General features: G+C 44.4%; 1 protein-coding gene across 4 annotated transcripts; it reads left to right on the top strand.

Moving 5' to 3' along the window:
- The first annotated feature begins 33,483 nt into the window (after positions 1 to 33,483).
- LOC126984331 (ubiquitin carboxyl-terminal hydrolase 8-like) lies at positions 33,484 to 143,337 on the top strand. 4 transcript variants are annotated; one of them, XR_007736591.1, is made up of 13 exons: positions 33,484 to 33,625; positions 48,415 to 48,465; positions 48,647 to 49,405; positions 54,576 to 54,620; positions 66,129 to 66,293; positions 83,866 to 83,972; positions 84,654 to 84,774; positions 85,915 to 86,022; positions 94,050 to 94,682; positions 95,550 to 95,680; positions 131,289 to 131,381; positions 132,410 to 132,496; positions 141,076 to 141,214. XR_007736591.1 is itself a non-coding variant. In XM_050837946.1 (12 exons), exons 2-12 carry the CDS (start codon positions 48,460 to 48,462, stop codon positions 141,293 to 141,295), a joined length of 2,388 nt encoding a protein of 795 aa, XP_050693903.1. In that variant the 5' UTR covers positions 33,484 to 33,625; positions 48,415 to 48,459; the 3' UTR covers positions 141,296 to 143,337. The 4 variants fall into 4 exon arrangements, 3 of the variants coding, with proteins under 3 accessions (XP_050693903.1, XP_050693917.1, XP_050693911.1); XM_050837946.1 differs by lacking the exon at positions 132,410 to 132,496 and having other exon boundaries at positions 141,076 to 143,337; XM_050837960.1 differs by lacking the exon at positions 132,410 to 132,496 and having other exon boundaries at positions 48,728 to 49,405; positions 141,076 to 143,314.
- The last annotated feature ends 842 nt before the right edge of the window (positions 143,338 to 144,179 follow it).

Raw genomic sequence — 144,179 nt, 5'->3', positions numbered from 1 at the left:
GAGGGGCCCAAGACTACCCACATGCTGTCCTGATGATTGCCTATCAACCCGGACTCCAGCAAAACTCTCTGAAGGGGATTATGTGATGTTGTGGAGGGGAGGAAGATTTGCCAAGCAAGATGGCAGCACTATAAAACACTTGTCTGCACCACTAATTGGCTGGGGATAACCACCAGCTCTATCAAAAAAGGTTTATTGGAACTATAGGGAAAAAAAAAAAAAAAAGTGTGTGTGTGGGGGGGGGGCGGGGGGGGGTAAAGATGAGGGCATACACTATAGCTGAGCATGGCCGCAGTGCTCGTCTCCGTGGCATTGGCCCTTGAGCCTGTGGTGGGAAGAATCCATCACCCCGGGACAGGGTCAGTGCGATATCCGGGTTGCCAGAGTTTACCTTCCCCAGGTTTCCCCAGGTACCCATTTATCAACCAGCCAGCATGCTCATCCAGCCAACATGCTGGATGAGCTGCAGGCTGACTGCCCAGGCCGGGATTTGAACCTGAGCCCACAGATTCGTAGCTAGGCATGCTAAATACTAGACCATGGAGACCAAAAAAAAAAAAAAAAATAAAATAAATAAATAAATAAATAAATAAAAAATAATAATAATAAAAAAACCTGTCCCCATTTTAGAGGATCTGGGTGACCCGGAGAGACCCCACTGCAGAGCAGGGTTGGGCAGATCACTTTCGACCCAAGACCCAGACCAGGACCAAGACTATCGCCGCCGCCGCCATTTGCATGCCTTATTTCCCATATTTGGGTATTTTTTGCTACAACCACTGCATCCAGGTGGTGCCTGGTGATCCGAAATTGTAGGTACTGTATGCCAGTTACATATTTACCCATAGATATGTGCCGCAAACCATGAATAATAAGTTAAAAGTGGTGCAGTGAGCGGGGCGTTGAAATTTTAATTTCGGGCCCAGCAAGTGGCCTGTAGTGGCTTTCAAAGATAACAGTTGGATGAATAAATGTGTGGAGAGCCATATATGTATGGCGGGGCAAGGGTTTTGTGGCCGGGCGAGGGAGGGGAGTGAAACGCGACGGCTGTGTTTTATACAGAATAGCACCCACCCGGGTGTCACATTGGCGCTGTGTCCAGGGGTAATGGGCTCCCTCCCACCACAGGCTCAAGGGCCAATGCGACGGAGATGAGCACCGAGGCCACGCGCTGCTATAGCATATGCCCCCAACTTTACCTTTACCTTACAGTGACTGACGTATTTATTGCCGATACATGTTGATTTATTATTTATCATTACCTACCCAGTTAATTTTCATCATCATTGGTAACCCCCATTTAGGCATAATGTAAAGATGAATCGTTTGTTTCAGTGAGTTTGTGTTATTTGGGTCACTGATATCACAAAAAGGCAAAACTTAAGAATAACCACTCCAAACCAATATTCGTATTAATTTAGCACGTGAAAGAATTATTATTATAATGCATTTTCGTATACGTTTTACCTTGGGGAGGGGCCAGGGGGGCAAGCCTCTTTAATTATTGAGTTAGGTGGCTCGGATTTTCTAAGTCCATTGTTATTGTTTCACAACCGCCTCTATACACAGACTGAGCCTCATACCTGCCTTGCAGTGCACCCTACAAACTCGTTCCTAAGTCAGTGCCCGCAGGTCGTAAAGTTCAGTTGGAGTAGTTTAAATATATTTGACATGTGGCGTGGCCCGTCAAAACTTACGCGCAGCGGGACGGATTGGGAGGGCGGGGGAGGGGGGGGGGGGGCAGTATGCCCACCATCTGATGACACGCCTGACACTCGTCAACAGATTGAATGCTAGGTCATATTGGAATAGATTATAAGAGTATGCGTTAGGGACTTTCTTTACTTTCGAGACTTGGGAATTTTTCCTGATTTAGGGATTTTTCAAGGGAAATTATGGAAGGCCATTTTTCAGTGATATGGGCTCCCCCCCCAATACCCCGGTTCCCCACAGGTCCCCAGGTTTGTCTTGGGGGGTAGGGGGGGCTGGGGTGGTGGAGGGGGTGGAGTGGTAATTCTTAAGATTTACCGTGGGTCTCCCGTCACGCTGGTCGCGGGTTCAAGATAAGTACAAGATAACTAATAATGCGGCTATAGGTCCAAATAGGTTGTTTCCTAAATGACGAGTTTTGTTTAAAATTATATTCCATCATATTTTTGTTGCCGAGGTATAATTTGAAGGCATGAATAGTATTCCAATTGTTGTAGAAAGTATCCAATTTGGATTATCAATATACAGTCATCTATCAAAGGTGGCATATGCTGGGGGGTGTATCGCCTCACCCACCCTACAGCGCCAAGTCCGAGGGTCCCTCCGGACAAGTCTCCATGCAGGGCCCCCTTTCATCCTGAGTACCTCCTGGCAGGATTTATCAACTTGCTCAAGTCACAAACTTTGTTGGTGTCATTATAAGTTTCTTCTAATCTTAGAGTGAGTCAAAACTGTAAAGTTAACATGTACCCAGTTATGATAATCATTATTAATAGTTTCATGTGTTTTTTTAATTTTGAGTCTCAATGTGTTCCATGAATGTCCCCAATCACACCTGGGAACCCAGCAATGTCTTGAAATTCAGTTTCTTTCTTGATTAATCTGTGTTATAAGAAAAAAAAAATTGTACCTGTTGTTAATTGTGCTCAATGTTTTTATTAGTTAAATAAATGCATTTGTACAGTTGTTTTGCTTTATTTTCTTATGCCGGAGGATAGAATTGATCTTGATTTTCATGACCCTATTTGTGCTGAGTGAATGAGGGAGTTATAGTTCAGCAGTGTTATCATTAGGTAAAGTTGGAGGCATTTGATAAGCTGTGTGTTGTCTTGATCTTGACAGGTAATGCACAGGGCACCAGTACAGGTGCATAACACGGATATTTGTGTTGGCTGCTGGGGAACTGGGGTGCCGAGTGTGTAGGGAAGGGAAGTGAATAGGTGTACTACTAGTTAGTCTTGGTGTGTTGTGACAAGTGAGTGTCTATTTGTTTTCTGAGTGAGTCTATTGTACCGCAGTCTAAAGTCTGTAGGGGGAGGCTGTTCCAGTCACGTGTGGTGCGTGGAAAGTATGAGTCTGTACATGCGTCAGTGTTAGTGTGATATGTTTGGTACTTTTGGCTGAGTGTGTTACAAGTACGCTGATTGTTTGTGTCCTGTAAGTATGTGTGTGGGTCAATGTCAAAGTAAGTGTATATGATCTTGAACAGAATTTTAAGTGTGTGCTTGTCTGCACATGTGAAGAGGTTACATATTAATTAATCTGTTGTTTGATCTCTGTTGTGATGCCTGGTGTTCAAGTTCATTGTTTATAATGAACCGAGCCACCTTGGTGTTGATTAGTGCTAACTTATAAATGTTTGTGTGTGTGTAAGGATCTCACACCGTGGAGCTGCATGCTAGTGTTGGTCTCACAAGTGTGTTGTTCATCAGCGCTTATTTGTCTCTGGCCCTTAAGGCTGCGTCAAGTGAGAACCTATTACTCTGGGACACAGGCAAGTATCTAATGTCTAAGTTAAAAGAGTTTGCTTTCCCGGAAAACCCATTTATCCATCAGCCTGATAGGGAAGATGAACAGGTGGTGTGCCATCTGCCTAGGCTGGGCCAATGAATTTTAGAGTAAAAGAGTCGACATTAAGATGGTACAGCAAGACAGAGAAGCTAGAGGGAGTAGACTGGCATGTAGGAGACTGGGGGAGCAAGCTGATGGTTAAAGCAAGAACGAGAACCCCGCAGCTAAATGGCAGGAACTGAATGTATCTCACGGTACTTCTCATCTAATCATGGTTAATCTCTCAAATTCTATGCATTTTGAACCCCATATATATGCCTCGCAAATTGATAGAATCGGTGCTAGCGATTTTTGAAAAGTTAGTGAGTTTTTTGCGGCCGCCTCGGGGCGTCACTGGGAGGACTGGGATTTTTTTTTAGAACACGCACCCTTACCTAATACTATACCCGGCCCAAACCTTCACAAAAGCCTTTGGGTATAGGTGCGTGTTTTAAAAAAAAAATAACCACGCGTGGTGGACCTGGTCTCACATGCGTGGGCTACTGGCTAACTAAGCGTACCAAAGCTAACCTAGCTTTACACCGCTAACCAGATCGTTGGCAACGCTGCTCACATCGCAATGGCGTCGCCATGTAAACACATCGCGCGTATGTATAATATGCCTTTTCACTACCTTTACCACTTTTTCATTACTTTTATGTTTTTCCGCCTTCATATTATGGTTAAGGGACATGTATTTCGTCCCTTAAGTACAAAATGGAGGCGTAATATCGTATTTTGGAGGGGGGGGGGGTAACAAAGTATCCCAGTCCCCCCCGTGACGCCCCGAGGCGGCCGCAAAAAACTCACTAACTTTTCAAAAATCGCTAGCAGCGATTCTATCAATTTGCGAGGCATATATATGGGGTTCAAAATTGCATAGAATTATGAGATCTAACCCATGGTTAGGGTGAGAAGTACCGCAGTGAGATGGGCAACTCTCTGGACATTTACCGGAACTGGGACGGGGGAAACCAGAACTGTAGCTGTAGGACAGGGGAGAAAGAATCAGTGGAACACCTAATAGTAGAATGCAGCAACTATGAGAGGGGGGTTATTAGTAGCACCAGAGAGGAGTGGGCTAAAAGGCTAGAGGAGGACAACGGGGCAATCGCACGGTACGTGTTGGGGCTGTATGGAGATGCAGTGCTGGGAAAAAAAAGGGCACAAATGCTTGAATAAGTGCACGGATAAGCAATGTCAGAAAGTTATTCTAGCAGCAAACTGAAAAGTAAAGTGCGATAGTGTATTGCAGTGAAGAAAAATTAAGCTACACAGCACAATTGAAAGGAAAAGTGTGTGAATAAACAGAAGAGACGCCCGAGAGGAGGAGGACCAAAGGAGCGACACAGGTCATAATAAGAAGAAGAAGAATGTTTGTTTACATATCCGCCTAAATGCGTTCCATTTACGGCGCGAAAACCCAGACCTGGGTCTGGGTTTAAAGGCGAACCTGGTTCCGGGTTTTGTGTCAAATGGAAGACGCTATAAAAATGCGTTCCATTTACGGCGCGAAAACCCGGACCTGGGTCTGGGTTTATCCCCGAACCTGGGTCCGGGTTTTGTGCCAAATGGAAGATACTACTAGTATAAAGGGCTACAACGCACCAGGGTTTTGTTTACCTCTCGACACGGCCAGAGCGCCCGGCCCACGTGTTCAGGGCGGGGCTTAGTGACGTCAATGCATAGACTGCCAAACTAGACAAAAAACGGCAAAGTGTCTGTAGTTTGTCAAAATCGCTCTCGACAGGGTTTACGTTTCGAGCTCTAGCGACGAAACTACTGGGAGTAGGGAAATGTTATGCACCCTATTGGAAAGCACATTGGCAGGGCTAAACCATTTGTTAAATAATATTTTTGAAATTCTCAAAAAATGAGTGGGTTTTAAGGTTGGGAACTCAAAAAACTTTTTTTTCAGTCGTTTTTTGCGTATTTCTTCGATTTTTGACCCTTTTGATTAGGTTTTCAAGCCCGGTCGCTAATTACAAAAATATAGCACTTTCATTTTGCAGTTGATTGATACCAATAACATTTCTGTAGCCCTAGACATAAGGGAGTTATGGCGATTCGCACCAAAGCGGTTGATATTCCAAAATTCGCGGCTTAATGACAAGGCTGGGGCAAGTGTCCGTTCCATAGTATAGGGTTCACTGTATATATATATATATATATATATATATATATATATATATATATATATATATATTTATATATATATATATATATATATATATATATATATATATATATATATATATATATAATGTGTGTGTGTGTGTGTGTGTAATAATAATAATAATAATAATAATAATAATAATAATAATAATAATAATAATAATAATAATAAACGGTTTATTGTTAGAACCAGGCACCCCTAGAGCTGAAAATATACATCAGCGGACGATTTAATGAAATGAATGAGACAAATGAACAAAATAATATGATTGATAATAAAATGAAAATAGAAATAACAATAATAACTCTAATAATAATAAAGATAATAATAATAATAATAATAATAATAATAATAATAATAATAATAATAATAATAATAGTAATATTAATAATAATAATAATAATAATAATAATAATAATAATAATAAAATAATAATAGTAATGATAATAATAATAATAATAATAATAATAATAATAATAATAATAATAATAATAATAATAATCATGATCATAATAATAATAATAATAATAATAATAATAATAATAATAATAATAATAATAATGATAATAATAACAATAATAATAATAAGTGCTAATGATTTTTTTACAAAATATACAAATAGTGTTGTTCTCAGTTTGCATTATTTATAAACTTGACCATTACGGGCACTGCGCTATTCTTATAGCGGTCAGTCCGTGCCCGAATCGGAGCAAGAATGTTATAGTGTCTCACTGTGTGCTGAGGGCGGTTCACTGCGGGTGGGAGGATGTGTCTGTGTCTGGGCTGGTTGAGAAGCTTGGTTGCGAACTGGTGTAGTAGGGTCTCGTGACGGTGTTGTAGGCTGGTGAGATGGAGGTAGTCGAGGGCGTCCTGGTAGCTGGTGTAGTGAGGGCCCAGGATGATTTTGCAGGCTTGCTTCTGGACTCGTTCAAGTTGGCGGCGCTGCGTGATATTGATGGAGGCAAGATCAACAGAATATAACCTGTTCTATAGAGGATGATTGCGTCGAGTAAGAATATGTCCAGAAATACTTGGATAAGAAGGTTCATTACACACACACACACACACACACACATACATACAGTCAGCGCCTAAAGTGATGGCGCAAAACACCCAGCGCCATCAATTTGGGCGCGGAACAAACCACCCTCTAAAAACAAGGATCAAATCCGCCGATTTTGTTGGCGCGGAGATGATGGGTTCAGGCAAGTGACCTTGAGGCCCTCACTATGTGTTGCTGTCTAAGTGTGAGGCGTTACCTTATACGGACTGCATGTGTCTGAGTGTCTATGTTGCACAGCGTGTTTTTTGTTGCAAAGTGTACTTTGCTTTCCTGTCTTGTGCTTGACAATGGGACCTAAGAAAGAGCTGAGAAAATAACAAATTTCTTCTATATGTTCCCTGAGCCTAGGGGGAAAAGGAAATAAAGAAATAGCTGCCATCAAGGGTGTGGCACTTCGTAGTATGCAGTGTTGAAAAAAAAAAATGTAGGGACGCGGGACATGCTGTCTCGCCGCCACTTAAGAAGAAAAGGACAGGGAGGCCTCGTGTCACTTCTACGATGACCCTGAAGGTGCTGAAGCGTCAGGTGGACAATGAGACTCTCATCAGTCCAAAAGAACTGAAGGAAAAGAACCCAAGGCTCCTTCAGGACGTCTCAGTGCGAACTATTCAGAAATGCCTTCATCACGACCTTAAATTCCAGTATCGTGCACCACGAAGGAAGCCCATTTTAACAGCAGTACAAAAAAGAAAATACTCTTGTTTTGCCGTAAATATTTAGCCTGGGATTCAGAGAAGTAGAAAACAGTTCTGTGGTCAGATGAGGCAGCTTTTACAGTGACTGGCAACAGACGAGGGAAAGTGAGGTTACGTCCTGGCTCAGATCCTTATCTCCCTAAGTACACTGAGGGAACTGTAAAACACCCAAGCAGTGTGATGGTATGGGGAGCATTTGGGTATTATGGCACTGGGACTTTAGTAGTGCTGCCAAAAAACCTCACTGTCAACAAAGAATGTTATCTTGAGCTTCTTGCTGACAATCTGGAGGACTGTTTCACAAAATGCAAAAGTGAAATAATCATGCAAGACAGTGCACCGGCTCACACCGCCAAATTGATCACAAATTGGTTTGAGTGGGTCGACATTGAATACATTAAAGACTGGCCAGGTAACATTCCCGATTTCAACCCAATCGAGAACACCTGGAGCTTTATTAAGCGCTGACTACGAGGCCGTGACACCTCCACAGTGGATAAGCTGATCATCCACATTCAGGAGATCTGGGAAACCTGGAACCTTCCTTCCTCCAAAACCTGGCTTTGTCGGTTCCAAAACGTCTTCAGAGTTGCCTCAAGAGGAAAGGCAACCCAACAAAGTATTAGAGGTGACAATAGTACTGTATAAACATTTTTCTTATCCATTTTACATGCGTTCAGAAGCAAAAAACATGACGCGCCATCACTTTGGGCGTTGACTATATATATATATATATATATATATATATATATATATATATATATATATATAGATATATATATATATATATATATATATATAGATATATATATATATATACGGGGGGATCAAAAAGTTCGCGGAATTTTTCAGAAAATAATTTATTATTAAAAAAAATATGATTTATCTTCAATTTATTTTTCAACATAGTTGCCATCCAGGTCAAGACATTTTTCAAGGCGATGCTTCCAGCTTCGTAAGCCGTCTCTAAAGAACGTCGAAGGCCTTGTTCGAAGCCATGTGTTGGCAGTGTTTTTAGCTTCTTCTACATCACTAAAATGAGTTCCTTTTAGCATTTCTTTGAGTTTTGGAAAAAGGAAGAAGTCTGATGGGGCTAAATCTGGACTATAAGGCGGGTGAGGAAGCACTTCCCATCGTAATTCTCGAAGAACTTCTTTTGCAACCCGCGCAGAATGCGCTGGTGCATTGTCATGGTGAAACAAGATCCCACCATGAAGTTTCCCATTACGCTTTCTGACTAATGCCTCTTTCAGCTTCCTTAAAACATTTGCATAGTAGGCTCCTGTCACAGTTCTTTGACCTTCAAGATAATCTATTAATATCACCCCATCTGAATCCCAGAAAATGGTGGCCATCACCTTTTGAGCTGACTTTTGAGATTTGAACTTGATTGGTCCCGATGATCCACGTGGAAGCCACTGTTTTGACTGCTCTTTGGATTCAGGATCATACTGGTAGATCCAGGTTTCATCTCCGGTGATTATTCTGGAGAGGAAATGCTCTTCATTAACTTCAATTTTGTTCAATATTGCTAAAGACAGATCACTCCGAAGAATCAGCTGATCAGGGCGCAACGCTTTTGGTACCTATCGCGCTGAAAGCTTGCTAAGTTCCAAATTATCGTGCAGAATTGAATTTGCTGAACCATATGAAATGTCTATGGACTTGGCTAACTGAATAACTGTTATTCTTCGATCCTCTTCAAGAAAATTTTGAGCAGCCTCAATATTTTGGTCATTTTTTGATGTTCCCGGTCTTCCACTGCGATGGTCGTCTTCAAGATCGTCTCTCCCTTCTTTGAATCGCTGAATCCACTTGTAGACTGCAGTCTTCTTTGGAGAAGTAGTACCATAAACTTTTTCCAAAGCCTCCATAATCTGTGTCCCTTTCCATTCAAGTTTCACCAGGAATTTGATATTCGATCTTATCTCAAAAAAACTATTTTCCATGGTTTCAAAAGGAGCCTTTTTTAAGGAGGGTCTGTGCTCTACAATAGTCTGCGCAGAATTGATTGCAAGTGACTAATAGCAAGGTACACACTCAATTATATGTTCTGACATGTTTAATCTTGTTTTAGCCTAATTTTTTTCTTGCTACGATAAAATTCCGCGAACTTTTTGACCTCCCCTCTCTCTCTCTCTCTCTCTCTCTCTCTCTCTCTCTCTCTATATATATATATATATATATATATATATATATATATATATATATATATATATATATATATATATATATAGAGAGAGAGAGAGAGAGAGAGAGAGAGAGAGAGAGAGAGAGAGAGAGAGAGAGAGAGAGAGAGAGAGAGAGAGTGTGAGTGTGAGAGTGAGTGTGAGAGTGTGAGTGTGAGAGTGTGTTAGTGTGAGTGTGAGTGAGTGAGTGAGTGTGAGTGAGTGACTGTGAGTGAGTGACTGTGAGTGTGAGAGTGTGAGTGTGATAGTATGAGTGTGAGTGAGTGAGTGTCAGAGTGTGAGTGTGAAAGTGTGAGTGTGAGAGTGTGAGCGTGAGTGTAAGTGTGAGTGTGTGAGTGTGTGTGAGTGTGTGTGTTTGAGAGTGTGAGTGAGTGAGTGTGAGTGAGTGAGTGAGTGAGTGTGTGCGTGTGTAAGTGTGAGTGTGCTTGTGAGAGAGTATGAGAGTGAGTGAGTGAGAGTGACACACACACACACACACACACACACACACACACGAAAACTGAAAATGTTTCAGTGTCCCATGAAATATCTATCGTTTTCCTTATTATTCTCCGCCAGCTCTCTATCATACTGCAGATGACGCCAAAACCTGCGCGTAAAAAGACCTGGTCTATTCTTTTGATCTTGGATGGAGGAAGACCACGCTGGGGACGCGTATGTAAGTTTGGGGAGGATGAACGAGGAGTACACGCTCGCCAGCGCACACTCAGGGGTCCCCAGCGTTTTAAGTCTCCTCAGCAGGTACAACTTGTAGGTGGTAGATCTGGTGACCTGGGAGACGTGCTCCTTCCATGTGAGCTTGCTGTGTATGTGTGTGTGTGTGTGTGTATATATATATATATATATATATATATATATATATATATATATATATATATATATATATATATATATATATATATATATATATATATATATATATATATATATATATATATATATATATATATATATATATATATATATATATATATATATATATATATATATATATATATATATATATGTGTGTGTGTGTGTATATATATATATATATATATTTATATATATATATATATATATATTTATATTTATTTATATTTTTTTTTTTTTTACGTCGTTGCCTGTTGCGCCGGTAGGAATCTTCCTGGTGGGGCCTGATGGTCGGCCCAAGGCTTCTTCCAGGTGGGGCATGATGGTCGGCCCAGCCCGTTCTGGCGCAGGCGAGTGTTTATAGTGGCGCCATCTTGCATTGGCTCATGCTGCCCCCCCGGAACTCGTTTTTGATTCGCTTGGACGGCGAATTTCTATGCCCGCTCTGGCCTCAATCCTCAGAAGGCTTATGGACCTGATGGAGTGCCTCCTATTGTCCTTAAAAACTGTGCTTCCGTGCTGACACCCTGCCTGGTCAAACCCTTTCGCCTCTGCCTGTCAACAGCTACCTTTCCTTCCTGCTGGAAGTATGCCTTCATATAGCCTGTGCCTAAGAAGGGTGACCGTTCCAATCCCTCAAACTACCGTCCTATAGCATTGCTTTCTTGTCTTTCTAAAGCTTTTGAATCTATCCTTAAACGGAAGATTCAAAAGCACCTTTTCACTTCTGACCTTCTATCTGATCGCCAGTATGGGTTTCGCAAGGGGCGTTCTACTGGTGATTTCCTTGCCTTCCTAACTGATTCTTGGTCATCCTCTCTTAGCCGTTTCGGTGAAACCTTTGCTATTGCGCTGGACATATCAAAGGCCTTTGATAGGGTATGGCACAAATCTTTGATTTCCAAACTACCCTCCTACGGTTTCTATCCTTCTCTCTGTGCCTTTATCTCCAGTTTCCTCTCTGACCGTTCTATTTCTGCTGTGGTAGACGGTCATTGTTCTTGGCCTAAACCTATTAATAGTGGTGTTCAGCAGGGTTCTGTCCTATCTCCCTCTCTCTTTCTGTTGTTCATTGATGATCTTCTTTCCAAAACAAACAGTCCTTTTCTTTCTTACGCCGATGACTCTACTCTGCATTACTCAACTTCTTTTAATAGAAGACCCACCCAACAGGAACTAAATGATTCCAGGCTGGAGGCGGCAGAACGCTTAGCCTCAGATCTTACTATTATTTCCGATTGGGGCAAGACGAACTTGGTGTCCTTCAACGCCTCAAAAACATAGCTTCTCCACCTATCCACTCGACACAATCTTCCAAACAACTATCCCCTATTCTTTGACAACACTCAGCTATCACCTTCTTCAACATTAAACATCCTCGGTCTATCCTTAACTCAAACTCTCAACTGGAAACTTCATATCTCTTCTCTTACTAAATCAGCTCCCTCGAGGTTGGGCGTTTTGTACCGTCTCCGCCAGTTCTTCTCCCCCGCACAGTTGCTATCCATTTACAGGGGCCTTGTCCGCCCTCGTATGGAGTATGCATCTTACGTGTGGGAGGGCTCCACTCACACAGCTCTTCTGGACAGAGTGGGGTCTAAGGCTCTTCGTCTCATCAGCTCTCCTCCTCTTACTAATAGTCTTCTACCTCTTAAATTTCGCCGGCATGTTGGCTCTCTTTCTATCTTCTGTCTGAGGCGATGCTTCTGGCATTTTGCTTCAGCTCGGTGGGACGACCTGAGGATGTACATTTCCGATTTCCTGTGGAATGATTACTGCTTCCAAGCCTTCCAGGAGAGAGACCCCTCTGTGTGTGCCCAGCGCATCACAGAGGTGATTGTCTTTGGAATGGAGGCATACATTCCACGTACTTTATCTACTCATGCTAAAAAGCCTTGGTTTAATCACGCTTGTTCTCGTGCTATCAAAGATAGAGAGGCAGCTCACAAAAGGTACTAGAACCTTCGAACTCCCGCTAACCATGATCTTAACATTTCCGCCCGGAATCGTGCCAAATCTATTCTTCGACTGCCAAAAACTCCTTTATCCATAGTAAATGTCAACACCTTGCTTTCTCTAATTTTTCCAAAGATTTCTGGCACATAGCCAAAAATATCTCCATCAATTTCACTTCTTCCTCTTTCCCTCTTCTCCTTAACCCTGACGACAGCGCCGCCGTCTCATTTATCTCTAAGGCTGAACTCTTCGCTCAAAATTTCTGTAACAACTCCACTCTGGATGATTCTAGGCATATTCCTCCTACTCATCCCCCCTCTGACTCCTTCATGCCTGTTATTAAGATTCTTAAGAATGATGTTTTCTATGCCCTCTCTGGCCCCAACTCTCAGAAGGCTTATAGACCTGATGGAGTGCCTCCTATTGTCCTTAAGGTGGGTTTACATTTACGACTTTTCGTGTGGCGATGTGCTTACGACCTCAAATCGGCACAAATCGTAGGGATTTGTGCCGAAATATCCGTTTTTATGTGCGATGTGTGACGATCATGGGATGACGTCGTAACTTGTGTGGCGACCTTATACCGAGACGTTACGACTTTTGTAGCGACGTCTGACGACTTCATGTGGCGACAGTCAGACTTCATGTGGCGACGTCGGTTTGGAAGTGTGACGACGTCGCCACATTTTTACGACATCATTGCGACGCTGTGACGACCATGTGACGACTACTACGACTTTTTCGACCTAGGTGACGACTTATGTGACGACCTCGGAATATTTCGGGAGGGACTTCCTTCAGTAGTATATATATGGGGTCTTTGCCCTTTGCAAATCACAATCCTCCTGACCTCACAAGAAGATGGACGAGAACAACAAGTACCTGGCTGGCTTCCTCCTTGCAATTGCTGCCCTGTTGCTGCTGCAGCGTCTCGTGCGCCGCCCCCGTCAAGCACCTCCTAGACGAAGAAGAAGACATAGAGCACTGTGGGCCCGGCAATGGCTTCTAAGAAGAGAACTGTATGGCGACTACGACAATCTGCTTTGGGAACTCCACAGAGAAGATCGAAAAGGCTTCAAGACGTTCATAAGAATAACAGCGACCTTCTTCGAGGAGATGGTAGAGAGGATCACACCAGCGGTCATCAAGCAGGACACAAAATTTCGAAAGCCTCTTCCAGTCGTAAATGTAAACCCACCTTAAGGTGGGTTTACATTTACGACTTTTCGTGTGGCGACCATGTACAGACTATGTGACGACGTGATGTCGGCAGAAATCGGCACAAGTAGGCAGAGATAGGCAGGGGGTCTGTGGGAGGTCTGTAGAATCGTCACAAATTCTGTTTGGAAGTCGTAGGTCGGCACAAGTTTTCAGAAAATTTTGAAAACTTGGTGCGACTTGCGAGCGACTGACGATGTCGTCACTAGTCGTTACACAATGTCGTAACAAGTCTGCAGGACATCGCAAAAATCGGCAGACATCGTCAGAAAGTCGGCACAGTCGTAACACTTACGAAATGTGACGACGTTATGACGAGCATGTGACGATGTGACGACTTCTGTGGCGACGTGATGTTACGACGTGTGACGAGATGTGGCGATTTGTGGCGACTTTGTCAAAAATTTTTGCGACCTTGTGTGGCGACGTGACGAGGTGTGTGACGACGTCTCCGATCGCATTACGACCATGTGGCGACCATGTGGCGACCATGTGACGATGAGGTGGGGACCCCGCCTTGACTTGCGATCACCCAGACCGAGGGCTGCCATGTATATATAAGGCGCTACGAAGAACACTTGCCATTCATTCTTCCACTGACCACCAGGCTTGTATGCGTCTATCAAGGCTTGGCAGACGAGAGGTACAAACAGGGAGATGGCACTCGTAGAAGTGCGGAAACTGAAGCCAAGGCTGGTGTACGAGTTGCCGGTTGCCAGGAACCTCAGTGTCACAGCTAATTTGAGTCCAACTGGAAGAGGCTTTCGAAATTTTGTGTCCTGCTTGATGACCGCTGGTGTGATCCTCTCTACCATCTCCTCGAAGAAGGTCGCTGTTATTCTTATGAACGTCTTGAAGCCTTTTCGATCTTCTCTGTGGAGTTCCCAAAGCAGATTGTCGTAGTCGCCATACAGTTCTCTTCTTAGAAGCCATTGCCGGGCCCACAGTGCTCTATGTCTTCTTCTTCGTCTAGGAGGTGCTTGACGGGGGCGGCGCACGAGACGCTGCAGCAGCAACAGGGCAGCAATTGCAAGGAGGAAGCCAGCCAGGTACTTGTTGTTCTCGTCCATCTTCTTGTGAGGTCAGGAGGATTGTGATTTGCAAAGGGCAAAGACCCCATATATATACTACTGAAGGAAGTCCCTCCCGAAATATTCCGAGGTCGTCACATAAGTCGTCACCTAGGTCGAAAAAGTCGTAGTAGTCGTCACATGGTCGTCACAGCGTCGCAATGATGTCGTAAAAATGTGGCGACGTCGTCACACTTCCAAACCGACGTCGCCACATGAAGTCTGACTGTCGCCACATGAAGTCGTCAGACGTCGCTACAAAAGTCGTAACGTCTCGGTATAAGGTCGCCACACAAGTTACGACGTCATCCCATGATCGTCACACATCGCACATAAAAACGGATATTTCGGCACAAATCCCTACGATTTGTGCCGATTTGAGGTCGTAAGCACATCGCCACACGAAAAGTCGTAAATGTAAACCCACCTTAAGGACAATAGGAGGCACTCCATCAGGTCTATAAGCCTTCTGAGAGTTGGGGCCAGAGAGGGCATAGAAAACATCATTCTTAAGAATCTTAATAACAGGCATGAAGGAGTCAGAGGGGGGATGAGTAGGAGGAATATGCCTAGAATCATCCAGAGTGGAGTTGTTACATCGCCACACGAAAAGTCGTAAATGTAAACCCACCTTTAAAAACTGTGCTTCCGTGCTGACACCCTGCCTGGTCAAACTCTTTTGTCTCTGCCATTCCTTCCTGCTGGAAGTACGCCTTCGTACAGCCTGTGCCTAAGAAAGGTGACCGTTCCAACCCTCAAACTACCGCCCTATAGCTTTACTTTCCTGTCCATCTAAAGCTTTTGAATCAATCCTTAACCGGAAGATTCAAAAGTACCTTTCCACTTCTAACCTTCTATCTGATCGCCAGTATGGGTTCCGCAAGGGGCGTTCTACTGGCGATCTTCTTGCTCTCTTAACTGATTTTTGGTCATCCTCTCTTAACCGTTTCGGTGAAACTTTCTCAGTTGCGCTAGACATATCGAAAGCCTTCGATAGAGTCTGGCACAAGTCTTTGCTTTCTAAACTGCACTCTTTTGAATTCTATCCCTCTCTCTGTTCCTTTATCTCCAGTTTCCTTTCCAGCCGTTCTATCTCTGCTGTGGCAGACGGTCACTGTTCTTCCCCTAAACTTATCAACAGTGGTGTTCCACAGGACTCTGTCCTATCATCCACTCTCTTCCTATTATTCATCAATCATCTTCTTTCCACAACAAACTATCCTATCCATTCATACGCTTATTACTCCACTCTGCATTATTCAACTTCTTTCAACAGAAGACCCTCTCAACAGGAAATACATGACTCCAGGCTGGAGGCTGCAGAACGCTTAACCTCAGACCCTACTATCATATGCGATTGCGGTAAAAGGAACCTTGTGTCCTTCAATGCCTCAAAAACTCAATTTCTCCACCTATCAACCCGACACAATCTTCCAAACACCTATCTCCTATTCTTAGACAACATTTAGCTGTCACCATCATCAACACTAAACATCCTTGGTCTATTGTTAGCCGCTTTTTGTTAGCTGTTTTTAAGTGTTTTTGTTTAAGGCGCGAACTGTTATCTCACTTTAGGTCCGGTGTACCGTTCCTGCTTTCTCCAGTTGATTGAAGTGGTTGAAATAACACAATAGCCTTTACTTAAGTGAGGTGTATTATGTGTTCCGAGCGAAGCCGTTAAGTTCACTTTGAGTTCACTTAATTTACTCTCTCTCTCTCTGGTTGATTTAAACAGTTATTTTGGGGGTTTTAACTATATTAACAGTCTTACAGAATAGTTACAGGTTTTGTGGAGGAGTCGTACGCACACCCCGAGCAGTCGTCTGCTCTCGCCCGTCTCCCGCTGTAATCTGCCGGCTTCTCGCCGCTGCAGGAACAATCCGGTGCAGCAGGCTTGTTGAATCAGCACCGTTCCCACGGCAAGGAGCACCTCCTAAGCACAACCTAGCAGCGACGTGTTAATAAACATCCTGCGGTGCGGCTGTGCCATGGCGTTGCGACATACATTCACACATTCACATGTACATTATAATATACACATTACATCGCTCGGTCACTTAAAAAGTCGCGACCTCGCGGCTCACCCGATCTTTAAAATCAGTGTACACCTACCCATGTTACAGTCGCACAATGTGTACTAGTTAAACGAGGTCCTGTTATGGTTGCATTAAAAAAAATATATACAAGTCAGAGCCCGCCTAACGATACAACATCGGGAAATGCCAATGATAATAAAAATAATCATGGAAGTAACAAGAAATGGGCAAAGTACATACAGGGCGAGGTAAACAGGGCTAGAGTCGTGGACATGGAAGCTCAGTACTATTCCGAGAAAACAAAATAATAGCTCGAATAGTTATTTACATGATACATCCTAGAAAAATAAATTGACTAAATTGTCATTAGGATACATGGTAATGGAGCTATTTGGAACAGTAAAAAGAAAAAGGAAAAATCCTTGAAGAAGATTTGATACAAACTGAACCTTCGAGTCACAATGCGTACGAACTCAGCGCGGTGGGGCAACCCTTGCCTGAAGAAGGTTGTACAAAGTCAGAGCCCGCTTAACAAGGCAGAACAGGGGGATGACAATGACGATAAAAATAACCACCGGAATAATTATCGATGGGTAATGTACATATGGGGCAAGGTAAACCGGTAGTGAGTCATGGACAGCTGATTCCAATTCCGAGAAATTTGAAAAGGTTAGCTCGGAAAGGCTCGGAAAGGGACTCCCCTTCTGGCTGCCGACCCGAGAGGTGTCTTGATAACTCCTCGAACCTCTTTCTTCTCAATTTCTGCAACATTCGCGGTCTTCGCTCTAATTTTCATTCTGTGGAACATCATCTCTCCTCCTCTAAACCTCACCTTCTCTTCCTTACCGAAACACAGGTTTCTGAGGCTACTGACAGCAACCTCTACTCTGTTCCCTCCTACTATCTCTATCCTAAATTTCAATCGAAAGCTGGATGTTGCGCCTACGTGCGCAACGACATCACTTGCTCTCGTGCCCACAACCTTGACTCTTCTGAATTTTCCACCATCTGGCTAAGACTTCATTGTCATTCTATTACTAAATACATCTGTGCTGTTTATCTCTCACCTAACTCTACCAACTATGTATAATTCTTTGACTATTTGAATTCTAAAGTGGAGCACATCTTGACCCACTCTCCCTTCGCTGAAATCTCCATCCTAGGAGATTTCAATGTTCACCACCAGCTTTGGCTTTCATCCTCTTTCACTGACCATCCTGGTGAACAAGCCTACAACTTTGCTATCCTCAACGACCTAGAGCAGTTGGTCCAGCACCCTACACGTATTCCCGACCGTCTTGGAGATCGGCCCAACATTCTAGACCTCTTCCTTACCTCAAACCCTTCTGCTTATTCTGTCAAGCTGTTCTCTCCGTTGGGCTCCTCCGATCACAATCTTATTTCTGCATCCTGTCCTATCGCTCCTGTACACCCTCTGGACCCACCGAAGAGGCGATGCTTCTGGCATTTTGCTTCAGCTCGGTGGGACGACCTGAGGATGTACTTTTCCGATTTCCCGTGGAATGATTATTGCTTCCAGGATAGAGACCCCTCTGCGTGTGCTCAGCGCATCACAGAGGTGATTGTCTCTGGAATGGAGGCATACATTCCTCGTTCTTTCTCTACTCCTCACGCTAAAAAGCCTTGGTTTAATTACGCTTGTTCTCGTGCTGTCAATGATAGAGAGGTAGCTCACAAAAGGTACCAGAGCCTTCAAACTAATGCTAATTATGAACTTTACATTTCTGCCCGAAATCGTGCCAAATCTATTCTCCGACTAACCAAAAATTCTTTCATTAATAGAAAATGTCAAAACCTTGCTTTCTCTAACTCTTCCCGTGACTTCTGGCATCTAGCCAAACACATCTCCTTCTTCTTCACTTCTTCATCTTTCCCTCCACTCCTCAGTCCTGACGGCAACACTGCCGTCTCATCTATCTCTAAGGCTGAACTCTTCTCTCAAACTTTTTCTAAAAACTCCACTCTGGACGATTCTGGGCATGTTCCTCCTACTCATCCCCCCTCTGACTCCTTTATGCCTGTTATAAAGATTCTTCAAAATGATGTTTTCTATGCCCTCTCTGGCCTCAATCCTCAGAAGGCTTATGGACCTGATGGAGTGCCTCCTATTGTCCTTAAAACTGTGCCTCCGTGCTGTCACCCTGCCTGGTCAAACTCTTTCGCCTCTGCCTGTCAACATCTACCTTTCCTTCTTGCTGGAAGTATGCCTTCATACAGCCTGTGCCTAAGAAGGGTGACCGCTCCAATCCCTCAAACTACCGTCCTATAGCTTTACTTTCTTGTCTATCTAAAGCTTTTGAATCAATCCTTAACCGGAAGATTCAAAAGCACCTTTCCACTTCTGACCTTCTATCTGATCGCCAGTATGGGTTCCGCAAAGGGCGTTCTACTGGTGATCTCCTAGCCTTCTTAACTGACTCTTGGTCATCCTCTCTTAGCCGTTTCGGTGAAACTTTTGCTATTGCGCTGGACATATCAAAAGCTTTTGATAGGGTCTGGCACAAATCTTTGCTTTCTAAACTACCCTCCTACGGTTTCTATCCTTCTCTCTGTACCTTTATCTCCAGTTTCCTTTCTGACCGTTCTATTTCTGCCGTGGTAGACGGTCACTGTTCTTCCCCTAAATCTATTAACAGTGGTGTCCCACAGGGTTCTGTCCTATCTCCCACTCTTTTTCTGTTGTTCATTGATGATCTTCTTTCCAAAACGAACTGTCCTATCCATTCCTACGCCGATGATTCCACTCTGCATTACTCAACTTCTTTTAATAGAAGACCCACCCTTCAGGAACTTAACGACTCAAGGCTGGAGGCTGCAGAACGCTTAGCCTCAGACCTTACTATTATTTCCGATTGGGGCAAGAAGAACCTGGTGTCCTTCAACGCCTCAAAAACACAGTTTCTCCACCTATCCACTCGACACAATCTTCCAAACAACTATCCCCTATTCTTTGACAACACCCAGAAATCACCTTCCTCAACACTTAACATCCTCGGTCTATCCTTAACTCAAAATCTCAACTGGAAACTTCATATCTCATCTCTTACTAAATCAGCTTCCTCGAGGCTGGGCGTTCTGTACCGTCTCCGCCAGTTCTTCTCCCCTGCACAGTTGCTGTCCATATACAGGGGCCTTGTCCGCCCTCGTATGGAGTATGCATCTCATGTGTGGGGGGGCTCCACTCACACAGCTCTTCTGGACAGAGTGGAGGCTAAGGCTCTTCGTCTCATCAGCTCTCCTCCTCATTCTGATAGTCATCTACCTCTTAAATTCCGCCGCATTGTTGCCTCTCTTTCTATCTTCTATCGATATTTCCACGCTGACTGCTCTTCTGAACTTGCTAACTGCATGCCTCCCCCCCTCCCGCGGCCCCGCTGCACTCGACTTTCGACTCATGCTCATCCCTATACTGTCCAAACCCCTTATGCAAGAGTTAACCAGCATCTTCACTCTTTCTTCCCTCACGCTGGTAAACTCTGGAACAATCTTCCTTCATCTGTATTTCCTCCTGCCTACGACTTGAACTCTTTCAAGAGGAGGGTATCAGGACACCTCTCCTCCTGTATTTGATCTTCCTTTTGGCCACCTCTTTTGTTTTACTTTAGGAGCAGCGAGTAGCGGGCTTTTTTTTTATTATTGTTTTCTTTTTTTTGTGTGCCCTTGAGCTGCCTCCTTTGTTGTAAAAAAAAAAAAAAAAAAATACTTCATCCTAGAAAAGGTGAGATTCACTAAACTGACAATAGGATAGATTGGGATGGCATTTGTGGCTGCAAATCCATGATGGAGCTTCTCCGGAAAGGTCGTCAAATTGACAGAACGTAGGGAACAAGCTACCCGTACCGCCAGGTGACCTACAACCTCTCTATAAGTTGAGCCTTCAGTACAGACCACTGTCACAAACACTGGTAGTGTGAAAAAGAAGTAGTGTAATCCGGAGAACCTCCTGTGGAAAAGTGATTTAGGGACGACGTGACGATAGGAGCAAGTCTCTAGAGGTTTAGAAGCATCTGACTGGGTTAGCACCACTAACTCCTGATACTCCGTTTTTCTACAGTACTATAAAAGAAAATCCTGTCACCAAGTTGTGAAATCACCGTTGTTACAAATCTCACTGAAATATATAAATCCAGCATAAATAGTTAAAGTAATTCCATCATTAATAAACATTAAATTAAAAAGACAAATTTCCATCTATCCTCCGATCGGAACGAACGTGGATGACTGACATCTTTGATGTCAAAAATAATTCCCGTAACGGTTAACAGTGGTATGTCAAGGAAAAGATAAGTATGTAAGACTTGTCTGCATACTTCAAAAGCTGACAGGTATTTACATGCTGGTTACAATAGAAGTTAGGGAGAGCATCTGCTCAAGTGAAGTTAAGTCTGTCAAGCACATAGCCTCAGATGTCGCCTGTAGTGTCTCTCTGACGTTTCTATGAATATCTGTGAAAACTTTGAGTTGAACCTTAGAATAATCATCTACATTATATACAGGGGAATGAGAACTACTAAGCAGGTCATATGGGAGTCTCTTCTCAACCCCCAAAATTATGTAGTGGGGAGATTGTCCCGTTGACTCACAAACACGGCCGTTTATGCTTGCTGCAACATATGCTAGCCAATCCTCCCAGGTATGCTGAAGTCCGCTAACGACCGGGCGCAAGACAACAAAAATCTTCCTATTTGCGCGTTCAACAAGGCCGTTGCTGGCTGGGTGATAACTGACTGTAAAAGATTGTGTAATGCCAAACTGTTTGCATATTTCTGCAAAAAGTTGATTTCGAAACTCGGTTCCATTATCACTTAACAACACTAAGTGTGGAGTATGGACAAATTAGATGAGTTATTAGGGCATGAGCAATGGCCTTAGCAGATTCATCTTTCACCGGGGCTAATACAACGTACCGCGACAAGTGATCTACACAAACCAAGAGATACTTAGAGCCCTGGTGACTGGCAGGAAGCTGTAGCAAGTCAATAGAAACTACATCCCAAGGTCGGTCAGGGGGCGGGCATTCTAGGATCGGCGCAGACCTAGGCACCGTCCCTTTATGTTGGGCACACTTGACACACTTAGCCACATACGCGTCAATATCTACACGCATAGTTGGCCAAAAACAGACCGCTCGGGCCGCTGTTAATGTGCACTCCCTCCCCGGGTGACCAGCAATGACCGTATCAAGAAGTAAGTTCAGCACCGCCGGTACATAACACTCCGGTATCACAAGCTGTGCGACAGACTCCTTTTTGCGGGGCCAGTAGCGGCACAAGACATCGTCTTGTGACAAGAAAAATTGTGAAAAAGACACAGGTAGTGGCGGGAGACTTGTTTCATCACCCGATTCCAGAGCGTATATCAGCTTACTTCAAACGTCATGTCGACGCTGGGCTGCTGCTAAATGATTTAGACTGAAATTTTGAATTTCGGTAGGCGTTTCCGCCACTGAGCCAACAGGTACGTTTCTAGACAGTGAATCCGCGACGACATTCGCGCGGCCAGGTAAATACTTAAAGGTTGGCCCAAATTCCTGGATGGTCAGGTACCACCGTGCGAGTCGACCGATGAGGTTTCTACCCTTGAAAAGCTCGGTGACTGGCGCTTGGTCCGTAAAGACAGTGATAGGATAGCCAAGGATAATATCCCTAAAATGTTTAAGAGCCCAAACAACCGCAAGGGTTTCTTGATGGGTCACTAAATAGTTCGACTCAGCCTGGTTTAAAGTACGACTTGCGTACGCAATAGCGCGATTTTTACCGCGAGCGTCCGGTTGCATCAAAACAGCACCAAGTCCTAGGGTTGAGGCATCTGTATAAGTGTAAAAGGGACGTTGTAGTTCGGGAATGCCAAGGCTGGAGCGTTGATTAACGCTGACTTCAAGTCTGTAAAACTCTTGTGTTGTGGGGCATTCCAATGAAATGGTACCTCTTTCTTTAAAAGTTGCGTTAGAGGCGAAGCAATTTTGGCAAAACCTTGTATGAAAGGCCTATAGTAGCCGGACAACCCAAGGAAAGACCGAACGTTTTCGACGGTTTGGGGTTGCGGAAAATTCTTTATGGCCAATATTTTATCGTCCATCGTGTGGATTCCATCTCCATCAACCGTGTGGCCTAAAAAGGTGATTTTTGGCTTTAAAAATTCACAGTTAGTCAGCTTGGCCTTAAGGCCAGCGCCTCTAAGTTTAAGCAGAACTGCTTCTAGTTTAGCTAGGTGACTGTCGTCATCCTTGATACAGATGATTAAATCATCTACTATCCATATCAGACCCCATGACATACCGTTTTTCGCAAATATCTTTCAAACGAAGACTCGGATCAGCATGGTGCTGTGGCACGGATTGTTTCACACACTCCGCTAATTTTTGACGCTGTTGTGCACTGCCAGATGCGGTTAATTATGGCGTTTACTCTTGACTGTGATGGCAAAACCTACGTGAGCCATTCACACATTCGGACAGGTGAGGCGTGACGTATTTGTGACGTGTATCCACCAACTACCTCCACCCCTGGCTTCCCCTACTCCCCCCTTCCCTCTCCCTCCCTCCTACCCTCCTCTTTCTCCCCCATGCTCTTTCTCCCCCATACCCCCCTTCTCTCTCTCTCTCTCTCTCTCTCTCTCTCTCTCTCTTTCCCACTTGCGCTGCACACGATATATGAACCCATGCACACGTGTGACTTGAATTAATGGCAGATAAGTAGAAATTATATGCTGATTAAGGTTGGATAGTTTACGCAAGCAATCGTAATTGATGTTATTGCTTGTTCCACCGTTACACCGTATTTGGTAAGTGAAAAAAAGGTACGTAACATTGTAAGTATCAGGCACGCTGCCGATAGACGGCTGATACCCACGTCCTGTGGAGGAAGGAGTTTTTCATCGCTGTCAGCCATGGCCAACATACTACGATGTCCGCGTGGGTGCAAAGGAGACATTGCACTACGACTCTTCCATATATTTGACCAAAAGAATATCGAGAACATATTAAGGATAAGTGTGAATAGGTAAATAATGAATCAAAGTTATATTTCGTAGTTACAAATAAAACAGTCGTGTGCATAAAACACCCAACCATACTTAGCATATACTTTCGCCATTATAGACAAGTCATATGTGTGCATAACTTCACATCTCATGTGCACTGAGAGAGAGAGAGAGAGAGAGAGAGAGAGAGAGAGAGAGAGAGAGAGAGAGAGAGAGAGAGAGAGAGAGAGAGAGAGAGAGAGAGAGAGAGAGAGAGAGAGAGAGAGAGAGAGAGAGAGAGGGAAGGAGGGAGTAGGGGAAGCCAGGGGTGGAGATAGTTGGTGGATACACGTCACAAATACGTCACGCCTCACCTGTCCGAATGTGTAAGTGGCTCACGCAGGTTTTGCCATCACAGTCAAGAGTAAACGCCATAATTAACCGCATCTGGCAGTCCACAATAGCGTCAAAAATTAGCGGAGTGTGTGAAACAATCCGTGCCACAGCACCATGCTGATCCGAGTCTTCGTTTGAAAGATATTTGCGAAAAACGGTATGTCATGGGGTCTGATATGGATAGTAAATATGCATAGACGTCTTTGCCTATCATGTCTGAGAACAATGTGTTGATCATCCACTGAAAAGTTATGGGTGCGGTTGTAAGGCCGAATGGCATCCTTAACCATTCAAAATGACCGCTAGGGGTACTGAAGGCTGTAATCTCTCTGGATTCAGCTGCCATCGGCACCTGCCAGTACCCACTTAAAAGGTCAAGACTGCTGAAAATGGTATTCCCTTGCCCCAGGGACATTAACAAGTCACCTAAAACGGGTAGAGGGTACCTATCATCCTCAGTCACCTCATTTACTTTCCTAAGATCGATGACAGGTCTGAAACTTCCGTCCTTTTTAAGGACTAGGAACATGGGCGAGTTCCACGGAGATCGGGAATGCTGAATAACACCCTGGTCCAACATATCTTTAACCTGTTCATCTACAATCTGCCTTTGACTGTGTGGAAGTCTGTATGCAGGAATGTAAACCGGTTTGGTGTCGGGTTTAACCTGGTAGCTGCGGGGATCATGTTTCTTAAAGGCCCCTCTAAGCGAGAAAAAGGAGAAAAAATCATCACTCACGCAGACCATTTCATAATATATTTCAACGCATTTGTGATCAGTTTATGCATCATCTATTTTGGGGGTTTATATCATGGCAAAAATATGGCCCGACGCTGCTACTCGGTAAAGCCACAAATTTGGCCCGTCGCTGCTACTGGGTTAACCCTAATCTTGTGCTCTGTCGTATCAGTCGCACCTAAAGGCTCACCGGGCAGGGCAATGACGTCACGATACTGATGTAAAAGCTTCAGAAGCGGGCCCATAAGCTCGGGATAATCGACCACTTTGACTAAAGAATCGATAATTGAGGCCTGACATGTTTTGTCGCCGGCGGCGGGTTGACCCACCGCGCCGACACAAGGCCGCTTTAACTCTATAGGGTCTGGGGACACCTGTCCGTCGAACGCTAATGCGCGACCCAAAATGACTCCATTTTTGAGTTTAACTGGACCGCCAGTGGGATTAACCACTAAAGCTACGGTCCTACTTCCCTCGCGTACCGTGTTAAGGGTGGACTCTATCGCTAGCGTGTTGACACGACTAGGCCCTTCTAGGCAGATGTCACAACCTACGGTGGCGTTAGGGACTGACACAGGGATGTGCATTGCGGTACGTTGAGGGATTTCATGATTCCCTAAGACTATCGCATTGATATTTTTCCATCCCCTGAAAACATCAGGTGGCGTTGGTGGTTTATCATGAAGTGAGGTGGTGCCCGCGCCATGCACCGACACCGTGGAAAGAGTCGGAACGGTATGCACTACCGACTCAGCTAAAGAAGCACTTTCCCGACCCTTGCTGAGTGTTTCCTTTCTTTCCCAGGGAGAAGCGAAGCGCACAGGTTGATCCATGGCCTTGAAGCATCTCCCTTGAAACCTTTCTGTATTACTATCTGAAAGTATTACCATACGGTTAGACCTCAGTGACGACAACACAAGAATACCGTCAGACGGCAGTGAAAAGTTTGACGTCACGTAAAAATCCAAACGCATGACAGGGGTGTTTCGTCCCAAACTCACTGGCAAACTCACCAACCCAAGGATGTTAAACCTGTCGGCGGTGACACCGCAAAGGCTTAGGTCAGAGGGTCGTAGCTGGTAGCGGCCTCCCCGCGACGCGCGTTTTAAAGCTATGTTCGTCTTTTCTGACAACACATTAACCGCAGCGCCGGTGTCGACCGCAAATGACGCTTGTAGCGGACCCAGCTTGACTTTAAGCGCCATAATTTCAGGCTGACTGCACGCGGCCACAACAGATTCATACAAGCTACTATTGTCAGCCTGCACTGCAGTCTCAATTTCCTCTGGCCCCCGGGTTGCTACCCTGAGTTTGGGGTGGCGCTCGGCTTCCCCCGACCCTTTCACGAACTTTCCTGCTCGCTCTTTCTTTAACTGTAGCACAGAGAAACACTCCTCTGTGGTGTGGCTACCAGTACCGTGCATGGGTAAAACAGGACTTGCCAGTGTTGTAGCCCTCGGCACGACTTTTTGAAGCGGCCGGGGTCTTCTGAGAAGCAGATTTGCCTGACATCGGCGAGCCTCCCCTCTCCCTTTTTGCCCTGCGATCCCGGTGACGTTTTTTACAATAGTCAATCGTATGACCGTCTCGCTGACAATAAGAACAGTGGCGCTTGGACTTTTCGGTGGCGGACGCCACCACCGATGAGGACGCGCTAACATTAGCGGCCTTCTGTTCGACAGCGGCTACAGTGGGAACTGGCGCTCCGTCTTTCTCCTCAATTTTAGTTTTGAGTTTAAGCACGAAGTCGTGCAACTTGTCAGTGGGGCCGTAGGCTAGGGATATAAAACTTTTTCGAAACTGGCCCTTGATGACAGCCATGTACATGAAAAATTCCAGAAATCTGAGTACTTTAGATAGAGACATTCTCTCCCTCTGTCCAGCCACCAGCTTTCAAATATGAGCCCAAATCAATAGACAACCGATAGGCGTCCACTTGTCCGGCAAAAATCCCTTTACTCTCCACAGCTGAAATCAAATTGTTCACAGCTGCATTTACGCCTTTGACGAGGCTGTGCCTAACATCTTCTCCAAAAGACTCCAGAAAATGTGACCGAAGCTGGTCATAAGCTTTGGTTTGTTGCGATTCCATGAACTCGCTGGTGTACATAAGAGCTGAGGCTTCTGTTCCCGGCTTTAATCTGGATCTAATGAAGGAGATTTTATCTCCCGGTTCTGACACAAATGAGTTGTTCATAACATCCTCGCATTGTAGGATGAAGTCTCTCGCACTGTAATCCGGTTCATTGCCTGCGAAAGCTCTGACTGATGCCGTAGTCGGCAGAAGTTTAATGGTGTTAGTAGTCATCGTGGATTCTTGGTTAGTTAAGGTACTACCTTTGTTATCATGCGGGTGGGAAGGAGAAGGAGGAGGAGGTGGACTCTGTCATGAGCTGACCCGCTCCTTAGGACACGGGAATTGTCATCCTCGACGGTCTCTTCCGAAGTCTGTGCCCACTCCTGATATACCTTGGTCAAAGTTTCCAACTCCGGATCAGACTGACCTGCCATTTAAGAAAAAGGCATTAGTAAAATAAGGCTTCATGAGGAAAAATATGATAAAAGGAAAAAGTATCACCGCTAAGTGTGTGCTCACTCGCCCCTGATGCTTCCAAAACGCATCAAAAAGAGGGAAAAGAATGAGTGAATACTTAGCATGATAAAAACACACAAGAAAGGAGAAAATAAAATGAATGACTATACTTAAAATGCAAACAATGTTCACAATTCAGGAAAAATATTAAACATCCCCCTACACTTGAATAAAATTAAACAGACTATGGGAAACTAGATACGGCTCCACACGGAGACACAAAGCACGTAAAAATCACCTGAAATGTCATCAACAAGTGGTGTAAAAAGGCGTCTTCTATTTACGCCTGGTTGCTCAACTCGAGTTGCTCGGAGCTGATTTTCCGTGTTCTATTTACGCCAAGCAACACGGGTTGGGGCAACTGTAGTTGCTCGGAGGGGCAACCACAGCAACCACGCTCGGGACAGTGGTTGGTCGAGGTGGTGTCTGGCAACCCCATCGTGGTTGCAGATCAGCTGATACACCAAGGCGTCCCTTAAGGTGAGTTATTTCACAAATAAGTGTACTTTTCTGGTCAGATATCATAAGCCACCACCTGAATGGAGTGCGTAAGTGTTCTTTCGAGTGGAGAGATATTTCAACTGGTGGAGTTTGCCGAGAAATCAGTTGTTCTTCTTCAATATCAGTGATGACGCAAAACACTTGCGGAACTCTACTCTTCCCATGCTTGCTTGGATTTGTTCTGGCCTGCAGCAGCACCCACGACAGGTATTCTGGCCTGCAGCAGCACCGGCTGCAGGTGTTTGACCTGCAGCACCACCCGCGGCAGGTGTTTGGCCTGCAGCACCACCCGCGGCAGGTGTTTGCCCTGTAGCAGCACCGGCTGCAGGTGTTTGGCCTGCAGCACCACCCGCGGCAGGTGTTTGCCGTGCAGCAGCACCGGCTGCAGGTGTTTGGCCTGCAGCACCACCAATTTTGTAGTTTATTAAACTTTCAGGCTTCCCTCTGTGGTCACTAAAGGACAAAGGTATGATATATATTTATTAACATGTATACTACATGGCACTCACTGCAAAAAGTTTGATAGTCTCACTAGGTAGAGCTCAAGTTTCATATTGTTTTCCGATTTTTTCTTATCGAAAATCAATAGTTTTAGAGGGATTGAGAATGGGGAAACTAATGATGTGTGACAAAACTTAAAAGCAGCTGTCACGAATATTTGTTAAATGTTATGATTGGTGCATAACTGTAAATAATTATGAAATGAACTCTCACTCACAGTTTAGTGTGCAGAATATTATGAATGTGTTAAAATCATGATCACTCCTTGAAAGAGTGGCCAGAAATTACATGCAAATTAACATATTCTCAATGTTTCTTGGGAGCTGGGTTGAGTACCTGTGAAGATACGAGGAAAGAAATGATAGAGAAAAAAAAAAGTCAGATATCCAAGTGACCATGTTGCGTATATTTGGGGAGATCCATACGTTCGTACAGCAGTGTCTTTACACTTTCAGGAGACAGTATTTAAGTCATTCGTAGGTGGTGGGACTACCTTTCAAATATAGCACGACTATGGAAAGGATGCATCGTGGTCCGGGGACGCATCTGTCCGTTGCTGCTGTAATTATTGTAGTTTCACTCACCTCGACATATCTGTCAGGCCCACAACTGCACTGCCAACAAGTTCAGGCACCATGTCAGCTGTTGATTCATTGTGGCACACTTCTTCAGAGAGTGCTACGCACAGCGCTGGAAAGAACTCCTCGAAGTCTTTACATGCCGCCATTGTCAAAGTTTGTGGAGAGCTGCCGATTGTTTACAAAGTTGCCTGGAACAGCTGGCGGCGCGTTCTATTTATGACACGCTGGTTGCCCCAACTCTGGTTGCTTTAACCAACCATAGTTGGCAAACCATGGTTGCTTTGGTGGCGTAAATAGAAGACGCTTTTAGTGTTGTGTCAGCTACGTGCATGTAGATACCATGAAAATGTGAAGATGGTGCCCGTGGCACTCTTTCGTCCTCGGCTAGCTTGCACTCGTCCTTGATTGGCCTGCCCCGCGTCCTTGCCTGGCTTGCACTCGTCCTTGGAGCGGCAAGAGAGACGGCCGGCAGTACCCGGCAGCGGGGAGGAATGGCGGCCGGCGTCGGCGCCTGGCAGCGGGGAGGAATGAGCGGGGAGCAACCACGCTCCTCCTAAGGTCGCCACCAAAGGTCCGCCCTGGTCTGGCGAAGGTAAGCGCCCACCCACGACAGGCGGCGTCGTAGGCAGATAAGTGAGCGTCCCGGAATTGGTAAGCGGTGCGGTGAGATGTCGCGCGGGGCGGGGCGGCGGAGTGTGCTGACTCGACTCACCGGGGCAGGGGAAGGGCGCGGCCTGTGTCAGCGTTCTTGCACTCTCCCCTCTGTCTGCCCCTTGACGACACTTGCGACTGTTAATATGTTTGAGAAAGATAACACTGATTGAACACTTCGGATGGTCCGGAAACCGCTGTTCACCACTTTTGTTAGCCGCTTTTTGTTAGCTGTTTTTAAGTGTTTTTGTTTATGGCGCGAACTGTGATCTCACGTCAAGTCCGGTGTACCGTTCCTGCTTTCTCCAGTTGATTGAAGTGGTTGAGATAACACAATAGCCTTTACTTAAGTGAGGTGTATTATGTGTTGGCCGAGCGGAGCCGTTAAGTTCACTTTGAGTTCACTTAATTTACTCTCTCTCTCTCTCTGGTTGATTTAAACAGTTATTTTGGGCGTTTTAACTATATTAACAGTCTTACAGAATAGTTACAGGTTTTGTGGAGGAGTCGTACGCACACCCCGAGCAGTCGTCTGCTCTCGCCCGTCGCCCGCTGCAATCTGACGGCTTTTCGCCGCTGCAGAAGCAATCCGGTGCAGCAGGCTTGTTGAATCAGCACCGTTCCCACGGCAAGGAGCACCTTCTAAGCACAACCTAGCAGCGACGTGTTAGTAAACATCCTGCGGTGCGGCTGTGCCATGGCGTTGCGACATACATTCACACATTCACATGTACATTATAATATACACATTACACTATCCTTAACTTAAAATCTTAACTGGAAACTTCACATCTCGTCTTTCACTAAATCAGCTTCCTTGAGGTTGGGCGTTCTATATCGTCTCCGCCAGTTCTTCTCCCCCGTACAGCTGCTATCCATATACAGGGGCCTTGTCCGCCCTCGTATGGAATATGCCTCTCACAGCTCCACTCACACAGCTCTCTTGGACAGAGTGGAGTCTAAGGCTCTTCGCCTCATCAGCTCTCCTCCTCTTACTGATAGTCTTCTACCTCTTAAATTCCGCCGCCGTGTTGCCTCTCTTTCTATTTTCTATCGTTATTTTCACGCTGACTGCTCTTCTGAACTTGCTAACTGCATGCCTCCCCCCCTCCCGCGGCCACGCTGAACACGACTTTCTACTAAAGGCCATCCTTTTGCTGTCCAAATCCCTTACGCACGAGTTAACCAGCATCTTCACTCTTTCATCCCTCACGCTGGTGAACTCTGGAACAATCTCCCTTCATCTGTATTTCCTCCTGCCTACGACTTGAACTCTTTCAAGAGGAGGGTATCAGGACACCTCTCCTCCCGAAACTGACCCCTCTTTCGGTCACCTCTTTGGATTCTTTTTAAGAGCAGCGAGTAGCGGGCTTTTTTATTATTGTTTCCTTTTTTTGTGCCCTTGAGCTGTCTCCTTTGTTGTAAAAAAAAAGAAAAAAAAATAGGTAAATCGTTTTCTGCTAATAAACTTCTGCAAAGTGGAGTCCCTCAGGGAAATGTACTGGGTCCAGTCTTATTCTATGTGTATACTATTGGACTTTCACATTTGCTTAGAGAGCATGGAGTTGATTTTTATACTATATGCTGATGCCACACGGTTTAATTTGTCGCTGGGTGATGTGAAAAATACTGAAGATAAGCTGTGTTCATTTATAGGTTATATTGGGAAATGGATGAATTCCATGCAATTGAAACTGAATGAGGACAAAACCAAATGCCTGATTGTGGGGAAGAATAAAGATCTCAGGAGGCTAGATATCTCCACACTTCGTATTAATGATAACACCATGATAATAATAAAGGCAGTCGAAGACTAAGGTGTGATATAATCGATTGTACTCTATCATTCAAATAACAAATAACCAGGTGGTGAGAACAACAGGCAACCATCTAAGAAATATTTCATTTGTCAAGAAATACTTGGATGATAAGACCATGAAGATGCTTATATACAACTATGTACGTAACCAGTAAGCTAGATTACTGTAATTCACTTTTTTTTATGGCCAACCTAAATACCTGCTGAGCAAACTACAACTTGTCATGAACAGAGCTGCAAGGCTAATAAAGGGTCTGCCGCCACTTGAGAGGATAACACCAGCACTTAAAGACTTACACGGGCTACCGATTAAGGCACGAATTTTGGACCCTTCTTTTCTTGTATTAAATCAACTCTTTTTATCACTCATTAATTACACAATAAATGAGCTCACCGTCTCGTATCCCTGGTAGCGTGATCCGACTTAAGTTGTTATTGGAGACTGGTGTTCGGGGATAAACAAGGGAAAAAGAAATTATACATTTATTTAAAATTAAATGAAAGTAATTGCCTTACGCAATATTCTATGCTCAGACGATCATAACACTGGCATATTCAGCAATGGATGCAACATATGACAAACGACATGTCTTAAACATAATACTACAATATGTGCTCAGTTGTTGCCAATAATAATAACACTCATCGTTCCACAAGCAGTGGTTTGTATCTCTTTGCTTACATCACAATCATTATGTACTCTCTTCACAAAATCCTAATAACACATTCCTATAGTATAATCTACTACAAGTCACGGAAACACCAAATTATACCACACCCAGTGGTTTTACCTTTGCTTTACATCGCAAACAAATAATCACAATCCTGTCCCACTCACAATCCTACTTCACATCTCCTACATTATAATCTCCAGGACAATACAGTCAGTTTCCCTTAGATTCTCGAATTTCTATTCACGATTAAGATCACAACAGCCATTCTCGGCTGAGTGAGTAGCAAGGTCTGCTTGAGGCGAGAACCAAGCACGGTCTGCTCATATCACTGATTTCTAGGTTACAGTTTTCTTTGCTTTAAGCGGACTTACATCCTTGACACGCCTTAATTTTCTACATAACCAGTGGCCAATACTTCCTGTCACACTCATTGGCTCGCTCATTATGTTGTATTGTTTTACTTCTCATGCTTATTCGTAATTCAGTCTTAAGACACTCCCACAGTGATTTTTCTGTTAAATTATTGGCTCATAACATGTCGCCACGACTGACGTCACGGGTCAGAGTCTTTTTCAATGGTTGTTCACACTTTCTGACCACGCCTACTGGGTATCTGTTTTCTGTATCTGAGTCTGGGTATCTGTTTTCCTTTATCCTCGTTGTTTCCCTCCTTGTTAGTGTTTGTCCTATGAGATGTTTACACAGTTGTATATCTGTCACCCTACTTGTTAGTGTTTGTCCTGTCAGATGTTTACTCTGTACTGTTATGGCTATTCCTCTTGTTTGTTCGTTTTCTGGGTCCCGACACGAATAGTCTACAAAATATGTCTTAACTTATCAAGCAACACGACTTGGTAAACCTGGATAGGCGGTAGGCGATAAGGGTAGGCGGTGGCTGTTGTAGTAGTAGTAGAAGTATAGTTGTTGTAGTAGTAGTAGTAGTAGTAGTAGTAGTAGTAGTAGTAGTAGTAGTACTGGTAAGTAGTAGTAGTAGTAGTAGTAGTAGTAACTGCTGAAAAAAAGTAGCATGTATACTTTGCTTATTAAAGTTGACCCCATGACCTTGGCATTCAAAAATGACTAGAAATTTGACTTCTGCATGAGCATGTATTTACCACGATAGGTTAAGAGGAGTGGCCAGGAGGACGAAACACAGCCTGGAAAGGAAGGATGAGAGGGAAGATAACAGTTAATCAGATAAGAGATAACAATTGCCAAAGATTGCCCAATAAACAATAGCATGTGAATCAGACCTCAGACTGCCTCACCCTGATAACATTAGTGGAGAAAGAACACACACACACACACACACACACACACACACACACACACACAGAGACACGCTCACATCAAGGTGCATCTGTTTACTGCTCATTACCGATTCTAAGCTCAAGGTGGGTAAAATATTCTTCCTTTAGTGTTAAAACAAATCTGGCGTAACTTAAGAGTCCACTGTGCTAACTGCAGGCCGCCACCTCTCCCTCAGCCTCACTGTATAAGACATTCTACTCAAGCTCATTCCTATGCTGTAATGAACCAGCATCCTAATTCTCTTACGGCTGATTTTTAAACATCGCATTAGTCTTTAGTAACAATAATTTGGCTTATTTGTCTTTTTGACCTGTTTGCCCTATGCTAGAGTTGACCAGCGTCCTCATTCTCTCATCCCTTTCTCTGGCAAAATCTGGAACAGCTTTCTTTCATTTGTACTTTCTCCCTCCTTTGACTTCAACACTGTCAAGAGGGGGTCATCAAGAGACCTCTCAAGCCAAACCTTGATCAGCGTTGGTGTTCCTCTTCCTCTGTCTTCTTCTGAGGCAGCAGTAGGTTTGTTCTAAAGTGCTGATTTGCTCCTGGCCGGCCTCGTGTACCATGAAGTAAACAAATCAATATAACTGTTTGGTTTGGATAACTAAGACATTAGGATCGTCTACTGACAGGCTGGGTGGAAAGAGTCTCGTAAAGCAGAATGATGAAATGAATATAGCCTCTCAGCTCACACCATTCTCTCTCTCTCTCTCTCTCTCTCTCTCTCTCTCTCTCTCTCTCTCTCTCTCTCTCTCTCACACACACACACACCAAATCGTAAAGCCGCAAGTAACACCACCTCCATTACTATATAAACTTCAAGATAATCTAAAAGTCCTAAGTTTCAATGCGCGTAGCCTAAGAAATAAGTTTTAAGAACTGAGATGACTTGTTTCAACAGAAAATTTTGACGTAGGTTAATTGCTATAACCGAAACATTTATTGATACCACTAACATTGATTTAAGTTCAGAATATAATCTAGATGGCTACAGACTCTTCAACAAAGACTGTATCAACCGTAGAGGTAGTGGTGTCGCCCTTTATGTCGAAAACTACTTGCAACCTACTGACAGAATACAAAGAGACATTTTTGTTGTACATTTGTGAGTGCTAGTAAATACTGTAAAAAAATAATCTATATATATCCGTCACCAACAGGCCTCCGGGTCAGTCTCCCGAAGATAATGTTGAAAAGTACAGCGTTTTACGGCAGTCACTTAACAACAGCGATTCACTGGTATTAGGAGACTTTTATCTCCCTCATATTGACTGGGCGACACTGTCGGGTACCCACAATTTTTAAAGGATAATTACCCAAGTCAAATGGTTACTAAACCAACCCGACAAAATAACACACTAGACCTTGTTATAGCAACCCGAGAAAATCTAGTCAGTAATATTACGGTAGGGAAACATCTCGGTTCTTGCGATCATAAAATAGTGCGTGTCGACATGCGAGCTCAAACAACAGCTAGTGACTTAAAATAAAATAATGGTGCCTAATTTCAAAAGAGCAATTTTCTTGGAAATCCAACAAAAACTAACAGATATCAACGTCGAGGAAGCCTGGCTAAACTTTAAAAATCAATTACTCAGCAGAACACATTTGTCCCGTTTTGGGAGAAGCGACGTAACAGTAATAAAAGTCAAATTTGGATTATTAGCAAAATCAAACTTTCTGTTAAGGAGAGAAATTTAAATTTGTCCTACAGGCTAAAGAAAGAAGCAAGGCAGCGAGTCAAAAGATTAATGTCTTGGAAAGCGTAGACATGACGAGAACATTGCAGCCAACTGTAAATATGATCCGAAATCTTTCTTCAGTTATATAAACAACAGGAAGGCGATCAGAAGTGGAACAGGACCCTTGACTGACAGTGATGGTGAATTAGTGACTGACAGCCAACGCGTTGCGAACTTATTTAACAATTATTTTTCCTCGGTATTTAATTAATACAAGCAGTCTTACCGCCACTACCACCAACACAAGCGACGACAATAACACTAACGTAAATCTCGTTCATGTATTGCCTAACTTTGTAATAACTACCGATGAAGTCCTAAAAGGTCTCCAATCCCTTAATACAAATAAAAGTCCAGGACCAGACAATGTATATCCCATACTACTTAAAAAACAAAGAACGAAATACTCTTCTCTCTCACAATTGTATTCAATATGTCCTTCCGATAAGTCATCGTCCCTTTGGATTGGAAAATGGCTAACGTAACACCGATTTTTAAGAGAGAACAAAAACATTGCTGAGTAATTACAGGCCCATTAGTCTAACTTCAGTAGTAGATAAGCTACTCGAGAACATAATCAGAGAGAAAATTGAAAGTAACCTTGAAGACACTCGTTAATTAAGGATTAACAAAATGACTTCCGCAACAAGAGATCTTGCCTATCAAACGTACTGACATTTTAAAACTACCTCTTTTCAGTTTATAAGGTGACCAAATCACTGGACGTAGTCTATCTTGATTTTCAGAAAGCGTTTAATAAAAGTTCCATACCATAAGTTACTTTTTGAATTAAAGCAACTATAGTCAGTTCCACGAAAGCTGGAGGTTTTCCTTCTGGGGTGTACTCGCGGACTTGGCGTCATTGCTTGAGTGACAGTCTCTGCGCCGCTCATTGGTTGTTTTTTACTAGATCTAAGCTGCGGCAATTTCGTTTACCATGACATAGCCTACTATCTCTCGCTCTCTGCTACCTCTTAAAATCAACACTATTGGTATATAAATGTAGTTATTCTTATAATCGCTCTTCCTTACAGCTATTCACTAGTTTATTACCCACAAATATTAGAAACATATTTCAGGAATAATGATAGGACGATGAAAGAAATGAGAAGGTTCTTGCCTTAGGGCCAGTGGCTCCCAACCTTTTTTTCAGGCGGCCCCAATCATGCACCTCTAGACATGACCGTGACCCCACCATTTTAGTTGTATATGTGTTATTATAATATAATAACACAATGTTTGATATTTTGAGGTCTTGGCGACCCCAGGAAAAATGGTAGGCGACCCCACTTGGAGTCGCGACCCCAGGGTTGGGAAAGGGGGCCTTAGGCCAATGTTTCCGTTATAACTCCGTAGCAGTAGCATCACTTCACATTATAACTAAGCCAGGCCTAAAAATATACCAAGAAATCCTACAATAAATGAGTTAATTAAACTGTAACGTAGCACTTTGTAGTGGTAAAAAGTAGTAAAAAAAGTCTAGCCTCAGCAGTCGCTCCAGTCGCTGGACATTGTTCGTTTACGTGCAGTTCTGACTTAGTTTTGTTATGAATGTCGTTTCAGATTACTTCATAATAGTTCAAAAGGCACATACTTATCAATAAAGATATTATTGTATTAGTTTTTATCGGTGCAATCTGTTACCTTACAACTTACAAAGGGTTTTGGTAGGAATACAAAGTCAACTTTATGCGCATCAGAACAAGTTAAAAATTGGCCAATGAGCACTCAGTACCATCACCCATGCAATGATACCAAGTCCGCGAGTCCACCCCTGAAGGAAAACCTCCGCCAGCTCTCATGGAACCTGCTATAGGTATTAACAGTAAAGTACACCAATGAAACGCAAATTGGTTGAGCAACAGACAGCAAAGAGTGTTGATCGACAGATTTAACTCAGAGTTGGCGCCTGTCACAAGTGGTGTCCCTCAGGGTTTGGTTGTTGGCCCGGTGTTGTTCATCATTCATATCAATGATATTGACATTGGACTCAATAATTTCATTAGTAAATTTGCAAACGACACAACGATTGTTAACTTGGTCCTCACTGACGAAGTTAGACAAAGCATCTAAGGACACGTGCATAAAATTTCAGCTTGGTCTGATAAATGGGAGGTTTAAGGCACTCAACGAGGTCAAATTGTCATATTACTCCAATCGTCATGAAATTTTTATGGTTTGAGTGCAGTACTTTACTGATCATTCACCTACAATATCAAGATGATATCTTAAAAGAAAAAAAAAATCACTTTTTATGTAAATTTACTACCCATTTAAAATGGGGTGAGTTTCTGTGTTTTTAATCCGATTTTAGTTTTCTTTATATAAAATTAAAAAAATGAACATTCCTCTACTTCTCCAAGTTAGATAATCCATGGATTCGAAAAATAATAGTACTTATGAATTTTTTATTAATGTACTCATTTTCCACTATTTTTTAATGTTTCCACCCTCCTTGTGACCAACCAATACAATCTAGAAGGAAAATCTAACTACCAAATGTTGCTGTTTTACTACTCTATCCAAAACTGCAAACAGATTTAAGATCGGTTAAAAACTTTCAAATCTCAGGAATTTTGAAGTTAAGGCAATGCACTTTTGAGATACGGGCATTTAAAGTTACGTAAGTACATATTGATGTTCCTCGTCCATAAATGGCCACACTGTGCCGAATATTGTTAGTACCAGGTATTGTAATGTTGCTGTCTTGCTATTTAAGTGATCTTGAGTTATGAACATGGCACCTGAACCCACTTCTTGTTGAAGTATTACTCACTCAAAGGTGAGGGTGTCAGGGAGCCGCCGCCTCCCTCATTGTTGCCAGTTTTTGTTTGCATCACTTGGTGTTAGAAACTATCTGGCTCGTAGGATTTGCTTCCTTCCTTTTCTGTTTTAATCTTCTTTCTTGGTTATGATGATCTGTCAGAAGCTCTGTCTTTCCTTGTCTTGTATTCGTTTTCATATTTTTTGTTTTCATGCTATATGGTGAGATGGGCTCTTCTCTCTTGAAACTGAAGTAGAAGGCTGTGGTTATGGTGGTGTTGATGCAGAAGCATCAGGAACAGCAGTCGTGGCAGCAGGGAGCGAGTGAGAGGTGGTGGCGAGTCAAGCCTCGCTGCTCCATGTGGAACGCCTGTCTGTCTCTCTTCATTATCTACTCGACCATGGCGTGCCTTCTTCAAGCAGGCAATCCTCTTGACAATGGCAGCCTTTCTTCTTGGCATTTGAACTGGATGAAGCCAGCATCATCAGCAGTTTTGTCATAAGAGGAAAAAAAGGCAGTGTGGGGGTAGAGCGTACACACCTATGTTTATCCTCTGCGTGACAAGGACACGCACTGATGAATTCTAGTGAGAGCTACGGGACAGTATTGTCCCGCGCGCACAGGAGAAAGTATCAGACACCACCAGAGAGAAAACTATTCGTGTCTAAATACTACAGTGTTTTTCCTACAATTTTTTTTCTAAAGGTATCTTCTGCCTCACGTGACCTTGACTGAGCGCGCGGGGTGATTTAAACGGCGATTTAAATGCCCATTTAAACTCGGTCGGTAAAAATTCTTCCTGTAATGTTTTCTCTATGCCTTTAGGGTGATCATTGACGAAGTTTCTCATTTTCGATAATTTTTGCATTTTTCACCTGAGTCGTTTGCCTTAAATATAGATAAGTGGCAGGCTCTTCAAGTTGGAACAAGAAATAAGAGATTCGATTACGAAATGCATGGTGTTGAGCTCAAAAGCCTTCAATGCGTCAAGGACCTGGGTGGCAAAATCGCGTCAAACCTCAAATTTTCACAGCAATGCTCTGACGCAGCCAGTAAAGCGAACAGAATGCTGGATTTCACCAAAACTTTTTATTAAACAATAAAGATGTAATACTCTCGCTTTATAATAGTTTAGTCAGACCCCACTTGGAATATGTGGTACAATTTTTGAAACTGGTCTCCCCACCATGAAAAGGACATTGCTAAATTAAGTGTTCAACGTCGGGCAACAAAAAATATCTCTTCCATGGACAACAAACCTTACGACGAAAAGCTCTCGACCCTTAACATGTTCTCTCTTGAGAAACGTTGCCTCCGAGGGAAACAATCAAATGTTTTAAAATACTTAATGGTTTTACGAATGTGGGCAAATCAAAATTATTTATAATATATAATCGATGACAGTTTGTGAATGAGAAATAATAGCATAAAACTTAAATGTAAACAAGTAAATTCAGACAGAACTAAATTTTTCTTCAACAACGTTGCAGTGCGAGAATGGAGTAAACTCCCACCTTCAGTGGTCCAGTGCTACACGATCGACTATTTTAAAAACAAGCTCGACCGACATTTCCTTCAACTTAATATTTACTAAAGTAGAAATGCAAAGTTTTGGTGCCATCTGATTAATATTATTTCACTTAAGTTTAAAGGAGAGACCACGTAGTCTGGACCATGGGGTCTGCGTATATCTACGTAAATCTCTCTCTCTCTCTCTCTCTCTCTCTCTCTCTCTCTCTCTCTCTCTCTCTCTCTCTCTCTCTCTCTCTCTCTCTCTCTTACACACACACACACACACACACACACACCATTACACCCCAATCTTCCATATGATCAACATCATCAGCAGCAGCAGCAACCATTATTAGTCCTCTCCATGATGAGAGTCTTTCACGTAATAACTTTAGACTCATGAATCACCTGCTTTAATGTCACCTTTTCCTTAACTTGCTTCACCTCACGATGCAGCAAGAATTCAGCCGCCACCCAAACCCAAAACACCAAAACACCCAAAACAGAATACCACCTTCATTGGTTTGATCACCGCTTTCACACTAAATACCTTAATGTAGTGCTGACTTGCCTGATGGGCGAGCCTCCCCTAACCCACTTAGCCAGCGGGGTACCTCTTTGGCCGACTGGTAAAAGAGTGGCTCTCCCGTTCCGCTGGTCGCGGGTTCGATCCCCAGCGCCGGCAAAACCTTTCCTTGTCTGGATTAATTTCTCGTGTGTTTCGTTACACGCAGTGGCCGTGGGGGAGTGTAGTAAAGAGCAAATTGTGGCATTTCACTGGTGGCAAGGCGGTGGCATCCTCTCCTGTGGTTCTGTTGTGTCACCCCGAGAGGGTAACAGATAGAGTGGTGGCCCATGCTCTCCGAAGTTCATAGAAAATGGGAACTCAACACAGAAATTAATCTAAATGGGAATGGGGAGACGTGTAGTGCTGACTTGCCTGATGGGCGAGCCTCCCCTAACCCACTCAGCCAGTGGGGTACCTCTTTGGCCGACTGGTAAAGGAGTGGCTCTCCCGTTACGCTGGTCGCGGGTTTGATCCCCGGCGCCGGCAAAACCTTTCCTTGTCTGGATTAATTTCTCGTGTGTTTCGTAACACGCAGTGGGCGTGTGGGAGTGTAGTAAAGAGCAAATTCTGGCATTTCGTTAATTCTTGATCTCCGCCACTGGTTTTCCTTGCGTGACTTCCACAATGTTTTGATTGTCCTTCTCTTATCTCTTCCATGCATAATATGGCTTGGCACACTCTTTTCTTATTCTTAATCATCATGAGACTATCTTCACAAAAATGACTGCTTCTTTCACTGGAACAGCAGAGCATAGCTGGGCGTTATCGCGGTAAATTATCGCGATACTTTATGGCTGACAACAAAATCGGGTTATCGGCCATCCGCTACTTATCTAAATATATATAAATATATATATATATATATATATATATATATATATATATATATATATATATATATATATATATATATATATAGATATATATATATATATATATATATATAGTTATATATATATATATATATATATATATATATATATATTTCTTTTTTTTTTACGTCTTCGCCTATTGCGCCGGTAGGCTTGCTTGAAGGGCCTGGATGGTATTCGGCCCCAGCCCGTCATGGCGCAGGCAAGTGTTTATAGTGGCGCCATCTTCTCTTGGGTATATATATCGGTATCTTCGTTACTTTTATACCAAACTAGCGATAATCGCTACTTTTTTCCGCCTCTCAGAAAAAAAACCGTTGTCTCCTCCCTACTGCGTATGCGTGGCCCGGGCGCCCGGTGTTGTATGAAAAAACTTCGGGGTATGAAATATCTTCGGTGAAGAGATTTCATACTTAGATCATCAACATTAAAACACTAGATTATTTTTTTTGTTATACTAAAAAATCAATATATCAATGTGAAAAATCATTTAACTTTGCCCCCAAAATGATTATTCACTGCCTCAAATTTGATATTCCACATTCGTTTGTGAGCAGGCCATGGTATTGAAGGCACCCGGTGTTGTGTTATTTGGTGTCCCATCGTCAAAAGCTGTTTTTTTTTTTTTACAAACACTGGTCTCTCGTGAACTACGCATGTTCAGACCAGTAAGCGTAACCCTGTACAGTCTCACAAAGCTTTTTAACACATTAAGAGTAGTTGCTGGAAGGCTGAATCAGACATACAGTACCACCATCCTCGCTGTTTCTAGAACGACACTCTGTACATACGTATAATACGTATAATACGTACATACGTACAACTCGTACAGAGTGTCGTTCTAGAAACAGCGGGGATGGTGGTAGTGGTACTGTATGTCTGATTCAGCCTTTCAGCAACTCTTAATTACGGTTAAAAAGCTTTGTGAGACTGTACGGGTCTACGCTTGCTGGTCTGAGCATGCGCAGTTCATGAGAGACCAGTGTTTGTAAACAAAAGCGCCAGCTTTTGACGGTGGGGACACCAACTAACACAACACCGGTTCAGGCGTTTAAATTCTAGTATTACTGTCCATTTGTACGTGTCAACGTGTGGTTTTCGGGTTTTGTAAGTTTTCTAAAATACAGATAATGAAAATTTGCATTCATCTACGTTTTTTATTTGAAATATCAGTATAGTATCGTTTTCGCCTATCGGACTTATCGCTAGCTAGTATCGGAATTGTGGATTAATATCGGGTATCGGTTATCGCCTATATTTGTGTTTCCAGTTAACGAATATCGGTTATCACCGATAAGGTTTTCCATTATCAGTTATCGGTTATCGGGAATAAGGTTTTCTGTTATCGTGCCCAGCTATGCAGCAGAGTTATCAGAGCTTTGTTGAAATCATTTTCACAGTTTCTGTACATTTTGACATTGTTTCTTATCCTTTCATTTATTGTTATCTAATATAGTTATCTATTCTGCTCTTCCCTTCCATGTCTCCCTCACATGTTCCTTGTGTATATTCCTGTAAAAGACTAATTTAATAATGATAACAATAATAATAATAATAATAATAATAATAATAATAATAATAATAATAATAATAATAATAGTAATAATAATAATAATAATAATAATAATAATAATAATAATAATAATAATAATAATAATAACTAACAGAAATAACAACAACAATAATAATAATAATAATAATAATAATAATAATAATAATAATAATAATAATGATAATTATAATAATAATAATAAAGATAGTACTGTTGTTGCTGCAGTGACAAGTACTATTACTTTTTCTCAAGTAAACGCATCCTAGGCTTGGAGGGTCAGTTTTTCCTAAGGTAGCCGCTAGCACGTGTCCTCACAGTACAAGGCACTGCATGGTGATAGATGTAAGACAATATGCTCCAAAACTGCAGGTGTCTGCACTGTAGTGATCTGGCTCCACTGTTGTGCGTTTTGGATATTTTTTTAAAACAAAGGAGACAGCTCAAGGGCACAAAAAAAGGACACAATAATAATAAAAAGCCCGCTACTCGCTGCTCCTAAAAAAGAATCAAAAGAGGTGGCCTAAAGAGAGGTCAATTTCGGGAGGAGAGGTGTTCTGATACCCTCCTCTTGAAAGAGTGCAACGCGTAGGCAGGAAGAAATACAGATGAAGGAAGACTGTTCCAGAGTTTACCAGCGTGAGGGATGAAAGAGTGAAGATGCTGGTTAACTCTTGCATAAGGGGTTTGGACAGTATAGGGATGAGCATGAGTAGAAAGTCGTGTGCAGCGGGGCCGCGGGATGGAGGAGGCATGCAGTTAGCAATTTCAGAAGAGCAGTCAGCGTGAAAATAGCGATAGAAGATAGAAAGAGAGGAAACATCCCGACGGAATTTAAGAGGTAGAAGACTATCAGTATGAGGAGGAGAGCTGATAAGACGAAGAGCCTTAGACTCCACTATGTCCAGAAGAGCTGTGTGAGTGGAGCCCCCCCACACGTGAGATGCATACTCCATACGAGGGCGGACAAGGCCCAGTATATGGATAGCAACTGTGCGGGGGAGAAGAACTGGCGGAGGCGATACAGAACGCCCAACCTCGAGGAAGCTGATTTAGCGAGAGAGGAGATATGAAGTTTCCAGTTGATATTTTGAGTTAGGGATAGACCGAGGATATCTAGTGTTGAAGAAGGTGACAGCTGAGTGTTGTCGAAGAATAGGGGATAGGTGTTTGGAAGATTGTGTCGAGTTGATAGGTGGAGAAATTTAGTTTTTGAGGCATTGAAGGACACAAGTTTCCTTCTGCCCTAATCGGAAATGATAGCAAGGTCTGAGGTTAATTAAGCGTTCTGCAGCCTCCAGTCTGGAGTCGTGTACTTCCTGTTGGGAAGGCCTTCTACTGAAAGAAGTTGAATAATGCAGAGTGGAGTCGTCGGAAAGAAGATCATTGATGAGTAACAGGAAGAGAGTTGGTGATAGGACAGAGCCCTGTGGAACACCACTGTTGATAGTTAGAAGGAAGAACAGTGACGTACTACACCACAGAGAGAGACGGCCGAAAGGAAACTGGAGATAAAGGAACAGAGAGAAGGATATAATCCGAAAGAGGGGAGTTTAGAAATCAAAGACTGCGAAGGCTTTCGATATGTCTAGCACAACTGAGAAAGTTTCACCGAAACGGCTAAGAGAAGATGACCAAGAGTCAGTTAAGAGAGCAAGAAGATCGCCAGTAGAACGCCCCTTGCGGAACCTATACTGGCGATCAGATAGAAGTTTTTTTTTTTTTTTTTTTTTTTTACAACAAATGAGGCAGCTCAAGGGCACAAAAAGAAAACAATAATAAAAAAAGCCCGCTACTCGCTGCTCCCAAAAAAGAATTACAAAAGGTGGCCGAAAGAAAGATCAATTTCGGGAGGAGAGGTGTCCTGATACCCTCCTCTTGAAAGAGTTCAAGTCGCAGGCAGGAGGAAATACAGATGAAGGAAGATTGTTCCAGAGTTTATCAGCGTGAGGGATGAAAGGGTGAAGATGCTGGTTAACTCTTGCATAAGGGGTTTGGACAGTGTAGGGATGAGCATGAGTAGAAAGTCGTGTGCAGCGGGGCCGCGGGAGGGGGAGAGGCATGCAGTTAGCAAGTTCAGAAGAGCAGTCAGCGTGGAAATATCGATAGAAGATAGAAAGAGAGGCAACATCGCGGCGGAATTTAAGAGGTAGAAGGATATAAGTAGGAGGAGGAGAGCTGATGAGACGAAGAGCCTTAGACTCCACTCTGTCCAGAAGAGCTGTGTGAGTGGAGCCCCCCCACACGTGAGATGTATACTCCATACGAGGGGGGACAAAGCCTGTGTATATGGATAGCAACTGCGCGGGGGAGAAGAACTGGCGGAGACGATACAGAACGCCCAACCTCGAGGAAGCTGATTTAGCAAGAGAGGAGATATGAAGTTTCCAGTTGAGATTTTGAGTTAAGGATAGACCGAGGATGTTTAGTGTTGAAGAAGGTGACAGCTGAGTGTTGTCGAAGAATAGGGGATAGGTGTTTGGAAGATTGTGTCGAGTTGATAGGTGGAGAAATTGAGTTTTTGAGGCATTGTAGGACACAAGGTTCCTTCTGCCCCAATCGGAAATGATAGCAAGGTCTGAGGTTAAACGTTCTGCAGCCTCCAGTCTGGAGTCGTGTACTTCCTGTTGTGATGGTCTTCTATTGAAAGAAGTTGAATAATGCAGAGTGGAGTCGTCGGCGTATGAGTGGACAGGACAGTTTGTTATGGAAAGAAGATCATTGATGAATAACAGGAAGAGAGTGGGTGATAGGACAGAGCCCTGTGGAACGCCACTGTTGATAGGTTTAGGGGAAGAGCAGTGACCATCTACTACCGCAAAGATAGAACGGCCGGAAAATAAATTGGAGATAAAGGAACAGAGAGAGGGATATAATCCGAAAGACGGCACTTTAGAAAGCAAAGACTGGTGCCAGACTCTATCGAAGGCTTTCGATATGTCTAGCGCAACAGAAAAAGTTTCACCGAAACGGCTAAGAGAGGATGACCAAGAGTCAGTTAAGAGAGCAAGAAGATCGCCATTTGAACGCCCCTTGCGAAACCCATACTGGCGATCAGATAGAAGGTTAGAAGTGGAAAGGTGAATCTTCCGGTTAAGGATTGATTCAAAAGCTTTAGATAGACAGGAAAGTAAAGCTATAGGGCGGTAGTTTGAGGGACTGGAACGGTCACCCTTCTTAGGCACAGGCTGTACAAAGGCATACTTCCAGCAGGGAAGAAAGATAGATGTTGATAGGCAGAGACGAAAGAGTTTGACCAGGCAGGGTGTCAGCACAGAAGCACAGTTTTTAAGGACAATAGGAGGCACTCCATCAGGTCCATAAGCCTTCTGAGAGTTGAGGCCAGAGACGGCATAGAAAACATCATTTGGAAGAATCTTAATAACAGGCATAAAAGAGTCAGAAGGGGGATGAGTAGGAGGAATATGCCCAGAATCGTCCAGGGTGGAGTTCTTACAGAAAGTTTGGGCAAAGAGTTCAGCCTTAGAGACAGATGAGACGGCAGTGCTGCCGTCAGGGTTAACGAGAGGAGGGAAAGAGGAAGAAGTGAAATTGGAGGAGATATTTTTGGTCAGATCCCAGAAGTCACGGGAAGAATTAGAAGAAGCAAGGTGTTGACATTTTCTATTAATAAAAGAAGTTTTGCTTAGTCGGAGAATAGATTTGGCACGATTCCGGGCTGAAATGTAAAGGTCAAAGTTAGTGGGAGTTCGAAGGCTCTGGAACCTTTTGTGAGCTGCCTCTCTATCTTTAATAGCACGAGAACAAGCGTGATTAAACCAAGGCTTTTTAGCATGAGGAGTAGAGAAAAAACGTGGAATGTATGCCTCCATTCCAGAGACAATCACCTCAGTGATGCGCTGAGCACACACAGAGGGGTCTCTCTCCTGGAAGCAGTAATCATTCCACGGGAAATCGGAAAAGTACATCCTCAGGTCGTTCCACCGAGCTGAAGCAAAATGCCAGAAGTATCGCCTCTTCGGCGGGTCCAGAGGATGTACAGGAGCGATAGGACAGAATACAGAAATGAGGTTATGATCGGAGGAGCCCAACGGAGAGAACAGTTTGACAGAGTAAGCAGAAGGATTAGAGGTAAGGAAGAGGTCTAGAATGTTAGGCCTGTCTCCAAGACGGTCGGGAATACGAGTAGGGTGCTGAACCAACTGCTCTAGGTCGTTGAGGAGAGCAAAGTTGTAGGCTTGTTCACCAGGCTGGTCAGTGAAGGAGAATGAAAGCCAAAGCTGGTGGTGAACATTGAAATCTCCCAAGATGGAGATTTCAGCAAAGGGAGAGTGAGTCAAGATGTGCTCCACTTTAGAGTTCAAATAGTCAAAGAATTTTACATAGTTAGTAGAGTTAGGTGAGAGATAAACACCACAGATGTATTTAGTAATAGAATGACAATGAAGTCTTAGCCAGATGGTGGAAAATTCAGAAGAGTCAAGGTCGTGGGCACAAGAGCAAGTGATGTCGTTGCGCACGTAGGCGCAACATCCAACTTTGGATTGAAATTTAGGATAGAGATAGTAGGAGGGAACAGAGTAGAGGTTGCTGTCAGTAGCCTCAGAAACCTGTGTTTCGGTGAGGAAGAGAAGGTGGGGTTTAGAGGAGGAGAGATGGTGTTCCACAGAATGAAAATTAGAACGAAGACCGCGAATGTTGCAGAAATTGATAAGGAGGAGGTTCGAAGAGTTATCAGGACACCTCTCAAGTCGGCAGCCAGAAGGGGAGTCCTTCCTGGGGGAATTTATGGTCCCCCCCCCCAGGCAGGGACTCCGAGGCGGTGTTTTCGTTAGCAATTTTGAATTTTGGGAAAAGGTGTGTGTGTTGTGTGAATGTAGTGTGGTGTAGAAAGAGAGAGGAACTGTCTGTAGAGAGCATGCTGAACTGCTCTCTGGTGCTGATGAGACAAAAGGGAAACGGTTAGTGAGGACATGGGAAGGGTCTTTGAAGGGCTTCAGCACCCTCCTCGCTTCCCATATATCCTCACAGGGAGTAGCTCACGCCCGTTCGGTAGGTGTCTTCCTACCTACTCCTACTAGAAGTGGAAAGGTGCTTTTGAATCTTCCGGTTAAGGATTGATTCAAAAGCTTTAGATAGACAGGAAAGTAAAGCTATAGGGCGATAGTTTGAGGGATTGGAACGGTCACCCTTCTTAGGCACAGGCTGTATAAAGGCACACTTCCAGCAGGAAGGAAAGGTAGATGTTGATAGGCAGAGACGAAAGAGTTTGACCAGGCAGGGTGTCAACACGGAAGCACAGTTTTTAAGGACAATAGGAGGCATTCCATCAGGTCCATAAGCCTTCTGAGAGTTGAGGCCAGAGAGGGAATATAAAACATCATTATGAAGAATCTTAATAACAGGCATAAAGGAGTCAGAGGGGGTATGAGTAGGAGGAACATGCCCAGAATCGTCCAGGGTGGAGTTCTTACAGAAAGTTTGAGCGAAGAGTTCAGTCTTAAAGATAGATGAGACGGCAGATTGGCCGATGATTGTTCAGACTGTTCTGAAGTTTCACTAAATTGATACTAGACTTGACTAAGAAGGAGGGCAAAGGGCAGTAGGAAGACCACCAGTAAGGTGGATTGACAGGACTGAGGGGTACTTGGTGGAGGGAGGCAGAAGAGTGTATGAAGCAAACCAGGAGTGTATGATGAATAGAGACACGTGGAGACGCTTCTGCCTTGGCCTCCCTTTCAAGGGGCTTCCCAGACAGAACACTGCATTAGTGCTATGAAATTTTCCTTTTCTAATCAGGGAAAGGCTGTGCACACCCTGCTGCTCACATATGGCCTTTCATAGAAATACAACTTCAGAAGAGAAGAACTTACATGATATTACTCTATATTTCATGTCATTTCACAGGGAGACCATCTTTAGTGAGCACCTCTGTCCAGCCAACCTTTCCACATGGAGGTACGTAATAATTTTCATATGGTTCCCTTCCTATCTTCTACCACTGTCTTATCAGGATGCCTCTCCTACTGTGTTTCAGAGCTTTTCAACATCTTCATCCGAGTCCTTTTCTATGTATTAGCATATTGTGGGCAATTTTTCCTCCCTGGTAATCTGCTTTGTCCTTGAATGTGTCCTGCAGCTCAGAAAATGCGTGTCTGGCAGACAGGGAGAGGAAGGAAGGGCTAGAGTGTTTGTTAATGCGCGCCATCTCTTGCAACAGGAGAGAGGAGCATGGCCTTACCTTGGTGAGGAGCCACTGAGGTACCCTGTCAGAGAGCCTCCTCAATACCAGGAGCCTCACAGGACAATGGGAACCTATCTTGACCCCCTGTCACCTGACTATGGCCCACCCAGCCATGCCCAGGGCCCTCCCTCCCCTTACAATAGAACACCTCAACATGACCCTCCCTCCCCTTCCAACAGAGCAACTCAACATGACCCTCCCTCCCCGTACAATAGAACACCTCAACATGACCCTCTCTCCCCTTACAATAGAGCTCTTCATCATGACCCTTCCTCCATTTTCAACACAGCTCCTCAACATGAGCCTCACTCTCCGTACAATAGAGGTCCTCAAGACGACCCTCATTCCCCTTATAATAGAGCTCCTCAACATGACCCTCACTCCCCTTTTAATAGAGCTCCTCATCATGAACTTCTTTCCCCTTACAATGAAGCACCTGAACATGGCCCTCACTCCCCGTACAATAAACCTCATCATGACCCTCATTCGCCTTATAATGAAGCACCTCAACATGGCCTACACTCCCCTTACAATGGTCCTTCCTCACCATACTTCCCTGAGGACCCTGCCCTCCACCCTGGTCCTCCATACTATGACCATGACCCTTCACATGAAGACGGTGTCCACGCCCAGGACCCAGCACTCCAGCATGAGGTGAGATCCATCATCGTCATCATCTTCATCTGTCATTAGTAGTACATCATCAACATCATCATCATCATCATCCACTGAAAGACAAATTCCTCTCCCAATGTTCTCCAACTCTCTGTCTGCTGTTAGTGTAACCCATCCTGCTGCGGCAGTGGTTCTTATTTCACTCATCCACCTGGTTCTCTGTCTGGCCTGACTTAATTTGGTTGTCCTTTTTATTTTTTATTTTATTTATTTATTTATTTTTTTTTTTTTACGTCGTGGCCTATTGCGCCGCTAGGGTTCTTCCCGGTGGATCCTGAATTCCTGATGGTCGGTCCAAGGCTTCTTCCCGGTGGGTCCTGTTGGTCGGCCCAGCCCGTTCTGGCGCAGGCGAGTGTTTATAGTGGCGCCATCTTGCATTGGCTCATGCTGCCCTCCCGGAGCTCATCTTTAATCCTAGAATCTAGAGTCCAGGTTGATAGGTGGTCTTCTGGACAGCATGTGGATAGTTTTAAGTCACTCGGCGGCGGCTGAAAAATCCCAGCTTGGTGGCACCGGTCGGGGATTGAACTAGCGCCGTCCTGAACGCGAGGCCGTCACGCTATCTATTCAGCCACCGCCTCGCCATTTGTTATCACTACTACTCGTAACCTTCCCATGTCCATTTCTGTTGGTTTATTTTTATTAGCATCACTCAGGGCCGTAATTTATGGGGTGATTAGGGGGGCTTTAGTCCCCAATGTTTTCTATATCGGCCTCAAAATGCCACTAAATGTGCATATTTAAAAAAAGTTCCCCACCTGCACATGCTCGTTTTGCTCGCTACCCATTCCCCCCACCTCATGAGCCTATGGTGCCCTCTAGCCCCCCCCCAAAAAATCAGCCAAAATTACGGGCCTATCTTCAACCTTTGTTTGATCCCTGGTCCATGATGCTCTGTGCAACACCCAGCATTTTTCCCTTCATTTCTCTTTACACACCTCTTAGTTTTTCTTCAGATTTTTTGTGAGATGTCAAGCTTCTGACCTGTTTGTTAGGGTTGGCAGAATACACGGGTTGTACGCCTTTCTCTTACACTAGTCGAAACTCATGCTAATGTTGCCACGTATACTCTCTTATAAGCACCAGTTTCACTAAAAAAAATATATTTCTTCTAACAGGCACCTTTCATCCTTTGTTCCCTACTCCATGACACTGGCTTTTCATAACATTGAACATAAAAGGCAAGCATCATGGATTAGAGGAAAGACAGTTCAGAATAACAGGTAGACTTAGGGAAGTTATATCATCAACAGAATTGATAACAAAGACTATCAAAGTAGCAATGTGGCAACCCATGCACCATAAAGGTCAGGGGAAACAATGAGCCAGGTGGATGGCTGAAATGAAAGCATTTGTCAAGGCAGGGTGCAGCACACACACTAACATCAGGCAGAGAGAAGTGGAAAGTGTTGGGGAAGGCCTTTGTTCTGGAGTGGATCAGTGATGGCTGATGGTGATAGTATTGATGCCATAGATTATCAAAACATCTCACAAAACTCTGTATAGCTTATCACATAGTCTGTCAAAATATGTGACTGGAGCGTGTACCATTTGCTTGGATACTTTATACAATTCGCTATTTAATAACAAAAATCAGATTTTTGAAACATACAAACCTGTGAAATATTTCTCTTATATAATCTATAGGGTCCTTCACTGAGCTCGACCTGCCATCTGCTTGCTGCCTTGGAACAAAAAAAATATGTATGAAGACTGTCAAATAATTTTTCTTATAAGTTTTTCATTGGCATTTAGAAATCACATATTTTTCTCATAGCTACGATATAGAAGCACTTGACTTAGTAGTAGTATTTACGAAACGGGGATACGCAATAAATTTTTTTCTTTTTTTCCCACATAAATAATTGTCGCCTGCTATACAGTATTCTTTTAAAGTTCAATATATTGAATATATACTAAAGATGTATGTATTATGATTTCAATTAGAAGTATGAAATAAGTTAACAGTTGCTGCCGACAGCGGATAATATGTTTTGCAGCAGTGTAAACAAGCTCCCGTTCTCTGATTGGAGAGATAGAGGAATTCGTCGTATGCGAGGCAGGGGCATGCCAGCCAGAGGAATGTTGAATGGCAAAATTTTCAACACCTTCCACCACTACTTGTAAGAAATTGAAAGCCTGACACCATGTTTGACTTGCTTGACTTCTCTTTTCTTGCATGAAGGAAATATTTACCCATGAGTCTGCACTGATGTATCCCTATGAATCACTGGATGGAGTGTTGTAGGAAGTGGGATATTGTAGGAAGTGAGTGAGTAAGGCGGCTTTACACCTGGCAATTCCTGGCCGGCAATACAGCCGCGACGTGCTGCCTGCAGCATTTTTGGTCTGGGTCTGGGAGCCCTTCTCGCGGCAAGTTCTCTGCAGCTGAGCGTGTCTGTCTTGTATTGCCGACTGGCGGCTGGGTAAACAACATGTCGGCGCCAATAAAACAAGAAATGACAGATGTAGATAACAAGATTTGGGGCCGGGAGGCCGAGGTGGTATTGCTAGAGGAAGTGAGGCAGCATCGACACTTGTGGGACCCACAAGATAAGCTGTACTAGAGGCAGAGTCTGCGCAAAACAACTTTTGGGAGAGTGGCAGCAACATTGCGGGAAATGTTTATCTCTTTGCGCGATATCGAAGGAGGTAATTAAGGAACGATTATTTTCGTGTATTACATAATCACACTATGTAATGCCTGGGGGTTGGGATGGCATGTTCCTCCCTTCTCCTTTGTTGTTAAATGCAACAATAATCAATCAATACTACTTATGATAAAACTCGTTTACTTACAGTATTTCTACAATATCAGGCTAATGGACGAAACTCATTGTGGTTTTAATATATGGTAGTAGCCTTTTGGGGTGTCTGGGAGGAATTCATGCCCTTGCATTTACTAGCAGTTTACGTGTTGATGCTCCCGGCGGCTCCTCCCACGTGTGAACGTACTTGCTCCCGAGAGCACCCAGCTGGTCTAGCCGCTAGATCGTCGCGGTTGTATTGGCGGCCAGGAATTGCCAGGTGTAAAGCCCCCATAAGAGGGGTAGAGTGTGGACGTGTCGGCGTGAGCTCCTCGGAACTGCTGAGTCGACTATGTCGGGCACAACCAGGAGCATGAGAGATTTGTGTTGCGTCTGTGAAGACTTTAGAGGCGAGAAGTGGATTGCATGCTGTTTGTGTCCAAAGTGGTGTCATGTGAAGCGTGCTAATTTGACTGGAGTCAAGCAGGATACTGTACCTAAAATAAATTGGATTTGCACTCAATGTCTTCATAAAGCATCTCTCCCTACCAGCATTGTTGAAAAATTGCATGAATTCAAGCAAAAATTATCTAAAGAAATATCTGTGGTTAAAGATGAGGTTGAATCTCAGGTATCCAGTGTGAAGGAGCTGAGTGAAGTGGCTGGTGTACTTTGCACTGAGCAAGCAGTCAGGTCGCGCCAGTTTTACTGACGTGGTAGAGGAAGAAGAATCTACTTTGCGGCAAGGCCTCTGATCCAGATAAAAAGGCTACTGAGATGAAAATAAAGTTCCCTGGCATTACAAGGCATTCAGATTACTGATTCAAGATTCGCGAATGTAGGTAACATTGTTATGAACTTTGATGAAGAGAACATAAGGAATGGAGCAGCTCAGAAATTGGAAAATGTAGAGCAAGTTAGCACAAAAAACTGTGGGAAAATTAAGGCCAAAGCATGCAATGTTCATAAGGAGGAGACCGGGGATAAGATAACTGAGACACTGTTAAACAAGAATGAGTTCCTACACTCGATTCCTGGAGTTGAAGGGAAAATTGAGAAGATTTTTAATGAGCTTACTGCTGCTGGTACAATACACTATATTTAGAAATGTGATCCAACTGTTAGAGTCCTCACAAACATAAACATAAAACTAGAATGGGGAGTGTACACTGTGAGAGATAGATACCATGCAATTATATGCTACCACTGTCAGAGGCCAACTATACTGCCAAGAACAATGGAGAAGCCCCAAAAGGTTACAAGTGTGCTGGTGATCATAAATCAAAGGATTACATCATGGCTGAAAAGAAATGCAGGTGTAAGGTACAAGAAGCCTAAAAACAACCACTCAACGAATGACCAGTGTTGTGTAGTTCTACAGACTGAAATTGAGAGAATTCGTAACATAACTGATCATGGCTATTAATTAGTGTTTGAGACTCGAAGATAAATTGAGTGTTAAATGTTCAATGAGTTGGAAATAATCGTTGGATATTGAATTGTGATACTATAAAGAAAATATCAGATAAATGGAAAGTGAAACAATGGATATTTGTGATACTATAAAAAGGAAAGATATTCAGAAAAGTACGAGCTTACACACGGCCAAGTGACTATGATAATGCCAAGTTTAATAAAAAGACATCAGTTGGCTATTTGTGAAAGCAATCAAGAATGACTCACTCACTACGACGTTGCGAATAAGTGCATTGAGGATTATTATTGAGGCTAACATCGTAATTGTTGGCGTCCTGCGGAGCGCTGCGCTAGCAGCGGGGCCCTCATCAACGGTAAACGGTAAACGATATATCGTTTGATGCTCTTATTTTGCCAACAATGTTCATTATTATATTTTTGATAAATAATGCGCAGGGCACCTGACAGGAGCGTAACATGCATAAAATATATAAAATATACAATAACATAGATAATGTACAGCACTCAGATTTTTTGGTGTAAACATAACAGCAATCATTACAACTCTGATAAGTTACTTATTTGGTTCAGAATAAAAATGCCACTTAAGCCTCGCTGGACTCCAGAAGTCCACAGGTTTGGATGTGGTAGAGGTTCCAGGAGGGTCACCAGATGGCATGTCGAGCTCAGTGAAGGGCCCCATTGTAGGCACATGAGTGTAATCACTACTTTAGTTTTTTTTATTAGTTATTTTTCTTGTAGGTCTTTTATTAGATTTTTTAATGAAAAATAAAAATATTTTTTGGGGGCAAATAACTTTTGTAAACAAATCTTTTGCATACATCTAGTAGTATTAATCCCTAGAAAAGTGGAAATTATGTAATTGTTGACCTTAAAAAGTTTTAACAATTTAATTTTACTTCAGCATATAGATACAATATTTCACTGATACTTCTGGTTAAACTCTTGTAATATTTATCTTTCAGACCGGGAACTTTTGGCAACCCCCAGCATTGGAATACTCCACTGAGGTGAGGAACACATTCAGGAATGAGGCAGAGCTGTAGCTAGGGAGAGTTTGGTCACTGGCTCCCCAGCCATCATCATGCATGTATGCACTCTGGTTCACTGCCTCCTGCCCAGTGGTTCTGCCTCGATATAAGCTCAACACCAAGAGATAAAAATTATAGTATTTGAAATCGCAACAGTTTGTATTTGGTAGGAGTAGGTAGGAAGACACTTACCGAACGGGGGTAAGCTACTCCCGGTGAGGATATATGGGAAACGAGGAGGGTGCTGAAGCCCTTCAAAGACCCTTCCCATGTCCTCACTAACTGTTTCCCTTTTATCTCATAAACACCAGAGAGTAGTTCAGCATGCTCTCTACAGACAGATCCTCTCTCTACACCACACTACATTCACACAACATACACACCTTTTTCCCAAAATTTAATATTCAAAATGGCACATAAACGAACTGCCTCGGAGTTCCTGCCTGGGAGGGGACTATAAATTCCCCCCAAAAGGATTCCTCTTCTGGCTGCCGACTTGAGAGGTGTCCTGATAACTCCTCAAACCTCCTCCTTATCAATTTCTGCAACATTCGCGGTCTTAGCTCTAATTTCCATTCTGTGGAACACCATCTCTCCTCCTCCAAACCCCACCTTCTCTTCCTCACCGAAACACAGGTTTCTGAGGCTATTGACAGCAACCTCTACTCTGTTCCCTCCTACTATCTCTATCCTAAATTTCAATCCAAAGTTGGATGTTGCGCCTACGTGCGCAACGACATCACTTGCTCTCGTGCCCACGACCTTGACTCTTCTGAATTTTCCACCATCTGGCTAAGACTTCATTGTCATTCTATTACTAAATACATCTGTGGTGTTTATCTCTCACCTAACTCTACTAACTATGTATGTAAAATTCTTTGACTATTTGAACTCTAAAGTGGAGCACATCTTGACTCACTCTCCCTTTGCTGAAATCTCCATCTTGGGAGATTTCAATGTTCACCACCAGCTTTGGCTTTCATCCTCTTTCACAGACCAGCCTGATTTTTTACATAGATTTACATAGAAAATCAGACCACACAGACCCCATGGTCCAGACTTGGTGGTCTGTCCTTAAACCTAAGTGATTTTACATTAATCAGAAGACTCCAAAACGTTGCATTTCTACTCTAGTTGATATTAAGTTGAAGGAAGTGACGGTCGAGCTTATTTTTGAAGGAGTCAATCGTGTTACACTGGACCACTGACGGTGGAAGCTTATTCCATTCTCGCACTACAACGTTGGTGAAGAAAAATTTGGTGCAGTCTGAATTTACTTGTCTACATCTGAGCTTTACGCCATTGTTCCTCGTGCGCAAAGTGTCATCGACCATAAACAATGTTGATCTGTCTACATTCGTGAAACCATTAAGTATTTTAAAACATTCGATCAGTTTTCCTCGGAGGCGACGTTTCTCAAGAGAGAACATGTTAAGGGTAGAAAGCCTTTCTTCGTAGGATTTGTTGCGCAAGGAAGGGATCATTTTCGTTGCCCGACGCTGAACACCTTCTAATTTAGCAATATCCTTTGCATGGTGGGGAGACCAAAACTGTACCGCATATTCCAAGTGGGGTCTGACTAAACTGTTGTAGAGCGAGTATTACATCTTTATTCTTGAATACAAAGTTTCTTTTAATGAAGCCCAACATTCTGTTCGCTTTATTTGCTGCATCGATGCATTGCTGTGAGAATTTGAGGTTTGACGCGATTTTGACCCCCAAGTCTTTGACGCATTGAACGCTTTTGAGTTTAACGCCGCGCATTTCGTATTCGAACTTCTTATTCCTCGTTCCAACTTGAAGGACCTGGCACTTGTCTACGTTAAAGGGCATCTCCCATCTATCCGACCAAGCTGAAATTTTGTGCAAATCCTCTTGGAGGCTTTGCCTGTCTTCGTCAGTGAGAACCGAGTTGCCAATCTTTGTGTCGTCTGCAAATTTACTAATGCGGTTATTGAGTCCAACATCCACGTCGTTGATGTAAATAATGAAGAGCACTGGGCCAAGAACCGAGCCCTGAGGGACGCCACTAGTGACAGGCGCCCACTCTGAGTTAAATCCGTCAATCACTACTCTTTGTTGTCTGTTGCTCAACCAATTCGCGATCCATTGGTTTACTTGACCGTCAATACCTATTTGCTTTAATTTGTAAAGTAATTTATGATGCGGGACTTTATCAAACGCTTACATTAAATAAAGATAGACTACGTCCAGAGATTTGGTTACGTCATAAACAGTGAAGAGGTCGTTATAAAAGGTTAATAGGTTTGATAGGCAGGATCTTTTGTTTCGGAAGCCATGTTGTGAGTCCCCAATCAATGAGTGGCTTTCAAGGTAATTCACAATTTTGTCTCTAATTATGCCCTCAAGTAGCTTACCTACAACCGAAGTTAGACTAATGGGCCTGTAATTACCTGGTACTTTTTTGTCTCCTTTCTTGAAAATCGGTGTCACGTTAGCCTTTTTCCAATCTGAAGGGACGATGCCTTGTCGCAAGGACATATTGAATACGGTTGTGAGGGAGGAGAGTATTTCGCTCTTCGTTTCTTTCAGCAGAGTTGGATATACTTTGTCAGGTCCAGGACTTTTATTTGTTTTATGTGAATGGAGAGCTTTAAGGACTTCATCGGTTGTTATTTCAAAATTAGGCAATGCATGCTCGAGATTTACAATAGTACTGGTGTTGGTGGTAGCGAGAGGAAGACTGTTAGTATTAAACACCGAGGAAAAGTAATTGTTTAAGAGGTTTGCAATGTGTTGGCTGTCAGTCACTAGTGCACCGTCGCTGTTTGTTAAAGGTCCAATACCACTTTTGATCGCCTTTCTGTTGTTTATGTAACTGAAGAAAGATTTCGGATTATTTTTACAGTTGGCTGCAATATTTTCTTCGTATCTACGCTTTGCCTGTCCTACTAGTCTTTTTACTCGTCGCCTGGCATCATTATAAAGTCTAATGTTTTCGGGCGTGCTTTGTTCTTTCTTTAACCTGTAAAACAATTTTCTCTCATTGACTGATTGTTTAATTTCGCTATTAAACCACGGTGGGCTTTTATTAGTGTTAATTCGCTTCTCGCACAAGGGGACGAATGTGTTCTGCTGAGTGAGTAAGTGATTTTTAAGGCTTAGCCAGGCTTCCTCTACGTTGCCGTCATCTGATAGGTGTATTTCTGGTAGTTTTGTCGGATTTCTACGAAGTTAGCTCTTTTGAAATTGGGCACCTTTACTTTATTTTCAGTCACTGATGATTGAGCTTTAATGTCGACGCGCACTAATTTATGATCGCAAGAACCGAGGTGTTCTCCTACCGTGACACTACTGATTAGGTTATCTTGGGTCGTTATAACAAGGTCGAGTATATTATTTTGTCGAGTTGGCTCAGAAACCATTTGGCTTAGATAATTTTCTTCTAGAAATTCGATCATTCTATGTGACTCGCCTTCTGTACCTGACAGTGTCGCCCAGTCGATATGGGGAGGTTAAAGTCTCCTAATATCAGTGAGTCGCTGTTATTAAGTGACTGCCTTAAGACGCTGTACATTTCAAGGTCGTCATCGAGTGATTGCCCGGGAGGTCTGTAGGTGACAGATATATTTAAGTTGACTTTTGCAATGTTTACTCGCACGCACAAATGTTCAACGTTACTGTTTCCCAGTGTTTTGTCAGTGGGTTGCAAATAGCTTTTTGACATAAAGGGCGACGCCACCGCCTCTACGGTTTACACGATCTTTGTTGAAGAGTCTGTAGCCATCTATGTTGTATTCGGAACTTAAATCAATATTTGTGGTGTCGATAAATGTTTCGGTTATAGCAATTATGTCAAAATTTTCTGTTAAAGCAAGACATCTCAGTTCATCAAATTTGGTTCTTAGGCTACGCGCATTGAAACTAAGGATTTTAAGTTATCTAGAGGCTTAGTAATAGAGGTGTAGGTAATTTCGGGAACACGCATACGGGTTTGTTGCGATGCACGGCGTCAAATTACACGGCTGGGGTGGAGCGAAGTGGCCGAGACTCGAAATTTGTTCGTATGAAACTCACTGATACGTTGAGGAGACTTCCGAGTCAGGCTGCCCAGATGGGAGAAAGGTGCAATCCGTCCATGTGAAAGAGCTCATTTTGTACATAGAAATTGTCCCATGTGTTGAGGAACTCCACGTCAAGCTCCCTGCAAAGAGTCTGTAAGCGGTTGTTTAGGCTGAAGGCCTTACTGAAAAGTCGCTCTCCGCCCAAGTCCGTGGTAGAACTCCTGAAATCAAAATGTTAGGGAGTTAGTCTTATACTGCTGGATGAGCCTACGGTACTTCTCCAGGAGTTCCTCAGACCGGGTCGTGGTGATGTCGTTCGTACCTGTGTGAATAACAAACAGTGAATCATTAGTAGCCTGGGGGGAGATCTCCTCAAGAGCAGCAGTTATGTCGTCGATCCCAGCACCAGGATAGCAATAGTTCCGTCTTCGACGAGGAACTCTGCCGCAGAACTCAACGACCTGCTGGCGAATCATGGAGTCACCCACCAGGAAGGTGCTCTCCTGCTCGTCCTCCTCCTCCAGAATGGCAAACCTGTTGAAGCAATGAACAGGATAAATCGCTTGTCTGGCTGGTTTGGCTCCTCCATTCACGACGGTGAAGCCATCATGGGCGGTGCCACTAGCATCCTCCGTTGCGTGGTGTTGTCCGCTGGTGTCGACGGTACCGCTGAGGGCAAGGGGGCGGTTGGAGAAGGGTTTGGCACCACAGCAACGTTAGCCTGGATGAATTCCTGCAAGGAGGCAACAGTGCGAGAAAGCTCTATTATTTTATTCTGACCTGCTTCCATCTTCTCTTCTTGCTCTTGCAGTCTGGTCTCGAGATGCTGCCTGGTGAGAGAAAGCTCTATTATTTTATTCTGGCCTTCTTCCATCTTCTCTTCCTGCTCCTGCAGTCTTGTCTCGAGATGCTGCCTGGACAGACACAGTCGACAGACAGCAGAACGCCCTGTAAAAAAGTGAGCTGAGAAGCTACCGTTACAAGTACTGCACTTCTTAGGCGCCATCTTAGCTGAAATGAAAGAGATAAAAACACAGAGTGAAGGGGATTAGGAAAGGGGGTGAGGTGTGTGAGAGGTAGTTTAGTAATGGAGGAAAAGTGAGAGAGAGGAGGAGTAGGAAGGGATGTGAGGTGAGTAAAGAGGGGGAAAGAGAGGTGTGTGGGAGCAAGGAGGGTTAGGAAATAGGTGAGATGGGAGAGAGGAGGAGTAGGAAGGGATGTGAGGTGAGTAAAGAGGGGGAAAGGGAGGCGGTGAGTGAGGTGTGTGAGATCAAGGAGGGTTAGGAAATAGGTGAGGTGGGAGAGAGGAGGAGTAGGAAGAGATGTGAGGTGAGTAAAGAGGGGGAAAAAGAGGCGGTGAGTGAGGTGTGTGAGATCAAGGAGGGTTAGGAAATAGGTGAGGTGGGAGAGAGGAGGAGTAGGAAGGGATGTGAGGTGAGTAAAGAGGGGGAAAGGGAGGCGGTGAGTGAGGTGTGTGAGATCAAGGAGGGTTAGGAAATAGGTGAGATGAGTGAGAGGGAGTTTGGGAAAGGAGGTAAGTGGGAGAGAGGAGGAGTAGGAAGGGATGTGAGGTGAGTGAGGTGTGTGAGAACAAGAAAGGTTAAGAAAGAGGCGAGGTAAGGTGGGTGAAGGGATGGGTAAATAGGATGTGAGGTAAGGTGAGTGAGGGGGGGAGGGCTTAGAAATATGTGGAGGTGAGGAGGAGTAGGAAGGGCTAATCCTCTAGGGGATGAGGAGGAGCAAAGGGATGTGAGGTGAGCGAGGGTGGGGGGGCTTAGGTGAGGTGAGGGAAAGGGTGTAGGAAGTGTTAATCCTCTAGGGATTTAAGAGGGTGTAATGAGGAGGAGCAGATTGAATCCTCAGGGAATTCAAAGGGTGGGTTGTCGACACACCCAAATCACGCGTGAGACACTCGGGAACACAAAGTCACACTCGGGACACACGAAACACTCAGAAACCCAAGCACAAGCACGACTAAACACCCTCAAGTCACTCGCAAAAACACCGGAAGTACAACAGCACACTCAAAACACTCTGAAACCCACGCAGAGCACTATAAACATCCAAATCACACGTAAAAGCACTGGAAACACAACACACTCGAAACGCAGAACACTCGAAAACAGCCAAATCACACGCAGAAACACCGGAAACAAAACAGCACACTCAAAACGCTCTGAAACCCACGCAGTACACTTAGAAGCAGCCAAATCACACGCAAAAACACCGGAAACACAACACACTTGAATCACTCTGAAACCCACGCAGAACACCCGGAAACAGCCAGATCACACGCAAAAACACCGGAAACACAACGCACTTGAATCACTCTGAAACCCACGCAGAACACCCGGAAACAGCCAGATCACACGCAAAAACACCGGAAACACAACACACTTGAATCACTCTGAAACCCACGCAGAACACCCGGAAACAGCCAGATCACACGCAAAAACACCGGAAACACAACACACTTGAATCACTCTGAAACCCACGTAGAACACCCGGAGACAGCCAGATCACACGCAAAAACACCGGAAACACAAATCACAGAGGCAACCACAGGCAGAAACCACAAGCGAACACACACCAAAACACGTGTCGGGAAATCACAGGCAACACACAAGGTCCACAAGCGAGAACACACAAACGCCCAAGAGCACGACGAAAACACAGGGCAAGCGATGTTGTGGGGCGCAGCGGGGTGAGGTCACGACCTTCTCTCAGCAGAGGTCGGGTGTGAATGAACAAGCCTACAACCTTGCGCTCCTCAACGATCTAGAGCAGTTGGTTCAGCACCCTACACGTATTCTCGACCGTCTTGGAGACAGGCCCAACATACTATACCTCTTCCTTACCTCTAATCCTTCTGGTTACTCTGTCAAACTGTTCTCTCCGTTGGGCTTCTCCGATCACAACCTTATTTCTGTATCCTGTCCTATTGCTCCTGTACATCCTCTGGACCCACCGAAGAGGCGATGTTTCTGGCATTTTGCTTCGGCTCGGCGGGACGACTTGAGGATGTACTTTTCCGATTTCCCGTGGAATGATTACTGCTTCCAGGAGAGAGACCCCTCTACGTGTGCCCAGCGCATCACTGAGGTGATTGTCTCTGGAATGGAGGCATACATTCCACGTTCTTTCTCTACTCCTCATGCTAAAAAGCCTTGGTTTAATCATACTTGTTCTCGTGCTATTAAGATAGAGAGGCAGCTCACAAAAGGTACCAGAGCCTTCGCACTCCAGCTAACCATGATCTTTATATTTCTGCCTGGAACTGTGCCAAATCTATTCTTCAACTTGCTAAAAGCTCTTTCATAAATAGAAAATGTCAAAACCTTGCTTTTTCTAATTCTTCCCGTGACTTCTGGCACCTAGCCAAAAACATCTCCAATTTCACTTCTTCCTCTTTCCCACCTCTTTTTAACCCTGACGGCAGCACTGCCGTCTCATCTATCTCTCAGGCTGAACTCTTCACTCAAACTTTCTGTAACAACTCCACTCTGGACGATTCTGGGCATATTCCTCCTACTCATCCCCCCTCTGACTCTTTCATGCCTGTTATTATGATTCTTAAGAATGATGTTTTCTATGCCCTCTCTGGCCTCAACTCTCAGAAGACTTATGAACTTGATGGAGTGCCTCCTATTGTCCTTAAAAACTGTGCTTCCGTGCTGACACCCTGCCTGGTCAAACTCTTTCGCTTCGCCTATCAACATCTACCTTTCCTTCCTGTTGGGAGTACGCCTTCGTACAGCCTGTGCCTAAGAAGGGTGACCGTTCCAATCCCTCAAACTACCGCCCTATAGCTTTACTTTCCTGTCTATCTAAAGCTTTTGAATCAATCCTTAACCGGAAGATTCAAAAGCACCTTTCCACTTCTAAACTTCTATCTGATCGCCAGTATGGGTTCCGCAAGGTGCGTTCTACTGACGATCTTCTTGCTCTCTTAACTGACTCTTGGTCATCCTCTCTTAGCCGCGGTGAAACTTTCTCTGTTGCGGTAGACATATCGAAAGCCTTCAATAGAGTCTGGCACAAGTTTTTGCTTTCTAATCTGCCCTCTTTCGGATTCTATCCCTCTCTCTGTTCCTTTATCTCCAGTTTCCTTTCCGGCCGTTCTATCTTTGCGGTGGTAGACGGTCACTGTTTTTCCCTTAAACCTATTAACAGTGGTGTTCCACAGGGCTCCGTCCTATCACCCACTCTCTTCCTGTTATTCATCAATGATCTTCTTTCCATAACAAACTGTCTTGTCCACTCATACGCCGACGCTTCCACTCTGCATTATTCAACTTCTTTCAATAGAAGACCATCCCAACAGGAAGTACATGACTCCAGACCGGAGGCTGCAGAACGCTTAACCTCAGACCTTGCTGTCATTTCCGATTGGGGTAGAAGGAACTTTGTGTTCTTCAATGCCTCAAAAACTCAATTTATCCACCTATCAACTCGACACAATTTTCCAAACACCTATCCCATATTATTCAACAACACTCAGCTGTCACCTTCTTCAACACTAAATATCCTCGGTCTATCCTTAACTTAAAATCTTAACTGGAAACTTCGAATATCCTCTCTCACTAAATCAGCTTCCTCGAGGTTGGGCGTTCTGTATTGTCTCCGCCAGTTCTCCCCCGCACAGTTCCTATCCATATACAGGGGCCTTGTCCGCCCTCGTATGGGGTATGCATCTCACGTGATGGGGGGCTACACTCACACAGCTCTATTGGACAGAGTGGAGTCTAAAGCTCATCGTCTCATCAGCTTTCCTCCTCTTACTGATAGTCTTCTGCCTCTTAAATTCCGTCGCGATGTTGCCTCTCTTTCTATCTTCTATCGATTTTTTTCCCGCTGACTGATCTTTTGAACTTACTAACTGCATGCCTCACCCCTTCCCGCGGCCTCGCCTCACAAGACTTTCTAATCAAGCTCATCCCTGTACTGTCCAAACCCATTATGCAAGAGTTAACCAGTATCTTCACTCTTTCATCCCTCACGCTGGTAAACTGTGGAACAATCTTACCTCATCTGTATTTCCTCCTGCCTACTTGAACTCTTTCAAGAGGAGGGTATCAGGACACCTCTCCTCCCGAAATTGACCTCTCTTTTTGGCCACTCCTCTGTACTCCATTCAGGAGCAGTAAGTAGCGGGCTTTTTTTTCATTATTATTATTATTTTTTTTTTTAACGCCTTTGAACTCTCCTTTTCTGGAAAAAAAAATTATATATATATATATATATATATATATATATATATATATATATATATATATATATATATATATATATATATATATATATATATATATATATATGCAGGAGTGCTGGGTAGGTGTCAATGATCATGAACGGCAAGTGGCCTAACTTACCCCTCTTGTCTCTGGGATGAGGAGGCATGGAAGAGATGAAGGGCTGGGCATGAGTGTGTTGTAGGGGTGATGTTAGCAGCAACAGTCGGTTCTTGTACTTTGTACTTTTGGGGAAAATTTGCCCACCTGGCTTTATTTATTCCTGTGAAGGCTATCAAGAATTATAGTTTCCATATGGATGCACTTAACTGTAGAATGGCCTGCACAGGGAGATCATGATGGGGAGGATCTGCCACCCTATTTTAAGATATTATATGAAAAATATCGAAAATAAGTTAAATGCTCTGGCATGACCGTCTATGCATGAACTATCAAATGGCAGCTTTATTTATTTTATTCCCGTGAATTTAAATGTCCCACCGAGCCTGAGTTTAAATGTCAAAAAGTGGGCGTGGCGAGCTAGTCCTGGTGCGGGTGGCAGAAACTATTTCGTTACCTTATTTTCGATAAATATGATAAAATAATGACATGCCAATGTATTTTCGTGTATCTGGCAACTTTTATCCGGTCCACCACGGCTTTCCTGCCTCCCACTCAGATGAACTGGTGCCTGAGGGAAGACTTTTTTATTTACACCGCGGTCTTCCTTCATGAGTTCTCGCTGAGGCATTAGAACATTTACTTTTGCCCTGAAGCCTTTCACTGGTATCATGTCAAGGCGGAAACGGCATGTGGAGAAGAACTGCTGAATGGCAGCTTATACTGCGCGCCAAAACTGAAGTTCAAGTTCAAGCGCCTCGCCACTACAAGATCCCTCCCCACCACCACAACCACCATACCAATCGTTTCATTAAAACGTATGGTTGAAATGTATGAAAGTCAAGTATGCAGGACACTTTAGAGTGAAATTGATACGAAAGGATAGGCGGTGGCTGAGTGGTAGCGTGCTGGGCCCACATTCATCGCGTGATGGACAACGCAAATTCGAATTCCCATGCTACCACCCCGGATTTTTCAGTCACCGCCGAGTGACTTAAAACTACCCACATACTGTCCTGAAGACCATCCATCAACCCGGACTCTAGAGGAAACCGTCCAAATGAATCCAGAACGAGTTCTGGGGTGCAACATGAGCCAAGAGAAGATGGCGCCGTTATAAACACTTGCCTGCGCAAATACGGGCTGAGACCACGCACAGTTATAGCGTATGCCTTCAACTTTACCTTACTCTTCTATCAACACCAGTTCACCACCACCTGTCCTGTCCTCATATAATCGCCCAAACAGAAGCGAGGCGACAAGCCCCCCGACATTTGCTCCCATTGATTGAATGATTCTATCAACATTACTTCACCACCTTTGACAACTTCTTTGACAACACTCAGCTATCACCTTCTTCAACACTAAACATCCTCGGTCTATCCTTAACTCAAAATCTCAACTGGAAACTTCATATCTCTTCTCTTACTAAATCAGCTTCCTCGAGGCTGGGCGTTCTGTACCACCTCCGCCAGTTCTTCTCCCCCGCACAGTTGCTATCCATTTACAGGGGCCTTGTCCGCCCTCGTATGGAGTATGCATCTCACGTGTGGGGGGGCTCCACTCACACAGCTCTCTTGGACAGAGTGGAGGCTAAGGCTCTTCGTCTCATCAGCTCTCCTTCTCTTACTGATAGTCTTCTACCTCTTAAATTTCGCCGCCATGCTGCCTCTCTTTCAATCTTCTATCGATATTTTCATGCTGACTGCTCTTCTGAACTTGCTAACTGCATGCCTCCCCCCCTCCCGCGGCCTCGCCACACACGACTTTCTACTCAAGCTCATCCCTTTACTGTCCAAATCCCTTACGCAAGAGTTAACCAGCATCTTCACTTTTTCATCCCTCACGCTGGTAAACTCTGGAACAATCTTCCTTCATCTGTATTTCCTCCTGCCTACGACTTGAACTCTTTCAAGAGGAGGGTATCAGGACACCTCTCCTCCCGAAATTGTCCTGTCTTTCGGCTACTCATCTAACTCTTTTTAGGAGCAGTGAGTAGCGGGCTTTTTTTTAACATTTGTTACCTTTTTATTATGCCCTTGAACTGACTCCTCTGCTTAAAAAAAAAAAAAACACGTCTTATCCTCAAATAATCTTGATGACCCGAACAGGAGAGTGAATTTGGGGAGCACGAGGATGAAGAAGATGATAATGAAGAGGAAGAGGACGATGAGGAGTCAAGAATAGTAAACGACTTGGAGGAAGCTTTGCAGGGGGTCAACATTCAGCTGCCTCGCCTGGCCGTCACTGCCCCACCCTCTGTTTTGCCTCCCAAGGTAAGAATGTCTTTCCACACATCTAAAGCGGGTATTACACGGGAACGATTTTGATTGAGCAGGCCTCGTCAGGAAGCAAATGCTGCCAGAAGGGGCTCTGCTTCGCGACCGTAAGGGGTACTAGGGCGGACTACTCTGGGGCTATTTCTACTTCTCAGGGGACCCACTCACGTTAAACCGCGCGCCTCACTCTCTCTGATTCGCCGGCTGGTTCTCATGCTCCTCCCAACTCCATGAAGTCATCAGCCTCACACACACACACTCCTCCTCTCTTTTCTTCTCTCTCTCTCTCTCTCTCTCTCTCTCTCTCTCTCTCTCTCTCTCTCTCTCTCTCTCTCTCTCTCTCTCTGTTTACGTCTGCGACGCCGATCAAGATTGTCCATCTTGTTGTTGTTCTGTTATACGTTTTTAGTGTTATTTTTAAGGTGGTTCGTGTTAAGTGTTAGTTTAAGGCGCGAACTGTTATCTCACTCGTCACAGGGCCGGTGTTACCGTGGCCTGCTTCACAAGTTGATCGTAGTAGGTGAGAGAACACAATAGCCTTTAGTTAAGTGAGGTAGATGATGTGTGGCCTAGCGGACCCGTAAATTTCACTTTTGTTCAATTGGTTCACTTTTCTCTCTCTCTCTCTCTCTCTCTCTCTCTCTCTCTCTCTCTCTCTCTCTCTCTCTGGTATGTTAAAAGTGCGATTAGTTTTAACTATATTTATAGTTTTACACAATAGTTACAAAGTTTATGTGAGCTGTCGCCCGCACACCCTGAAGAGGGCGATGTGCTCGTCCTCGCGGCCCACTGTGATCTGCCTCCTCCTGTCCGCGGTGGAGGTATAAGTGTGCGTAGATAATCCACCGGAAGTGTTGATCTTCCGGTTCGGAGTCTTGCTGATTTCACCGTCGGCTCAGCACAGTTCTCACGGCCAATAAGCACGCCGTAAGCACACCACAAGCACACCCTAGCACCTACGTGTTCCCTAGCATCCTGTGGTGACACTGATCATGTGTTTCGACACATACAGTCATTCATTCATATGTACATTGATAATATATATATATATATATATATATATATATATATATATATATATATATATATATATATATATATATATATATATATAAAACCCGCTGAGTTAGTACACATTGCGAGACTGTAACATGGGTAGGTGTACACTAATTTTAAAGGTCGGGTGAGTCACGGGGTCGCAACTTTTAGATGACCGAGCGATGTAAAAATATATATATATATATATATATATATATATATATATATATATATATATATATATATATATATATATATATATATATATATATATATATATATATATATATATATATATATATATATATATATATATATATATATATATATATATATAAGTCGCGACCCCGTGACTCACCCGACCTTTAAAATTAGTGTACACCTACCCATGTTACGGTCTCGCAATGTGTACTAACTCAGCGGGTTATTGCAACATTTGCCTGAGGATGGTTGTGCAAAGTCAGAGCCCACTTAACAAGGCAAAACAAGGGATGACAATGATGATAAAAATAACCACAGGAACAACAATAGAAGGGTAATGTACATATGGGGCAAGGTAAACCGGTAGAGAGTCATGGACAGCTGATTCCAATTCCGAGAAATTTGAAAAGGTTAGCTCGGAAAGACTATTTGTTACATACTTTATCCTAGAAAAGGTGAGATTCACTAAACTGTCAATAGGATAGATTGGGATGGCATTTGTGGCTGTAAATCCATGATGGAGCTTCTCCGGAAAGGTCGTCAAATTGACAGAACGTAGGGAACAAGCCACCCGTACCGCCAAGTGACCTGCAACCTCTCCATAAGTTGATCCTTTAGGACAGACCACTGTCACAAAAAAATGGTAGTGTGAAAAAGAAGTAGTGAAATCCGGAGAACTTCCTGTGGAAAAGTGGTTTAAGGACGACGTGACGATAGGGGCAACTCTCTAGAGCTTTAGAAGCATCTGACTGGGTCAGCACCGCTTCGCAGATACCATCTGTCAACGGTAGGAAAGCAAACAGTGACGCTTAGCAAAAATAGAGATTGTGATACTCTGTTTTGCAGGTCCCCAGGTCTGACATCTGACCCGTTGCATAAAGCGACAAATCATTACGAATTAATACCACTGTGGCAGGTAAGTCTAGCACCATCACCGAGTCATTGACAGAGAAAGGGAAAGGTTCCAGCTGATAAGCCTCAAACTCATCCTTTAACTTGAAGGGAACGTGAATCACTATAGCTTCCGACGTCAGGAATGACTCCAGCAAGGGATAGTAGAAGTGTATGGCATGTATATCAAACAAAGGTGTTAGTTGGTGTTCCTCTTCTCCTGTTTTTAAAGTCCTTCGTAGATCTCTGACAGGGAAAAGAGAAGAAGTAACCCTACCACAATCTGCATCCACTACATTCTGAATTACTAGTGCATTAGTATGGAGGACAGAGTTGCCTGCACTCTCCAAGGCAGGCAAGGCTTGCTGAACACGTGCCATTTCGTACAGATTTCCCATGCCGGTAAACAACTCATTAAAGGAAGTCCCTAAGGTTCGAGAATAAGCAGCAATGTCCTGTACCGCATGCTCAAGTCTGGAAATGTGTAAGAAATTCATCCGAATGGTTTTGTGTTGAGTAGCAGCAAGTGAGGCCAAGTGGTTATACCTATCCCGCAGTTCCTACACATCCTCATCCATCACGGTTCCAAACAACATGCGGGAAAGTTGCCCAATCCCATTGACCAAGCCTCGCTTAGTACGGTTAGAAAAGGAAAGGTCTGCGTAGTTCTCCAAAGCCAGGGTTAGAGTGTCATTCAAGTACCTTATGCGCTCATGCATCAGACACGTAATACCCTCTACAGGAGCATTCTTATCCAGCTGCAACACAAACTCATTCACTTGTTCCGTTATTGCCCTCAGTGTGCCCGGTATTTCCACCAGAGCAGTAAACGGGTACTGGACCCACAGGACATCCTCAACCAGAGAAACCCGATCCAAATGAGCAGAGAGGGCTCCCGGCTTGAGGTGAGCAGGGTCCGCAGCCAGAACGGAGCGCAAGAGGAAGTAGAAGGCGAGGGGCAACATTTCCTGGAACCAAGCAGATAACGCTTATTGGCGAGGACGCAGGTTATAATCATGTGGTGGAAAGATAGACAAGGCATCGTCAGGCTGAGGTAAAAAGGCGGTTCTCGCGGGTTCAACTAAAGTCGAATCAAGGACCTCAGGCTGGGCGTCAGTCTTTTTGAGGCGATCACTATGCAAAATTTCATACGAATTAAAAATGAGGTCATAAAGCTCAAATTTGTGTAAACCTAGTTGTCTAACTATCTGGTGTGGGCCCACGAATTTAAGGGACAACTTCGAATGTCTCTCTGGGACTCAAAGCATAACAAAGTCACCCACTTTCAAGGAAACAGGGGCGGCACGCTTGTGTTGCTGTAAGCACATAGCCTCAGCTGTAGCCAGTAGTCTCTCTTTGACGTTTCTATGAATATCTGAGAAAACTTTGAGTTGAACCTTAGAATATATGTATATATACAGGTGAATGAGAACTACTAAGCAGGTCATATGGAAGTCTCTTCTCAACCCCAAAAAATATGTAGTGGGGAGATTGTCCCGTTGACTCACAAACACGGCTGTTTATGCTTGCTGCAACATATGCTAGCCAGTCCTCCCAAATATGCTGAAGTCCGCTAACAACCGGGCGCAAGACATCTAAAATTTTCCTTTTAGCGCGTTCAACAAGGCCGTTGCTGGCTGGGTGATAACTGGCTGTAAAACTTTGTGTAATGCCAAACTGTTTGCATATTTCTTCCAAAAGTTGATTGCGAAACTCAGTCCCATTATCACTTAACAACACCCTAGGTGTGGAGTATGGGCAAATTAGATGACTTATTAAGGCATGAGCAATGGACTTAGCAGATTCATCTTTCACCGGGGCTAATACAACGTACCGCGACAAGTGATCTACACAAACCAAGAGATATTTAGAGCCCTGGTGGCTGGCAGGAAGCTGTAGCAAGTCAATAGAAACTACATCCCAAGGTCGGTCAGGGGGCGGGTATTCTAGGATCGGTGCAGGGCTAGGCACCGTCCCCTTATGTTGGGCACACTTGACACACTTAGCCACATACGCGTCAATATCTACACGCATACTGTAGTTGGCCAAAAATAGACCGCTCGGGCTGCTGATAATGTGCGTTCCCTCCCCGGGTGACCAGCAATCACCGCGTCATGAGCTAAGTTCAGTACCGCAGGTACATAACACTCTGGTATCATAAACTGTGCGACAGACTGCGTTTTACGGAGCCAATAGCGGCACAAGACGTCGTCCTGTGACAAGAAAAATTGTGAAAAAGACACAGGTAGTGGCGGGAGACTTGTTTCATCACCCGATTCCAGAGCGTATATTACTTTACTCCAAACGTTATGTCGACGCTGGGCTGCTGCTAAATCCCTTAGAGTGAAATTTTCAATTGCAGTAGGCGTTTCTACCATTGAGCCAACTGGTACATTTCTAGACAGTGAATCCGCGACGACGTTGGCGCGCCCTGGTAAATACTTAAAAGCTGGCCTAAATTCCTGGATGGTCAGGTACCACCGTGCGAGTCGACCGGTGAGGTTTCTACCCTTAAAAAGCTCGGTGACTGGCGCTTGGTCCGTAAATACAGTGATAGGATAGCCAAGGATAATATCCCTAAAATGTTTAAGGGCCCAAACAACCGCTAGGGTTTCTTGATGGGTCACTGAATAGTTCGACTCAGCCTGGTTTAAAGTACGACTTGCGTACGCAATAGCGCGATTTTTACCGCGAGCGTCCGGTTGCATCAAAACAGCACCAAGTCCTAGGGCTGAGGCATCTGTATAAGTGTGAAAGGGACGTTGTAGTTCGGGAATGCCAAGGCTGGAGCGTTGATTAACGCTGACTTCAAGTCTGTAAAACTCTTGTGTTGTTGGGCATTCCAATGTAATGGTACCTCTTTCTTTAAAAGTTGTGTTAGAGGCGAAGCAATTTTGGCAAAACCTTGTATGAAAGGCCTATAGTAGCCGGACAACCCAAGAAAAGACCGAACGTTTGCGAAGGTTTGGGGTTGCGGAAAATTCTTTATGGCCGATAATTTATCGTCCATCGTGTGGATTCCATCTCCATCAACAGTGTGGACTAAAAAGGTGATTTTTGGCTTTAAAAAATCAGATTTATTCAGCTTGGCCTTAAGGCCAGCTTCTCTAAGTTTAAGCAGAACTGCTTCCAATTTAGCTAGGTGACTGTCGCCATCCTTGCTACAGATGATTAAATCATCTAAATATGCGTAGACGCCTTTGCCTATCATGTCTGAGAACAATGTGTTGATCATCCTCTGAAAAGTAATCGGTGCGGTTTTGAGGCCGAATGGCATCCTTAACCATCCAAAATGACCGCTAGGGGTACTAAAGGCTGTAATCTCTCTGGATTCAACTGTCATCGGCACCTGCCAGTACCCACTTGAAAGGTCAAACGGGCCCTTAATTTCGGGGTAATCGACCACTTTGACAAAAGAGTCGACAGATGAGGCCTGACATGTCTTGTCGCCGGCGTCATTTTTTAGCGTAACTGGACCGCCAGTGGCTTTAACCACTAAAGCTACGGTCCTACTTCCCTCGCGTACCGTGTTAAGGGTGGACTCTATCGCTAGCGTGTTCACACGACTAGGCCCTTCTAGGCAGACGTCACAACCTACGGTGGCGTTAGGGACTGACACGGGGATGTGCATTGCGGTTCGTTGAGGGATTTCATGATTCCCTACGACTATCGCATTGATATTTTTCCATCCCCTGAAAACATCAGGTGGTGTTGGTGGTTTATCATGAAGTGAGGTGGTGCCCGCGTCATGCACCGACACCGTGGAAAGAGTCGGAACGGTATGCACTACCGACTCAGCTAAAGAAGCACTTTCCCGACCCTTGCTGAGTGTTTCCTTTCTTTCCCAGGGAGAAGCGAAGCGCACAGGTTGATCCATGGCCTTGTAACATCTCCCTTGAAACCTTTCTGTATTAATATCTGGAATTATTACCACGCGGTTGGACCTCAGCGACGACAACCCAAGAAGACCGTCAGACGGTAGTGAAAAGTTTGACGTCACGTAAAAATCCAAACGCATGACAGGGGTGTTTCGTCCCAAACTCACTGGCAAACACACAACCCCAAGGATGTTCAGCCTGTCGGTGGTGACATCGCAAAGGCTTAGGTCAGAGAGTCGTAGCTGGTAGCGGCCTCCCCGCGACGCGCGTTTTAAAGCTATGTACGTCTTTTCCGACAACACATTAACCGCAGCGCCGGTGTCGACCGCAAATGACGCTTGTAGCGGACCCAGCTTTACTTTAAGTGCCATAATTTCAGGCTGACTGCACGCGGCCACAACAGATTCAAACAAGCTACTATTTTCAGCCTGCACTGTAGTCTCAATTTCCTCTGGCGCCCGGGTTGCTACCCTGGGTCGTTTTTTGAGGGGCGCTCGGCTTCCCCCGACCCCTTCACGAACTTTCCTATTCGCTCCTTCTTCAACTCTATCACAGGGAAACACTCCTCTGGATAAAACAGGACTTGCCAGTGTTATAGCCCTCGGCACGACTTTTTGATGTGGCCGGGGTCTTCTGAGAAGCAGACTTGCCTGACATCTGCGAGCTTCCTCTTTCTTTCTTTGCCCTGCGATCCCGGTGACGTTTTATACAATAGTCAATCGTATGACCGTCTCGCTGACAATAAGAACAGTGACGTTTAGGCTTTTCGGTGGCGGACGCCACCACCGATGAGGACGCGCTAACATTAGCGGCCTTCTGTTGGACAGCGGCTACAGTGGGAACTGGCGCTCCCGTCTTTCTCCTCAATTTTGTTCTTGAGTTTAAGGACGAAATCGTGCAACTTGTCAGTGGGGCCGTAGGCTAGGGATAAAGAACTTTTTCGAAACTGACCCTTGATGACAGCCATGTACATGAAAAATTCCAGAAATTTGATCACATTAGATAGAGACATATTCTCTCCCTCTGTCCAGCCACCAGCTCTCAAATATGAGCTCAAATTAGTAGACAACCCATAGGCGTTCAATTGCCCGGCAAAAAGACCTTTACTCTCAACAGTTGAAATCAAGGTGGTCACAGCTACATTTACGCCCTTGACGAGGCTGTGTTTAACATTCCCCCCAAATGATTCCAGAAAATGTGACCGAAACTGGTCATAATCTTTGGTTTGTTGCGGTTCCATGAACGCGCTGGTGCACATGAGAGATGAAGCTTCTGTTCCTGGATCTAATGAAGGTGATTTTATCTCCCGGTTCTGACACAAATGAATTATTCATGACATCCTCGCATTGTAGGATGAAGTCCTAAGCAGTGTAATCCGCTTCATTGCCTGCGAAAGCCCTGACTGATGCCGTAGTCGGCAGAAGTTTAATGGTATTAGTAGCCATTGTGGGTTGTTGGTTATTTAAGTTACCTTGGTTATCATGCAGGTGGGAAGGAGAAGGAGGAGGAGTAGGAACCCTCTTATGAGTTGCACCACTCCTTAGGTTACGGTAACCGTCATCCTTGACGACATCTTCCGAGTCCTTTACCAACTTCTGATATTTTTCGGTCAAAGCTTTTAACTCCGGGTCAGGTTGTCCTGCCATTTAAAAAGAGGCATTAGTAAAATGAGGCTTCATGAGAGGAATATAGTAAAAAGGAAAGTATTACCGCTGAACTGAACTAAAGGTAATGATCATTCACCGCTAACTGGAAGCTCACTCGCTCCAGATGCTTCTAAAATGCATGAAAAAAAGGAAAAGAATAACGAGTGAGTAATTAGCACAATAAAAATACCTCCTCCACTGTGCAATAAAACACATAAAAGACAGGAGAAAATAAAATGAATGACTATACCTAAGATACGAACGATGTTACAATTCAGGAAAAATACTAAGCATCCACATGTCAGAAACTCAACAGCTGAAAAACGAAAATTAGATAGTGCTCCCCACGCCTAAACACGTGAACATAAAAGTAATTTCACCTAAAATATTGGTACAAGTGGTGTAATTACTGGAACCGTATTAATGTAGTGTCAGCTAAAAATGTGAATATCATGAAAACGTGAAGACTGCAAACCGGAACACTGCTACTCCTCGATCCTCGGCTGGCTTGCCTGCGAGGGAGGCGTCGTCGTCCTGGGCAGCGGTGAGGGAGGCGGCCGTCGTCGTCGCCTGGTAGCGGGGAGGAATAGGCTGGTTTACACGGACGACAGTTTTGCCACGATATGCCACGACAAACTGTCGTGCCACCTCGTGTCCGTGTAAATACAACTGTCGTGGCAGCCCGTGGACTCCTCGTGACTTTGTTGTGCCACCCCGCGGCCTTGTCGCGACAACCCGAAAAATTTTGAACATGCTCAATATTTGGTCACGACAGTGCCACGAGAAAAATGTTAAATCTGTCGTGCCCATTCTGTCGTGCCACCTCGTAGCCCCTTCACGACAAGGGCACGACACCTCGTGGCGCCCCGTGGCCCGTCGTGGCAGAAGATGAACTGTCGTGGCAGCCTCGTGCCACCTGAAACGCCCCTCGTGCCCCTTGTCGTGGCCCGTTTTCGTGTGTGTAAAAGCAATTGTCGCGACCTGCACGGGGCGTGCACGACAAGGGCACGATAGATGCGCGACAACTTTTCTCGTGGCCTTCTCGTGCCCAGCTTGTGTCACGACATTTGTCGTGGCATGTCGTGGCAAAACTGTCGTCCGTGTAAACCAGCCTAATGGGCGGTGGAGCAACCACGCCCCCGCAAAAGGTCCGAGGTTGACTGGCGAAGACAAGTGCCAACCTACGACAGGCTGGGTCGTAGGTAAACGATGGGGTGCCTCATAGACACCTCCGATGAAGGCTTGTTGTGTGGAGTTGTGGGGCGAGGCGGGCGGGGCAGTGTGCTGACTCGACTCACGGGGCAGTAAAGGTTGCGCGCTGATCGTCAGCGTTTTGCATGCTGTGTCCGATAGCGTTCACTGCCCTCACACACTGTTCACGCTCGCACACAATGTTCACTATTATGTTATATTAGAGAGTTATAACACTTCGGAGTAGTTCGTAACCACGCTACCCACCATTTATGTTATACGTTTTTAGTGTTATTTTTAAGGTGGTTCGTGTTAAGTGTTAGTTTAAGGCGCGAACTGTTATCTCACTCGTCACAGGGCCGGTGTTACCGTGGCCTGCTTCACAAGTTGATCGTAGTAGGTGAGAGAACACAATAGCCTTTAGTTAAGTGAGGTAGATGATGTGTGGCCGAGATGAGCCGTAAAGTTCACTTTTGTTCACTTCTCTCTCTCTCTCTCTCTCTCTCTCTCTCTCTCTCTCTCTCTCTCTCTCTCTCTGGTATATTAAAAGTGTGATTAATTTTAACTATATTTACAGTTTTACACAATAGTTACAAAGTTTATGTGAACTGTCGCCCGCACACCCTGAAGAGGGCGATGTGCTCATCCTGGCGGCCCACTGTGATCTGCCTCCTTTAGTCCGCGGTAGAGGTATAAGTGTGCGTAGATAATCCACCGGAAGTGTTGATCTTCCGGTGCGGAGTCTTGCTGATTCAACCGTCGGCTCAGCACAGTTCCTACGGCAAATAAGCACGCCGTAAGCACATCATAAGCACACCCTAGCGCCTACGTGTTCCCTAACATCCTGTGGTGACACTGATCATGTGTTTCGACACATAGGCATACATTCATATGTACATTGATAATATATATATTACATCGCTCGGTCACCTAAAAGTTGCGACCCCGCGACTCACCGCTGCCACCACTTATGTTATACGTTTTTAGTGTTATTTTTAAGGTGGTTCGTGTTAAGTGTTAGTTTAAGGCACGAACTGTTATCTCACTCGTCACAGGGCCAGTGTTACCGTGGCCTGCTTCTCAAGTTGATTGTAGTAGGTGAGATAACACAATAGCCTTTAGTTAAGTGAGGTAGATGATGTGTGGCCAAGAGGACCCGTAAAGTTCACTTTTGTTCACTTAGTTCACTTCTCTTTCTCTCTCTGGTATATTAAAAGTGTCATTAGTTTTAACTATATTTACAGTTTTACACAATAGTTACAAAGTTTATGTGAACTGTCGCCCGCACACCCTGAAGAGGGCGATGTGCTCGTCCTCGCGGCCCACTGTGATCCTTCTGTCCGCGGTGGAGGTATAAGTGTGCGTAGATAATCCACCGGAAGTGTTGATCTTCCGGTGCTGAGTCTTGCTGATTCCACCGTCGGCTCAGCACAGTTCTCACGGCCAATAAGCACTCCGTAAGTACATCATAAGCACACCCTAGCGCCTACGTGTTCCCTAGCTTCCTATGGTGACACTGATCATGTGTTTCGACACATACAGTCATACATTAATATGCACATTGATAATATATATATATATATATATTACAGTTCTCTTCAAGTTGTTTTCCTGTCCTACCCATGCATTGTAGACATGACATTGTATAATAACATTTGTTAGCCCTGATGAACCCTTCAACATGGCATTATAAACAAAGTCGGCAGTTTTTTTTTAACGTCTTGGCCTGTGGCGCCGGTAGGCCTGATGGTCGGCCCCAGCCCGATGTGGCGCAGGCAAGTGTTTATAGTGGCGCCATCTTTAGTTTTCAGCATTTTCCATTTTAGACCCCTAGTTGCATAATATAAATTGTTGGGGGTGTGTTTGAGGGTCATGCTGCGCCGATCTAGCACAGTTTTTGTGCTATTAACACTTGTTTGTACTATGAATTTTTATAGGTAGTTGTATAGATAGTTTATTTATAGTAGTTTATTGATAGCTCTCGCTCTCTCTCCTCTCCCTTCCTTCAGGCCTTCAGCCTTAACAACAGCTTACAGACTCTTTGCAGGGAGCTTGACATCAAGTTCTTTGACGCTTGCGACAATTTCTACGGACAAGGTGAGCCCTTCCAAAGAGACGTACTCCACCTGTCCCCCGTCGGAGCAAGCAGATTCGGAAGGCTCCTTAACGATGCAGCACGTGACACCCGGACAAAAAACTGCTCTTGGCCGCGTCTCTTGTTAGGAATTAGGTCAGTTAACCAAAGGATTAGAGAAATTAACTATTTCCCTTATGGAACTAGTCTCGGGCCAAGAGTTCAAGCCAACTATGAGTATCGTCTGAGCTCAAATAAGCCTTGGATGGTACTTAATACTTCGCTCATCCCGAGACAATATCACCGTATTCACTGCCTGAGACTAAACACATTTACCATGAAAGGAATAACAATAGTTCAGTGTTTCCTTTCATGAAATAATAAATAATTCCCCTTGCGGAATTATTAAAGAGCAAGGATAATTTAACCGATCGAAAGCCACGCTATCTGGCGAGGGAAATTCAAAATACCCCTTCAGACCCACGTGGTTGGCTTTCGGCCCACTACATCATCTGCTCTCAAGGAAACAACACCTCAGCGCTTTCGCCCCAAATTAACTCGCGGCAGTGCTGATTTATACTTAGTCTCGAGGACAACAGGACTCCTCTAGGACGTACTTCAAGAGACCACTTCTTTTGAAACCTTTCGAAAGATAAGTGCCTCCTACAGTGATTACAAATAGGTATTACTATCAGGCCTGTTAGGATTATCGTTGTAACGCTGGGAGGTGCTTGCAGGGGAAAGCCCGGCACCCCTGCTGTATTAGTGGTAAGTGGTTTGTGTTTTTTTTTGTGGAGTTGTCCTGGAGAGGTCTTGCGAGAAACATAACCGTTGGGTACGGTAAATTCACTGTATTACAACACTCTCTACACCGCCCGTGTAAATAGGTGGCATGCAACACAACAAACGCCAAACCGTGAACCTGCAAGTAACACCACCTCCATTACTAAACCTCAAAATAATATAACAGTCTTATGTTTCAATGCCCGTAGCCTAAGGAAAAGGTTTGATGAATTGAGATGTCTTGTTTCAAAAGAAAATCTTTATGTAATTGCTATAACCGAAACATTTATTGATACCACAAATATTGATTTAAGTTCAGAATACAACACAGATGGCTGCAGACTCTTTAGCAGAGATCGTATTAACCGCAGAGGTGGTGGTGTCGCCCTTTACGTCAAAAGCTATTTGCAACCCACTGACAGAACACCAAGAGACAGTAACGTTGAACATTTGTGCGTGCGAGTAAACATTGTAAAAATCAATTTAAATATATCCGTCACCTACAGGCCTCCCGGGCAATCACTCGAAGATGATGTTGAAATGTACAGTGTGTTAAGGCAGTCACTTAATAACAGCGACTCACTGATATTAGGAGACTTTAATCTCCCTCATATTGACTGGGCGTCAGTGTCGGGTACAGAAAGAAAGTCACATAGGATGATCGAATTTTTAGAAGATAATTACCTAAGTCAAATGGTTCCTGAGGCCAACTCGACAAAATAACATATTAGAACTTGTTATAGCGAACCAAGATAACCTAGTCAGTAATGTAACGGTAGGAGAACATATTGGTTCTTGCGATCATAAATTAATGCTCGTCGATATTAGAGCTCAAACAACAGTGACTGATAAAAAAGTAAAGGTGTCCAATTTCAAAATAGCAAATATCGTAGAAATCCGAAAAAAACTTACAGAAATACAACTACCAGATGATTGCAACGTAGAGGAAGCCTGCCTAAACTTTAAAAATCATTTACTCACTCAGCAGAACACATTTGTCCCATTTTGCGAGAAGCGAAGTAACACTAATAAAAGTCCACCTTGGTTTAATAGCGAAATTAAGCAGATTCGGATTAAGGAGAGAGAATTGTCTTACAGACTAAAGAAAGAGCAAAACACGCCCGAAAACACTAGGCTTTATCATGAAGCCAGGCGGCGAGTAAAAAGATATGTATGTCAGGCAAAGCGAAGATATGAAGAAAACATTGCTGCCAACTAAAAAAAAATAATCTAAAATTCTTCTTCAGTTATATAAACAACAGGAAGGCAATCAGAAGTGGAATTGAACCTCTAACTAACAGAGACGGGGAATTGGTGATTGACAGCCTACACGTTGCGAACTAGTTAAACAATTATTTTTCCTCGGCATTTAATTAATTAATACTCATCCCGCCAATACCACCACAACCAGCGACGACAACAGTACTAACGTAAATATCGTTCATGTATTGCCTAAATTTGTAATAAGTACCGACGAAGTTCTAAATGCTCTCTAATCCATTAAAACAAATAAAAGTCCAGGACCTGACAAAGTATAGAGATAGGTCCACATCGTTGATGTAAATAATGAAGAGTACTGGGCCAAGAACTGAGCCCTGAGGGATGCAGCTCACAAAAGGTACTAGAGCCTTGGAACTCCCGCTAACCATGATCTTTACATTTCCGCCCGGAATCGTGCCAAATCTATTCTTCGACTTCCCAAAAGCTCTTTCATCCATAGCAAATGTCAAAACCTTGCTTTCTCTAAATCTTCCAGAGACATCTGGCATCTAGCCAAAAATATCTCCTCCAACTTCACTTCTTCTTCTTTCCCTCCTCTCCTTAACCCTGACGGCAGCACCGCCGTCTCATCTATCTCAAAGGGTGAACTCTTCGCTCAAACTTCCTGTAACAACTCCATTCTGGACGATTCTGGGCATATTCCTCCTACTCATCCCCCCTCTGACTCCTTTATACCTGTTATTAAGATTCTTCAGAATGATGTTTTCTATGCCCTCTCTGGCCTCAACTCTCAGAAGGCTTATGGACCTGATGGAGTGCCTCCTATTGTCCTTAAAAACTGTGCCTCCGTGCTGACACCCTGCCTGGTCAAACTCTTTCGCCTCTGCCTGTCAAAATCTACCTTTCCTTCCTGCTGGAAGTACACCTTCATACAGCCTGTACCTAAGAAGGGTGACAGTTCCAATCCCTTAAACTACCGTCCTATAGCTTTACTTTCCTGTCTATCTAAAGCTTTTGAATCAATCCTTAACCGGAAGATTCAAAAGCACCTTTCCACTTCTGACCTTCTATCTGATCGCCAGTATGGGTTCCGCAAGGGGCGTTCTACTGGCGATCTTCTTACTCAGTTACCTGATTCTTGGTCATCCTTTCTTAGCCGTTTCGGTGAAACTTTCGCAGTTGCGCTAGAAATATCGAAAGCTTTCGAAGGAGTCTGGCACAAGTCTTGCTTTCTAAACTGCCCTCTTTCGGATTCTATCCCTCTCTGTTCCTTTATCTTCAGTTTCCTTTCCGGCTGTTCTATCTCTGCTGTGGTAGACGGTCACTGTTCTTCCCCTAAACCTATCAACAGTGGTGCCCCACAGGGCTCTGTCCTATCACCCACTCTCTTCCAGTTATTCATCAATGATATTCTTTCCATAACAAACTGTCCTATCCACTCATATGCTGATGACTCCACTCTGCATTATTCAACTTCTTTCAACAGAAGACCCTCTCAACAGGAATCACATGACTCCAGACTGGAGGCTGCAGAACGCTTAACCTCAGACCTTGCTGTCATTTCCGATTGGGATAAAAGGAACCTTGTGTCCTTCAATGCCTCAAAACCCCAATTTCTCCACCTAACAACTCGACACAATCTTCCAAACACCTATCCCCTATTCTTCGACAACACTCATGTCACCTTCTTCAACACTAAACATCCTCGATCTATCCTTAATTCAAAATCTTAACTGATAACTTCACATCTCTCTCACTAAATCAGCTTCCTCGAGATTAGGCGATCTGTATCTTCTCCGCCAGTTCTTCTCCCCCGCACAGTTGCTATCCATATACAGGGGCCTTGTCGGCCCTCGTATGGAGTTTGCATCTCACGAGAGAGGGGGCTCCACTCACACAACTATCTTGGACAGAGTGGAGTCTAAGGCTCTTCGTCTCATCAGTTCTCCTCCTCTTACTTCTTACTGACAGTCTTCTACCTCTTAAATTTCGCCACCATGTTGCCTCTCTTTCTATCTTCTATCGATATTTTCACGCTGACTGCTCTTCTGATCTTGCTAACTGCATGCCTCCCCCCTTCCCGCGGCCTCGCCGCTCATCCCTTTACTGTCCATATCCCTTACGCATGAATTAACCAGCATTTTCGCTCTTTCATGCCTCACGCTGGTAAACTCTGGAACAATCTCCCTTCATCTGTATTTCCTCCTGCCTATGACTTGAACTCTTTCAAGAGGAGGGTATCAGGACACCTTTCCTCCCGAAATTGATGTATCATTCGGCCACTCCTCTGGACTCTTTGTAGGAGTAGCGGGCTTTTTTTTATAAATTAGTTTCCTTTTTTTTTTGCCCTTGAACTGTCTCCTTTGCCGTAAAAAAAAATCCTGTACTACTTTGAGAAACAAAGAGCGAAATACACCTGTATTCAATATGTTCTTGCCACAAATCATTGTCCCTTCAGATTGGAAAAAGGCTAACGCAACACCGATTTTTTATGAAATGAGATAAAAAAAATCGGGTAATTACAGGCACATTAGTCTAACCAGTTGCAGATAAGCTACTCGAAAGCATAATTAGAGACAAAATTGTGCATTACCTTAAAAGTCACTCATTAATTAAAGATTAACAACATGGCTTCCGTAACAAGAGATCCTGCCTCTCAAACCTACTGACCTTTTATAACGACCTCTTCTCAGTTTATGACGTAACCAAATCACTGGACGTAGTCTATCTTGATTTCCAAAAAGCGTTTGATAGTTCCACACCATAAATTACTTAAAACATTCAAACAACTAGGTATTGACGGTCAAGTACACCAATGGATCGCGAATTGGTTGAGCAACAGACAACAAAGAGTGGTGATCGACGGATTTAACTCAGAGTGGGCGCCTGTCACTAGTGGCGTCCCTTAGGGCTCGGTTCTTGGCCCTTCTCATTATTTACATCAACGATATGGACGTAGAAATCAATAATCTCATTAGAAAATTTGCAGACGACACAAAGATTAGTAACTCGGTTCTTACTGAAGAAGACGAACAAAGCCTTCAAGAAGATTTGCATAAAATTTCAGCTTGGTCTGATAGATGGGAGATGCCCTTTAATGTAGGTAAGTGCCAGGTCCTTCAAGTTGGAACAATAAATAAGAGGTTCGATTACAAAATGCGTGGCATTAACTCAAAAGCGTTCAATGCGTCCAGGACCATTGTGTCAAAATCGCGTCAAACCTCAAATTCTCACAGCAATGCATCGATGCAGCAAATAAAGCAAGTAAAATGTTGAGCTTCATTAAAAGAAACTTTTTATTCAAAGATAAAGAAGTAATACTTCCGCTTTACTTTACAATAGTTTAGTCAGACCCCACTTGGAATAAGTGGTACAGTTTTGGTTTTCCCACCATGCAAAGAGATCAAAGAGGAGATTTACATAGATTTACACAGAAATACAGACCACACAAACCCTATGGTCCAGACTAGGTGATCTGTCCTTAAACCTAATTGATTCTACCTCAATGAGATGGCTCCAAAACTTTGCATTTCTACTTTAGTTAATATTAATTAAGTTGAAGGAATTGTCTGTCGAGCTTGTTTTTAAAGGAGTCAGTCGTGTTGCACTGGACCACTGAAGGTGAGAGCTTATTCCATTTTTGCTCTACAACGTTGGTGAAGAAAAAATTGGTGCAGTCTGAATTTACTTGGTTACATTTTAGTTTTGTGCCATTATTCCTCGTTCGCAAAGTGTCATCGATCATAAACAATTTTGATTTGTCCACATTCGTCAGGCCATTAAGTATTTTAAAACATTCGATCAGTTTTCCTCGGAGGCGACGTTTCTCAAGAGAAAACATGTTAAAGTCAAGATCTAGACTAAGATTGCCCATCTAACGTAGCATCCCCGTGTGGTTAGTTTCCTCACGGACCATCAGCAGCCCCTCGAGTGTTGCCGCCCGATGATCTGGGTCCCGAGCAAAATCGTTCCCGTGTGATACCCGCCTAAATCTCTCTCTGCTTCTCTCTCAGTCTCTATTTCTGTTCATCTGTCTTTGTTTCTAGGTCTCTGTTATCTCTCTCTCTCTCTCTCTCTCTCTCTCTCTCTCTCTCTCTCTCTCTCTCTCTCTCTCTCTCTCTCAACACAGTATCTTTGTAAGCACCCACATCAAACATTACTCACCATTGTCAGGTTTTCGACTCAACATCTGACACTAAAGAGATTCCCTGTGACATTTTTTCTCTCTCATTCCTTACAGTAGACCCTGTATTTGAAGCAAGACAGGTAACAAAGAAGTTCATGCTATATGGAGATGGTATTTCAGTGGGATTTATCGATTTGGGGCTTATGCAACTTTTTGTTTGGCGTGTGTGTGTGTGTGTGTGTGTGTGTGTGTGTGTGTGTGTGTGTGTGTGTGTGTGTGTGTGTGTGTGTGTGTGTGTGTGTGTGAAGATGTCAGTTCAAGGGTGTCACAAGGAAATTCTAAAAAAAGTAACGTACTAAATGGAAGCGCGCGAACCTGCCATGTCGAACTGGGGAACTGACACTTACTAATAATTAGTGTTTACTATTTTCAAGTGGGAATGTGTATACTGGAGGAAGACTAATAATGACTAATAATGGCTAGTGATGATGATGATGATGATGATGATGTGGTCTTGCAGGGACGAGGACTCTGTCGCTTGCCCAACCTTGGAAACACTTGTTACCTCAACGTTGTCCTGCAGTGCCTCTACCACACCCCCGGACTGCCCGCCCTCTTGGCCCAGGCGTGAGCACTCATTCCCCCTGATTCTCTCTCTCTCTCTCTCTCTCTCTCTCTCTCTCTCTTTTTGTCTACGTCTCTCTCTGTCTATGTCTCTCTCTCATTCTCTGTCTATCTGTTTCTCTGACTTTCTCCCTGAATCTGTTTCTCTCTGTCTCCATGTCTGTCTGTGTCTTTTTCTCTCTCTTTAAGTATGTCTGTCTGTCTGTTTCTGTCTGTCTGTCTCTGTTTCTGTTTATTTTTTCCTTTGTTTCTCTCTCTCTCTCTCTCTCTCTCTCTCTCTCTCTCTCTCTCTCTCTCTCTCTCTCTCTCTCTCCACCAAACTCCTTATTATTGACGACATGCTGCAAATGAGAGATAATAGACAAAACTTGACGACATGCTGCAAATGAGAGATAATAGACAAAACTTGACTGCAAACTAATAGATTTAGGCTACAGTAAATTCTCTTTCATCAACATCGTTCTTTGACAATTAAATAAACGCCCATCTTCAGTGCATTCATTAAAAATAAACTCATCCACCATTTCCTTCCCCCTTAATATTCATGAAAGCAAAAATGCAACACTTTGGTAGCCGTTTGATGTAGTCTCACTTAGGTTTAGGGATAGACCTGCATTAGTGTGGATCATAGGGTCTGCGTGAACTCTATATCTATGTAAATATACGTAAAAATCCTCCCCACAGGTGCAAGGGACTGGGTGATGGAGGTAAAGGAAAGAAGATATTCGCTCACGCTCTCAACTCTCTCATAACCAAGATGGATGACGTGAAAAAACTCAAGAAGGGAGAGCTGGCATACTTCAAGGTGTGTTCTCCCCTCCCTAAGGCCTGTGCTACGTTAGCATGTTTTCTGGCATGGGTTGGTATTTATCTTCCAGGATGAGGATCGTTGGGTTCCTGTGCAATCACTCCACAGGCATGAGACAAAGGCAAGAGATGCAGAGCCACTCCTGGCGTTACCAAGAAAGGCGTGGCATTTGTAGAAAAGAAACAAAAGATGACAGAAAATGTGCTAGTGTAACACTTCCCTCATCGCTCAGTAAAAATGTTCATTAAAAGAACAGAATACCAAGATTATGTGGGAAAAAATGTATTATACAAAACACTAGTAATTATAAAAGGATATTATATAAGACGCTAAAAGGCATCCTATCAACTCCTCTCCTCTGATCGACTCTTTAGCCTCTTAAAATCAGCTTAAGTATTGCCGCCCTTGCTGTCTTTCATTGGCATATTCATATTTATATTTATTATTATTATTTATTATTTTTTTAACGTTTAGCCTATAGCACCATTAACCTTTCATGATTATGTTAGTTGGCCGCAGCCCATTAGGGGTGCAAACAAGTGTTTCATAGTGGCACCATTCTTGCGTTGCTCATTCTTCCCTCTTGTACTCCACTTAATCCTCTTAAGAGAGTTTTGCTGGGGTCCAGGTCCAGGTGGTCATTAGGACAGCATGTGGGGACTCGGCAATGACTGAAAATTATCAGCTTGTAGTGACAGGCAGAACTTGAACCCAGCTGCTCCAGGACACTACACCCGCCTGTGGCCTCACAAAATACATTCTACTCAAGGTCATCCCAGTGTTGTCCAACTTTCTGATGGAAGAGTTGACCAGTATATTTACTATTTCATCCCATTAACAGATTAGTTCTGGAGCTCCCATGCTTTGTCTGTATTTACTCCATCCCACAATTAAAGCTCTTTCAAGGGGGTGGGGGATCAGAACACCTTACACAAAAACTGATTGAAATTCAGCATCTTTTTCGTGCAGCAGCATGTTCAGGCATTATATATATTTTTTCTTTATTGCAAAATAAGCACCTCAACGGCAATAACATAAAACCGATAACATTTGTACTTGTATAGATGCAGTGTTGTACTTGTCCTGCCTCCTTCATTGTACACAAGGGAGCACATAATTATAAGCATGTGTTTGCAGGGCATATGTAGTCTGCAGGATGAGCAGTTTGCCAGCGAGAAGCAGCAGGAAGCACATGACCTGCTGGCCGGACTTCTGCTGTGGCTACACCAGGATCTTGCAAGTCAGGTAAAGCAAGCTTATGGTAGATTGGGTTGGGCTGGCATGGGTTGTGTTTGGTTTGGTGCGGTTTTCTTACTGGCAATGGTGGTGATGATGATAACGAAGATGAGATGATGGTGATGTTGCTTATGATGATTAGGATATTGTTATTGCAGCTATTATTATTGCCACCACCACCACCACCACTATGGTTGTGGCACCTGAGTCTGAGGTGTTCATAATCATATTCTGGCAACCTGCTGTCACCCAGCGTGTTCGGTTTTGTGAATAATATATGATAGCCTATGCATGGGAAATAGTTGTCGGTTTCAATAATATGCAGACAACAATGACAAATACCATGAAATAAAGTTAATTTTGAGTTTCAAAATATTATTAATTTCACAGACATTTGTTTCGTTATATATTTTTCTGCAGATGGCAGTGCCAGTACTATTTGAAATTATAATCAGCAACCTTGCAAGTTTACAAAACAGGCCTGGGCACTTGTATGAGGTCCCAAGCTAAATCTTTGGGGCCCATGTATAATCTTGAGGGTCCAATCCATTAGCATGTTTGTATTACTATTATCCTTGAAAGATAAAGCTTCCAAAGGCTGCACATAATTGTAAGACAGGAGGAGAACACTTTTTATCTGTCTGTAAGATAGTCAGCATGGCACACATTGTGGCCTTTTCAGGCATGCAGCTAGCCAAGCGAGGCATTGAGTAGCACTAGAAATGGAAGTCTTTTTACAGACAATTTGCATGACAAGCATTTTGCCATCTCAGCCTTCCACTGTGAGTGTTCTCTGATACAGACCTATTGCATATAGTACAGGTAACTCGCGATTTACGTGCGTAGTCCGTTCCTCGTGAGTTTGAGTAAAGTGAATTTAGGGTAGATTAAACAATATTTATATATAGGTGTGTAAACACACTGTTGCGTATCTTCTCAGCAATAGACCGAATCGATCGGATTGTACTTTCTGGCAAGTTCATGGCATGCACAATCACTGAAGTCTTCTGGACAGTATCAATGCGATCAAGAACTTCTAACTTCTTCTCTAGGGATAAGGACAAAGAGTTATATACCTAGTATATAACTCTGTGGATAAGGACTGTCTACTCTTCTTAGGTGTACTGAAAGTAGAGGTAGAAGGGCGCAATGGAAGCTAGAAACTCACCAATACCGTCATCCTCAAAATGCTTGCCGTGCCAGTCATCAATGATATAATGAAGAGACGTCTGTTTCTAGTATTCCTCGATAGCTTTCTTGGCTTGTTGCATGTTTGGAAATACTAACTATAAAAAAGTCTGCACACACTACGCTGACCCAGAAGCCCTGCCCCCTCTTCATAGCTATGAGAGCCGACTGGTTGGATGAAAGGAGCTTGGGATTAGGAGTCAATGTTACCTTAGATTTAGAGGGAGGGGGCAGGGCTCATTTAGTGTTTACTGACTTTCGTTGTAGTTTACAGGATTAAAGATAATCTTGTTTTGTCTTTATCTGCTTTAATCTGCCTTAGTCTTAAAGTCGTGGATGCTCCTTGTCCACACCACCTCCACCTCCAATTCGTTTCAAGCATCAATAACTCTATATGCAAAGTTAAACTTAACATTCCTTTTGCAGCTGGTATTTTTTAACTTGTACTCATGACTTTATTGTGGAAATAATTCAAAATTCAGAATTAACAGAAAGTACCACCTTACAATCAAGGAAGTGAATTTTCCTGGTATACTCCCCATACTCCTGCCTCAGGCTAAGACAAATAGAAATGGCCATCCCAAGTCTGTAACTTAGCTGTGGATTCTGGAGGTTCGGGAGAAAGACGTTGAGGTATCAAGAATCTACTTTTTTAGAAGATGGTGGCAGAAGGCTGGGTTTGGTTCGGGTCCAAATTGGAGAGTAGTCAGGCGCGAGGTCGAGCTTGGTCTTGGAATCTGACGCTTAACAGCCTTTTCCCTTGGTGTATTTCTCAAAATATGAGAATTTAACAGTGCGGGTTAAGATGTTTTTGCTCTAAAGTCTTGTATCATAGAAAGCGGCGCTGGCTATTCAAGCCCCTCAGATTAGCATTACCACATCATCATTTGAACCCCTGATGACGTTTCGGGACTCTCTTCACACCGCTTCTAATTATTTCGCGGTATCGAAATACTACCACTTGTTTCCTAATTCTAGTTAAGTATCATGAGATTAATAATAATAAAATATACAATATTCTGTATTTCCTGCATATAAGACGCACTTTTTATAAAAGAAAAAATCGAAAAATCACCCTACGTCTTATACCCCGATAGTTAGGTTTTGGTAGGCCTAAGGGTTATTGTTACTGGTACGAGACCAACACCCAAAACACCTACGTTTGACACAATAGTTCCCAGATGTCCCCAGAAAGAAGTATATACTGTTACACCACCCCCAACCCACCAACACCGGGCAGGCAGGCGGCGTGCTTAAACACAGGGTAGTGAAAGCCAGAACCGTCCAAGACTTGCTCCTTCAGGGACGCCACACACGCGGCCGTAGACCAAGGAGGGAGCCCAGAGGCAGAGACGCAAGAAAGACAAGCTGTACTTGTTCCTCGTTTACTGACATATTCCAAACACCGTACACTATTCCTCTGGGCACAAATACAGAAAATCCAGCCACAAGGAGAGCACAACAGAGACAAACACAGGCAGGCACACGGACACACCGGACGCAAGCTCAGTCACGCAGTCCCATCGCTGTCATTTCTCAAGCAGCCACTGTGGCCCGCGGCACCGCCACACACCCGTACCTCTCGCCCAAAACTCTTCCACGGCTCAAACTCGTAACCCACACAAACACGCCTACACAAACACAAACAATACCCACTGGCGTAACATTATGTTTAAAGATTTTTTGATAACGATTACAAATGAAAATAATTCTAAGATATATAATTAACAAGTCTGTTAGATTATTGTCTTGATGATGTAGATGAGAGACGGCCATTGTAGGTGTAGATACAAGATGTCCGTGTTGTTTATGGTGCCAACACCTTACACAGACAAAACATGGTATCATTGTAAACAGTCAACAGTAATGACCAGATCAGTAATAGTTACTGTATTCTGTGAATTATTATTATTATTATTATTATTATTATTATTATTATTATTATTATTATTATCATTATTATTACTGCAGTCTGCCCTTCCACGCCCCGCCACCGCGTGCTCCGTGGTGGTGGTTTGTTTATATGCAGTGCCTCGCCTGGCCAGCCCCTGACAGTCCCGCCTCACTTGCTGAAGCCATAGCCATGATTTATATCGAGAAAGTGGCATTACCTACTAACGCTTTGTGCACTTACCACGAAACATGGTTGTGTACGCGCAATCAGAACTGTGAAGTGAGTGAATCTACCAACCAACCCTTTTGTTTACTATCTCAAAAGCACAGCTGCTCCGGGTAAGAGAAATGTAATGCAGGGATCACACATCTGCGATTTCGCTCTGCGACGGTTGGCGATTTTGAAAATGCACGAAATCGTAGGAGCATCGCTATTGTCTCTGCGAGTTTTGCTGGGATCACACATCCGCGATTTCGCTCTGCGACGGTTGGCGATTTTGAAAATTTCCGAAATCGGCATATACGCTCGACATCGTAGCGACGTCCCTGCGATTAGTAGCAATAGTCACGCGGTAAAGTTCGCACGACTTGCGGGTGCCGGCCCGTCGCGCGAACATTTTGAAATGTTAAAAAAGTTCGCAGAAGTCTGCGATATTGGCCAAATCGCACGATTATTCGCACGGTTAAGCGAGAGACCATCGCAGTATGCGCTCGCATACCCTCGTCAAACGCAAGGGGTCGCGGTGTATGCGAGCGTATTATGCGAGCAACCTTGTACATCGTGCGTATGGCAGCGACGCTGCTTCGGAGAGCGAGATGGCAGCGAGCAAGCAGGAGGGTGTGAAAAACCGTTGGCGAGCAAAGCTCGACCGCACTCTGTCCTGCCACACGCCGCTACCCTACCCGCCTGCAAAATAATAGCCTAATATTCATGAATTTATAATAATAGCATATTATTCCTAACTGCTAAATAATAGCTTAGTGTTCATAAATGGAAAAATAATAGAATAGTATTCCTAAATGCAAAATAATAGCCTGGTTTAACAAAATGCAAAATTATAAGCTAGTGTACACAGTAAAATTATTAGCTAGAGTACACAGTAAAATTATAATGTATTTCTCTTGACTACTTCATTAGCTTGTTAGCAAGTTATTACAGACTGTAAAACTCTTTCCACTGACAATTTATGACAGAAGTTGTAAATACGGTATAACATGCAGAAAACCTTACACCATACGAATAAAATCCAATATTTCTCAAAACAACTTACTTTGTTCCCAGGAGATCACGACCCCCAGGCTAAGAACTGCTAAATTAGAATCAAGAAACAATAAAGTAATATCAGCGACAGCAAGGGAGGGTAGCACAGGCTACTACTTACTTGAAGCACTGGGTGTTCGTTACCAACCGACTATCAAATCTGAATCGACACAAGCAACTGGCGTTGCCAGATGGGGATTATTTTACCATATTGAAAACCTATAAAGTTGATCAGCCGAAATAATAACCTTAGCGTTAGAGCGTCGGGATATGCAAGGTGCCAAGATTAATTTCTGTTTAGTGTATGTGTGTGTGTGTATGTGTGTGTGTGTGTATATATATATATATATATATATATATATATATATATATATATATATATATATATATATATATATATATATATATATATATATATAAATATATATATATATATATATATATATATATATATATATATATATATATATATATATATATATATATATATATATATATAATGTGTGGTGTGTGGGGGATGGATGGTAGAGAGAGCGCGATATTGCCCGCCTATTATGGGTCGTACAGCGACGCGCCCTCGACGTTTTCTCGACCATGCGTGCGACGTCGAGCGTCGTCGAGCGGCTAGATGAGGGGCGGTCGCGCATAGTCGCTAGGCCCTGCGTTCATCGCGATCCGTCGCAACGGGTTTTATTTTTAAAATTGGGCTCCTCTGCGTACAGTTGCGCGCATTCACGCACGATTCACCTCGACGTCCCCTCGCCTGTCGCCCTCGTGTGCATATAGGCGAGCGACCTTCCCTCACCATGTTGCTGTGAGTTGAAACAGAGGCAAACTCGCAGAGACAATAGTGATGCTCCCACGATTTCGTGCATTTTCAAAATCGCCAACCGTCGCAGAGCGAAATCGCAGATGTGTGATCCCAGCATTTGCCTCTGGTTCAACTCACAGCAACATGGCGAGGGAGGGTCGCTCGCCTATACGCACACGAGGGCGACAGGCGAGGGGACGTCGAGGTGAATCGTGCGTGAATGCGCGCGACTGTACGCAGAGGAGCCCAATTTTGAAAATAAAACTCGTTGCGACGGATCGCGACGAACGCAGGGCCTGGCGACTATGCGCGACCGCCCCTCGTCTAGCCGCTCGACGACGCTTGACGTCGCACGCATGGTCGAGAAAACGTCGAGGGCGCGTCGCAGTACGACCCATAATAGGCGGGCAATATCGCGCTCTCTCTACCATCCATCCCCCACACACCACACATTATATATATATATATATATATATATATATATATATATATATATATATATATATATATATATATATATATATATATATATATATACACACACACACACACACATACACACACTAACCAGAAATTAATTTTGGCACCTTGCATATCCCGACGCTCTAACGCTAAGGTTATTATTTCTGCTGAGCAACCTTATAGGCTTTCAGTATGGTAAAATAATCCCCATCTGGCACCGCCGGTTGCTTGTGTCGATTCAGATTTGATAGTCGGTTAGTAACAAACACCCAGTGCTTCAAGTAAGTAGTAGCTTGTGCTACCCTCCCTTGTTGTCGCTGATATTACTTTATTGTTTCTTGCTTCTAATTTAGCAGTTCTTAACCTGGGGTTCATGATCTCCTGGGAACAAAGTAAGTTGTTTTGAGGAATATTGGATTTTATTCGTATGGTGTAAGGTTTTCTGCATGTTATACCGTATCTACAACTTCTGTCATAAATTGTAAGTGGAAAGAATTTTACAGTCTGTAATAACTTGCTAACAAGCTAAGGGTGCGGCCACACTGCACGCGGTTTGCTGGGAGGGTAGAGGGTAGCGGGACGCCTAGCGGGTCAGAGGCAAGTACAAACACATGTTATCTAATAGGAGTGGCCATACAGGACGCGGGTAGCGGGTAAGTTTGGAGGGAACCCGCTAATGGCCACTCGTATTAGATAACATGTGTTTGTTCTTGCCTCTGACCCGCTAGGCGTCCTGCTACCCTCTACCCTACCAGCAAACCGCGTGCAGTGTGGCCGCACCCTTAGTAATGAAGTAATCAAGAGAAATACAATATAATTTTACTGTGTACTCTAGCTAATAATTTTACTGTGTACACTAGCTTATAATTTTGCATTTTGTTAAACCAGGCTATTATTTTGCATTTAGGAATACTATTATATTATTTTGTATTCATGAACACTAAGCTATTATTTAGCAGTTAGGAATACTATTCTATTATTTTGCATTTATGAACACTAAGCTATTATTTAGCAGTTAGGAATAATATGCTATTATTATAAAATCATGATTACTAGGCTATTATTATAAAATCATGATTACTAGGCTATTATTTTGCAGGCGGGCAGGGTAGTGGCGTGTGGCAGGACAGTGTGAGTGCGGTCGAGCGTCGCTCGCCAACGGTTTTTCACACCCTCCCGCTTGCTCGCTGCCATCTCGCTCTCCGAAGCAGCGTCGCTGCCACACGCATGATGTACAAAGTCGCTCGCATATACACTCGCATACACCGCGACCCCGTGAGTTTGATGAGGGTATGCGAGCGCATACTGCGATGGTCTCTCGCTTAACCGTGCGAATAATCGTGCGATTTGGCCAATATCGCAGACTTCTGCGAACTTTTTTTAACATTTCAAAATGTTCGCGCGACGGGCCGGCACCCACAAGTCGTGCGAACTTTACCGCGCGACTGTTGCGACTATTCGCAGGGACGTCGCTACGATGTAGAGCGTATATGCCGATTTCGGAAATTTTCAAAATCGCCAACCGTCGCAGAGCGAAATCGCGGATGTGTGATCCCAGCATAACTCTGCAATTAACAGTGGAATACTGTGAACACAGAGAAGGGCAGCTAGCAACATACGGTATCATAGCCATAATTTTACAGTGACAGTTATGATCACTGATAAACTGATATGATATATTCTGCTCTTCTCTGTATTTGAGCTGTCACTGGCAGCTCAAACACAGATTTTTTTTCACTATATGGCGGGGAATACGATATATAGGCAGAATAATTTCCACACTTGTGTTCCTCCATTGTCTCTGATCAGAAAACCCTCCCTGTCCACTGTCTCTCTAATGGCTAATTCACTTACTGATATAAACAACATTATCAAGTTTCCTCTTCCTCTCTCTTAATTGGTCAAGTCTAATTCCTCTAACCTCCTCACAGGATAGTTGCGCTGCACTAGGCTCTATTCTACTTGCATCTTTGTAATGTTTTTTTCTTTATATGCTTCTCTCTATACAGTTACCATACCACAGCTGCAGATTCAAGCCTGAATCAAATCATAGACGCTATTAATTACCTTAACATTTTCCATCAGTGTAATTTACGGCTTCATTTATGCTAAGCTAGCTGCGTCAGAGTCAGCAAAAGTTACTTTGTCTGTATTTGATGGGTTGAGTGTCTGCATGGTCTGACCATAAAAGCAGCTAGGACAACCATGGGATGGGCTCCAATGTAAGGCAGTTGGCACACAGTATGTAGCAGATTCTTGTCCTCAGATAATCCTTGTTTCATCATTCATTTTTGTCCATAATGGCCCTTACTCAATCTTTTCATGGTTTTGTATGTATGTATGAAGATAATTTAGGAATTTTTTTAGGATAAGGCTAACTGGTCTCTTCTTGTTTTTACTCTTATGTGTTCATGTTAACAGGAGGATGTGGATTGTGCGTGCACCAAGAGATCAACGAAGAAGCGCTCTGCTGCTGCCAAGAACAAGAAAAATCACTCAACTCCACAAGGCGCCACCAGTCACCCCCACCATCACCAAAAGCAACTAGAAAAGAGACCACCAAAACAACCATCACACCAAAATGGTTACCATTACCGAACACCAGCCAATGATAACTACCCCCCAAACTATGATATTTACACTGGCAGTGACCAACGTAATCAGCCGACCAACAACCGCTATTACCACCAACAACAATCACGTGAAGAGGAGCGCACAGAACTCCCAGACCATCACCACAACCACCACCACCGCCGCCAGGGTAGCGCGGACCACACCCCCTCACCAGACCACCGCCAAAACAGCACCAAGGACCAGCAGGCACCCAAGAAAACGTTCAAAGCATTACCACAGTTGAAGCTTGGACGAGAGGGCGAGGTGTGTGGGCGGTGTGGGGTGACTTATCAGCGCCGGTCACTCATCTCGGACTTGTTTGAGGGCATCCAGCAGCAGGACATCATCTGTCCTAAGGAAGGGATTATCATCAACACCACTTGGGAACGGTTCACCTCCCTCACCCTTCCTGTCAGCGGGTCTTCAGAAATCACTCTTGAGGTAAGCGACGACACTTCAAAATCATCATCATCAACTCTTGTTATGGAAAAATATATTTACCAAAATGGACAACTGACGTAACCCTTGTCTGATGTTTGTGTTTTCCATCATTCTATGGCGAATCTTTTAACCTCATCTCTACACCTGTTTTTCTGTCTGATTTTAGTGAACTTCATCCTGTTCTGGAAAATGTTTTAATTTAATCTTTCCACCTGGTTCTCTGTCTGATATTATTATAATCAATCCTGTTCTTACAAAAGTTCTAATTTCATCTCTCCACCTGGTTCTCTGTCTGATGTTAGTGTTCTCCATCCTGCTCTGGCAAAAGTCTCAACTTCATCTTTCTAGGTGTTATTATATCTAGTGTTAGTGTACTCCATTCTGCTCTGGTAAAGATTTAAAGTTCATCTCTCCACCTTGGTCCTTGTCTGCTGCTAGTGTACCCCATTCTGCATCTTGAAAGGTTTTGATTTCATCTCTCCACCCGGTTATCTGTCTAATGATAGTATACACCATCCTGTTCCTTGAAAGATTTTGATTTCATGTCTCCTCCTGGTTCTCTTTCTGATATTAGTGTTACCCATCCTGCTCTAGCAAAGGTTCTAATTTTACACCTCCTCCTGTTTCTGTGGCAGATGCTAGTGTACACCATCCTGCTCGTGAAAAGGCTCTAATTTCATCTCTCCACCTGACTTTCTGTCTACCCTGATTCTGTAATTGCCGGGATGCTGGCTACTTTGTTACTTGGTCGTTATCCTGTTATCATTTCTACAGTTGGTTTGAACTGCCCAAGTCCATTGTTCACTGCTATCCACCTACATCTCTCCTGTTTTCATCGACTTATGCAGTCCTTGTCACCCTGTCCAGGAGGCTCTGCAGCAGTACTTCAAGATCAGCCTGTTCATGTGGGACTGTGATTACTGCCACTCAAGTCATCCGTGTCACCAGCAAGTGCGCATCTTGTGTGCCCCACCCATTCTCATCCTTCATCTCAGCAGGTAGGGAATGAGGGATGCTGCTGATGCTTATCCTAAAGGTAAGGTAAAGTTGGGTACATACGCTATAGCTGCACGTGGCTGCGGTGCTCATCTCCGAGCCGAGCCAAGCCTGTGGTAGGTACGAATCCATTACCTCGGGACACGGGCCAGTGTAAAGTGCTGCTGATCTTGTTGATCTTGCTGATGTATTTATGCACTGCTACTGCTACTCTTACTACTTTTACCACTACTACTACTACTACTACTACTACTACTACTGCTTTTATTACAATGAATCCTCTATTGTACATGATTCATTTTAAAAAAATTCTACATAATTCAAGACTTGGGATATTTATACAACATGATTGTCATCTATTTAACTCAACTCAAGTTAAGGGAAATAATACAAACATCTGTGGCAGTGGGGCAAGTCAGGCTAGCAAAAAATAGAAACAAGCATTGAAACTTTCTGATAAGCACAAAAGCATGTGAAGTGACACCAACAAGGAGGCGATAGGTTGTTCAATGCAAAAGCACTTCGGTCGGTGATTAGCAGCGTCAGTTTCTCAGTGATAGTCACTTTTGGACACTCATTAACTTGGGGAAAAAGTAGCACTGCTACTCATTGGTTGTGTCAAGCTAGTTCCTCCTGGCACCTGGCTGGCTGAGGACAAGGATGACGTGGCAGCTAAATGACTGTCACTCTCAGTGAATTGCCTCTTCTTACTTGGGATGCACATCATTATGCTTTGTTTTTATCTTGTTGAGGTACACAGGGAGTAATCAAGGCAGCTTTATTATGAATAACATATACTAATGAAAAATTATGTTGAAAAGAAGGGAAAAAAGTGTATTGATTAGAAAGATGGAGGCGAGAGAAAAAAAGATTTACATAGATTTACATAAATATTCAGACCACACAGACCCTATAGTGTAACGGTGGTTAAGTCAAAGACAGTGTTCCTTACAAGTGGGTGTATTGAAGTATATATTAGTGGCTGGATGCGGAAGTCCAACGTCTGCTCAGAGTGCATGGCCCCAACTGACTGAGGCAGCCAGCAGAGCCCGGGAAACGAGAAGCCTGGGAAAGGAACTGGGCTATACGGGCTGCCCTCATAAAATTATAAACACATATACACCAAAATAATGGTCCGTACTATGTGTTCTGTCCCTAAACCTAAGTGAAATTCTCTTCATCAACTGTCACCAAGACTGCATTTTTACTTGAGTAAATACTAAGTTGAAGAAAGTGTCGGTCGAGCTTGTTCTTAAATTAATCATCTATGTTGCAATGGACCACTGAAGGTGGAAGTTCTTAGACTTGCATTAGCTTGTTTGCCTCATATTTTAATTCATGGGTTCATACTGTATGAACAAAAACATTCATCCAACATTATCACATACATTTAACAGTATATACTTTTAAACTATTATGTACCCAAATATCTGTCTCCATGTTATGTCATATTGATGATTGTGATTATTATTTTTGTTGCTTATAATTTTTGTTATTATAATTATTATTATCATTATTATTATTATTATTATTATTATTATTATTATTATTATTATTATTGTTATTATTATTATTATTATTATTATTATTTTTATTATTATTATCATTATTATTATTATTACTTATTGTTGCTGGTTATGATATTGTTTTAGTTCATCTTATTCTTATTCTTTACTTATTTCAGTAAACACCTCAAGGGCAAAAAAAGAAAACAATAATGGAAAAAAAAGCCCATTAATCACTGCCTCTGTAAGAAAGAGTTTAGAAGAGTGGCCAAAAGAGAGGTCAGTTTCGGGAGGAGAGGTGTCCCGATACACTGCTCTTGAAGGAGTTCAAGTCATAGGCAGGAGGAGATAAGGATGAAGGAAGATTGTTCCAGAGTTTACCAGTATAAGGGACGAAAGAGTGAAGAGGCTGGTTAATTCTTGCATAAGGGATTTGGACAGTAAATGGATGAACTTGAGTAGAAAGTTGTGTGCAGTTGGGCCGCGGGAGAAGAGGAGGGATGCAGTTAGCATTTCTCTAACTCTTCCCGTGACTTCTGGCATCTAGCCAAAAACATCTCCTCCAACTTCACTTCTTCATCTTTCCCTCCACTCCTCAGTCCTGACGGCAACACTGCCGTCTCATCTATCTCTAAGGCTGAACTCTTCTCTCAAACTTTTTCTAAAAACTCCACTCTGGACGATTCTGGGCATATTCCTCCTACTCATCCCCCCTCTTACTCCTTTATGCCTGTTATAAAGATTCTTCAAAATGATGTTTTCTATGCCCTCTCTGGCCTCAATCCTCAGAAGGCTTATGGACCTGATGGAGTGCCTCCTATTGTCCTTAAAAACTGTGCCTCCGTGCTGTCACCCTGCCTGGTCAAACTCTTTCGCCTCTGCCTGTCAACATCTACCTTTCCTTCTTGCTGGAAGTATGCCTTCATACAGCCTGTGCCTAAGAAGGGTGACCGCTCCAATCCCTCAAACTACCGTCCTATAGCTTTACTTTCTTGTCTATCTAAAGCTTTTGAATCAATCTTTAACCGGAAGATTCAAAAGCACCTTTCCACTTCTGACCTTCTATCTGATCGCCAGTATGGGTTCCGCAAGGGGCGTTCTACTGGTGATCTCCTAGCCTTCTTAACTGACTCTTGGTCATCCTCTCTTAGCCGTTTCGGTGAAACTTTTGCTATTGCGCTGGACATATCAAAAGCTTTTGATAGGGTCTGGCACAAATCTTTGCTTTCTAAACTACCCTCCTACGGTTTCTATCCTTCTCTCTGTACCTTTATCTCCAGTTTCCTTTCTGACCGTTCTATTTCTGCCGTGGTAGACGGTCACTGTTCTTCCTCTAAATCTATTAACAGTGGTGTCCCACAGGGTTCTGTCCTATCTCCCACTCTTTTTCTGTTGTTCATTGATGATCTTCTTTCCAAAACGAACTGTCCTATCCATTCCTACGCCGATGATTCCACTCTGCATTACTCAACTTCTTTTAATGGAAGACCCACCCTTCAGGAACTTAACGACTCAAGGCTGGAGGCTGCAGAACGCTTAGCCTCAGACCTTACTATTATTTCCGATTGGGGCAAGAAGAACCTGGTGTCCTTCAACGCCTCAAAAACACAGTTTCTCCACCTATCCACTCGACACAATCTTCCAAACAACTATCCCCTATTCTTTGACAACACCCAGCTATCACCTTCCTCAACACTAAACATCCTCGGTCTATCCTTAACTCAAAATCTCAACTGGAAACTTCATATCTCATCTCTTACTAAGTCAGCTTCCTCGAGGCTGGGCGTTCTGTACCGTCTCCGCCAGTTCTTCTCCCCTGCACAGTTGCTGTCCATATACAGGGGCCTTGTCCGCCCTCGTATGGAGTATGCATCTCATGTGTGGGGGCTCCACCACATAGCTCTTCTGGACAGAGTGGAGGCTAAGGCTCTTCGTCTCATCAGCTCTCCTCCTCATACTGATAGTCTTCTACCTCTTAAATTCCCCGCAATGTTGCCTCTTTCTATCTTCTATCGATATTTCCACGCTGACTGCTCTTCTGAACTTGCTAACTGCATGCCTCCCCCCCTCCCGCGGCCCCGCTGCACTCGACTTTCTACTCATGCTCATCCCTATACTGTCCAAACCCCTTATGCAAGAGTTAACCAGCATCTTGACTCTTTCATCCCTCACGCTGGTAAACTCTGGAACAATCTTCCTTCATCTGTATTTCCTCCTGCCTACGACTTGAACTCTTTCAAGAGGAGGGTATCAGGACACCTCTCCTCCCGAAACTGACCTATCTTTCGGCCACCTCTTTGGATTCTTTTAGGAGCAGCAAGTAGCGGGCTTTTTTTTATTAATGTTTACTTTTTTGTGCCCTTGAACTGTCTCCTTTGCTGTAAAAAAAAAAAAAAAAAAAAAAAAAAACATGGCAGCGGAATTCAAGAGTGGAAGAATGTCAGTATGAGGAGAGGAGTTGATGAGACGAAGAGCCTTAGACTCTACTCTGTGTTTGTGGAAGCTCCCCACACATGAGATGCATACTCCCTACGAGGGCGGACAAGGCCCAAGTATATGGATAGCATCCAGGAGCGGGAAAAGAACTGGCGGAGATGATACAGGACGCCTAACCTCGAGGAAGCTGATTTAGTAAGAGAGATGTGAGGTTTCCAGTTGAGAATGAGTTAAGGACAGACCGAGTATGTTTATTGTTGAAGAAAGTGACAGCTGAGTGTTACTGAAGAATAGGGGATAGATGTCTGAAAAATTGTGTCGAGTTGACAGGTGGAGAAACTGAGTTTTTGAAGCATTGAAGGACACCAAGTTCTTCATCCCCCAATCGGAAATGATAGTAAAATCTGAGGTTAAACGATCTGCGGCCTCCAATCTGGAATCATGTAGTTCCTGTTGGGAGGGTCTTCTATCAAAAGATATTGAGTAGTGCAGAGTAGAGTCATCGACGTTAGAGTAGATATGACAGTATATTTTGGAAAGATCATCAATGAACAACGGAAAGAATGGAAAATAGGACAGAGCCCTGCGGAACACCACTGTTGATAGATTTAGAAGAAGAACAGTGGCCATCTACCACAGCAGAGATAGAACGGCCAGAAAGGAAACTGGGGATGAAAGTACAGAGAAACCGATAAAAACCGTGGGAGTTTAGTTTAGAGAGCAAAGATTTGTGCCAGACTGTCAAAATCTTTGAAGATGTATAAGGCAACAGCAAAAGTTTCACCGAAACTGCTAAGAGAGGATGACAAGGGGTCAGTCAGGAAGGCAAGAAGATTACAAGTAGCACGCCCTTTCCGGATCCCATACTGGCGATCAGATAGCAAGTCGAAAGTAGATAGATACTTTTGAATCTTCCGGTTAAGGATTGTTTCAAAGGCTTTAGAAGGATAGGAAAGTAAAGCTATAGGACGGTAGTTTAATGAATATTAACGGTCACCCTTCTTAGGCACAGGCTGTATGTAGGGGTACTTCCAGCAATAAGGAAAGGTGGATGTTGTAGAGCAGAGATGAGTTTGACCAGGCAGGGTGTCAGCACGGAAGCACAGTTTTTCAGGACAATAGGAGGCACTCCATCAGGCCCATAAGCCTTCTGAGGATTGAGGCCAGAGAGATCATAGAAAACATCATTCTTTAGAATCTTAATTACATATTATTGTTATTCGTATTTGTATTATTCATATTCTTCTTCTTCTTATTATTATTATTTGTTTTTGTCCTTAATACAGTAAAGTCTCAACACAACACCCCCGCTTTTAATGGATTTCGGATTTAACGGACAAGGTCAGAGGGTCAGAAATCCATTGGAACCGACCGGGAATAGCTTTTGAACTGACCTTGTACGGGAACTGGATTAGCGTCTGCTAGTCATCTCGCCCTCCTCCCTTTATCTGCTGTTCCATCCTTCAGTTCCAGTAGTCTTTTTTAGCCCACCTTATGAAGTATTTTCCTCCTTGTGGTTCCCATTCAAATGAAGAACGTATTGTTACGCCACACGCAGCCCACCAACATCAGGATGAACAACACACCCCCAGGCAGGTAGGCAGCATAAATAACGCGGGGAACAAGTCAGACCAGATACCGACTGGACGCTACACGCGGGCGAGCAGGGGGGCCAGATACTGTGAGGGAGGCAAGGGATGACACAAAAAGGCACTGAAAACAGCTGTTGCCCTTTCATGTTAGGCACAAGAACACAGTACTCTGTTCCTCAGGCACAATTACGCAAAATCCAGTCACAAGGGAGGCACACGGGCAAACACAGGCAGGGGCAAGGGTAGACTTGGGCAGCGGAAGTGGGCATGTCTCCTCGAACACGGCCCCGCCGCCCCCACGCTCACAGAGCAATTCCCGCCCAACACCTCGCACGCCAAACTCAAACACCGTCCAGACTGACGACATGTCCCAGGAACGGCACCTTGTGCTGAAACAGAGAGCAATTCTTGGAGCTGAGTTTGAGGTTGACCTTCTTCAGCCGCTGCAGCACTTCCTTCAGCCGCTCCAGCTCCTCCTTGAAGGTGCTCCCGAAGGCGATGACGTCATCGATGTAGACGAGTGCCGTCTTCCACTACAGGCCGTCCAACACCCTCTCCATCAGGTGCTCAAAATAACCAGGTGCGTTGTAGAGACCAAAGGGCATGACGTTGAACTGCCACAGGTCCTGCCCGAAAGAAAAGTCGGTCTTCGGCTTGTCTTCCTCTGCCATCTCCATCTAGTGATAACCCGACTTCAGGTCGAGTGTGGAGAACCACCTGGCCCCCACCAGCACGTCGAGTGTATTGTCAATCCTCGGCAGGGGGTAAGAGTCCTTGACAGTCATGTCATTGAGCGCCCAGTAGTCCACACAGAAGCGTTGCGTGCTGTTCTTCTTATAAACCAGGACTACCGCTGATGACCACGGACTGTCTGTCCGCTCAATTGCCCCCTGGGCCGCCAACTCTTTGCCTCCTGGCGGGTGCCATACGCCATGGCGGGATCTTGATGGGCACACTACTTCCGGTGTTGATGCTGTGCTTCACCAACCCCGAGCGGCCCAATTCTAAGTCCCCCTGGCTAAATACGTCCGCGTTCTGAGCCAGAGTGTGGCGCATCTTCTTCGTCTGTGACTCCGTCAGGTTAGCAGAGCTCCGAGGCGCCAAATCCTCCAGGAAGTCGGGCAGCGGCCTCACAGCGGCCGACTCCACGCTCTACGGCAGCTCCTCTGTGCGCTCCGTCTTCTCACAGATGCCCAGCTTGTCACCAGCAGGTATCTTCAGAACCTTGTCAGAGAAGTTAGCCACCAGCACCGTGACTAACTCTTCCCCAACTTCTACGAGGCTTCGCTCGACTGACATGCAGTCAGCCAGCCGCAGGTTCTCAACGGGCTCTACCATGCCTTCCGCTTCACGCATCGCTCTTGACAGTCTACACTGGATCCTGGTCTCCGTCCTCGGAGCAAGGTGCACTCGTTCGGCCATAACTACCTCCGCGCAGCCAGTCTTCGGAATCAAGGCCACTTCTTGACCGCGCACCCTCTGTTGTAACCCGTCCATTGCTATTTGGGTTTGCCTGAAGTTACAAGGTAACGTGTGCCGAAGCACGTGAGTTCTGGAATATTTAAAGATGTATATACTAATCTATTTATTAAATTAATAAAATGAAAGCGTTCAGAGACGCACGGTATTTCTTTCGCCTTGTATTGCGGCGCGAGTATTGTCACGGTACTGACTCACGGTGACGTAACACAATAACACAATAATAGGAGAGATGGAGACAGTAATTACTGTTCCTGCAACACACAATAGTACACTGTAATAACACAACAATAATACAATAGTAAATCCTAACAAATTCCTAACAATTCCTAACAGTTCCTAACAGTTGCTAATCTATGCCGCACTGGACCTTAATCTACACAGCTCACACTTCTACTCACGAACAATACAGAAGACAGCATCTTGGGTGAGAAGGAGGGCTTGAGCGTGACACGTTTCTTCTTCTTTCTTGACTCTTCGTTTCTTGAGTTCTTCTTTCTCAACTTCTTGTTTCTTGAATTCTTCTGTCTTGACTTCTTCTTTCTTTGCTCTTAGGTTCTTGTGTCTTGCTCCTGCTTCTTGCTGCTTCTGCTTGTCGCGAGTGAGTGGAGCTTTGTTCTGTTCTTGTTCTGGAGCTGCTCTGGAGCTGTTCTGCTGTTCTCTGGCTGGAGCTTCCTATTTTATACGCAGTCTTCGACGAGGATGAGGGAGGAGCTCGAAGGGTGATCGTAAGGCCTACGAGGTGTGGCCTAGATTACTGCTTGCCCTAGGTTTGGCGTTTGTCCTGGCGTAGGAGGAACTCTGGTACTTTCGCGTCTCGTGGGTGGCTCTTCTGTTTTAGTGAGTTCCCATGGGGCCTTGTGATTTGTTGCTACTGTACGATCAGCTTTCGTAGGTTCTTCGGAGCCTTGCGATTGGCTTCTAATAGCGTGACGTAGCTGTGACACACTCCGGCAATCTTCCGCGAAGCTGGAGGCTAATTAGTATGCCCGGCGCTGTAGGGGGAAAGGTCAGGTGGGCGTTGTCCTTTCTCATTTTCCTCGCCTCGGTGTCAGGTGTCGCTGATGACTAATGATGTTGTGAGAGGTGTCACCACACTACATCTTCCTTGCCTCGGTGTAGGGTGTCGCTGATGATTAATGACTTTTCCTATCGCTACTGTTTATAACGCATGGGGCCGCTAATGGGCCGCTAATCGTCTTAGCGAGAAGGGACAGGGCTGGCGGCTTGATGGTCCAAAAGTGTTTCCATATTCACCTCGTCCTCGGGGAGATAACGCCCAAGTCGCTGTGGTAGTGGGGCGCTGATGTTGGTGATAAAGGCGGGCTGGTGACGAGGGACAGCTCCGCTCGGTACGTCGTCATTTGGGTTACCCGGGTGGTCACCAAAGTTACCAGGAGGAGGGTTACCAACAGGGTTACTACACCTCACCCGCTTCCGTACGAGGTCAGCACAAGCCGTGCTTGCTGCGTGAGCAGCAGGCAAGGTTCGTCCAGATCGGCAACGTACACCGGCAGCCGCTTCACCGCGCTGTCGACGCCGATACGAGCTTCCACTGGCCCCTTCAACTGTATACAGTGCCCCGTGATGCCACACAGCCTCTGTGGCGCATCTGGGAGTCGCCTAGCGGCCAGCATGTCAGGCCGCACCCAAGTCTTCTCAGCCCCAGTGTCCACTGTCAGGCGGCACGGCTTCCCATCCATCTATTCATCCTGCACCGCGCTGGTTTTACGGCTGCAGCTTAAACAAGTCGAGGCCCGGGTACTGTGGAATGCTGGGATTCTGCCTCCTTCTCCAGCCTGTCCGAGTTTTCCGCCTGTACCACTTTCTTGGGCTTGGGGCAGGCACTAGAGGGGTGGAAAGACTTATCACAGTCCCTGCAACAGGGCTAGCAGGCATCAGAACTCAGCCAGTCGAGGGAACACATCCATCGCCCCCTCTGACACTGGTTGCGCTCGTGGCCTTCGTATCACAGCCACAACACGGGCCGTGGAAACTCTCCGGGCTCGCCTTCCTCGACGCCGCCTTCTTCTCCACCTTCGCCTTCCGGCCACGGAGCTCACGGCAGGGCTGGGCGGCCACCCCTAGGCTGCTGGTTGTCTTCAGGAACGCCTCGAACTTCAAGGCCCTTGCCAACGCCTTCTGCAGGTCCACAGGATGTACCTGCTTGACGTAGATTTGCAGCTGCTGGTCCTGCAGGGCGTCTACAAAGAAATCGCGGGCCAACACCACGATCATCACTTCCAGGGTCGCGGGAGATCCCCCTTCTCACCAGCGCCTCCACATCCTACGCTAGCTGAGGCAGAGTCTCGCCCCACTCCCTGTGCTGTGTTCTTGGCTGTCACCCTATTCCTGGCTGTCCTCCCGCGATCTACGCATGCTCAGAAGTGAATGTAAACAAACAAAGACTTGCTGATAAGAACTATTCTCACGCATCCCCCAACAGCATGGCTTTGCCCACTTTGCTTCCCCCCACCCCCCACCCCCCCCCCTCACGAACCTATGATGCCCTCTAGCCCACCCCCAAAAATTGCTAATATTACGGGCCTGCATATGCACATCAAGACATTTTTTTTTAATAGCAAGATGCTATTTCCCGTAAATTTTTTCATGAATCACTGCATGAAGACTATTTATAGGCCATTCTCTTCACTTATTACAAAACAGATCGCTGTACTGGATTCATGAATGTTTTTCCTAAGAAAGAACGAAACAATATGCCCTCCCGTGCTTGAAAACACTGGGGGGACGTACATGTACACGTGACCAGCTGCTTACACGGATCCGTGTTCATAGTGATCCGCCTTTTTGTTTGTTAACAAAGGGGGCCAGCAAGGAACACAACACCGGGTCCACATCTTCAACCGGACCCGGTACACCTCAGCCTGGTGGTGTTGCCCAAAGCGGCGTTGCAGGGTCTCCGCCACGCTCCGGTACGAAGCGGGCTGGGGCGGGGGCAGGTGCCCCAAGACTTCCACCGCTGGGCCCCGTAGCGATGTTGCCACTCCAGCCCTGGGCAGCAGCCAGCATCTTAAACTGGTCAGAATAAGCTTCCCAGGCCACTTTTCTGTCGTACTTCATTGGCTTACGCCTTCTTGAACGCCGGGAAGCTGAGGGGCTGCAGGGTGGAGAGGGCGAAATACGCGTGGTGCGGACCACCCTCCCCGAGGGAAGAGAGGGCGTTGTGCCCTAGCATGGCGGGGAAGGCGCGAGCTGAGGTGGCGGTGTGGTGTCATCTGCCATCCACGTATCCTAAGACATCCCATCCTGATCTGCGCATGCGCGGAACCCGATGTTTACAAACAGAGTGTTGATATCGTAGTTTGTCCAGGCAAGATGGCGCCAAGACAGCATGGCAGCTTTTATGGGAAAATGGCCAAATTCAAGGACGACATGGACCTTATAATTCAGATAGCATACTATTAAATGGAAAGTATCCGAGAAACATGGCCATCAATCAGAAGAAAGTGTAGGTTCTCATTTATCACATATACTGACATACAAGGGGTGCGGGTTATCTCTTTTATCACATTTACCGACATACAAGGGGTGTAGGTTATCTCATTTATCACATTTATTGATATACAAGGGGTGCAGGTTACCTCATTCATCACATTTACCGACATACAAGGGGTGTAGGTTACCTCATTCTTCACATTTACAGACATACATGGGGTGCAGGTAATGTCATTTATCACATTTACTGACATAAAAGGGGTGTAGGTTACCTTATTTATCACATTTACTGACATACAAGGGATGCAGGAAGAAACTTTCATATTTCAAGCAATTTTCAGATTCAAAACATACGTCATCATTTACTTTTAAAAAGATATAAAAAAATTAGGTGGGATGTATCACAATGGACAGTCGACAAAAGGCACGGTACCATGTCGAAATTCATTCACCCTCTTTTTGTAAACAAAGCCCGCGCATGCGCAGATCGGATGGGATGTCTTAGGATACGTGGATTTCAGATGACACCACACCGGGAGGCGAGGGTGGCGGCGACACGGGAAGGTTAGGATTCACCACTGTGTCCTGCATGGGTTCCAAGGACAGGCCCCAAGGCTTCACAGCCTCCTGTACTAGCGGGTTCGGAAACGGCACTCGGACTCTTCTGCATCCCTGGCCAGAGGCCCCAGACAGGGCATATATTACTGGCCGTTTCCTGCACTTCCCACTGCGACTTTGCGACCAATAGACGCCAAATCTCCGATGCCTCCACCGCATCTCTCAAGCCCTGAACCTCGCCTTTCAGAGACTCCACCTCCTCCAGCAGCTCGCTCATAACGCTGGCGGAGGCCCTGTCTATGTACTGCTGCGTTTCCACCCTCAGAGACGAGAGGTTACTCTACAGCATTTTGACAAGATGGCGGGCCTGCTCATCCACCTTTCTTGCCTGCTCGCGTGCCTTGACAGTCTGTGCCTCGCGGTCGCGTGTCATTTCCTCCCTCATACCGGCCAGCGTGGCAGCGACCAACTCCATCTGGCCGGGTTTCACCTCAGGTCAGCGTCTCTCACTGTTCACTTTTCATTCATCTCACTCCTGGCACCATTTGTTACGCCACACCCAGCCCACCAACACCTGGATGAACCACACATAACCAGGCAGGCAGGCAGGCAGCGTAAATAACACGGGGTAGTGAAACAGAACAGGTCAGAGCCGACATCGAGCAGACGCCACACACGCCAGACACGGTAAGGGAGGCAAGGGATGACGCAAAAATGCACTGAATACAGCTATTTCCCTTTACTGTTAGGCACAAGAACACAGTACACAGTTCCTCAGACGCAATTACACAGAATCCAGGCACAAGGGGGGCATACGGGGTAACACAAACAGGGACAGGGGCAGATTTGGGCAGCGGAAGTGGGCACGTCTCCTCTCTTGCTTCTCAAGGCAGACTCTCCCGCGCACAGCCTCGCCGCCTAACTCTCACAGAACAATTCCCGCCCAACACCTCGCGAGCTAAACTCAAACTCCCAAACGACAAACACGCATTCGTAACAGTATTTACATCACAAGAAAGTCTTATATATCAATCCAGGACGTAAATATAATGTAATGTGTTTGTAAGTGTCAATAAAGTGGTCAGAGTAATACATAAATAAATTTAAAACAGTTGGGGAGAATGGCAGTGCTCTGTGCCTCTGGTTGCCATGGTGACGGGGGGCCAGTACCAGTACGGTAAAGGCGGTGTCACACTGGCCATTTTCTTCCAACCATTGGAGATAGACGCAACCATGGTTGCCCGTACGTTCAACCGGGAGCGACTTGTCGGTTGTCCGTACAGATGGAAAACTGTGGCGTGGCTGTATAATGACATTACTAGAGATGGGTATAATAATCTGTGCCCTCTGGCTGAAAAATAAGTAGTGTTGAAAGATCATGCATCTTTTTTCAATGCGGAAATATCAAGAGCAAAACTAGTGAAAAAAAAATCTGGCGTAAATTTCAAACAGATGAGGCAAGAGGAGCATATCAGGAGGCAAGAAATAAAGGAAATCGGCTTGTGATGAAACAGAAAAGAAAATGCTATCAGAATAAGGTTGTGGAGGCAGGGTCCAATATCATTAAATTATATAAGGTGTTTGATAGTTTGACTGGAAACAAAAAAGTTAACAAGCTGCCAGATGGGTTCTCGGACGACGTAGTGGCAAGCATGTTCTTAGACTTTTTTGACAAGAAATTTGAAAACATTGTCAGTAATTTTAAAGCAGATGGTTATTAAATGACCCGCTTTGGATACACAAGTCCCTGAGAATAAGTTAACATGCTTTCAACAAGTGGATGTGGCTGCGGTGAAATCTATCGCACACATGGTGAAAGTTACGTAGTTATAATGATCACTTGCCAATGAGTGACAACATTAAGAACGGAAACTTGTTTTTTTTATTTTAATATTATGACAGTTGGTTAACATCAGTATTGAAAACAAGGCTTTTCCGGAGAGTGAGAAAGAAGCGATTGTGAAGCCCATAGTCAAGGGTAAACTGGATCCACAGTGTTTAGTTCCTTTAGATCAGTATCCAACTTGACATTTCTTTCTAAGATACTTGAAAACATGGTTTTAGATCAGTTGATGGAGCATCTGCAGGTGGTACAGGCTTTACCGGATAATCACAGGCGGGGATCCAGGAATAAAGTTTTGGGGAAGCCCGATGCCAGGATTTTAGCGGGTGGAAGGGGCATTAGCATTACTGATTCACCTTTCTCGGCAGTCCTGCTCCTGAATAACCGTGGACTGACCTGAATCAATGGGCATAACGACCTGGACTTGGTGCCAAAGCATTCCTGGGCTGCCAGTGTTTCTCTTCAGATCCGAATGAGACGGCCGATTCCTCTGAGAAAAAGCATTGTTATAGCCGCAGCGCGCTTTTGAGCAAGTTTTCCTGTATCCGCTCAGGACCACTGGGGGGGGGGGGGGGTGTCCTCCTTGGATCCGCCAATGATGTAAGCCTGCCTTACACACATTTTGAAAGAAAACATGAGGATGAAAAAACAGAAATGAAAAAGTGTGCTCGAGTGTACCCTCAGGCAAGAGCTTCCAGCCGCAAGGCTGTGGAAGATCATGGTACAGAGGCTAAGGCACAACCCAGCATCCAGAAGCAATGGCTATATGCTCAACCACCCTGGCGTAATGTAGATAGACATGATACCAAGCTAATTTAAAGCCACGTCTATCTACAAAGGTTCTCCCATTGATCTTGACAACTAAGGTCAAGATCAAAGGGAGCGGATGATGGGCAACCCCACCAGCCTCTATCGGACCCCATACCTCGGTTCGACGCGGCCTTTTCAAAGCCTCTTAAATCTCCTTTAGATCTAGACTCCAGCACGTGTAAATATATCGTCTCTTGTGACGATCTTCTCTCGTGCTATTCACCTTTTCTCTCACAAGGGTGACGGGGAGGGGGATGAAGAGGGGTTTGCATTCAGTTTTGTATGTATAAGAGTAGCATGTTGCAGACTTGTTTTTTTTTCCACTTGAATTTTTTTGTTTTAAATTATTCACATATTGCTTAAAAGTATCCAAAGAGTCAGTAGGAATATATAAGAATCAGGGTAGACGCTGATTTACAAATAATACGCCGTAACGCTCCAATTCTTGGGTAGACTTGCAGAGAATGATCGAGGAACTGCAAGAAGTATAAAAGTAAGTCTGAAGATGAAAATGAAGAAACAAAAGTAGTTGTTAATGAAGTGCCTTAATTATTTGTCATGTCTTTCCTTCTTCTCTCTCTCTCTCTCTCTCTCTCTCTCTCTCTCTCTCTCTCTCTCTCTCTCTCTCTCTCTCTCTCTCTCTCTCTCTCTCTCTCTCTCTCTCTCTCTCTCTCTCTCTCTTATTCACACTGCGAACTAATCCGAAATCAGTATACTAGACCGACCTTTGTAGGGACCCGCAGCTTCTCTGGTTTGACTTGTAATGCGGCCCATAATCCGAAAACTATTGTTTTCGGATTAGTTCACAGTGTGAATACAGTCGAACACTGTGATCACTAGTAACACACACAACGGAACCAGTAATAGTAATAGATGACCAAGTAATAGTAGTAGTAATTGACTAAAACCAGACTAACAGCAATATCAGTTAAAAGTAATGATAATAGTAAGAGAAATCCTGCAACAGCACCCCCTTGTCTGCTAAACACCTTACTCTTCGCCGAGAGCCGGAGGGGTGAGGGGGGACGGGAGGGTGGAGGGCGGGATGTTAGTCTTGGTTGGCGGAAGAAGTGTGGGCGTGTGTGTGTGAGGGGATGGGGATGCGGGTCGAGGACGATTGGTGATGGTTGTGAAGGTGTGGAGTGGGTTATGGAGGGGAGGTTGGGTTGGGTTCTCCGCCGAGGCCGTCCTGGAGGGGCGGGACACGGGAATGCTGGATGGGCGGCGGGGCGGGATGGTTATGAGGGTGTGGACTGGTTTATGGAGGGGAGCCGGGACTGGGTTCCCCGCCGAGGCCGTTCTGGCGGGGCGGAGCACGGTGATGCGGGATGGACGGCGGGGCGGGGCTGTCATTTCTTCACGGCTTAACTTGGGGCGCAGCGTCAGGAGGCGGTGGCGGCATTTGAAATACTCCCGCCCACTGTACAGCTCCCTCTCCTTGACGGGGAGGGCGACATTGTCCAGGGAGAACGTCACTCTCTTGCGGGACTTTTGGTCATCCTGGCGGCGCAGGTTGGGACGGAGGGCCAGCAGGCCGCGCCCGAACTTGAAGTACTCCCTTCCTTTGTACAGCTCCCGCTCCTTGACGGGGAAGTCCACGTTGTCCAAGGAGAACACCACTCTCTTACGGGACTACGGGACTTCTGTTTGATGATCTCCACATCCTTCAGCTGTTCTAGTGCTTCTTCCTGTGCCTTTACCTTCTCCTGAAGCTCCAAGAACAAAAGCAGCTCGTCGCCTTGTTCCTTGAGGCTCCTTCCCTTCTCCTCCTCTTCTATATTATTATATTTCTCCTTCTCTTTTATTTGTCCCTCGTCCTTAGGTTGCTTCAGCATCTCCTCTTGTCTCTTCACAAGTTCCTGTAGCTCGAGGAACAAAGACAACTCGTCTTGTTCACTGAAGTTTACTCCTTCCTCCTCCTCCTCTTCCTCCATGTTCTTCTCATCCTTCTCCTTCTCTTTGATTTGCTCCCCGTCATTAGGGTGCTTCAGCATCTCCTCTTGTCTCCTCACAAGTTCCTGCAGTTCGAGAAACGACGATAACTCGTTCTGCTCTTTGGGGCTCTCACCTTCCTCCTCCTCCTCCTTCTGTTTGATATGCTCCCCGTCCCCTGATTGCTTCAGTTCCTTCTCCTGTCTTTTCGCTAGTTCTTGCAGCTCGAGGAACAACGACAACTCGTTTTGTTCTTTGAGACTCACTGCCTCCTGCTGCTCCTCCTGCGCCTTTTTACCCGAGACACACCCTTTTCCCCGGGGAATTGACCTGACTGCGACCTCACAGCAGCTGTTGGTTTGTTTTCCTAGATACACATTTTTGACCTGACGACCTCACCGCAGCTGCGTACTTTGTTATCATCTTAACGCGCCTAATTGTTTCCGTCTTGCCTCGCCCATATCTTCACCATGACGTCCCTCAAGCGTTGTTCTGGGTGTGGCCTTCTCATGGCCAAGCAGTACTTTCTTTCCAAGGACGTTTGTAGGTTCTGCGTTAAGACTCAGAAGGATGATCAGAGGATCATAGAGTTAGAGAATAGGGTTACGACTCTCGCCGCCCAGGTACACTTACTGGTTAGTGCAGCAGCAACAAGCCCCGCCTCCTCCTCCTCCCCTTCCTCTTCCTCTTCTTCCTCGTCCTCCTCCCCTCCAGTATTGTCTTCACCCACACAGCAGCCCCTCCCATCCTCCTCCTCCTCCTCCTCCTCGACCATCTCCGATCTCCCCGCTTCCCACCTTTCCTTCTCCTCTTCTTCCTCCTCTTCCTCCTCCTCCAACTCCTCCTCCTCCTCCTCGCCTTCCTCTTCCGTCCCCCCTCTCCCCTCTCCCCGCCCACCCTCCTCCTCCTCCTCCTCTCCCTCTTTCTCCTCCATGTCCTCCGCCTCTTCGCTCGTCCCTCCCTCCCACACCTGTCCTTCACCTTCCCCTTCCCCATCTTCCTCCTCCCTCTCCTCGTCCGTCCCTCCCTCCCCCACCTCACTCTCCCTTTCACCTACTCCTCCTTCCTCCTCCTCCTCCTCCTCCCCCTCCCCTCCTCCTCCGCCTCCAATTCCTCGCCTTCCTCTTCCGTCCCCCTCTCCCTCTTCCCACTCTCCTCCTCCTCCTCCTCCCCTCTCTCCCCTCCTGGTCCTCCGCCGCCTCGTGCGTCCCTCCCTCCAACACCTGGCCCTTCCCTTTCCCCTCTTCCTCCTCCCTCTCCTCGTCCGTTCCTCCCTCCACCACCTCACCCTCCCTTTCTCCTTCTTCCTCTTCCTCCTCCTCCTCCCCCTTCCACCTCTTCCACAATTTCTCCTCGTTCTTCACAGCAGGTCCCTCCCTCCTTCCCGCTCTCCCTCCCCCTTCACCCCTCCTGGCCCCCTTCCGACCGTCGGGTTCTTGTTGTTGTTGATGGTCAGGTTCGTTATGTTGACAGGTATTTTTGCTCCAAGGATAAGAACAGGACGGTGTGTTTCCCAGGGGCAGGGTGGGCCATATATCAGACAGGATTGAGGCGTGTATGGCAAGCGAGGGATCGAACCCCATTGTCTTTCTCAGCTGTGGCGGAAACGACGTTTCTCGTGTGCCAAGCGAGGACCTTCTCAGGCGTTTTAGAGAATTGTTAGGCAGGATACGTGACGCTGGTGGGTCGCCAGTAGTGTGTGGCGTCCTGCCAAGGAGGGGCGTTGGCGATGGATGGCTGTCCAGGGCGATAGCAGTGAACAGCAGACTTGCTGAGCACTGCGGGCGCAATGGGTGGCTGTTCGTCGACAATTGGGACCTCTTCTTTGGCAACGACGCCCTCTACGCCCGTGACGGGATACACTTGACGTTCAAGGGTGTTGAGGCTCTCTCAGACTCCCTTGAGCGAGCACTTGGTACCCTGAGGGATTTTTTAGTATAGGCGAGGGGGGGAGGAGTAATGGGAGCAATGGGAGGAGTAATGGGAGGGGACATCTAGCTCATAATATAACCAGGCAGCTTAGAAGTAATTCTAGGGGAGTAACAGAGGACGGGCTAAGAATCTTCTATACTAACAGCAGGAGCCTCAGAAACAAGATAGACTTACTAAGGGGTGAAGCTTGTTCAGAAAATTTTGACATAATAGCGATCACTGAGACATGGATAGACACTGCTAATAGAAATTTTAGATCAGAATTTGAAATAACGGGTTATCAGATGTTTCACAAAGACAGAAGGGGCAGAAAGGGAGGTGGAGTTGCGCTATATGTTAAAGACTCACTTAAATGTTTAGTTAACAACTCAGTCAAAACTAACATGGATTCAGAATCAGTTTGGGTGGACGTTTACAAAGGGAAAGAAAAACTAACTCTAGGAGTTATAAACAGGCCACCCAACCTTAACAGGCAGGACACGAGTATATTACTACAGGAGATTGGCAGGGCGAGTATGAGTAGAAATGTCTGCGTAATGGGGGACTTTAATTATAGGAATATAGACTGGGAAGATCTAGTGGGTGACCTGGAAGCCGAGGACTTTCTTGAAGTTATACAAGATAATTTCCTTAAGCAGGTAGTTACTGAGCCTACCAGAGGAGATAACATGTTAGACTTAGTCCTAACCAATAATGGGAACTTGCTACGTGAGTTGGAGGTGGGCGGAGAGTTAGGAAATAGTGATCACAGAACGGTTCGTTTTATCTATGACTGGTCGTTAACCCTAGAACCAAACCCAGTGTTAGTGCCAGATTTTAGAAGAGCAAACTACGAGGGGCTTCGAAGACATCTTGAAGGGGTAAACTGGGATAATTTAGGGATTCATGAGGGCCAGAACTGCGGATTGGAGAGCCAGGAGAACCAGGTAGAAATGTCTTACAATAATTTAGTTAGAGTAATAGTAGAGGGGCAAGAACAGCATATACCACAGCGAACACTTAGAAAAGAAAACAATGATCCTAAGTGGATGACTCGTGGACTAAAACACGAGATTGGGTTAAAGAATGGAATTTATCAGAAAATAAAGAATGGGGAAACACATCTCAGGGGCCGGTACGTCGAACTATCTAGATTAGTTAAGAAAAACACCAGGATAGCAAAAAAGAACTATGAGATCAAAGTAGCAAATGAGGCGAAAAGTAATCCTAAGGGCTTCTTTCAGATGTATAGAACAAAAACACGGGAGAAAATTGGACCGCTGAAAACAAACACAGGGGAGCTAGTAGAAAATTACGAAAATATGAGCACATTGTTGAACGACTACTTCCTTTCAGTATTCACACAGGAGGATCGAACGACTATACCGGAAAGAGTTCAGGTGTACGAGGGCGGGGATGGCGATAAATTGAGGGATATAATCATTACCAGGCAAGTAGTTCAGGATGAGATAGATAAGCTTAATTAAGAAAAACAAGTCGCCAGGTCCTGACGGGATATTTCCGAGGGTATTAAAGGAGTTAGGTGATATAATCAGTGACCCACTAACCGACATCTTTAAGATGTCGGTAAATACTGGCTATGTGCCGAGCCTATGGAAAGTAGCTAATGTGACGCCGATTTTTAAAAAGGGGGACAGGTCAGTTGCTTCAAACTATCGCCCAATTAGCTTAACATCGGTTATAGGGAAGATGCTGGAGTCCATAATAGCCAGGAACATTCTGGAGCATTTAGAGAAACATAGCTTAATTCACGACTCGCAGCATGGGTTCACAAAAGGTAGGTCATGCCTCACCAATCTCTTGTCCTTCTACAATAAAGTATTTGAGGCGGTTGACAGAGATGAAAATTATGATGTAATCTATCTTGATTTTAGTAAAGCGTTTGACAAAGTTCCTCACCAACGACTGTTGCTTAAATTACAGGCTCACGGAGTAGAGGGTAAAGTTTTGAACTGGGTCAAGGCGTGGCTTAGCAATAGGAAGCAAAGAGTGCAAATCAATGGTAAAAGATCTGACTGGGGATGTGTTACGAGTGGGGTCCCACAAGGTTCGGTATTAGGTCCACTTTTGTTTATTATTTATATCAATGACTTAGACACAGGAATTAGTAGTGATGTTAGTAAATTTGCAGATGATACCAAGATCGGTAGAGTAATTGAGTCGGATCAGGACGCTAGTATTCTCCAAGGTGAACTCAACAGATTATGCGACTGGGCGGATAAATGGCAGATGGAATTCAATGTAGGAAGTGCAGTATTCTGAGTGTAGGTAGGAACAACCCTCACATAACTATTGCTTAAATGACACTCTCATAAGTAGGTCTGGGTGCGAGCAGGATTTAGGGGGCTTAGTGAGCTCTGATCTCCGTCCAAGGGCACAATGCATTCAAGCTAGAAATCGAGCTAATAGGGTACTGGGATTTATTTCAAGGAGCGTAAGCAACAGAAGCCCCGAAGTCTTCCTCAAACTATATTTAGCATTAGTTAGACCTCATCTTGACTATGCGGTTCAGTTCTGGTCACCCTACTATAGAATGGATATCAAAATGTTAGAATCGGTGCAGAGGAGGATGACTAAGATGATTCAGGGGTTGAGAAACTTGCCATACGAGGAAAGACTCAAACAGTTAAACTTGCATTCTCTAGAAAGGCGAAGGGTGCGTGGAGACATGATCGAGGTTTATAAATGGATGAAGGGCTTTAATAAGGGAGACATTCATAAGGTTTTGTTGGTAAGAGAACCGGGTAGGACACGAAGTAACGGGTTTAAACTGGATAAATTCAGATTCAACAGGGACATAGGCAAAAATTGGTTTACTAACAGGGTGGTGGATGAGTGGAATAGGCTTAGCAGTCATGTGGTGAGTGCCAATACAATTGTCACATTCAAAAATAGACTAGATAAATTCATGGACAGCGATATTAGGTGGGGTTAGATACACGGGAGCTTAGGGTCAAAGGAGCTGCCTCGTACAGGCCTACCGGCCTCTTGCAGACTCCTGCGTTCTTATGTTCTTATGAGTTGCTCCCCGTCCCTAGATGGATCCAGTGTTTCCTCCATTTCGTGCAACTCGGGGAACGAAGACTGCTCGTCTTGTTCATTCAGCCTCACCTTCTCCCCCTGCTCCTCCTCCTCCTCTGCCTTCTGCATTGTCTTGTTGTTCACAAATGTCTCCTCCTTCTCGTGGTTGTCTTCAGCCAGGTGCTGGGACAAGCTCATAGCTGGGCGTTATCGCGATAAGTTATCGCGATACTTTATCGCTGATAACAAAATCGGGTTATCGGCCATCCGCTACTTATTTAAATATATATCGGTATCTTCGTTACTTTGGTGACCAAACCAGCTATAATCGCTACTTTTTCCACCTCTCAAAAAAAAAAAAAAAAAAAAAAACGTTGTCTCCTCCCTACTGCGTATGCGTGGACCGGGCGCCCGGTGTTGTTTGGAAAAAACTTTGGGGTATGAAATATCTTCGGTAAAGAGATTTCATACTTAGATCATCAACATTAAAACACTTGGTTATTTTTTTTTATGTTAAACTCAAAAATCAATATATCAAAGAGAAAAATCATTTAACTCTGCCCCCAAAATGTTTATTCACTGCCTCAAATTTGATATTCTATATTCGTTTGTAAGCATGCCATGGTACTGAAGGCACCTGGTGTTGTGTTATTTGGTGTCCCATCGTCAAAAGCTGGCGCTTTTGTGTACAAACACTGGTCTCTCGTGAACTGCGCATGTTCAGACCAGTAAGCGTAGCCCTGTACAGTCTCACAAAGCTTTTTAACATATTAAGAGTTGCTGGAAGGTTGAATCAGACAAATAGTACCACCATCCTCGCTGTTTCAAGAACGACACTCTGTACATATAAATACATACAACTCGTACAGAGTGTCGTTCTAGAAACAGCGGGGATGGTGCTAGTGGTACTGTATGTCTGATTCAGCCTTCCAGCAACACTTAATTACGGTTAAAAAGCTTTGTGAGCCTGTACAGGTCTACGCTTGCTGGTCTGAGCATGCGCAGTTCACGAGAGACCAGTGTTTGCAAACACAAGCACCAGCTTTTGACGGTGGGGACGCCAAATAACACAACACCAGTTTCGGCGTTTCTAGTATTACCGTCCATAGGTACGTGTCAAAGTGTGGTTTTCAGGTTTTGTAAGTTTTCTAAAATACAGATCATGAAAATTTGAATTCATCTAAGATTTTTTATTTGAAATATCAATACAGTATCGTTTCCGCCTATCGGACTTATCGCTAGCGAGTATCGGAATTGTGGATTTATATCGGGTATCGGTTATCGGTTATCGCCTATATTTGTGTCTCCAGTTAACGAATATCGGTTATCACCGATAAGGTTTTCCATTATAAGTTATCGGTTATCGGGAATAAGGTTTTCTGTTATCGTGCCCAGCTGTGGGCAAGCTCACTCTATTGGTGCTATATCGCCGGAACAGCTTGAGGAAGGGGAAGGCCGTGGTCGGCGCCTCCAGCTCCCCTCGGAAGGGAGCAGGCCCTTCACCAATCCCACAAAACCTGCAGTCTCGCACAAGTATATTGTGGAGTCTGATAGTGTACAAGGAGTCTAGAGAAGATACTCTAGAATCCTTTATTATTATTATTATTATTATTATTATTATTATTATTATTATTGTAAGCCAAGAAACAAACCCTGCTGGAAATTGTCGAAGACCATAAACCAGATGGCTCCAGTAGGGGAAGCAACTTGGTAAGTAAAAGGAAAGAGAAAGAAGTAAGTTAAATGATATGAAATACAACGACTCAAGTATTGTTATACTAGCATTAATTCATTAAACTGATTAAAAATTAGGCTTCAAAGTCAACGTAATAAAGATTTATTTGCGTCCAGCTTAAACTTCCGAAGCTCTACAGATTCAGCAACTTGGCAAGGCAATTCGTTCCACTTCTTTATGATGGATGGAATAAAACATCTTGAATATTGGTTTTGTGTTGAATATAACAAGAGAAAATACACAACTATTGGCACTGGCTGCATTCCTGGTAATGCGTGTAGGAAAAAACAAGCCAGGTAGCCTCGTACAGGGGGTGATTGGCATTATGATAAATTTTATATAGTAAGCAAAGTGAGCTAATGGCCACAAGTCAATGCTGAAGTCCAGAATAAGAAATTAACTGCACGCAAGTTTTTATCCAATAATCTAAGATGAGAGTCTGCAGCTGATGACCAAACTGGGGAGCAATACTCCAGACTAGGAAGTATAAAAGAGTTAAAGAAATTCATCATAATAGATTTGTCACCAAAAATCCTAAAAGACTTCCTCAGAATACCAATTTTCTATGCAACTGGGGAAGATATGCAACGAATATATTGTTCAAAGGTCAACTTGCTATCAAAAGTTACCCCCACAATCTTGAACGAGCTATTCAATGCTCAGGAAACATTATTATCAATGAAGAGATTGGCATGTGGAGGATCAAGAATTCTGGTTCTGCTTATTATCATATTTTGTGATTTTTTTTTGCATTTAAGTTCATGCCCCACATCTTGCACCAAGCACTGATTTTAGCAAGATCTCTACTTAGAGACTCAGCAAGAACTTGTCTCACGTCTGGAGATGAAACAACAGCAATTAAGGCATCATCATCAGCATAGGCAACTAGTTTATTTTCCAAACCTATCCACATGTCATGACTCATGAGTGAACAGGATGAAAAGCAATGGGCCAAAAACACTACCTTGAGGGACACCTGAGATCACATTACTGAACTCACTGCACTGACCATTTACTGCCACTCTCTGAGTCCTGTTACTTAAAAATTGAATAATTATACTAAGCAAGGACCCATCAATACCCATGTTTTTCAACCTAAAAATGAAAGCCTCATAATTAAGACGATCAAAGGCAGCAGTAAAGTCAAGTCCAATCACGCGTGTCTCGTGACCAAAGTCCAAAGGCTTTTGCAAGTCTGCAGAAATTGTTAAAAAAAGCATCACAAGTGCCTGGACCTTTATGAAAACCAAACTGCAGATTTGGCAAAAGTCCAGCACACTCTGCTTACTCATAGAGACCCTTTACCAGCAATCGCTCGAAAACTTTAGATAAAACAGTTGTTAGTGTTATTGGGCGATAGTCAGTAGGTGATACACTTTCCATAAGACCTTTAGGGAGAGGAGTCACATTACCAATCCTCCAACAAAAGGAAAAACATCCAAACCTGATCATTTTATTTTATTTTATAAATCTCTGATAGTTTTGGTGCCAGTAGATCAGCACTTAAAAAGAATTCCATTAGGATTAGTGCCGCCATAAGAATCAAGTTCAAGGAAAAGACATTTAACCTCACGGGATCGAAATGCTATTGATATCAGTTTAGGTTCTCGATAACAAGTTTGAGGCATACAGAGTTTCATGTCACTCTGCTTGCTATTAAAAACTTCAGCTAAAATCCTTTCCTTCTCTTTTGGGCAGTAAGTTAGGATCCAATCAGGTTTAAGTAATGGTGGCATGGACGTATCAACACCAAATAGAGCAGTTTATAGAGTGGATCACCACTTGTGTTGCTGATGTACACTAGAGAGTGTTTTTTTGACACTATCATTATGTTCTATTTCAGCTGCAGCATAAACAGACTGCACCTCAGTTCTGAGTCGAGAATAGTTTCTCCAAGCTTAATCTGGTCGGTTTTGACTTCAAAGATTATATGCTACTTGCCTCTCCTGATAGGCACGCCTACAGTCGTTATTAAACCAAACTTTTTCTTTTATGCGAAGATTTAAGGGGGGGGTTGTAAAATCTCAAATCCCATGTTAAATTCCTTATGTTCTAAGTGTATCTCCTCCCTTATTTACGGGCCGATTTCTTTCATTCAAAAGGCATTTTAATCAAGAAGGATAGGAGATTAAATGCTACTCTCTTTTGGTTTCATACAATAGTTAAAATATTTTTTAAAGTTCGATAAAGTAATACAAAAAAAGTTTGACATATAAATATTCCTCAAAAATGAAAATCAACTTCAAACATTAGTTTCGAGAGTAACCTTTATTCCTTAAACATACTTTCATAAGCTGCAGTGGGAGATATGTGTATAACAAGCCGTGCAAAGGAGGATATATTTTTTAAAGTGCAAAATCATGGTTTTGAGATATCAAGCGATGAAGTTTAAATATTTTTTAATTTTACCTATTCCACTTAGGGACTTGAAATCTACAGGATACATACATCAGGATATGAAAAAAAAGCAGACATGGTTTCCCTTACTTACTTTACTTTCATTGATTGTGTAAACAGGCTGCTTTGTTTACCCAAGGTTACGTCTTTTTTACGGGGTCATAAATCCAGGTACTCGAATTTTACCATATTTCGCCATATTTCAAAGTAAAAACCAGTGTTCTACTGTGTAAAATCAATAAAATATAATTAAAAAAGACATTTGCGGCGGATACATAGAGTATTTTGATGGATTTATGAAAAAAAAATGTTATTATGGATAAATTTAAAAAGATAATAGTGAGTGCTAAAATTTCCCATTTTTTTAACCAGTGATGAGAGAGGACCTATAATTAAAAAAGGGTGAAAACATAGATTGTACCCCGTAGCGCCGCGCGGAAACTCATTGCAGCACGTTGCATTGCATGTAGCATACCACTGTATTATTTTATCATCAGATTCATTCATATACCAAAAGAAAGATAAAAATTCACAGAATTTTATAAGCCAAAAATAACAAAATTATTTTTTTCAGGCCGACCATTTACACCCTTGAAGAAACCCTTTTTTCCATGATGTCAACCACAAAGCTGTTTAATGATCGAATCATATCATTTTGATAATAACATGTGAGGCCAATTAATATTAGAAACGTCAGAAAAAATACCCTCCCAATCTGCCCGTGACTTAAGGTAAATTTTACCAGAAAAAGATACATCTGGGATGTTTTGATTGCTTTTATAGTGGCAGAAAGTAAACAATGATCCAATGCGTGAACCAACTTTAGCAGTAATGACAGCAGGAGAATCCGTCAAGAGAAGATCACTGCAATTACCAGACCTGTGTGTGGCTTTCGTAATTAATTGCTCACAACCAGACTCTGTTGTAAAATCAAGAGCTGCAACCCCATGACAATCACATGGTGAAACAGGGTTCAACCACTCTCTGTGATGAACATTGAAATCACCAACAAAAATAAATGAAGCCTTCCTATCAGTCTGCTGTACAGCTGCCATCTTATCAGCAACACAATTAAATATACTATCGTCAAGGTCTGGGTTACGTTAGAAGGAAAAAATATAGAAATCATTATGCCTTCCACATATTTTCATGACCTGAATGTCATGACACTCACAATCGAAACATGACTTAATGATAGGCAGAGAAGCCATTACGAATGTAAACTGCCATCCCACGAGCTCTAGGAAAGGCATCACGCTTCAGTAGTATGGGCTTCTTGAAGCCAAGAATAAGCAATTCAGATATATGCCCCATTTGAGAAGCAAGTGTATCTGAGAAAAACAAAAGATCATGCTGGCCTGAGGCATGAAGGCCTCTGATATAACTATATAACATACGACACTGACGTAGTTTAGGGCGCATAGGGCCAGGATTTAACTCAATGTCACCAGATAAAAAAAGTAAAAATAATACAAAGGCAACGTTATAAAATATAACCTAAACAAAAACAGCAACAATATTTACAAAGTAGCTTTTAACAAAAAACAGCAACACCAATAATATTTCCCCCATCGGCGGGCCGCTGCCCGCTCACTGACATAATTGTAATTCATTTGCACTCTGTAAGATGTAAAATAAAGAAAGAAACCAACAACATTTACAAAAGAGAGCTTAAAATGAAAAGTCATAAAAGATGTATATAAATGTCGGAATAAACGGTCAACATGGTGGAGCCGACACACCATGCAAGGCATCTCTACCCCCAGGATTGTCAAATCAGCTGGAGGGAGGACAGTCATGATGGGTTTAGAAAAGAAAGAAAAAGATAAAAGAAAGGCTATAGAAAAGAGGAAGCCATCCTCATGAAAACCCACTAGGCACCGTAGCCTTTCATGTAATCATAAGCAGTCTGCTTCCAGGCGACTTTACTCAACAGAAACTAATCTCCGTTTAGTGGTGAACAATTTACTTGTACTAATGGATGAAGGGAAGTGTTGTGTTCTGATCTTGTTAGACTTGAGTGCTGCGTTTGAAACGGTGGAGCACAATTTATTGCTTCAGGATTGCAAATACATTGGAATAGAAGGTAGTGCACTTGATTATCTGGGGAGCTACCTTCAGAACAAAACATACTGTGTGCAAACAGGTAAATCGTTTTCTGCTAATAAACTTCTGCAAAGAGGAGTCCCTCAGGGAAGTGTACTGGGTCCAGTCTTATTCTATGTGTTTGCTATTGGACTTTCACATTTGCTTAGAGAGCATGGAGTTGATTTTTATACTATATGCTGATGACACACAGTTTAATTTGTCGCTGAGTGATGTGAAAAATACTGAAGATAAACTGTGTTCATTTATAGGTTATATTGGGAAATGGATGAATTTCAAGCAATTGAAACTGAATGAGGACAAAACCAAATGCCTGATTGTGGGGAAGAATAAAGATCTCAGGAGGCTAGATATCTCCACACTTCGTATTAATGATAACACCATGATAATAAAAAAGGCAGTCAAAGACTAAGGTGTGATATAATCGATTGTACTCTATCATTCAAATAACAAATAACCAGGTGGTGAGAACAACAGGCAACCATCTAAGAAATATTTCATTTGTCAAGAAATACTTGGATGATAAGACCATGAAGATGCTTATATACAACTATGTACGTAACTAGTAAGCTAGATTACTGTAATTCACTTTTTTTATGGCCAACCTAAATACCTGCTGAGCAAACTACAACTTGTCATGAACAGAGCTGCAAGGCTAATAAAGGGTCTGCCGCCACTGGAGAGGATAATACCAGCACTTAAAGACTTACACGGGCTACCGATTAAGGCACGAATAGTCTACAAAATATGTCTTGACTTAATAAGCAACACGACTTGGTAAACCTGGATAGGCGGTAGGCGATAGGGGTAAGCGGTGGCTGAGTGTTTAGCGTGCTGGCCCCGCATTCACCGCGTCCTAGACGACGCGGGTTCGATATCCGCCCGCTACCAGCTGGGATTTTTCAGTCACCGCCGAGTGGCCTAAGAATACCCACATGCTGTCCTGAAGACCACCCATCAACCCTAACTCTAGAAGAAACCGTCCAAGTGAATCAAGAATGAGGTCCGGAGGGCAGCATGAGCCAAGAATAAATGGAGCCACTATAAGAATTGCCTGCGCCATGATGAGCTTGGGCCGACCACCGGGCCCCTGCAGAAAGCCTACCGGCGCTATAGGCTAACACGTAAAAAAATATAGAAGAAAAAAAAATGTGAGGGAGTTACTGCAGGACTTTCATCTGGACACCGCTGTGTCACTGAGACAGTGCAGAACAGCACAGACTCTATGAGCCCAGAGTCAATCAACAACTGGGCTTCAGAGCATTTGTGAAGAGTGCCCCACGGCTCTGTAATGAACTACCCGAGGATATTAAGAACAGTGGCAAGAAAGCACTGAAAACTCACTTATTCACTAAATCCTATGACGTTACAAACATGAGGATTGAGGACATTTTCGGTGCTAACATCATATTATGTTGACGGCCCTGCGGAGCACTGCGCTGGCAGCGGAGCAGGGCCTGAAACCTCATCACCGGTAAACGGTAAACAAAAACACGATGGTAGTGGCTGAGGAGTGAGGAGCAGTGGAAGATGGCCAACCAAGAGAGTCGTAAAGTGGACTGGCAGAGCTGCTTTGTTTACTATTTAATTGACAAGATAAGAGAACACTGAAGAAAGAAGAGAAAGAGGAGACCTAATAGCGTTGTACAGGAATACGAGTGGAATGGAAATGTTGGATAGAACTGTTTTAATCGAGATGGAAGGGAGAAGGCAACTAAGAGTGTTGGCGGTAGTGAGTGTTCTGAGTGCTAATCGGTTCACGGATAGAGAAAGGCAATATCCGTCAGGGTTACTTTATTCACAAAAACATACACAAGTCATTGAGACAGACAAAACACATAAAAGAGGTGGTTGAGTGTATATGCGTGTGTATGAATGTTGTTTAGTTTAAGTGACATATAAATGTTGGTGTGTGTAGTAAACAATGTGTAGAAGGAGTGTATAGCAGGACGAGGACAGACAGTAGAAGATAAACGAGTAACAATAAATAAACCATTAGGACGCCACGATACAAACAGGGAGAACAGGACATCGACAGGAAAGCAGACTTTGACGGCACAGGACACAAGAATAAAAAAACACGAGTCTGCGCTGCAGCACTCAATTCTCACGAGTAACTATCTCAGCGGGGACTCGCCCGCTACAGCACTTCGTGACTTCAAAGAAGGCACGAAACTTTCCTGGTGCGGGGATGTTGTGACACAGACGGTGTTGCTTTGGCGACGGAGAGTTGGGGCGCCTGGTCTGGGGCCAGCAGGTATGCCGGCTTGACTCTGTCTATGGAGACCGCGTCCTGAGAACCATATTTGTCGATCGTGACAGTCTTTCTGGTCCGTCGCAGGACGCGGTAGGGTCCTTAGTAGGGCTGCTGCAGGGGCCGCCGGACGGCATCCACGCGCACGAAGACGTTGGTGCGTGTCGAGGTCCTGGTTGACGGTCTTCTTCGGGGAAGAGCGAGGCTGCACCGGCTGAAGGCTCCTCATGGCACCTTTGAAGCGGGCGGCGAAGTCCTGGACGCCGCAGGGGGCGGTGTCAGGTGTGGGCGCTAGAAGTTCGCCTGGGAGCCGGAGGTTGGGGCCGTAAACTAGTTCAGCCGAGGAGTGGTGCAGGTCTTCCTTCAGGGAGGACCTGATGCCGAGGAGGACCAAAGGAAGAGCCAGGGACCAGTTGTCGCGTTGGGTGGAGGCCATGAGGGAGGACTTCTGCTGCCGATGGAAGCGCTCGACCATGCTGTTAGCCTGCGGGTGATAGCTTGACGTTCTGTAGCGGCGGAAGCCGAGGAGGGTCATAACTTTGTTCCACACGTTAGCCTCGAACTGGCCGCCGCGGTCTGAGGTGAGGCTGAGAGGGACCCCGAACCTGGAGACCCAAGTAGCGATGAAAGCGTGGGCGACGGCGTCCGTAGTGATGTCAGCGATGGGGGCGGCCTCGGGCCAGCGTGTGAAACGATCCACGCAGGTGAGGATGTAGCGGTGGCCTGTGGAATGTGGCAGGGGACCGACAAGGTCAATGTGGACGTGGTCGAACCTCTCCGTGACGGGCGTGAAGGTGCCGGGTGGAGAGTGTGTCGCGTCACCTTGGAGGCTTGGCAATCGGTGCAGGTTTTGGTCCACAGTCTGACGTCTTTGTTAATTCCCTCCCAGATGAAGCGGGACGTCATCAGGCGCTGCGAGGCTCGTATGCCAGGGGGTGAGAGAGGTCGTGAAGCTGACGGAAGGCCTGGTAGCGGTGTCGCTGTGGCAGGTAGGGACGGACGGTGGCCGTGGAGACGTCAGCGTAGAGAGTGACCTTGGTGCCTGGGAGTGTGATTCTCTTCATTTGAAGCGCCGGGTTGTCCAGAAGCTTTTCCAGCTCTGCGTCGCCGGACTGTCGTAAGCGCTGTACTTGGCTTCAGACTTGGTGAGCTTACGGGAGAAGAAGGCAGTCGGCTTTCAGGCGTTGTCGACGAACTGTTGTTGGACAGCACCAGTCCCAGTGTCGGAGGCGTCTGTTGCTATGGAGATCTCCGCGTCATGGGCAGGGAAGGACAGCATGACTGTGTCGCTGAGGGCCTTCTTAGCAGCGAGAAAGGCGGCGTCCGCGTCCGGAGTCCAGACGAGAGTGACAGACTGGCCACGCTTGCAGGGCTTCACCATGGCGTAGAGAAGCTGGAGCATGAGGGAGCAGTGTGGGACGAAGTGGTTGTAGAAGTTAACCATACCCAGGAATTCCTTGAGTTGGCGCTGGATGGACGGCTTCGGGAACTGTTGGCTGGCTTCAGTCCTCGAGTTGAGTGGAGCGATTCCCTCTGGAGTAACAGTGTGGCCAAGGAAGGTGAGGGAAGTAACACCGAGCTCAGACTTGTCCACGTTGATCTGTACTCCGTAGTCTTGCAAGCGGGTGAGGACTTGGTGAAGGTGTTGTTTGTGAGAGGCTTCATCCGGGCTAGCGATGAGTAGATCGTCTATGTAGGCGAAGCAAAAGGGTAAGCCGCGGAGAACTTCGTCGATGAAGCGTTGAAAGGTCTGGGCCGCGTTCATGAGTACAAACGGCATCCTGACCTATTCAAAGAGACCGAAAGGCGTGATGAGGGCAGTCTTCGGTATGTCATCAGGATGGACTGGAATCTGGTGAAAGGCCTTGACGAGGTCCACACGTGAGAAGATGGTGGAATCAGCAAGTTGGGACGAGAATTCCTGGATGTTTGGCACCGGGTATCTGTCCATCTTAGTGCGCGAGTTGAGGGCACGGTAGTGTCCACAGGGACGTATGTCGCCGTTCTTCTTGGGGACGACGTGGAAGGCTGATGACCAGTTGCTGCATTTGGGCCGTACAATACCTTGACGCAACAGAGACTCGAACTCGGCCTTGGCTTGACGGTAGCGTTCAGGAGCTAAGCGACGGGCCTTGGCGGGTACTGGAGGTCCTGTAGTCTCGATGTGATGCGTGACGTGGTGTTTGACGGGCACGCTGGCTGAATAGGGTTGTGTTAGCGTGGGGAAGGACTTGAGCAGGGCAGCGAACTGGTGGTCCTTGTGAACGGCGGCGAGTTGCGACCTGTCGCCTGGTGCTGGTTGTGCATTGGCGAAGATGGAGGTGAGCGGGTCAACCAACCTCCGTCCTTTGACGTCGACTAAGAGGTTGAAGTGCTTTAGGCAGTCAGCTCCGAGGATTGCCTGCGAGACGTTCCCGACGTCGTAGGTAAAGGTCCACTTGCATGGTACGTCGCGTGTAGAGAGGTATTTTGGTACCATTAGCGGCGTACAGGTGCAAGAGTGGAGGTAGAGTTCGCTGACTGGCGGTTGCTGGGATAATACTGACGTCAGCGCCGGTGTCAATCAGGAACTTGGTGTTGGAACGGCAGTCATGCAGGTGGAGCAGCGCTGAGGGTTGGTGACGAGCGCTATGCTGCACTAGTGCTCGCCCTTGGAGTTTGACGCCTTGTAAGTGTGTAACGGCTGCCGGTCTTGGCTGCGTGTAGCTCAGATGGATCTTGAGGGGACGAACAAGGCTTGAAGGGAAACACCCGCTGCTTTTTAGGTGAATATATTCTTTAACCTAAGTACAGGGGCGTTGGAGAGAGCCGAGACAGTAGGTCTGTATGAGTCGGGCTCTCAGGAAGGAGTCAAGATTAGAGGCTTGGAAAATAATGAAGTTACAACCGGTCACGTACGTCAAGGTGACCTCTAAGTTGATGAAATGCTTGTTACACATACTGAGACGAACGAACGATCAACACTGACAAGTGACATTCCTACAGACGGTGGCGTGATCTATCTGAAGTGGGTATTTTCCACTGATACATGCATTCCTAATCCATGGTGACATATAATAATAATGATACACTGATATAACTACAACTACTATAACAAGTGCACTGGGTGGTACACCTCGTGGCCTTCTCGCCGAACTGGTGGTGGTACCAACAGTCCTGGGCTCCTTGAACGGGAGCAGCGCTGGCGTCGGTGAGGAATAGGGGAGCGAGAGCGGCGGCGGTCTAGCTGCTTCTCGAGAGAGGTGACCTTCGTCGTGAGCAAGGAGACTTGTTTTATGAGTTCATCAAGTTGAGTGGTGGAAGACACTGAAAAAGCTAGAGGTCCAGGTAGAGTCGCCATGAAGTCGTCTGCTAACTTGGCGATGGCGTCGGGCTTGAGATCGTCCTTAACGCTGAAGAGGCTGTTCTGGATAGCAGGAGGCAGACGTTGGTAAAACAGCTGTTTGAACAAGTCGGGGTCGAAAGACTGGTACTTGTCGCCGAGCAGCTGCTTCATGCGGCGTAGGTCTGTCGGTTTCTCGTTACCCAATTCTTCCTTGGAGAGAAGTTCTCGGAGGCGGGTGGCGACAGGAGACTGAAGGCGTTGGAGTACGGCGGTTTTCAGGTCTTCATATGCGTGGTTGGAGTCTGTGTTACTGTGGGAGGACATCGGCGGGCAGGAGGCTAACAGCGTGAGTGAATTGAGTTAGGCTGTTAGTGATTTTGGATGCCTTGAATCCGCACTCCAGAATTGCGATCCACATAGCCGGGTCCCGTGAGCAGAAGGGCGGGGCTCTGAAGGACACCGCCGTTGCGGTGGAAGGGTCGCCGTTGCCAGGCATGGTGGAGTCGAACGGCGTGGAGAAGGCTGGCAAAGGCGCTGGCGTAACTGGCCAGGGGCCACAGCAGTCGGTGAGAGCGTCGAACGACTGCGTGTAAATGGCGCTGGCAGCGTGCCAGGGGCCACAGCAGGTCGTGAGGAGTGAGGGGCGCTAGCATGTGTCAGGGGCCTCGGCAGTCCGTGAGAGTAGAACGAACTGCGTGTACTGTCGGCGTTGGTGCGTGCTAGGGGCCTCAGTGGCTCAGGGAGCGAACCAGTGTTCAAGAAGGCACTGTGACACAACACTGCACGCTTAGAAGGTAACACTGTGACACTAACTGTTGGTGAGGATTTGCTGCACTGAACTGTTGATAGAGACACTGCACTGTACACAAGGATCCACAGGTGTAGGATAGTCCAAGAGGGCGGTTATAAATCCAGGGGGCAGCCAGTAATCCCAGTGGGGTGTCACAGTGTGAGTGTCTCACTGTGTCTTGTGTGGCGTGTGTTTGCGTGTACACTTGGTCTGGTGTGGAATGTTCGCGTGTACACTGTGTCTTGTGTGGCACTGCGTGTCTCAGTAATGTGTCGCACTGTTTGAGTGTTCACTGAGTTTGTGTATTGTCACGGTGTGCGTGTGTTTGCGTGTACACTGTGTCTTGTGTGGCACTGCGTGTCTCAGTAATGTGTCGCACTGTGTTTGAGTGTTCACTGAGTCTGTGTAGTGTCACACGGTGTGCGTGTCTCAGTCGGCGTACCAGCAGGAGGGAAGAGAGGAGGAGGGGTGGGGGTGGGTGAGTGGGTGAGCGCTGGGAAGAGCACCAGGGGGCACAGAAGGTGCCTGAAGGGCGCAGAAGGCGCCTGGAGGAGGCGCGGAAGGCGCCTGGAGAGGGTGCCTGGAGGAGGCGCAGAAGGCGCCTGGAAGAGGCGCAGAAGGCGCTTGGAGAGAGGGCACAGAGGGTGCCTGGGGAAGGGCGGGGGAGAACCCTGAAGGTGGCAACTACGCCCACGGCGTAATGCTTCTCCCGACCTGAGGCTCAATCTCACGAGCCCCAAGCGGTGGTGAGACTTATTGCCCCAGGAGAGGGTAGACGAATGGATCATTTCAGACACAGGTCCACCGCTCTTGGAGAGAGTGTCCTTATAAACGGCACCGGTTTAGAAGCCACCTTGAACCATAGCAACACTGCAGGGTCACCGATTGTTGGCGGTAGTGAGTGTTCCGAGTGCTAATCGGTTCATGGATAGAGAAAGGCAGTATCCGTCAGGATTACTTTATTCATGAAAAAAAACATACACAGGTCATTGAGACAGACAAAACACATAAAAGAGGTGGTTGAGTGTGTATGCGTGTGTATGAATGTTGTTTAGTTTAAGTGACATATAAATGTTGGTGTGTGTAGTAAACAATGTGCAGAAGGAGTGTATAGCAGAACGAGGACAGACAGTAGAAGATAAACGAGTAACAATAAATAAACAATTAGGACGCCACGATACTAACAAGGAGAACAGAACATCGACAGGAAAGCAGACTTTGACGGCACAGGAGACAAGAATTAAAAAAACACGAGTCTGTGCTGCAGCACTCAATTCTCACGAGTAACTATTTCAGCGGGGACTCGCCCGCTACAAGAGAACAGAGTAAGAAACTGAGAAAGGGGACTTGTTTGAAAGACAAGAAAGTAGCCAACAGTTTTCCATACAGGAGTACGGATACATGGAATGGACTTAGCCAAGATATAGTTGAAGTGGGCAGTGTCCATAAAATGAAGGAAAAGCTGCACAAATATAGATTGGGAGACAGGTCTGTCCAAGCTTGAGCTCAGGCCCTGTATTTTTTTTTTTTTTTTTTTTACGTCGCTGCCTATTGCGCCGGCAGGCATCTTCCCGGTGGGGCCTGATGGTCGGCCCAAGGTTTCTTCCAGATGGGGCCTGATGGTCGGCCCAGCCCGTTCTGGCGCAGGCGAGTGTTTATAGTGGCGCCATCTTGCATTGGCTCATGCTGCCCCCCGGAACTCGTTCTTGATTCGCTTGGACGGCTTCCTCTAGAGTCCGGGTTGATGGGTGGTCTTCAGGACAGCATGTGGGTAGTTTTAAGCCACTCGGCGGTGACTGAAAAATCCGAGGTGATAGCGTGGGGATTCGAACCCGCGTCGTCCATCACGCGGTGAATGTGGGCCCAGTACGCTACCAGTTCAGCCACCGCCTACACCTATTTGTATACTACAAATATGTCTTAATGATTATATAGAATTCAAATGGAAATATTCGCTTAATTAACAAATTTACGTTTAAATGATTCTGTTGATCAGATATTACTCTTTTAATTGTGGACTTGGATTTAGAAACATGTCTTCAGGAGATAATTTTATCATACCCGGAAATATTCCCCCACAGGCTTACGTTTTACTAGCTAAGAACTGCCAGTCTGTGCCTCACAGTCCGTCGCCAAGTGTGCTGTGCGGTTATGCAGACAACGTGCAGGGAACATAAACAATAAAAACTATATTTTAACGTTTATTAGGTTCGTCGTTATTATACGTTTTTTTTCTTCTTTTTTCTGCCGTTAATAACGGACTTTCGCATCAACGGATTAAAATTTTCCCCAATTAATCCGTTGTACCGAGGATTTGCTATAGCCTATTGTTCTTGTTCATATTATATTATTATTATTATGATTGCTTGTAGTATTTGTTATAATTGCTTTATTGTAATAGTTATTTTTAAGAACCCGTTTTTTCTCTATCTTCCTCAGGTACACGGACAGACGTAACCCCAGGAAGCAGAGTGTAATCTACCCCATGAGTGGGCTGAGTTTGCACGACCATTTGAAGGTCACCAAGGACAGGTGGGCCCTCCTTGTAGTACTGTATTATATTTGAGTTCTTATAGCACTGCCACCTCTAAATGAGAGCCAGGGTGCGGTCTAGGCGGAGCTATGGCTGTTTTCAGCGTTGCCAGGTCTCCCAAACCCGCGAAACCCGCCCCCCCCCCCCTCCCCTTCTCTCTTTGGAAACTATGCTTCTTTTATGGTTGAATGATTTAAATTTTTGCTGTTATTTCTTAATTTTTTGTTCATTTATTATATATAATTTTACTTTAAGTAATTTATTATTGTTTTACACACGGCACAAGATGACTTCGCTAAATTTTGTTGCTGCAGATATGCGAGAATTTGTTTTTGAAACTTCATCGAAAATTCCTTCATACTGCTTCTTCACAAAATACTGGCTTACGTTGAAGGCAGTTTCTCTGGCTTGACTATGTAGATGCGAGGAGCGAGTTGGCTGAGCTACCATCGTGTCTGTGTCAAGACGTAACATGAGCTAAGGGGCTCGTGGAAGCACTTCACCCATTGCTCCACATGTGACTCATGTTAGCTTGGGTCGGTCGGAGTGTTGCCGCTCGTGAGAGGTTTAACATTTATTTTTATCAAGAAAATATCAAATTTTCTACTTATATTTTATCAAACTATCTTATAAATATTATTGTTACATTTCTTACCTACCTTAGAACTGCGGTGAAAGTCATTTAAAGTAATAACATTTTCTTAGCACCACTGTAAAATATATATGCCACGTTTCTTTATTGCCGTATTACTCATACCTAGTTCACTTTTCTTTGATATGTCATAATATTTGCGTTAAACTTGTTTTAGTGTGTGTTTTATCTTATTCTTGTTGCCTTTTACATATATCACAAATTTACACATTACGGGTGTGGGAGGCTTGGCAGGCCTGGCCACAAGTATTGCCCCGCCCTGACCGCACCCTGGCCCGGTAGTATTATAGTTCATTCCTCTACCTGTTATTTTGATAGTGTGATCCTTCCTGCTCTGGCAAAGGTTCTTATTTCATCCCTCCTCTTGTTTTTCAGTCTTATGTTAGTGTGACCCATCATCCCATGGCAAAGGCTCTGATTCAATTTCTTCACCTGGCTGTCTGTCGGATGTTAACCCTTCTGGTATGCAATGTTTTGACTGAGATTTCTCCTAGATTACAAATCATGGCGGTCTATTTAACTCCTGATGAAGTAAAATGTTTAATGTCCAGCAAGTTTAGAGGTTGAACTTGCACTCCTTATACTTCAAACCAGAGCATTCTAGACCAAATAGTTACTGAAGTGTGGCCCATCAAAGTTGAAACAAGATGGTGGAGCAGAGGGAAGCAGTGAGAGGGGGGTGGAGGGTTACCACCATTGCCTGGACACGGGATGGAATCTTTCCTCCTGCCCATTCATTGCTTAGTTCTGGTAGGTTGAAAATTGATCTGCCTCATAATCAGGGTGGAGCATATGGCCGCCAGTTTTTAGTATGTTAGTTGCAATCATTGTTACACAGTTGCCTTCTTGCTCTGGCAAAGGCTCTAACTTCATCTTTCCACCACATTTTGATGTTAAGTGTATTCCATCTTGTTCTGGCAAAAGTTCTGGTTTCTCCTTTTCTCCTGGTTCTCTGTCTGATGTCAATATACTGCATGCTGCTCCTGGAAAAATTGCATTGTCATGTTTCCATGTGATTATTTGTGTCTGATGTTTGTGTAGTCCATTCTGCTCCAGCAAAGGCTTTAATAGCATCTTCCCTTTTTTGTTTTGTTTTTGTTTCTACTCTTTCAATGTACTTTTGTCTGCTCCAATGAAGATTCTCATTTCACATTTCTTCCTGATTTTTCTGTATGATGTTTTTTTACTCTGCTCAGGTAAAGGTTCCGATTTTTTTTATATTTACCTGTTTCTCTGTTTTCTATGTCTTCTACAGTTGTTGGGTTGCCACTCTATTATTGCGGTTGTTTATCTGTTGTTAGTTCTACCTATGATGTGACTTGCTCGAGTCCACTTCTCTCTTAATCTTCATTGTAACATCCTGAATCTCTGTGTATTTTTAAAGCCATAATGCTTCCCTCCTTTTTCCATGTTTTACCCCTCCATTCCCCTCGGCACAGTTAGAACATAAGAACATAAGAACGCAGGAGTCTACAAGAGGCCGGTAGGCCTGTACAAGGCAGCTCCTTTGACCCTAAGCTCCCGTGTATCTAACCCCACCTAATATCGCTGTCCATGAATTTATCTAGTCTATTTTTGAATGTGACAATTGTATTGGCACTCACCACATGACTGCTAAGCCTATTCCACTCATCCACCACCCTGTTAGTAAACCAATTTTTGCCTATGTCCCTGTTGAATCTGAATTTATCCAGTTTAAACCCATTACTTCGTGTCCTACCCGGTTCTCTTTCCAACAAAACCTTATGAATGACTCCCTTATTAAAGCCCTTCATCCATTTATAAACCTCGATCATGTCTCCACGCACCCTTCGCCTTTCTAGAGAATGCAAGTTTAACTGTTTGAGTCTTTCCTCGTATGCCAAGTTTCTCAACCCCTGAATCATCTTAGTCATCCTCCTCTGCACCGATTCTAACATTTTGATATCTTAGCTCTTTCTTTAGATATTTTTCAGGTACCGGATTTCTGAATTGTATTTTGACCACCCGATGAATAATGTTATTGATATTTAGGCAAAGTGATCTGTATCAGTTTGGACGCACAAGAACATTTCACTTTATTAAGGGAAAAAGTAAGCTTCAGGTCTGTTCAGCTTAAATCACTCATGTCCCTACAACTCACTTATGTAGCCATTCTTTCAATACACAAGCATTTTTATTTTTAAGAGTACTATGTGTAAAAGACGCCTGAATCTAGCTTTTACTAACTTGTGAGAAAATTTTCAACCTTTGTCCGTTCTCTTTTCATCATGATCATCATCATCTGTTTAAAGTCAGGTTTTCCCATGATTTCTTATGAGGTTTGATACTCTTCCAACAATTTAGTCCATTGCCTCAGTCTCTCCAGTGCCCAATTCTGTCAAATCCTCTTCAACACACTTCATACTTCCATTTGAGAGTCCTCTCGAATTGATGTATGATCAACCTAACCACGAGATTGTAAATCCATAAAAAAATATTACCTACAGTACTGCCTCACTACACCTCCATGTCTTCCTTGGCCTACCTGGTGGGCTGCGACCTGGCACCTCCACCTCAACAGCTCTCCCCAGTGTCCCCAATGCCTGCATTATCTCCTTCCTTTTCATGGTCCTAACCACTGTTACGTCACCAGTGTTGTAACACTGGTGTGGTCAGTTGTCTCGGGAAAAAGTTGCAAAAACACAAAGTCAAAACAAAAAACTGGGTTGGTTAGGCCTCAAAACACCAGGTTCTTTTCCCCTAACGGCCTAACCGAACAACAAATAAAAAGAAAAAGAATAATCTAAAACAAAGGAAATGGTAACGGAAAACGCCAAAATGAACTAAAGATGATATATATTTACAAAAAGTTAATATTTACATTACTTACAAAAAGAAAAGTAAAAACCCAAGATTGCCTTAGGAACACACACCTTAAAAAACATGAAACAAATAACAAAGAAGCACAAAACACTACTGAAAAACACTTGAACGAGGGAGGCAGCACGTAACACAGGCAAAGCGTGATAAACACGGAAACAGTAAAAAGTGGCTAGGACAAGGCCAGACCCCGGGTGGTCACTATGCCGCTCCCCAGAACCGGAAATATCCAGTTGATGCTATGTCGGCGTGGGTGGAAAATGCCACCGAATCCGGAAAATACCGGCCCAAACAAAGATGTCACATGGGCGAGCCACGTGGTGACCGCCCGTGTCTGTGGAAAAGAATAAAACAAGGCGGCGGGTGAAGCCCAGCCGTAACACCACCTCATCACCGTATTCTCAGCATTGTGCTCATCTCCTTCAATCCCCATTTTGCCACCTCCTTACTCTACACCTCATCCCTCCCTGTGACCTCAGCCACATACCTTAACATTCTCCGATCACATCCTGCAACTCCTTCGTTAGAGTCCATGTCTCAGAGTCCTATGGCATTACTGATCTGATATATACTTCAAACAAATTTCCTCCATGCTGTTGCTGCCTGTGTTCTTCCTGCTCCCTCCACTCCACCCTCGCTGGCTAACGTATCGCCAAGATAGCAAAACTGTTTCTTTTCTTCTATTACACCACCATCCACATGTCTAATTTGTCTTTTCCTCTTCTGGCAGTTCCACTCCACTGACTCTTCTTATACACGTTCGACACCAGAAACCTATCCCTCTAGTGGTCTCTCACTCCTAAACATCATTTGTCACATTCCGTGCAAAGAATAGAATTTGCTCCCACTCCACCGCCACACGCTCCACAGGGAAACCTTCCCAATGGTACATTTTGCTCCATTTTCTAGCCTGTTACCACCATCCTTGCTTTGCCATAATTCACCCTCAAAAAAGGGTATGAGACTGTCAGTAAAAGGAGAGTTGATGAGACAAAGAGCCTTAGACTCCACTCTGTCCAAGAGAGCTGTGTGAGTGAAGCCCCCCTACACATGAGGTGCATACTCCATACGAGGGCAGACAAGGCCCTTGTATATGGACAGCATCAGGGAGGGAGGAACAGAACTGGCGAAGATGATACAGAACGCCCAACCTCGAGGAAGCTGACTTAGTGATAGAGGAGATGTGCAGCTACCTGAGCTGAGCTGAGTGTTAGTCGAAGAATGGGGGATATGTGTTTCGAAGATTGTGTCAAGTTAATAGGTGGAGAAGTTGAGTTTTTGAGGCGTTGAAGGAAAACAAGTTCCTCCTACCCCAAAAAGGGTATGAGACTGTCAGTAAAAGGAGAGTTGATGAGACAAAGAGCCTTAGACTCCACTCTGTCCAAGAGAGCTGTGTGAGTGAAGCCCCCCTACACATGAGGTGCATACTCCATACGAGGGCAGACAAGGCCCTTGTATATGGACAGCATCAGGGAGGGAGGTTAATAGGTTAATAGGTGGAGAAGTTGAGTTTTTGAGGCGTTGAAGGAAAACAAGTTCCTCCTACCCCAAAAAGAAATGTTAGCAAGGTCTGAGGTTAAGTGTTCTGTAGCCTCCAGTCTGGAATCTTGTAATTCCTGTTGGGAGGGTCTTCTTTTGAAGGAAGTTGAATAATGCAGAGTAGTCATCAGCTCGGAAGGCATGGAAAATATAATTTCTTCTATTTTCCACTTCTTCCGAGCATTTTGGCACCTCAACTCAAGCAAAGCCTTCCTTTTCTTACTCCTACGCGGCCGCATTGTCACGTTTTTACAAAAACAAAGCAAGTGAGCATGTGTCCTCTGACCCAGGCAAACGATGCCTCTGCCACTGTTATCGTACATCAATATCAGAACCTAATACACTATAAAAAAAAACAGCCAAAAAAACGATCAAAATATAAGAAATGCAAGGCATATCGTACTGAGAGAAGGCGTGGCAGGGCGAACGGGCACCTAAAACGCAGCCGTTTTTTTACGCTTGGCAGCTGTCAGAATGTGTGCGTCACAAGCCAACGAATTACCTCTTTTCTTCCCAAATAATGCAATTTTATTTTACCTAAACCAAGAATTTCCACCTTTAGAATCTTCCGATCAAGGATCGATTCAAAAGTTTTAGAAAAACAAGAAAGCAGAACTATAGGATGTTAGTTTGGGGGATTGGAACGGTCACCCTACTTAGGCACAGGCTGTATGTTGGCGTACTACCTCCAGCAGGAAGGAAAGGTAGATGTTGAAAGGCAGAGACAGAAGAGTTTGACCAGGAAGGGTGTCAGCACTGAAGCACAGTTTTTAAGGACAATAGGAGGCACTCCATCGGGCCCATAAGCCTTCTGACGATTAAGGCCAGAGAGGGCATGGGAAAGAACCCTCAAAAGAATTTTAATAAGAAGGATAATGGAGTCAGATGAGGAATGGGTGGGAGGAATATGCCCTGAATCGTCCAGAGTGGAGTTTTTAGAGAAAGTTTTAGCGAAGAATTCAACCTTAGAGACATGTGACAGCAATGCTGCCATCAGGACTAAAGAGAGGGTAGCCACGCCCTGGTCCTTCAAGGGGGGTGCCTGTGCCCCGGGACCGTCCCCACGCCATCATGGGCAGACGATACAGTCGCCAGGAGGAGGGTCGCGCTTTGCAGGGGAGCCAAGCCCTGGTCCCCTGTTCCAGCATCTTGCCACTCCGGTGCCTTAATGCCTGGCTGTGGTGCGCTCCCGTCGAGCGACAAGGGCACGGCTCCAGGCCACTCTAAGGGCTTGGTCGCTGGGCGTCACAGGCCCGACCACGATTTGCTCACTGTACATGACCATTATGATCAACAAGTAAATAGAAAATATAAAGAGTTTGGTGCATGTGGACAACCTGTTGTCTAAGGGTTGTGTGGGGTTCTTGACAAGTCTGGAATCCCGTAAATTCTCGGCAATAAAAAAATATAAAGTAAATAACTGAAAATTGAGTTATCAGACTTACAGCCCCTCTAGTCCTTATTATTTAAATATCTGACCAATCACATCTCTCATAGGGTAAGCAAAAGCCAGATAAACGTGCTCTTAGGTTTATTGAAAACAACAAAGAAACTCGCTGGAAATTAAGAATAATTAATTAACACCAAGCACACAGCAACCTAGTAGCTATGCTAAAACATCCTAGGAATTAGATTACTTAGCTGCAGGTGGGGAGAAGCCAAGCCACACCTGGTCTTCCTCGTGGTCCGTACCTGGAGTCCTTCTGTCCTCTTTTCGTTCCTCTCACTGCAATGCGCCGTGCCCTCCTTCCTCCCACGGGCTTCCCTAGACCTGAGTATACAATCACTCTGGAATTGTGGATACTACAGACAGGAAAACCCCACGATGGAGAACGTGTTGTGGGAGGACGGCGAGAGGGACGTCCGCTCCCGACGAAGCCTGGGCAGGAGATGACTTGGAAGATGGCGGCCGTCCCACAATGCTCAGGCCGGGTTCCGCGGTCAAGATGCCAGCTCTCGCCATACGGCATCTCGTTTTCTGTGCAACACTTACGCTAAAACGCCCTAACGGCTATGGAATTATTATTTATTAATAACTTAACACATGCCATTGGTCATAGTGTGTCGTGCATCCCACACATAGTTCAGCGTTGGCAGTACCTATTAACGAAATGATTTGAAATAGCGCGCGTTCCCGCCTTCAAGTGTTTCTTCCCGCTCTCTCAATCAAAATGGCGGGGACTTCCGCGGTAACTTTCTACAGGCCACTCCCTGAATAATGACTCATGACAGGTTGGTGGCGAGAGGAGAGGGCGGGGAGAGCTGAATTGACTACACATAGCAGCTCCTGTTCACATAAAACATTACATACTCTGCTTTTTATTATTGTATCTCACTTATTGTTGACCACATGACTGCCAAGTCTGCACCACGAAACAGAACACATATTGTAATATCGATACTGATGTAAGGTGTGAAGTGCGACCGAAGATTTTAGAGTGTACAACACTGCACTCCCTGAGCATGAGGTCACCCATTATGATTGAAAAAAAGGGAGGGTTGTACAGGACAGAAATATGTCTCCTATTTTTGACGTCTTGAGTTACATTACTTCGCTTATTGGATGTGTTGTTGTTTACGTTCTTAATTGTATGCCGCATTGACGCAGCAGGATGGGTGATCAACAACTGATGCCCTAAGTTGGATCTCTAATGGGGGCTCCCTCCGCCTTTTTGTTCACAGGGAAATAATAAAAGCATCATCTCGACCGGCCATATATATATATATATATATATATATATATATATATATATATATATATATATATATATATATATATATATATATATATATATATATATCTATCTATTTTTACGTCATGACCTATAGCGCCGGTAGTTTTCCAGTGGGGCCTGATGGTCGGCCTAAGGCTTCTTCCAGTGGGTCCTGATGGCCCAGCCCGTTCTGGCGCAGGCGAGTGTTTATAGTGGCGCCATCTTGCATTGGCTCATGCTGCCCTCCCGGAGCTCATCTTTAATCCTAGAATCTAGAGTCCGGGTTGATAGGTGGTCTTCTGGACAGCATGTGGGTAGTTTAAGCCACTCGGCGGCGGCAGACAAATCCCAGCTCGGTGGCACCGGGCGGGGAGTGAACTCGCGTCCTCCTGAACGCGGTGGTGTTACTCTGTCGATTCAGCCACCGCCTCCCCTAAATATATATATATATATATATATATATATATATATATATATATATATATATATATATATATATATATATATATATATATATATATATATATATATATATATATATATATATATATATACACAGTACCGGACACCAAATCGTTAACACGGTAGTCGTTAATTAACATCGTTAATATTTTTGCTAAAATATAACGATTTCGTTAACATTGAAAGTCATTATCAAATTCATTAACGATCAATACATTCATGCTTCGTTAATGTACAACTACTTCATAAATAATCTTGATTAAACTTGTTCAAGCTAATGGTAACAAAAACCCGCTTTGTAACAGTGTAGAGAGCGCGTGAGGGGCGTTGTCAAGTGCTACCTAATAGTCGCTAAAAATTCCGCTAGATCAAACAAAATACTTCAAATTACCGCAATAAAAATGTCAATATCTCTCCAATATTATTCTGAACTTGCTAAAATATTTAAATTATCCTTATTTTTTTTCAGGTCACTCATCAAAATAAGAAAGTGGATAGATCAAATTTTATGCTGCTATTCAGTGCTAGATGATAGATCTCGGTAAAGTTGCTAAATTTCCTTCACTATTCTAGTGCAAGTCATCCTCGGCTTCGGCCTCAGTTGCCTGCTACCCTGTCTTACGTGCATGCTTTCAACTGTGTGTGGGCTCAGATTTTATAAGTTATTTATCAAATCATGGCTTCTCAAGAACATGACTGTGGACAATGTAGAGCTTGACCCTGCCAGTTCCTCAGACCTCAGCAGTTCTCGGGTTCTAAAGGCTCAGTCTCTCTATAATTACCAAGTGATAAAATTGAACTTTGATGAAGGCTTGTGAAGAATGTTGTGAAATATAAATGTTTACAGGAAATAATTAAATATAAGACTTATGTTTCTTATATCATTTTTTATTAACATTAACTTTAATGGTAACATTCGATACATTCCTGATGGATTAACGAAGTTCATGGTATTGACGTTAACATTTAGGTTGATATAATGGTTAACGACGTTAAGATTCTGATTTAACGATGCCCATCACCGTAAATATATATATATATATATATATATATATATATATATATATATATATATATATATATATATATATATATATATATATATATATATATATATATATATATATATATATATATATATATCTATATATATATGTGGGTGTGTGTGTGTGTGTGTGTGTGTATATATATATATATATATATATATATATATATATATATATATATATATATATATATATATATATATATATATATATATATATATATATATATATATATATATATATATATATATATATATATATATATATATATATATATATTATATATTATTATTATTATTATTATTATTATTATTATTATTATTCACAGCCTAAGGCCTTCTCAGTGATCAGAGGCCCTACTCATTGAGCATTGTGAGTGTATAGGAAGGGCCGGCACTGCCAGTAGCTGCTCTCTTACAACCAACTCAATCTTCTCCAGGGTGAAGCAGTATGACCTCTATGGAGTGTGTAACCACCATGGCACAATGCAGCAGGGCCACTACACTGCCTGCTGCAGGGCCAACAGGAGCCAGGACAAGCTTGGTAACTGGTATGAGTTTGATGACGAGAAGCTCGGCAAGGTAACAAGCTTCAGGCACCCCCGGGAGGCACACATCCTGTTCTACAACACCCAAAGCTTAGAGGCAATGCACACCTAGACCCTCCATTTGACAAACTGACTCAGGAACACCAAGTCATTGTATCCCAATTTTTTTTTTTAATCTAGAGTTATTAATAGTTGTTGTTTTAGAGTAAAGGAAGCAGGCCAAGGGCAAAGCAAAATAATGGCAAAAATTTTGCACACTTCTAGAAAAAAGAATTCAGAATCTGAAAGCAGGATCAGCTCTGGGTAGGGAGGCATCATGATTCTCCCCTCCTAAAAGAGAAAACACACATGAAGGACAACAGTTCCAGTGTTTACCAGTGACAGGAATGAAAGAGTGAAGTACTGGCTGACTCTTCCGTTAGGAAGTTGGGCTGCTTAGGTGTGAGGTTTAGTAGACAGTCTAAGGAAGAACACCAAGTTGTTCTCCGCGCCATATGACCCCGCAGTTGCGGCGCCAAGAACTGTTCTCCTTAGTAATCATCATCATCACCAAGTTGTTCTGACAAAAAGTTTGCCATTCCCTAAAGTATTAATTAATAGAAGCAAGGTAGTGTATCAAGTAAAGGTAGGTATAGTTTATAGAAGTTTATATTGTTTTACCACATAAAAATGTATTAACTTTTTAGAAAATATTTTATTTTCAAAGAGTAGAATGAAAACTATTCAATAAATTGAATATCTTGCAATGTAAGTTCATTAGTTTGATAAATCTGATTCTTGTTAATGTTTGTCAAGTGGAGTGCTTCTGTAGTGTTTGTGTTGGTGCATGGCAGCAGCTCAAGTAGTAGTAATAGTCGTAGATATAGTTATTATAAAACAAAAGAGTGAAGTAGATAATGTAGATAAAGTTATCCCTGTCAGCCATGGCAAAAACATGGCTGCCAAAGTTGTTATTGGCAGAGCTGCAAAAATTATCCAATACTGGTGGCGGAGTACAAGTATTGTTGCATTGTTAAAAGGTCACTCAAGTGAAAGCAAAAGTACACATTGTAAGAAGTACTTGAAAGTCCAAATAAGCAGTCTCATAAAGTATTCCAGCACTAAATATAAAGGTAATCACAATTATTGATAAAGATCATCAAACAATGCACTGGGAATGTTTGTTATGAAACAACAATAAAACATTGATGCCATTCAGTGGCTAAGCACCTCAGCAGAAGGAGCATTGGTGTCACTACGTGATTATGAATACTTGTATTGAGCTTGATCAGTAATGGCTTTTCAAAGTTATGGTTGCTCAGCACTGTTTTCAGGACCAGTGGTTAGCCAACACGGCTGAACAGGTACTTACAGGCAGTAGATGCAGCCAGTGTGTTGCACTATAAAAAAAAATAATGACAGTTCATTCAAAGCAGGAAACATCTTTTGTACCTCCATTTGTGACCTTTACAACATTGCTCTCACCATCATTTTTTGTTGCATCAAATTATATAAAATCTTTTGGGAAATACGTTGTGTTCATTACCTTCCTCAGTGTGTAAATGTTTACCCAGGCCACAACAGTGTAAAGAGTAAAGAAACTTGCATTTTGTAACAGTTAAAAGTACAAATATTTCTTAATAATAACTCAGTACAAGTAAAAGCACTCAACATTTCAGTACTATTAAAATATAAACATAGAACAACTGTTCTTAGGTACACTACTTGAGAAAGGTATTTTTTTTTTTACTTTACAACTTTGATATTTTGTAGGGAGAGAGAGTAAGAGCAAACTTGTGTGAAGTTGTTATAGTAGGATATCAATGTATTATTATTATTTAATATCACCACGAATTAGGCATACAATTGTCAATGGAAAAACCCACGACAGATAGATCACGCCACCTTATAGGAATGTCGTCCGTCAGTGTTTACCGTCTCAGTTTTGTATACTTCGCACTCCGATGGTGCGTGGAGGTCACCTTGACATACGTGACCAATTGTAACAATTATTTTCCAACCTGTAACTCGCCACTCCTTCACGAGAGTCCGACTGACACACAACGACAGTCGCTCTCGCTCCGTCGCTTCTTGTACATAAAGGCTACCAATATAATTCGCCTTAAGGAAGCTGAAGTCTTAATCAACACCCTTTAAACGCCCCCCGACAAGCCCGTTACATTTGGTTGACAGCGGTCACCCCGCGCCTGTGCCTTCGCTACCCCGTTCTCCTCCAAGCCACGAGAACTCACCAACAAACTCCGGGGACAGGCGTACAAGGGCAGAAGGAGTCAACGCACCTGCCGTCCGCGGCAGCGCACCTGCCGTCCGCGGCAACGCACCTGCCGTCCGCGGCAACGCACCAGCCGTCCGCGGCATCTCACAAGGCGCCAGCTACGTGCAACTCACAAGGCGCCAGCTACAAGCATCTCACAAGGCGCCAGCTACGTGCACCTCACTAGGCGCCAGCAACAAGCACCTCATCAGGCGTCCAGCCTACAAGCCTACAGGCTCTACAGCCTCCAAGCCTCGAGCACACCGGCTACAAGCAACTCTACAGGCGTCCAGCCTACAAGCCTACAGGCTCTACAGCCTCCAAGCCTCGAGCACACCAGCAGCAACTCTACAGGCGTCCAGCCTACAAGCCTCGAGCACACCGGCTACAAGCAACTCTACAGGCGTCCAGCCTACAAGCCTACAGGCTCTACAGCCTCCAAGCCTCGAGCACACCAGCAGCAACTCTACAGGCGTCCAGCCTACAAGCCTCGAGCACACCAACTACAAGCAACTCTACAGGCGTCCAGCCTACAAGCCTCGAACACACCAGCTACAAGCAACTCTACAGGCGTCCAGCCCACAAGCCTCGAGCACACCAGCTTCAAGCAACTCTACTGGCGTCAAGCCTACAAGCCCCGAGCACACCCACAGGCCTACGCAGCCGAAAGCGAGGGCCACAATCTACAAGCCGCTCCCCCGCTTCAAGCCAGCACTGCTACGAACCCTGCAAGCCACTCCAC

This window comes from Eriocheir sinensis, chromosome 5 (assembly GCF_024679095.1).
Source record: "Eriocheir sinensis breed Jianghai 21 chromosome 5, ASM2467909v1, whole genome shotgun sequence".
Lineage (NCBI taxonomy): Eukaryota > Metazoa > Arthropoda > Malacostraca > Decapoda > Varunidae > Eriocheir > Eriocheir sinensis.
This window is presented reverse-complemented; position numbering and strand designations above follow the sequence as displayed.

Excerpts from the sequence above, each read along its gene's own strand:
- LOC126984331 (XM_050837946.1), top strand. Across the intron at positions 86,023-94,049 it reads ACCAGGATCTTGCAAGTCAG|GAGGATGTGGATTGTGCGTG; the intron begins GTAAAGCAAGCT and ends TCATGTTAACAG. Across the intron at positions 131,382-141,075 it reads TTGAAGGTCACCAAGGACAG|GGTGAAGCAGTATGACCTCT; the intron begins GTGGGCCCTCCT and ends AATCTTCTCCAG.